This window comes from Corythoichthys intestinalis, chromosome 3 (assembly GCF_030265065.1).
Source record: "Corythoichthys intestinalis isolate RoL2023-P3 chromosome 3, ASM3026506v1, whole genome shotgun sequence".
NCBI lineage: Eukaryota > Metazoa > Chordata > Actinopteri > Syngnathiformes > Syngnathidae > Corythoichthys > Corythoichthys intestinalis.
In genome coordinates, this window is record NC_080397.1 from 61,318,121 (window position 1) to 61,462,299 (window position 144,179).

General features: G+C 39.4%; 5 protein-coding genes across 6 annotated transcripts in view; 1 reads left to right on the forward strand and 4 right to left on the reverse strand.

Annotated features, from left to right (window-relative positions):
• The window catches only part of mat2ab (methionine adenosyltransferase 2Ab), a 21,922-nt gene extending 13,658 nt beyond the window's left edge, over positions 1-8,264 (reverse strand). Inside the window, exons 1-4 of one of the 2 annotated variants that reach the window (XM_057832664.1) lie at positions 7,991-8,264; positions 7,280-7,466; positions 1,697-1,774; positions 1,493-1,615 (exon numbers count right to left, since the gene is read on the reverse strand). In XM_057832664.1, coding sequence (XP_057688647.1) covers positions 1,493-1,595 — 103 coding nt within the window. In that variant the 5' untranslated portion in view covers positions 1,596-1,615; positions 1,697-1,774; positions 7,280-7,466; positions 7,991-8,264. Of the gene's footprint in view, positions 1-1,492; positions 1,616-1,696; positions 1,775-2,488; positions 2,855-7,279; positions 7,467-7,990 lie in introns of those variants that run through there. The other variant, XM_057832663.1, reaches the window with a different exon arrangement.
• Positions 8,265-22,401: 14,137 nt separating this feature from the next.
• inpp5jb (inositol polyphosphate-5-phosphatase Jb) lies at positions 22,402-95,289 on the reverse strand. Its single transcript, XM_057831490.1, has 13 exons — positions 94,856-95,289; positions 68,150-68,655; positions 61,607-61,714; positions 61,337-61,445; positions 42,508-42,624; positions 37,243-37,418; positions 32,118-32,229; positions 28,072-28,181; positions 27,707-27,905; positions 25,934-26,071; positions 25,776-25,859; positions 25,603-25,707; positions 22,402-23,540 (listed from the first exon to the last, which is right to left on the reverse strand). The coding sequence occupies exons 2-13, from the start codon at positions 68,641-68,643 to the stop codon at positions 23,238-23,240; spliced, it is 2,055 nt and encodes a 684-aa protein (XP_057687473.1). The 5' UTR covers positions 68,644-68,655; positions 94,856-95,289; the 3' UTR covers positions 22,402-23,237.
• A 6,115-nt stretch (positions 95,290-101,404) lies between these two features.
• On the reverse strand, positions 101,405-110,966 carry cenatac (centrosomal AT-AC splicing factor). Its single transcript, XM_057831491.1, has 11 exons — positions 110,747-110,966; positions 108,008-108,174; positions 107,687-107,785; positions 107,524-107,590; positions 104,562-104,624; positions 102,757-102,824; positions 102,586-102,685; positions 102,486-102,516; positions 102,306-102,410; positions 101,795-101,927; positions 101,405-101,722 (listed from the first exon to the last, which is right to left on the reverse strand). Exons 1-11 carry the CDS (start codon positions 110,861-110,863, stop codon positions 101,605-101,607), a joined length of 1,068 nt encoding a protein of 355 aa, XP_057687474.1. The 5' UTR covers positions 110,864-110,966; the 3' UTR covers positions 101,405-101,604.
• Positions 110,967-111,364: 398 nt separating this feature from the next.
• On the forward strand, positions 111,365-121,213 carry LOC130913140 (zinc finger protein 233-like). The gene is made up of 2 exons (XM_057831492.1): positions 111,365-111,628; positions 116,593-121,213. Exons 1-2 carry the CDS (start codon positions 111,433-111,435, stop codon positions 117,396-117,398), a joined length of 1,002 nt encoding a protein of 333 aa, XP_057687475.1. The 5' UTR covers positions 111,365-111,432; the 3' UTR covers positions 117,399-121,213.
• A 20,763-nt stretch (positions 121,214-141,976) lies between these two features.
• On the reverse strand, positions 141,977-143,578 carry LOC130913142 (ADP-ribosylation factor-like protein 8). The gene is made up of 2 exons (XM_057831494.1): positions 143,431-143,578; positions 141,977-143,015 (listed from the first exon to the last, which is right to left on the reverse strand). Exons 1-2 carry the CDS (start codon positions 143,551-143,553, stop codon positions 142,803-142,805), a joined length of 336 nt encoding a protein of 111 aa, XP_057687477.1. The 5' UTR covers positions 143,554-143,578; the 3' UTR covers positions 141,977-142,802.
• Between the last annotated feature and the right edge of the window lie 601 nt (positions 143,579-144,179).

Below are 144,179 nucleotides of genomic sequence, written 5' to 3' on the forward strand. Positions count from 1 at the left end.
ATTAAAGTTGAATTCTAATGGTTTTGAAAATGTTTGCATTTTGTTTTATTAATTTGGGTGGATACATTGCCTTCTAGTAGCAACAGAGAATATTGCATAACTTATTTACCATCGCTGGATCCAGCTGCTCCCTGTTAAGACCAACAAACAAAGTTTTTGTTTGAGCCAATCTTTATTGGTGCATTCGTAATTTAGTTTATAGGTATATTTTGCCTTATTTTGAGGGAATATGAGTTTGAACCATTTGTTAAGAGCATTGCAAAAACAAAAAACAAAAAAAACCAACCTAACATTTTCTAGCATTTAAGCTAGCGGACTTTTGCTATGTAAGTTAGCCAGTTCTTTTATTTTACTTAGATCTTCGTTCATTTATTTTTTAATACAGTTTGAGGCTCAGCTCAGGTATTCTAATTTGTTATGTTCCTTATATGATTACTCGATTATTTGAACTAACTAGTTCTTCGATTAATAGATTACCAAAATAATTGATGCAGCTCTAGTATGTACCCAAATCAATAAAACTAAATGCAAACACTCAAAATAAACCATTACAACGCCACTCTAAACGAATCCTCGAAGCAGCAATCTGATCCGAAGCTTTCTTCTAATCGAATTACTCGAGCTAATCGTTGCAGCACTACATCCAACACATGACGTGAAAACTACAGCACATGCTTTATTGACACTTTACATTAGTTATTATCTGGGTCGGTGTAATTTTTTTTTTTAAATGGGATTTCTTCGGTGCGCCGCACAGCCCGATCGGCACCTCTCAAATATAGAAACGACTGGAATTTTCATGCGATGCAGGGAATTTTTCAAACGACCCCAAAAAATTTTCCGTTCGCCAATAAACGGCGATTTTCCGGAAAAAAAAAAAAAAAAAAAGTTTCAAAATGTATCTAGTCCAATATTTTGGACCAAATAACAATTTGGGCGTCAAAAATTCCGGGGTGGTGAGAGGCATAAAAGTTGTATACAGAAATTGGAAAAAAAAAAAAAAAATTACAATTCCCTGGAAATTTGCCAAAAACTTTCCCATTCATTTATAACGGGAACGTTCCCATTCACTTCCAGTGGAATTTAAATTGCATTGATGCCATTGACGGCCACGGACGTCCAAATTTCCTATTCATTTTCAATGGCAAAAAAAATAATGTCCCCAAATCGACAGGAAATGACCAGCCATCAATAGGACGTGTCCCCCAAATGTCCCAGATTCCATTGACACTTATGGAGGGTGCTTCCATTGACTGCCATGGACGTCCAAATTTCCGATTTATTTCTGATGGCATTTACTTTTGTTTAATGCCATTGGCAGGCATGTTTATCCATTTTATTGATAGCCTTGGGCGGGGCCAAGATCTCTATATCCACACAGCAAAGGCCCTAGAGTAATTTCTCTATAAATTGCAGTTTCTAGTTTCATTATGTTGTTTTTTTATGTGCGATGTTCAAGGGCCTGGAAGACATTCGTTCATTTCAAACTCACCTTTTGCAGAATCATCATAGCCAATGTGGCGAACGGTTTCCCGCACGATTTTTTGGTAGTCCACCGTAGCTCGTGAGGTAACCTCACCAGCTAAGAGGATCATCCCCGTCTTGGCAACGGTCTCTGTTAAAACACACCGGAAACACGAGGTCATCAAAACAAACATCCGTGTTTATAGAGAAGGAAAACCTTCGTTTGGCTTACCGCAGGCAACTTTGGCATCGGGATCTTGCTTGAGATGGGCGTCAAGGACCGCATCGCTGATTTGATCGCAGATCTTGTCTGAACATGAGAAAAATGCTCAATGACATGTTACGTTGAAGCACATGCTTAAGGCATACAGCACTCCATGTGCTCGGTGGGAGTGGCCCAATCAAATAGCCGCCATTTCCAACATGAGCATGTGGTGGGGGCCCATAGCTAAGCGGTAACAACAGGAAACAACCTTAACGCGCCAATTCATATTTATTTGTATATAACGCACGAGTTAGCTAAACCCCGGATGAGCTAGCACTAGTTGAATGAGGCAAGAAACCCGTCAAATTCGGGGAGAAACCTTGACAAGAGATATCTGGGGCTGTTCATGTCGGGCATAAAATTGATTTTAAATAATCAAGCGACCTACTCCCAATCCTCTTCACATTGCTAGCTGGTTATCTAACAGAGATGCACAGTCATGGAGATGACTCAACATAGGTTGATGTTCAAATTAAAGACTAAGTAGTTTGGAATGTCACGGTCTTTTAAAAGAACACACGTTTAAAGACCCTTTAACGCGACACAAACCCCAAGTGAGCTAAGCATAGCACGCTAGCGTGTACCGCGTGTGCCAGCTAACGCCAACCGGTCCCCGCGAATCATTTCCTCGCCGAACATTCGCATGAAAATACTAAATTACCCCGCTTAAAGGTTAACTCCTGTTGAAAAAAATAAACCTGGTCTACGCGCCGTTAGCTTTATACAATAAAGTGGGCTAAAAGGTCAGTGGGTACTTACCGGGATGCCCTTCTCCGACAGATTCCGAGGTGAACAAGAAGCAGTCCTCGTCAATGACCGAGTTGTGGAATCCATTCATATGACCGTTCATCATCGTTAACGACTAAAGGGTTTAAAAAGTGCGAATGTAGCAACGAAAGGAGTGTATGTGCTTGTACTGGCGAATCTGATGAAGGTCAGCCCCCCCTTTCCTACTACAAAGATCCCAGCAGCCTCACTAACCTCATGGCGGGCAACTCGGTTATTTATGCTCTCAAATCCAGACAGGAAGTGGATCATACCACTGACGTATGGGAAGGGGGCGCGCGTTGTATTTGGCTCAGTTGAAAAGGACCACGCTGCGCACTGTACTTAGCAAAAAGCTAAAGAGTATGGAGGTAGATTTGTGTGTTTATTATTCAATCAAAAAAAAAAGTTGCTTCAATCAAATAATAAGTCGCTTCAATCAAAATATTTTCAATCGAAGAAAAAGTCACTTCATTAAAAAAAATGTTTGAATGCAAAAATAAATTTTAAACTCAAAAATATATATTTGAAAACTATTTATCTTTGATTTTTTTTTTTTTTTTAAAGTCAAGTATTTTTTTGATTGAAACGACATTTTTGATTGAAGTCATGGACCACACATTTGTGTCTTTATTATTCAATCAAAAAATAAGTTGCTTCAAACAAAAAATATATATTTTCAAAAGAAAAATCACTTCAATCAAAAAAAAAAAAAATAATAATAATAGTAGAAAAAAAGGTTTGAATGTGAAAAAATAGAGACTCAGAAATTTGCATTTGAACACTTTATTTTTCATTCAAACTGTTTTCTTTGATTGAAGCAATCCTTTTTGTGTTGGGTAGGACATTTGTGTCTAAATCATTCAATCGCAATAAAAGTTGCTTTAATCAAAAAAACTATTTTTAATCAAAGGAAAAAAATTGGGGGGGGGAAAGTTTTGAATGCACTTTTTTTTTTGAAGTGCAAAAAGTTTTGAAGGCACTTTTTTTCGATTGAATCATTTTGACACAAAGATTCAACTTCAACGCTAGTTCCGGTGTGTTTGAGTGGCAGGTGACTACGCCAATGGCATAAAAGTATGAGGCAAGAATAATGGCCACCAGGGCTCCAACCAGCCATCAGAGTCTGCTGAAGTCCAAGCTGAATATAGGGCACCGGTAAGGGGGTGTGCCATCGGCATCAAGAGTTTAAAATTTTTTGCTTTTCAAAAAAAGTGACACTTCAATTAAAAAATATATATATTTCAAATAAAAAAATATATTAAAAAAAAATGTTTGCAAATGATTTTTTTCTTTGATTAAAAATAGTTTTTTGATTACACAAATGTCCTACCCCTAATATGGCTCAAACACAAAAAGGATTGCTTCAAAGAAAACAGTTTGAATTTGAAATGCGAATTTCTGAGTCTCAAATATTTTTTCCTACGCTTGAATTTTTTTTTTTGGGGGGGGGGTTTTTTTTGATAGAAGTGATTTTTCTTTTGAAAATATATAGTTTTTTGTTTGAGGCAACTTATTTTTTGATTGAATAATAAAGACAAAAATGTCCTAGCCAAAATATGGTCCAAACGCAAAATTACATGACTTCAATCAAAAATGTTGTTTCAATAAAAAAATTTAAAAAATACTTAAATAAAAGAAAAAAAATTCAATCAAAGAAAAAAGTTTCCAAATATATTTTTTTGAGTTTCAAATTTATTTTTGCATTCACTTTTTCTTTGATTGAAGTGACTTTTTCTTCGATTGAAAATATATATTTTGATTGAAGCAAATTTTTATTTGATTGAAGCAACTTTTTTTTGGATTGAATAATAAAGACACAAATCTACCTCCGTAAAAGAGGGGGACAAACTGCTGCCTATTCTGGGATATAAAAAAGCCAGGCTTGAGTTTGCAAAAACTTACCTGAGAAAGCCAAAAACGTTTTGGAAGAATTTTCTCTGGTCAGATGAGACAAAAGTAGAGCTTTTTGGAAAAAGGCATCAACATAGAGTTTACAGGGAAAAAACCGAGGCCTTCAAAGAAAAGAACACGGTCCCCACAGTCAAACATGGTGGAGGTTCCCTGATGTTTTGGGGTTGCTTTGCTGCCTCTGGCACTGGACTGCTTGAGCGTGTGCATGGCATTATGAAGTCTGAAGACTACCACCAAATTTTGCAGCATAATTTAGGGCCCAGTGTGAGAAAGGTAGGTCCCCCTCAGAGGTCATGGTTCTTCCAGCCGGAAAATGACCCAAACACACTTCAAAAACCACTAGAAGTTGGTTTGAGAGAAAGCACTGGAGACTGGCTAGCAATGGGTCCAGACTTGAATCCCATAGAACACCTGTGGAGAGATCTGAAAATGGCACCCTTCAAATCTCAGAGACCTGGAGCAGTTGGCCAAAGAAGAATGGTCTAAAATTCCAGCAGAGCATTGTAAGAAACTCATTGATAGATACCGGAAGCGGTTATTCGCAGTTATTTTGTCTCAAGGTTGTGCTACCAAGTATTAGGCTGAGGGTGCCAATACTTTTGTCCGGCCCATTTTTGGAGTTTTGTGTAAAATGATAATGCTTTTTTTCCCCCCATTCTCTTTTGTGTTTTTTGATTGCAAGCAAAATAAATGAAGATATTACTACCAAAGCATTTGTAATTGCAATCATTTTCTGGGAGAAATTGAGCATTATCTGATAGAATAGCAGTGGTGCCAATACTTTTGGCCAGCAGTGTAACTATTGTACTTCTTTTTGTACTTATATATGGCGGGAAAACACAGACAAGACTGAAAAACTCAGAGACTCATGCACCCCTCTTTAAAATAAACTGCTGTATTTTAAGCCAAAACAACTGTTGTGTTTGATTGAACAATATGTTTATATGCTGCCATAGCAGATTCATGACGCATTAAGCCTCCGAACTATTTTTAATTTGTCCGTTTTACCCTGAAAACCCCCGTTTACAGACGTCGCGCAACAGCTTTTGTTTCAACCTAGCCATAAAAAGAAGGTAAGTAATCATATTTATTATTCGAAATGTCTGTCATTTTTAGCTTAGAATCATTAATTGATATCTAATATTTAGTTTTAGAAGAAAAAACGACTTTAAAAAATGATTCACTCGCATATTTTAAACTTTTAAACAAATGACGTCACAATGAAAAATTTGGCATCTGTAAAAAAGTCACAGATATCTACCTCATTACTATCGCTTAATTGTATTTTTTTTTTGTCACTGTCGCATTTTCCTCGATATGTTAGATGATAAATAATCGATCCAAACAAAAAAAATTGAAAAATAACGTTTAAAAGGGTAGCTATATAAAAAAGAAAATCTCAACCACTCCTTGTTGTCTGCAATTTCTGCATCGCGACCCTTGTTATTTCATCCTGTTTCACCCATAAAATCCCCCCAAAATCCGACTGTGACCATTCACAGCTGTGTCTTGACACTTGGTGAAGCATGCTACATGGAGTTTTTGGATTGAAACATGGTATGTACGTGATAATATCTCGATAAAATTGTGGGGTCTTTAATCGTGCTCTCGCCTCCACTTAGGGTTTTGCCGTTTAAAATTTTATTTATTATTTTTTTAAATGCCCTGCTGTTCAACATTTTTCTTCCCCCAGAAAATTGAGATTTAAGCTTTCCAATGATGTATCTCACGTGCATATCGGACAATTTTGAAATTTGGCCAAATTGGGGGTCTCAGAGCGGAACCTCAGGTCACCTGAGTTTTTTCCGCCATATAAATATATCACATATTGTATTTAGATTTCTTTATATTGGCGTATGACATTTCCTATCACACCTATGCAGATGACACACAACTGTACATTTCTGTGTCCCCACATGATTATAGTCCCTTAGTCTCTCTGAGTAAATGCATTCATCAAATCAATGAATGGATGTGCCAGAATTTTCTCCAGTTAAATGTGGAGAAGACAGAAGTGATCATTTTCGGGCCAAAAAAGGAAAGTCAAAGATAAGCAGGCACCTTAGAACAATGTCACTTACAGCTACAAATCAAGTCAGAAACCTTGGCGTAATTATTGACTCAGACCTAAAATTTGATAGCCATCTAAAGTCCGTCACTAAATCTGCTTATTACCGCCTAAAAAATATATCCAGAATTAACGGGCTTCTGACTCAACAAGACATGGAAAAACTTATGCATGCATTCATTTTCAGCAGATTGGACTATTGCAACGGTATATTTACGGGTCTTGATAAAAATTCAGTCAGGAAGCTGCAGCTAGTACAGAATGCTGCAGCCAGAGTCCTCACAAATACAAGGAAGCTGGACCACATTACACCGGTTTTGAAATCGCTACACTGGCTTCCAGTGAGTCAAAGGATAGACTACAAAATACTACTGCTCGTCTACAAAACACTTAAAGTGATCCTCTAACTTAAATACATGTAGGCTCTAAGAAACCACAATTGTTCTCTTGTACTAAAATATGTTGTTAGAAACACATAAAATGTTAAATCAATGGCAATATTTTATAATATTTAGTCCATATTTTGACCGTTAGTTGGCGCCATGGTTTGCGGGCTCGCAGTGATGACGTCATTGGTATCTTTCCAAATTTGTAGCGTGTTAAACAATTGCTTATTGTTGCCTAAACTCGCGAAGTAAAATGCCACGATGTGCTGCTTTTGGATGCAATTTCCAGTCAAATGGAAACAAGGGGAGTGAAGTGAGTGGTCAAGGTGGAATTATTATTTTTTGTGAATAAATGTGCATGAATGGGAGCATCTACATAATTATATTGGGATAAGTTTGAAACCGCAATATGCTTACCTTGAATATCTGCTAATAAAACCGGACAGCATACGCTCTCGTTTCCAACCGGAGTTCCCAACTGGACTCTCTCGCATCACCAGTTTTGCCCAACTTTTGTCTTATCAGGTATTTGCTGCACGCATTTTCCCCTGAAGCTCGTCTTGTGAACGACCGACAGTGCTGTCCTGCTCCTCACTTTTCAGATCTGGTTCAAATAGGAAGGGTAGAACTGACGACATGTTGGGAAAGCTAACGAGTGACACGCTGGAATTTCGTCAACGGGACCAGTGACGTCACGCACTGCGACGTAACAAGAATGGCTACCTATCACTTAAAATAATTTTACAAACTTTATTAAAACAAAAACATTAAGAGGGGTTATAATATCAAATTATTATAACTCATACTAACATTTATCTTTTAAGAATTACTTGTCTTAAAAATAGAGGATGATCTTCATGTGATGTAAAGCACTTTGAATTGCCTTGTGTTGAATTGTGCTATATAAATAAATTTGCCTTGCCTTGCGTATTGTATTCGAACAATATATTGCAGATTCAACATTTAAAAAAATCTATTTAAAAAAAGCAGATAGCAATCAGCAGAGCAGAGTTATCTTTCATATGAACTGTTATTTGACATGTAAAAAGGTTCCTATCTTGTATTTTGCTTCAGGCACTCCTGTGTAATATAATCAGACTCTCCAAATTGCGAACATGATGTACCTACCTGGTCAGTAAATGCACAAATTTATCCCAATATCCTGTCAGGTCCTGGTTCTACTCGCGTTTGAAATAGGTCCCAGAATACATCAGAATATATCACAGTATACTTTTATGGTTTATCTGGAGCTCCTTTGTTGTTAATAACCAAGCAATAATCACCATAAGAGTTCAAAGATGACCTTCTACTGTCCAAAAAACAGCCTAGTGAGGTAATAAGGTAGTTAATAGTTCAAATCTGAACAAATGAAAATTGTGCTAAAACATCATAATGCTCTTTCTGTGTTCCATCTATTCAGTTTCGGTTTCCGTGACAACCTAGTGGTACAATCCCTGTCCAGTGTTGCATCAGTGCGAACGAGTCAGCATGAGTTTGCACAAGCATGATGCAATATGCACCTGCTATTGCTACGTGCATCATTCATGTCAGTCATCATTTGAGTTTAGTCACCCACCACTAGTTCATTTTTATGACAGATCAGCAGCATGTCATCATGTTCAATGCTGAAATGATAGATTTAGATTTTTTTTATGTAAGAAACCATTAATCCCAGAATGAAAAAGAAGCAGAAGAGTAGTACACTGTGACACATTACTCATGACAAGTGACTCTTCTTGACCTTACACGCTAAATATTAGGAATGTACCGAAAGCACAAAATCTTGGTCGAAACGGAATATTGGAAACACTCGGTCATAAAAACGGAAACCGAAAGGCCGAAAAATACACATTTATACAATTCATTTTTTTAAAAAATTCATTTAAAAATATATATGGCTGAAAAGTGCTGTATCTTAAGCCAAAAGAAATGTTGTGTTTGATAGAACAATATGTCTATATGCTGCCATAAGAGTTTCATGACGACTTCCGAAGCGCAAGAGTGACGTTGCTCATTAAGAACATGTCTCGCAAATAATCGGATCTGATTGGACGGATGATTTCATTCGCCCCGAGAAGCCATTAACGAGCCGGGTCCCAGATTCACAATGTCTGAAAAATACAGGGAGAACAGTCTGGCCGTGCCAGGCAAGGAGGAAGCCGCTGATGTAAAAAAAAAAAAAAAAAAACATTGTTGCTTGTTTAATGTTTGCAAAAAGGCACTTGGACAATCCAAAGAAGTTTTGGCAAAATATTTTGTGGACTGCTGTGTGGAGGAAAAATGGAACAGCTCACCAACATCAACACCTCATCCCCACCGTGAAGCATGGTGGAGGGAGCATCATGATTTGGGGCTGTTTTGCTACCTCAGGGCCTGGACAACTTGCAATCCATAGTGGAAGAATGAATTCAAAAGTTTATCAGGATGTTTTGCTGGAAAACCTGAGGCCGTCTGTCAGACAGGTTGTAAGATATACTTGATTGTATGACCATTATACTATATACTATACTATATTTGCTCTCCCAAGCTATTATGAAGAATACAGTTTTAGCCCATAATCATGTGCTTATATTTTTATTACCGGCAATTGCTCACATTCTGCTGATAAATAGATACACACACATATGTTGATTCATCACACAACGTCTCAGTACTTTTCCACCAAGCTACTTCGAGTGCAAATGTGTGTTCAAAACAAAGTTATCTTGCTCGCTGAAGAGTGTGACTGTTAATGTAATCAATGAGTGTGACTGTTAATTTAATCAATGACTAGAATAAGGAACTTGCCCGATCGAAACTGCCACATTGGACAACAGTGTTGTAACTATATTCTGCCCAGCAACAAGCCCTCAATAAAAGTCAGCAGTGCGGGGAGCTCTGAGAGAGACTTCGATGAGACACTCTTAGTCACGTTGCCCGATCTCAGACCTCTCCCCAAACTGCAGTTGGTAAAAGTCCACTCTCTGACTCCTGCCTCCTTGTGTCCTGCCTTTGTCACCACGCTCTGAGTCAACAGCTAAATTGAAGAAGGTGTTTTAGACCCAACACAGGTGAAGCTAAAAAGAGGATGGTTGCTGCAACAAGACAATGATCCAAGACACAGAAGTAAATCAACTTCCGAGTGGTTTCAGAAGAACAAAATACACGTTCTGGATTGGCTAAGTCAAAGTCCGGACTTGAACCCCAGTGAGATGCTGTGGTATGACCTAAAGACAGAGATTCATTCCAGACATCCCAGAAATCTGACTTAACTACAGCAGTTTTGGAGAGAATAATGGGCCAAGATTAGTCCTGATCAATGTGCCAGACTGATCTGCAGCTACAGGAAGTGTCTGGTTGAATTTATTGCTGCCAAGGGGCGGCCCACAAAATATTAAATGTGATGGTTCACTTACCCCCCCCCCCCCTTCTGTCATTGTTTGCTTCCTATCCTCATTAAAATATGTATATATATAAACCTATAAATGTTTGGGGGGATTTAGTTAAAGCAGTTTTTTTCATCTGTGTGATTTTGACAAAGATCAGATCACATTTGATGGTGATTTTATGCAGAAATGTGAGAAACTCCAAAAAGTTCAGATACTTTTTCATACCACTGTACTGAATTTAATTGGTTCTGGAAATAGTTTCTTAACCCTTTAAGGTCTGGGCCTATTTTGTCAGATTTTGCATGACTTTGAAGTTGCCTTTATATTTCAAAGAAAGAATTGTTTACGATGGCCTGGTTTGGTCCCTTTTTTTGTGACACCTTGAACTTCATGTCCAAACTGTTGTTTCCCTCACTGACCAATTATAAATCATCATTTTGGGCCCAAAAAGACCAAAAATTCCAAAATCGTTTTGTCAAAATTTTTAATATTGATGTCCAATTGACAACCAAACATGCCTAACGAACCGTTTTGAAACTTTAGAATATTTATTCAACATGTTAGGATGAACATTCAACCAAAAAAATTTAGAATAAATAGTCTTATATTTGACAATTCAACATAAACAACAGGTATAGCCATAGGCGTTTTTTGCCTTTATACATGCTCTAGTCAAAACAGGTTATATACAGCAGACCAAACAGTGAAAAAATATATACCATCTAACACAAAAAGCGTTTAGAGGCCATCTCTTTATGAGTTTAGGTATTGCGGCCCATCATCTGATGAAAACTATGTACACACGATCAAGCTTCTTGAACACACATTTATATACACAAATTGAGAAGACTGATTGTGGGGAAAAAAAAAAAATATATATATATATATAAGATTGGGAAAAAAAGTATTTTCAAAAAAATTTACAATAAACAAGTTAACATTTTTTCAGGGATGCCACTCCGAAAAGCAGTTTCGTCCTGGAATTAGACACAGGGCTACATCACACAGCCCACACTTCCATGGGGTGTCGGTCCTCTTTCCACCCTTCCATTTTCATTTCACTTTACTTTCATTGTCACTATAAATATACATGAAAAAAAGTCAGTATTTATGAAAATAATAAAGTATAAAATAAAAATATATACAGCAATAAATAATAATGGAAATCTATATGTATGACAATAGAAAGAATACCATAGTTGATGAATATGTTCTACATCCCTAATCTTCATATAGAAGAAGAACACCACAAATGATAAATTCCTGCCTGGAATACACACAGTGCACGTACGACTTTGATCTGATATGCACATTTTATTATTATATACACAAACACACACTTATATTGCATCAAAATTAACTTTGTCTTGCAATATCAAAAGAAACTTTCAAAAGAAACTTTTTCAGCATTAAAAAAAAAGTGAGTTGGCTTACCTCTGCTCGTCGATGGCGTCACCCACGTGTTCAAATCCGTCACTATCTTCACTCGAGGACTCTTCCGAAGAAGACGATGATGACGAATTTAGACCATCCTCTTCCTCAAGTTGATCAAAAAGAACAATTGCTTGCGCTAAATTTAGTTTTCCGTTTATTCTCAAAGTCACACAAAGTCGCTCGCTCATCCAAACGGCCGTCGCTCGCCACCTCGTTGCTTCAGAACACTCCTCCCTCTCGTTCAGTGGAACCTCGCACGGCAGTTATATTTATAAAAAAAAAAAAAAACGCATTTTGTGCTTCCACTGTGACTTTGAAAGGGTTCGTTTGATTTGTGTTTTTTTCATGGAGCTTCCGTTTTGAAAATGGACAAGAAATGATCGAAATATAGACATAAACAAATGATCCATGCAGCGTTTTAATGTTTTTTTGAGAGGACAATAAAACTATAAAACTTAAATGACAATATCTCACGTTTTAGTTGGTCGATTGACTTCAAATAATAACGAGAGTAAACCGCAACTTCCGCACTTTAAAACGAGACCAACCAAAGGCATGTGGGTGACGTAATTAAAACGTGAGGGCGCTCAAAGATGACGTGCGCTGAGGACGCGCCGGCGCGTCCTTCGACTCTCAAGGGTTTAACTTGAAAATTCTGTGTGTAGGACGGAAAAAAAGAGAAAAATCCAACATTCAATACAAGTGCATTTATTCAGTGGGGGAAAAAAATCCCACAAAATAATTATTTGACATCAAATAATGTGTCACAATTATTAGCACCCCTGGTGTTAATACTTTGTACAACCCCCTTTTGCCAACAAAACAAGGTCTGGGGACTGAGATGGCCATGGGAGGGGCTTGATTTGGTGTCTGGTGAACAATTTCTGTGTAGATTTGGCCATATGTTTAGGGTCATTGCCTTGCTGAAAGACCCAGTGACGACCCATCTTCAGCTTTCGGGCAGAGGGCAACAGATTTTCATTTAAAATGTCCTGGTATTTCAAAGCATTCATGATGTCATGCACCCTAACGAGGTTCCCAGGGCCTTTGGAAGCGAAACAGCCCCACAGCATCACTGACACACCCCCATACTTCACAGTGGGTATGAGGTGCTTTTCAGCATGCGCATCTTTCGTGGCACGCCAGACCAACTTAGAGTGTTTGGTTCCAAAAAGCTCAATCTTGGTCTCATCTGACCAAAGCACACGGTCCCAGTTGAAGCCCCAAGTGCTAATAATTGTGCCACACATTATTTGATGTCAAATAATTATTTCTTTATGTGGGATTTTTTCCCCCCACTGAATAAATGCACTTGTATTGAAGGTTGGATTTTTCTCTTTTTTTCCATTAAGGTCCCTTATTATTTGAATTAAAAAAAAAATATTAGAAGCTAAAAAGCTCATCTTAACCAGGGGTGCCAATAATTATGGAGGGCACTGTATTTTCCCCCGCTTCTGTCATTGTTTGCATACAATCCTCAATAAAATATGAATACCTACAAATTTTGGGGTGGTTTTGGTTAACGCAGACCGTTTTTTCATCTGTGCGATTTTGACAAAGATCAGGTCACATTTCATGGTAATTTTATGCAGAAATGTGAGAAAGTCCTAAAGGTTCAGATACATTTTCTTACCACTGTAGAACCCAGTTTTATGTGAATCGCTTGTTGACATCTTATTCTATGCTTTGCATTGTAATGCCATCTTTAGGTTGCATTTAAATAGTTTTCATAAAGTCATACAAAGTAACACACGCAGGCCCAATAATACAAACCAAATAATAAAAGCAACATTTTATTGAAATGTATTTTTGAAGCAACTTGAGAAATCAAGCCCATAAAATTAAGAAAAGAAAAACAGTTTTCAATAATTGTTTCTTACTCTCAGCCCAATGAAATAATGCTCCTTCACTGGCCAGCAGAATTCAGGCTCATTTAAACTGTTACACATACGTATAATAAGAAAATAAATAAGTAATTTAAAGAAAATAAACTTTGTGGCATAGATTGTCTGCTATTTTCACAACATACTTCATTTTTATCATTCTGTTACATATTACTCTATTTTAGACACATAGGAAACATTCTGTAGACATTTTTTTCCACAAGTCACTGATCATGACATTATTCATCTCACATTCTTATATATATATTTTAATTTATCTAAACATTTCACAATAGACCAAAGTTGATTGACGCTATACTGTATTTCCATTTTAAATGAAATTATAATATATCATTTGACTTTGAACTCATTGAAAATCTTCATATTTACGCCAGCGAATCTATCCTTGTAGTTTTCTTCACCTAACACTTACATAGAAAATACATTTTTAACCGTCAAAGGATTTCTAATTTTCTAACAACTTTCACAAATGACAAAGAGTCAAAAACAGCACTTGACGGCACAAAAATTATCACAGTACTGGAATGAAGAGTATGTCCACACCATGCAAATGCAGTCAGAGCAAACACCACGTGGTCATTGCCGCACACGCATGCCAAATCTTAAAACACACACACTGAGGTAACAGCGACACAATACTGTCCTAATCTAAGAGTTCAAAAGGGTCAAACTGTGTTCGAGAGGCCATCAATAATCACACTCTAGTCAGTATAGTCACTACTGCACTGCCAGTGAATAACCAGGATAGATGACCTTACTAAAAAGAACATACTGTAAGTCACCGGATATTAAAGTTAAAATAAACGATTTTGAAATTCTACTGGACTAAGCATGTATTTATGAAATACCATCTTGGCTTTCAATCATGAACAAAAATGCATTTTCCGGCAAAATTGCGATGGTAGCTTTGCTTTCACAGGTATTTGGGGGATATTTCAGGGTCACCTATTGTTGATATCAGGTCACTTCCTATTGATTTGGAGACATTACCGTATTTTTCGGACTATAAGTCGCGTTTTTTTTCATATTTTGGCTGGGGGTGCGACTTATGTGTGGAATTATTAACACATTATGATATAATTTCACATGTTATTTTGGTGTTTTACAGTGACACTGATGGTTTTGTAAAGTTGTTAGCATGTTCTTATGCTATAGTTATCTGAATAACTCTTTATAGCTATGGCCACATTCGCGTTCTGCCTTTGGCAGTGTATGTTCAATTGTATTATTGACTTTTTTTATCTTGAAATGGATGCATTTAGTTTGTGGCGCTTTCACGCCCACGTGAGGGCGCACTCGCACTTGTTTACGTGAAGAAGAGTGCTCACACGCCAGAAGAAGACGGACAACTACGTAGCTCTGAGTGAGTAAGTGAGTGAGTGGGCGAGTTAGCGAGAGAGAATAGACGGCTGCGAACCTACTTTCATTGTTTATGCTTTTAAATCATCTCTACAGAGGCAACGCCTGCGTGTATCATCTTTTCTGTTGTTGTTGTGTGTTTTCCACCCACGATCGGACACCTAGAGCCAGTTGTGTGGTTGTTTGAACGATGTGCTAATGATAGCGAACGCATGCTAACCTGTTAATTATTAATAATAGTACCTAATTATCATTTATTTACGTTGATGCGAACATGTTTTCTATTGAGGACCAAATTGATTCAGCAAATTATACGGACGTCCAGCATTGTCTTTTGGGAGTTCGCTGTATAGCCAGGACCGAGCCGTAACGTAGGACAGTATATTCACATTTCGTTGTTCATACACTGTACATTTATTTAGCATGTTGTTCTCTATTGTATTTTTATATTAAATTGCCTCTCAAGATGACATGTCTGTTCTATGTGTTGGATTTTATCAAGTAAATTTCCCCCAAAAATTTGACTTATACTCCGGTGCGACTTGTATATGTTTTTTTTTCTCTTCGTTGGCCATTAAATGGCTGGATCGACTTATACTCAGGAGCGACTTGTAGTCCGAAAAATACGGTATATGGTAATTTCCTGTTGACATTTTGACGTACATCGCCGTCAATGGCATTGACTTACAGTACACATGTGTTAATGGAATCCAAGTACATTGGCATCAATAAAGTTGACATATATGGTCGTCAATGGCATGGAAGTACATGGTTGTCAATGGGATCCAAGTACATCGGCATCAATAGTATGGACATATATGGCCGTCAATGCCATAGACGTACATGGCCGTCAATGGCATTAACGTACATGGCTGTCATTGGTAAAGAGTCGTCATGGGTTTCAATGGCATGGCCTTACATGGCCGTCGATGGAATGGACGTGCATGGCTGTCATTACTAAAAAGTCGTCATGGGTGTCAATGGTATGGACGTACATGGCCGTCAATGGCATGGACGTACATGGCCGTCAATGGCAAAGAGTTGTACAAGGGTGTCAATAGCATGGATGTACATGGCTGTCAATGGAATCCAAGTACAATAGCATCAATAGAATTGACATACATGGCTGCCGATGGCATGGATGTACATGGCTGTCAATGGAAAGGACATCCATGGCCGTCAATGGCATGGATGTACATTGGTGTCAATGGCATTGACATACATGGCCGTCATTGGCAAAGAGTCGTACATGGGTGTCAATGGCATGGACGTACATGGCTGTCAATGGAATCCAGGTACATTGGCATCAATAGAATCGACATATATGGCCGTCAATGACAAGGACGTCCATGGCCGTCAATGGCAAGGACGTACATGGCCGTCAATTGCATTGACATACATGGCTGTCAACGGAATCCAAGTATATTGTCATCAATAGAATCAACATATATGGCTGTCAATGGCATGGACATACAGGGCCGTCAATGGCATGGACATACATGGCCGTCAATGGCATGGACTTACATTGGTGACAATGGCATGGACGTACATGGCTGCCAATGGAATCCAAGTACATTGGTATCAATAGAATTGACATACATGGCCATCAGTGGCAAGGACGTACATGGCCCTCAATGGCAAGGACGTGCATGGCTGTCAGTGGCATTAACTTACTTGGGGACCAGTTAAATGTCAAAAGGCTGTAATGGTACCAGCCATGTTTTTCTGCCATTGAAAATAACGGGGAAATTTTGCCCATTAGAAATGAAAAAAAAAACGACGTACATGGCAATGGATTAGAAACGAATGGGAAAGTTTTGGGCGAATTTTAGGGTAACTGTAGGTTTTTGGCAAATTCTGTATACAACTTTTTATGCCCCTTACCTTCCTGATTTTTTTATGTATAACTTAAGTGAATTGGATAAAAACTCTACGATTAGATACATTTTGAAAAAACTTTTTTTAAAAAGAAAACACGCCTTTTGGTGTTAATGGCCAAACATTGCTTTTGCATTACATGCAAAGCTACCATCAACTAGAAACTGCAATTTATGGAGAAATTACTATGGGGCTTTGCTGTGGTAGATCTTTTGGTCAAAAATCACAACCACACAGGTTTTTCTGCTATTAAAAACTCATGTGAAATTTGGACGTACATGGCCGTCAATGGCATGGACGTGCATAGCTGTCAATGGCATCACATTTCTTGATTGCCAGTTGAATGTCAATGGGCTGTCGTGGTAAATGGTCAAAAATCATGAGAACCTATGTTTTCCTGCCATTGAGAATGAATGGGAAATTTGGACGTGCATGGCTGTCTATGGCATCCCATTTGAAATGAACGGGTTTTTGGCGAATTTTGGGAGAACAGTATGTTTTTGCCAAATTCTGCATTCAACTTTGATGCCCCTTACCGTCTTAGAATTTTTTGATGTGTAAATTATGTGTTTTGGTCAAAAATTGTAGGACTAGATACATTTTGAAACTTCTCTGAATGGTTGTTATTTTCACGACATCATGTATTTGTCAAAGGGAAGGGAATGCTCGTGACTAATTTTTGTCTCATTTGCTCAAAAGACGAGGGGGTCAGATCTTGGCTGTTGTTCACGCCATCATAATTGGCTTGACAATATCAGCTGTCCCGCAGCCAATAAAAATGAGGTCTGGCAGGACAGCTGTGCTGTGTCAGCTGAGAGTGATCCTCCCGTGGGACGTCACATCTCACTGCACCCATTCGGGGGTCTATTTAAAGGCCTTTAAATGCTCGCGTTCACTCGCCGCGGTGACATTTGCAAAGGTGCTGACATAGCTAGTGGCACAGCTAAAGCTAATCATACAAGTTTTGTTTCATATTTGAGATTGGCCATAAAGAATTTCATTTAAAAAATGATTGTTTATGCTTCATGATTACACATTTTCATTTTTAAATGGAACAGTGTTAGTTTTTTGTATTCAGTGCATCACCACAATCTCTATATAAGATCATTAATCACAGAGTTTTTTTTACTGGATCAGCCACTAGACGTCTTACAGGATGATAAAAACAGGTAGTCCCCGAATTATGACGTACACGATTTACGCGATTTTGACTTTACGACACCAGAGTCTCGTCCACTCATTTTTTTTTGTCGCATAAACAGCACCTTATTATACCTCAATTGATCTTATTTTTTACTTTACTTGATAAATATGACATGATCTGTCCTCACTAAAGCTGAAGTTGTTCAGCTTGACAGACAGCAAACAAGGCAATTTTTGCTTTTTGAAGCTTTTTGCCTCCTTCACGTTTGACAATTTGTAAAGCCGTAACACACATACTGGACTGTCTCAGAAAATTAGAATACACAATATTCTAATTTTCTGAGACAGTCCTGTACATTAATCCACCATTTAAAGCAGGGGTGTCCAAACTTTTTGCAAAGGGGACCAGATTTGGCGTGGTAAAAATGTGGGGGGCCGACCTTGGCTGACGTCCTTTACATAGAACAATATACAGGACTGTCTCAGAAAATTAGAATATTGTGTATTCTAATTTTCTGAGACAGTCCAGTATGTACACCAATGTTCAAAACGATGCACATTTTAAAAATAAAACACTTGGTTTTCAAATGACCATCTAGTCTGATCAATATGTACATTTAGTAGATTAAATTTGCCTAATTTGCCCAGCAAAAGTCTGCTATCTTAAATGCTGCAAATGCTAACATATTCACCATTCTCCTGGCAAATCGCTCACACATAACTCCAAACTTAATTACAAATGCATTAAGCCTGAACGATATATCGTTTAAACATCGCCATCGCGATGTGCGCGATAGTCCCATCGCGAGCACGTGCGATAGTTTTTTTTTTTTTTTTTTTAATCCACATACGCCTTGCTTTCTGCTCTGCGCACAGCCTCACACCCTCCCTCTCCCAGCCCTTTGTTCCTCACAGTCACTGCAGCACTTGCTTATTAAAGTTAACGATGCTCGTTGTCTTTGATCTTGCCAAAGAAGCGGACTTCAAAGCGGAGCCATGTGTCAATCATCGTTTAACTTGTTAAAGAGTTTCTGCAAGGAAGCCGCGTTGGAATGAATGTGTGTGTGTGTGTGTGTGTGTGTGTCGAGACGTGGGAAAGATAAAATAAATGCCAGAAGTGATCCTGAGGAGCTTGAAATTTCTACATATCACTCCAAGAGTCACAGCTAAAGTAGATAAACATAAACACATTTTTAAAATCACTTTGGGGGAAAAAGAGGAAAAAAAACATGGCTTTTATGTATCTCTTTCCAAAGCTAAATCTGAATGAATACATTGAGCACAAAAAAAAAAAAAAAAAAAACACACAAAAAAAATTTGGGGGGGGGGGGGTGGAGGGATTGTGCTACTTCGCGGTTTTTCACTTATCGCGGCGGGTTCTGGTCCCCATTAACCGCAAAAAACGAGGGATCACTGTACACTGTGGTGATGGTGAGTCATCCAAAGTCTTTCCAAACAGCTATTCAAGTCATCTAGTGAACATTTCTTAAAAAAATATCTAGATATATTTTTAAATATCGCAGTATAAATTTGCAACAATAGTTTTTTCCAATATCGTTCAGGCCTAAAATGCATACAAACATATATTAGCGGAAAGTACTTACAGCCTTTTGTGGGCTAAACCAGAGCGCAGCTGTCCTTTATCCATGTCAGACGAGTGCGTAAGCTCCTCTGTCAGTCCATCCAGACCAAACGCTGCCACCAGAGGGCAGGGTATCCTCCGTCATTAAGCAAAATACAATACTTTTGGACTTTTTGGATAGTTGTTTTGAGATGTAACAGGTTCATTCCAATTTACGGGTTACATCGCCTGCGTAGGAATGGAACTCGTTCGTAACCCGGAGACTACCTGTATATTTCTTTTTAAATTTGCTCTTAAAGCGGAAGTTCAGAATTTTCGACAAAAAGCTTAATCCGTGTTGTTTTCGCCAACAATGACCGAACGAAAATATTTCGTCGACCAACAATTTTTTCATGATGATGACGATACGATATCGAGCTAAAAACGTGTCTGAAAACACAACGAGACGAAGTTTTGCGCCATTGTTTCCATCACATGTTCACAACGTGTGACATTTTTATGTGCAGTTAGCCTGCATCGTAGAAATCTGGTTGTGTCACTCATGTGACGTACTGCACCCCCCCACCACCCCAACTCATTGGTGTCCTCTCCATTGTTGCTTGTTTTGCTAATCACACAGTAAGATTTGTTTTCTTATCTTGGCAAGAAAGATTACGCAAAGTCGCTGTAGGCTTTAAAGTAGTGATCATCATACACTAAATGTAACTCGTACCATTAGCACAGCATTAACGTTCGTGTTAGCTTTAGGCTAATGCTAAAGGACAGCGTGTTCTCTCGGATGACTTTTTTACGTACAGTTCATTGCGTCTAGGTGGGTATAATTCATTGAAAATGTACTGTTTACCCGCTGAGTGTGTATTATCACCACGCTGGCGTTGTCCTTAGAAAGGCTACTGTATGTGCTCGCTTGTCAATGTTCATTCAAAATAGTTGGAAACCTTTACAGTGTACCTTCACAGGTACCTTTACTTACGAAATTAATTGGTTCTGGAAGTAGTTTCTTAACTTGAAAATTCTGAAAGTAGGACGCATTTTCCATGTAAATGCCCTAATTCCTTCCAAGCCCCCCAAAATTCAGACCATAAAAATGCATCGAAACATGTAACAAATACATGTTACAATTAGATTATTGCAGAATAAACATGAAATCTGAGTTGTGCATAATGTAAATAAAAACAAGAATAGACTAAAGAATAAAAGATAAATCACTCATGTAAAGCTATCGGAACACGAGGGGCGAGTGAAGAGGACGCTGGGATCCACATATACACATACATGCAGTAGAGGTCCCTCTTAGCCAATTGGATGCCAGGAACACTAAGCAATAGCCAGTGGCAGAGCCGCTATAAGTATGTTACTTTCAGTAAACTCTGGGAGCTACGAGTACCAGCCATACTGTATTTTTGCCTTTGTTTCCCTGAAATGTCTGTCTTAACAAGAGGCAATATTTTCCTGATGAGGCGAGTCTTAACCAGAAAATTTTGTATGTAGAGACATTCTTAACCCTTAAATACCTGCAACATGAAACAATTATCAGAGAATCCCAAAATTTGAAAAATAAGGTCCTAATGAAACCTTTTTTTTCAAATTTGTAAAAAGAAAAGTCAAAATGAATGTGTATAATAAGCGCACTATCTATACCCATTGCTAAATCCTGTACCCCCCCCCCCCCTCATGGAACCTGCAGATGCATGTGTTGACTTGCATCCATCATTTTTTTTTCCAAAAAGAAATGTCAAAATTCTGAATTACTCTCAAAATCATGAAATTTTAGGTGTATCAAATGTGATACATTTGGCAATAAAGGGTTTAAGTAGACGTACCACTGTATTTACAGTGCCCTCCATAATTATTGGCACCCCTGAAAAAGATGTGTTTTTTAGCTTCTAATAATTTTTTAAAAATTCAAATAATACGGGACCTTAATGGAAAAAATGAGAAAAATTCAACCTTCAATACAAGTATTTGACATCAAATAATGTGTGTCACAATTATTAGCACCCCTGGTGTTAATACTTTGTACAACCCCCTCTTGCCAACAAAACAAGGTCTGGGGACTGAGATGCCCATGGGAGGAGCTTGATTTTGTGCCTGGTGAACCATTTCTGTGTAGATTTGGCCATATGTTTAGGGTCATTGTCTTGCTGAAAGACCCAGTGACGACCCATCTTCAGCTTTCGGGCAGAGGGCAACAGATCTTGATTTATAATGTCCTGGTATTTCAAAGCATTCATGATGCCATGCACCCTAACAAGGTTCCCAGGGCCTTTGAAAGGTGGAAAAGCGCTATATAAGCATAACACCATTTACCATTTGGAAGCGAAACAGCCCCACAGCATCTCTGACCCACCCCCATACTTCACAGTTGGTATGAGGTGCTTTTCAGCATGCGCATCTTTCGTGTCACGCCAGACCCACTTAAGAGTGTTTCTTGCCAAAAAGCTCAATCTCTGTCTCATCTGACCAAAGCACACGGCCCCAGTGCCACGAAAGATGCGCATGCTGAAAAGCACCTCATACCCACTGTGAAGTATGGGGGTGTGTCAGTGATGCCGTGGGGCTGTTTCGCTTCCAAAGGCCCTGGGAACCTCGTTAGGGTGCATGACATCATGAATGCTTTGAAATACCAGGACATTTTAAATGAAAATCTGTTGCCCTCTGCCCGAAAGCTGAAGATGGGTCGTCACTGGGTCTTTCAGCAAGACAATGACCCTAAGCTTATGGCCAAATCTACACAGAAATGGTTCACCAGGCACAAAATCAAGCTCCTCCCATGGGCATCTCAGTCCTCAGACCTTGTTTTGTTGGCAAAAGGGGGTCGTACAAAGTATTAACACCAGGGGTGCTAATAATTGTGACACACATTATTTGATGTCAAATATTTTTTTCTTTATGTGGGATTTTTTCCCCACTGAATGAATGCACTTGTATTGAAGGTTGGATTTTTCTCTTTTTTTCCATTAAGGTCCCATATTATTTGAATTAAAAAAAAATATTAGAAGCTAAAAAACACATCTTTTTCAGGGGTGCCAATAATTATGGAGGGCACTGTATTTACGTATTTTTGGAGGTTTTTTTTTCAAATTTAATTTAACAAACAAAAACATTTTGAGTAAACGTCCACTAAAACTAGATGAGTTTTCGTCAACAAAAAACGAATGAAGACAAATAATAACTAATCAAAGACTAAGACCAAGAGGCCTGAAACTAACAACTGACAAACGGTACAGAATTTGTTGAAATCAACTCCAACGACTACATAAACCCACGCTAACTCGAAGATTAAGCTTAATGTCAAAAATTCTGAACTTCACCTTTAATACTTGTACTTTTCTCCTAATACCATGCTACAGTGTGCATGCTGTGTTCCATCCAAAGCTTTAAAGATCACATCTTCAGCATGTTCACTGCCCAAAAAACAGGGCGAGTAAGTGACTGATTTCTGCTAGGTGAGAAAATGCCCTCAAAATATTAACAAAAAATACATGTATGCCTTTCGTATTGTCCATATCAAAGGATGCAAAAAAGATGAACAAACATTTAGGAATGACCTAAAAAAACACAACTCAAGGCAAAGCAAACCTTGAGACTTAATATTTCTTCTTGAAAGGGATGACATCCCAAACTGCACAATTTCATGAATACACTTCCAGTGTGTTAATGTTCAAAATAAAGACGCACCCTTTTTGCTTTTGAGCCACCAGACATCACACCCCGGTCTCCTCTCTCTGTTTTTCGCTCTCCTCAGAAACAGGCCGTTGGCTGCCCTCTGCTGGACATTTTATGGACTCGCTTTCACATGCTGTCACGGATGAAGCACCGTCGGTGGCAGTGAGCTCCTTCGTTTCGGCGTCTGGGGGACTTCCGGAGCGATGGCGGTGGTGCTTGGACCTGTGAGGACTGGAACTGCGGGACCTCGACTTTGTGAGGACGACAGTGTTGTCTTCCTCCGAGCTTAAGTCGGAGCTGTCTGAAGAACTGCTGTCATTGCCTGATGTGGGAAGCTGGATCTGCGGATGCAAAAATAGAGAGAAGTAGGCAATTTTAGAAAAAAGAAAGGGAAATGAACAGAGCACAACCAATATTAAAACACTTTATATCATACGAAAAAGTAGTAATTCCTCTATAATAATTGAACTCTGTCAGGAACAAGGGACACCTTCAAATCACCTACAGTGTATCACAAAAGTGAGTACGCCCCTCACATTTCTGCAGATATTTAAGTATATCTTTTCATGGGACAACACTGACAAAATGACATTTTGACACAATGAAAAGTAGTCTGTGTGCAGCTTACATAATAGAGTTCATTTATTTTCCCCCGTGGCATTTTTTTGCCATGAGGCAAAATGGATTTTGCCATGTTGCATTTTTTTTTGCTATGTGGCAAAAATAATTTTGCAATGTGGATTTTTTTTTGCCATGTGGCAAAAAGGATTTTGCCATGTGGCATTTTTTTGCCACGTGGCAAAATGGATTTTGCCATGTAGCATTTTTTTTGCCTTGTGGCAAAATTGATTTTGCCATGTGGCAAAATTTTGCCATGTGGCATTTTTTGCCATGTGGCAAAATGGATTTTGCCGTGTAGCATTTTTTTGCCATGTGGCAAAATGAATTTTGCCAGGTGGCATTTTTTTTTGCAAAATAGATTTTGCCATGTAACATTTTTTTACCATGAGGCAAAATTGATTTTGCCATGCGGCATTTTTTTTTGCCATGTGGCAAAATTGATTTTGCCGTTTTTTTTTTTGTTGGTTTTTTTTTTGCCATGTGGCGAAAAGAATTTTGCCATGTGGCATTTTTTTTGCAAAATGGATTTTGCCATTTAGCATTTTTTTGCCATGTAGCATGTTTTTGCTATTGGTATTTTTTTGCTATGTGGCAAAATTAATTTTGCCATGTGAAATTTTTTTTGCCATGTGGCAAAATGGATTTTGCCGTGTGGCAAAATGGATTTGGCCATGTAGCATTTTTTTTGCCATGTGTCAAAATTATTTCTGCCATATGGATTTTTTTTTTTGCCATTTGGCAAAAAGGATTTTGCCATGTGGCATTTTTTTTTTGCCGTGTGGCAAAATTCATTTTGCCACATGGCAAAAAAAAAATGCCAAAAATAAATGCCACATGGCAAAATCCATTTTGCCACATGGCAAAAAAAAAAAAAAAAAAAAACGCCACATGGCAAAATCCATTTTTCCAGATTGCAAATACCAATTTTCGTTCTTGGCCCAGCTGAATTTTTTTTACTTTTACTGTAAATGAATATCGGCGTGACTAACTCCATTTATGTCCAGCTTGGATCTTTTACATCCAATCAAAAGTGAGATAATTTACCGGATGACACAAAATGACACCTGTCATAAGCATTCATTAATGCTAATGGCAGTTTCATGTCATAATTATGATCGTCTTATTACAGTCTTATGGCACCACTGTCAAATACAATGTTACCAAATACCATAACTAGCAATTAATGAAACAACTAGAACAGTAACTGAAGAAATAATTAGCAAAAAAACATGAATTTTGATGCAATTCACAAAGCTGCAATGCATGTTAGGAGGCATGTTGGACGACAACAGTGTTGACAACAGGTGGTAGCAGAGGTTGACTGCCACCCCCAAGGGAGCAGTGATGGCCAAATGAAGCTTCTTGAAGCTTTGCAGCCAATTGGTTCAAAGCTTCATGGTGATTCATTTGGTCTTATGACAGTCTTATGATGCTGCTGTCAAATAAAGTGTTACCAATTAATATCTCTTGGTGTAAATATCCCATGATACAGTGAGGACATCTAAGGCTTATATTCCAGGGCGGTTTATCTATGAACAAATGCTGTTTTCATGTCAAATTTGGTGGGTGGTGGCTTCCAGTCAGGGGCGCCTTATAGTCCGAAAATTACAGTAAAACTATGAATACTCATGTTTCAGTGCCATTGACGGTACTTGACGAAATGATTAGGACATCTAGCACTGTCAATGGCAGCCAGTGAGTTAAAAGAGTGTCCTGCAAGGGTTAAAAAAAATCATAATCCGTGCACGAAAGAGTTAATGTACATAAATTGTTAATGATTACCTGAAATGGCTCTGTGACACCCACAATGGTGCTCATGTTGTTGCTATAGTAACCCAAGAGAAAATCTCCCGAGCCTTTGGGCAGTTCCTCTTCTGTAAAGGTTACCTGGAAAACAATTTGTCAGATATTCATTGAGCGTAAGAGGAAAGGAGCACAGCACAGATCCACTTTACCTGATGTTCTTGTCTGTGATAATCTGCTTCCTCCTGTTTGGCCCACACGTATCCCACATAGTCTTTGTGGTGCTTGAAACCCACCTAAAGCAGCACACGTAAAGTCAACAATGGCTAACAAAGCATTTGTCTCTGTCTGCGACCGCTAGATTTTCTACCTTATACAGTCCGATCCAGTCCCAGGAGCTGCGAGAATAGTTGGGTGCCAGTTTGAACTTGACTACGGCATCAGCAATACTATTCCACTCATCCTCCACCAAGACTGTGACCAGGGGAACATCCACTTTGTAGGGGAACTGGTGAGAAAATGTTCAATCACAACTGTTAAGTTATTAAACTACAAAAAGGCAATTTCTGGAGAAACTGCCCAATCTGCAACAGACAACAACGTGCAAACACACCCTTCTTCCGTCTCACAGCCCGCCTCACAAAAAACCTTCAAAAGACTGAATTCTTTAGCTAGCGCTGGTTTTCTTGGGAATCTTTTGTTGACCTGTGATATGGTGACCCTGGATTCAGCCTTCCTCTTTGTCTGGGTCTGTGTGCTTTTTTTGCCTTGCTGTCTGATTGCTGTCGAATTGGAATAAATTGTCAAATTGTGTTCGAAAGCCTTCTTCCAGCTTTTAAAATGGAGTCAGAAAAAGGGGTTAAAACTAGGCTCGTTCCGATCATGTTTTTTTGCTCCCGATCCGATCGTTTTAGTTTGAGTATCTGCCGATCCCGATATTTCCCGATCCGATTGTGTTTTTTTTGCTCCCGATTCAAGTCCAATCATTCCCGATAATTTTTCCCGATCATATACATTTTGGCAATGCCTTAAGAAAAAAATGAATAAAACTCGGACGAATATATACATTCAACATACAGTACATAAGTACTGTATTTGTTTATTATGACAATAAATCCTCAAGATGGCATTTACATTATTAACATTCTTTCTGTGAGAGGGATCCACGGATAGAAAGACTTGTAATTCTTCAAGGATAATGTGACTTTGTATATTGTGACTAAATATTGCCATCTAGTGGATTTTTATGAGCTTTCAGTAAATGATACTGCAGCCATTTAACTTCTGCCCAAATGCATGATGGGAAGTGCAACCATGACTGTGCGTAATGGTACCAATTGATATATCTTCTCAGTGTTGGGAAATAAATGGGTGTTATGAAAAAGATCAATTACTACCTTTTCCCCCACATTGCAACCCATGATATTTTGAATCGTTGAGAGAGGGATTGTAAGGCTTTAGCCAATTAATAAAGGCTTCAAAGGCTGTCAAAATTCTCTCTACTCATTTTACGTTACCTTTTAGCTCTATGTATACGTAACACGGTGCCATTATAGAGTGAACGCGACAATGCGTGAGTGGGTAGTGCAGCGCATGTGTTAATTGCATTAAATATTTTAATGTTATTACGGCCGTTGACGCGATAAATTTGACAGCCCTACTTAAAGCCAAAACTAAAGACTCTGGATGAGTGTAAGACATTTTGTCTGTAAAGTTAAATACAATTAGAAAACGATTTAATAAAAAAAAAATAAAAAAAATTATATATATATATATATATATATATTAAAAAAGGCATGTCCGATATTTTTTTGCCGATTCCGATACTTTGAAAATGACGTGATCGGGACATCTTTAGTTAAAACTAAGGTGAACCCGCAGTTTGGCCTTTTGGCCGGGTTGTTGGTATTGCGCTATCATGGTGCCGGCAGTTCGGCTGGCGCGATTCCGGCAATCTGGCAAAAAAAAGTCCAATTCAACACTATCCACCTCTGGTCATCATATGTCGAGACAAATAATGAGTCAAATTATGTATACGTCGGATGTCGAAAGGATCATACATCCACGCGATCATACGTCGAGGTACCACTGTACATGTAAAAGTATTGATTTAGCGTATTAGCGTCAACCCCGGTGCTCTCACCTGCAGGGTAAAGATGGAAGAGACTGGTTTGTGGTCACTGACGACGTATTCCATGTGACTTCTGTAGCAGTGCTGCGTTACTTTGGTGCCGCTGGTCAACCCTGAAACGGAACCACGCTTGCTGGTGTTGGCAGCGGGGCCCGTGGCTCTCAGGCGCCAGAGGATCCGGTCGGTCCAGGCCGGTTTACGTTTTTTTCCACTGTAAGGTGGACAGAAAGGAAAGAAAAGGAACAGCTCCAATGATAAATGGCTGTATTTCAGAGCAACGTGATCATTTACTCCATCAAATTGTTAATAGAGTGGCAGAAAATGCCCTTCAGTGAAATATGCCTTGACACTACATCTGCTTCATTGGCATCACCAACCTCGTGTCATATACATTTGTCCCAACGTCAAACTTGTAAGTGGGTGGGAACTTGAGGGGTCCTTCTTGGAATCCCATCAACACCGTTTCACTGTCCTTGGCCATGTTTAACTGAAATCGCAATAATAAATACCAAAATGAGGGATTTTCTTGGTGTTTCTCTTACTCCCCCTTGTGGCTCAGAACAAACTAACACCAACAAAGACAACACTAGGTATAGACCCTACCCACCGACGTCACAAAATCACGTGCTCGCTGTATGGTTCCGCCCACTTGTCCGTCATTTTGTGTCTGTATTATCAATGGTCTCAATTGATCGAGCAATTTATAATGCATTTCATGGAAGACCCGGTGCTTTCGGATGCCGTAAACTCACTTGATGCGTTGCATAAAAGGCGTTATGTGGAGAAGCTTCAGTTTATCCATTCGCCAGATCCATATTTGATGCCTAAATCGATGTTTTTCCACCCGCTGTCTCCGCCGTATTTGCCTGACATCTGCTAGCTACCCTGAACTGTACAACTGTCTTGTCCACACAAAATCAGCCTATTCTCACGAAAGTTTGAAAAACTTTAAGAGCTTGGAGGCTTATAAATACTTCGTTGCCGGTTGGGTGAAACAGGTCCTCGTCCACGAAAATTCGGCAGGAATCTATCTTGTGCTTGGAAAGGTGAGTTACGAAATTTTCAATTCAAAATCTTTTGTTATTGCTAACATCCACTGTCAAGTCTAATGTATTTCATGTCGTTTGTCAATGGAGTTAGGGCTTTTAATGTTTATATGGTTTAGCGATAGCACTCTCACTACATACATATGTGTATGTTGTCGGCGATTAGCCTAGCAATGATCTTAATTGTGGTTGTCAGCCCAAAACCCTCTAAATATATATTAAATGCATCTTACCAGATATAAAATGACTACTACATAATCTGTGGTAATCGTTTGGAGCCCAGTTTTCTCGTCGAATTGCAGCAGCCCATCTCGCTCTCTTCTCTCCGGGTCTCTCGGAATCCGGTAGAACTTCAAGTCTCTCCGTCTTCTCCGTCTATCTTCTCTGTTATTGCAACCGACCGCCACACACGCCTTCACCATTTTCATTATTAATGTTAACGAGCAGAAAAACACGTCGTAAATAGGAGGAATGTACGTAGCCGTAACAGGGAAACATGATGTGTTGACGGACAATTGGGCGGCACCAGTCAGGAGGAAGGAGATGTGACGTCACGTGGGTAGGGTCTATACAGTGCCTTCCATAATTATTGGCACCCCAGAAAAAGATGTGTTTTTTAGCTTCTAATATTTATTTTTTTTACTTCAAATAATATGGGACCTTAATGGAAAAAAAGAGAAAAATCCAACCCTCAATACAAGTGCATTCATTCTTTGAGGAAAAAAATCCCACATAAAGAAAAAAGTATTTGACATCAAATAATGTGTGTCACAATTATTAGTACCCCTGGTGTTAATACTTTGTACAACCCCCTTTTGCCAACAAAACAAGGTCTGGGGACTGAGATGGCCATGGGAGGAGCTTGATTTTGTGTCTGGTGAACCATTTCTGTGTAGATTGGCCATATGTTAAGGGTCATTGTCTTGCTAAAAGACCCAGTGACGACCCATCTTCAGCTTTCGGGCAGAGGGCAACAGATTTTGATTTCAAATGTCCTGGTATTTCAAAGCATTCATGATGCCATGCACCCTAACAAGGTTCCCAGGGCCTTTGCAAGCGAAACAGCCCCACAGCATCACTGACCCACCCCCATACTTCACAGTGGGTATGAGGTGCTTTTCAGCATGCGCATCTTTCGTGGCACGCCAGACCCACTTAGAGTGTTTGTTGCCAAAGAGCTCAATCTTGGTCTCATTTGACCAAAGCACACGGTCCCAGTTGAAGCCTGGGACCGTGTGTATTTTTGACTCTAAGTGGGTCTGGCGTGCCACAAAAGATGCACATGCTGAAAGGCACCTCATACCCACTGTGAAGGTTGGGGGTGGGTCAGTGATGCTGTGGGGCTGTTTCGCTTCCAAAGGCCCTGGGAACCTTGTTAGGGTGCATGGCATCATGAATGCTTTGAAATACCAGGACATTTTAAATCAACATCCGTTGCCCGAAAGCTGAAGATGGATCGTCACTGGGTCTTTCAGCAAGACCATGACCCTAAACATATGGCCAAATCTACACAGAAATGGTTCACCAGATAGTCAATCAAGCTCCTCCCATGGCCATCTCAGTCCCCAGACCTCAACCCCATTGAAAACCTGTGGGGTGAGCTAAAGAGGAGAGTACAGAGGAGAGGACCCAGGTCTCTGGATGATTTAGAGAGATTCTGCAAAGAGGAATGGCTGACGATCCCTCTTTCTGTCTTTTCCCATCTTGTGAAACACGATAGGAGAAGATTATGTGCTGTTTTGTTGGATAAATGGGGCTGTACAAAGTATTAACACCAGGAGTGATAATAATTGTGACACACATGATTTGAAGTCAAATAATTATTTATGTGGGATTTTTTCCCCACTGAATAAATGCACTTGTATTAAAGGTTGGATTTTTTCGTTTTTTCCCCATTAAAGTGCATGTGACACGAAAAAGCATGTTAATTTCATAATACACGCGGTATTTTATGCTCCTGAATGATATGGACCGCTTGGATGTGTGTGGAAGCGATCGCTATATTTATTTAGTTTTTTGAATCCCGCGCCATGAAAATGAGTGACTTCCGGCTGCGGTCTTGCATTGAGGAGGAGGGCGCTGTGACGTGTTCGGGTGAAGGCGTCCTCTTCACTAAACAGCCGTACTGTTGTGTATGAGGACTGAGGATTCAGCTGATTTTGCGGATTAATACATTTTTTTTTCGCATCACGCCAGCCAAACGGCTGCAGAAAAATCTTGCTTTATGAGAGAGAGGCGTGTGCGCCTTTTTGGAGTTTCAAAAGGTTCCCATTCACCGTGGATATTGGCCAAGCTCTACTACTGTGGGACTAATGCAGCGATGACAAGGTAAGCACTACAAACTTTCTTTAAATAAAGGACTACTTGCGTTTGATCATTGATAGGCATGTAAAAAGCTCTCCTCGTGCACATTAGCTGCACGTTAGCTGCACAACAACTGCAGCCGCCCTCCTCCGGGGAACGAACTGTAAATTGCTCTCCGCCGGGCGGTTTGCCGATCCGCGAAGACAATCGACAACCCAGTCGTCATGTCAAATAATCCAGGCTAGTTATGTGTGATTTTCCACTTCGAAGACTTTGAAACATCACTCGGTTCGGGTTCGCATGTCGGCTAGCTGTCACGCCTTTTGGCTTGTTTACATTCTCCGAAGCCGGGGAAGGGAAATGACATATGTCTGATTTAGGTGTCATAAAATATCGTTCGGGAGGTGCGACAGTAAAGGTGAAGTCGACAGTTTTGACCATTATGGAGTAATTTTGCCATGTCGTCCTGAATAAGTGCATTTTTATTATTTCATATTCCATTTAGCCCAAGACTGTTATTTGTCATGACCATGCCATTTATTTAGCAATTGGGGAAAATACTTGGATAAAAAGAATATCCTGTAAAAATATTGGAGTAGAGAGACTGAAACAATGACATTTTGCGGCTCTCTTCGTCGCGTTTTCCTCGTTCTGAATAATTCTCCCTCAATGGGCTGTATAGGAAAACCGATGAGCCCAGTCTCCTGCTGACGTCATCCACCTGTTGGGGACGCTAGAGCCCTATAATGGTAGACGTGGCTAACCGGCAGATTAAAAGACTAATTTCTCGTCATCTGTGCTTTGCTAAATTGTTGTATATAGTCGAATCGTCTCAAAATATGATTCTAATTCACATAATAATGCTATTTAAGACTTTTTTTTTCTCCTGTCGTATGCTCTTTAAGGTCCCATATTATTTAGAAAAAATATATATATATTTGAAGCTTAAAAACACATAATTATTATAAATCCAATAATTATGGAGGGCACTGTAGTTAAAAAAAAAACTCCTCCTACATTGTCATTTTCACTCAATTAGCACATTAAACATGCACATCCAAACTTTTTCTTACCTGATCATTCTCCCACAACATGGAGAACTTGTTATTATCGATGGCCGTTTTTACCACTTGCATTTCCAAGTCATCGATGCGGAAATTGAGGTCGCCCAGCCAGAACACCACACTGTAATTCAATTGAAAAAGACACTTTTGTTCTGCTGATTATGAAAACTATTCCTTTTCATTTTTTATACTCCACTCTCTTTACCTTAAAGGGGAAGTTTGGATTTTTTGACGTTAGGCTTAATTTTCGAGGTAGCGGGGTTAGGGTTAATTAGTCGGTGGAGTTGATTTCAACAAATTCCGTGCAGTGTGTTAGTTTCAGGGCTCCAGAGTAGCTGAGCTAGTGCGAGTCAATGATGCCTGCTTAGCATACCAATATAAAAAACAACATATGAGAATACCTTTGTCCTGAAAACATAGCCAACACTATTGATTGCATGGGTCATCGGAGATTCTCATGCGTGCATATTGGGGGGGTAATGGTACACAAAAATCTCGGTTCGGTACGTACCTCGGTTTTGAGGTCACGGTTCGGTTCATTTTCGGTACAGTAAGAAAACAATGCAAATCTAAATGTACTAATTGTTTATTACACACCTTTCAACAATAGGAACATGAGCCTATACAAAGCTAGAACTCTGCTCAAAAAGTAGTGGCTATTTAAGGATAATCCAATAACAATTTGCCTTTCAGACCCCGCGTATTGGTCAGCTTTCTTTCTGAAAGAAAGAAGAAAAAGGAAGTCCTGTGCTTAAGAGAAAAGCAATCCCAATGACAAAGATTTTAACATGTATTTTACAAATAAAATGCCTCAATGAATCATTTTTTTCCCCTATGAACGGTTTTCAAAAGCTTTATTGGTGGATTTTCTCAAGTAAAGCGCCACACAGAAATTAATAAATTTAATCGTATAAGCAGGATCTGTGTATTATTCTTATTATTTAATTACAGGTGTTTTAGCTCATTTCAATTTATTTTAGTTCCTATGTGAATATTGGTTCCTACTTGTTTTGTTGTGGTAGGAGGGTTTTGTATTGAACACGGGGCCGTGTTGGTTATTATCATGGCAGAGAAGACAGCAGTAAATCAACATAGACATGTCAACTGTGCCCCGATCTACCACTCAAGAGATCTGATGGACTCAAAAAGTGGGTTACGATTGCATATTAGTTTGAAAATCGACCGGATCCTCCGTATTTTTACACGAGTGACTTCCGGTCTGCCCCATCCTAGCTACCGGTAGTAGTATTGACGCAGGAGGGTCGCGTCTCGCGTCAAATAATAAACTCTGCCGTTCTTTTCGCGTGCGTCGTGTTGAGCCGCTTCTGGGACGCGTCTAACACGCGGCCGCACTGCGACTGGTGTGCATTGGCTGATTGACTTTAACGCCCACGTTTCACTGCGTTCTCGCAGCGGTCACGTTGTCGCGCCGTTGACGATTCTGGGTTATACTGTCCAACCGTGTTGGTCCTCATTATAGTAGAGAAGACTGAGTAAATATAATCTACACAAAGAAACTGTAACCCGATCGACTCACAGCCTCGAAAAGTAAGGGTTATATTACGTCAGAAACTCGTTCGGTACGCCTCAGTTCCGAACCGAACACCACGTACCGAAAAGGTTCAGTACAAATACAGTGGGGCAAATAAGTATTTAGTCAACCACTAATTGTGCAAGTTCTCCCACTTGAAAATATTATAGAGGTCTGTAATTGTCAACATGGTTAAACCTCAACCATGAGAGACAAAATATGGAAAAAAAAAAACAAAATCACATTGTTTGATTTTTAAATAATTTATTTGCTAAACATGGTGGAAAATAAGTATTTGGTCAATACCAAAAGTTCATCTCAATACTTTGTTATGTACCCTTTGTTGGCAATAACGGAAGCCAAACGTTTTCTGTAACTCTTCACAAGCTTTTCACAGACTGTTGCTGGTATTTTGGCCCATTCCTCCATGCAGATCTCCTCTAGAGCAGTGATGTTTTGGGGCCGTCATTGGGCAACACGTACTTTCAACTCCCTCCACAGATTTTCTATGGGGTTGAGATCTGGTGACTGGCTAGGCCACTCCAGGACCTTGACATGCTTCTTACGAAGCCACTCCTTTGTTGCCCTGGCTGTGTGTTTGGGATCATTGTCATGCTGAAAGACCCAGCCACGTCTCATCTTTAATGCCCTTGCTGATGGAAGGAGAGTTTCACTCAAAATCTCTCAATACATGGCCCCATTCATTCTTTCCTTTATACAGATCAGTCATCCTGGTCCCTTTGCTGAAAAAACAGCCCCAAAGCATGATGTTTCCACCCCCATGCTTCACAGTGGGTATGGTGCAATTCAGTATTCTTTTTCCTCCAAACCAAAGAACCTGTGTTTCTACCAAAAACTTCTTTTTTGGTTTCATCTGACCATAACACATTCTCCCAGTCCTCTTCTGGATCATCCAAATGGTCTCTAACGAACCGCAGACGGGCCTGGACATGTACTTTCTTCAGCAGGGGGACACATCTGGCAGTGCAGGATTTGAGTCCCTGGCGGCGCATTGTGTTACTGATAGTAACCTTTGTTACTGTGGTCCCAGCTCTCTGTAGGTCATTCACTAGGTTCCCCTGTGTGATTCTGGGATTTTTGCTCCCCGTTCTTGTTATCATTTTGACGCCATGGGGTGAGGAGGGAGTTGAAAGTCCGTGTTACCCAACGACAGCCCCAAAACAGCACTGCTCTAGAGGAGATCTGCATGGCGGAATGGGCCAAAATACCAGCAACAGTGTGTGAAAAGCTTGTGAAGAGTTACAGAAAACGTTTGGCCTCCATTATTGCCAACAAAGGGTACATAACAAAGTATTGAGATGAACTTTTGGTATAGACCAAATACTTATTTTCCACCATGATTTGCAAATAAATTCTTTAAAAATCAATGTGAGTTTGTTTTTTTCCCCACATTCTGTCTTTCATGGTTGAGGTTTACCCATGTTGACAATTACAGGCCTTTTTAATATATTCAAGTGGGAGAACTTGCACAATTAGTGGTTGACTAAATACTTATTTGCCCCACTGTACATGTACCGTTACACCCTTATTGCATATGTTGTTTTTCATTGGCATGTTAAGACCGCATCCTTGACTCGCACTAGCTTAGCCCCTCCGGAGCTCTGTAACTAATAAATAACTAACAAACTGCACGGAATTTGTTGAAATCAACTCAACCGACTAATTAAACTCCCGCTAACTCGAAGATTCAGCGTAATGTCAAAAAATTCTGAAGTTCCGCTTTAAAAAACATTGATATGCTAAGTCCATATGGTCAAACAGATGTGTTTTCCAATTGTCAATAGTAATACAGTGCCCTCAATAATTATTGGCACCCCTGGTTAAGATGTGTTTTTTAGCTTCTAATATTTTTTTTTAATTCAAATAATATGGGACCTTAATGGAAAAAAAAAAGAGAAAAATCCAACCTTCAATACAAGTGCATTTATTCAGTGGGGAAAAAAATCCCACATAAAGAAATAGTTATTTGACATCAAATCATGTGTGTCACAATTCTTAGCAACCCTGGTGTAATACTTTGTACAACCCCCTTTTGTCAGGGACGATGCAGGCAGGCAGGTTGTGTGGACCCAATTGCAGGGAACAAAAAGCGGCAGGGCAGATGGCGATGAACTCCAAAAACGTTTTAATGATATCTAACAAAAACACAAAGTACAACCAAAACCACTGGGGATCAAAAAGGGCAAGATTCAAACAAAACTTACTTAAATCGGAGGGACGGATACATGAGGGCTTGGACAGGATCTTGGCTTTGACACGGACATAGACGCTGACATTGACATAGACAATGACGCAACAAGGAGTGAAAAGAAACTGGGAGCTTATATACACACACACAGACAAGGGGTAATGACACAACGAGGAACAGGTGAGCAAGGATGAGGATGCAAGTTCAGAGATAAACTGGGAGAAGGCACAACAGGTGAAATTAATAGGCAATCACAGGGAGACACACTAGGAGGAAACCAACACAAAACCTAACACCTTTTGCCAACAAAACAAGGTCTGGGGACTGAGATGGCCATGGGAGGAGCTTGATTTTGTGTCTGGTGAACCATTTCTGTGTAGATTTGGCCATATGTTTAGGGTCATTGTTTTGCTGAAAGACCCAGTGACGACCCATCTTCAGCTTTCGGGCAGAGGGCAACAAATTGTAATTTAAAATGTCCTGGTATTTCAAAGCATTCATGATGCCATGCACCCTAACAAGGTTCCCAGGGCCTTTGGAAGCGAATCAGCCCCACAGCATCACTGACCCACCCCCATAATTCACAGTGGGTATGAGGTGCTGTCTACACGCCAACAAGCTGTTTGGGAGGCATGCACGGAGAAAACCTTTCCTTACTCACAATCATAAACGCAAACGTCTGGAGTTCGCCAAGCGGTATTGGGGCTTCAACTGGGACCGTGTGCTTTGGTCAGATGAGACCAAGATTGAGCTTTTTGGCAACAAACACTCTAAGTGGGTCTGGCGTGCCACGAAAGATGCGCATGCTGAAAAGCACCTCATACCCACTGTGAAGTATGGGGGTGGGACAGTGATGCTGTGGGGCTATTTCGCTTCCAAAGGCCCTGGGAACCTTGTTAGGGTGCATGGCATCATGAATGCTTTGAAATACCAGGACATTTTAAATCAAAATCTGTTGCCCTCTGCCCGAAAGCTGAAGATGGGTCGTCACTGGGTCTTTCAGCAAGACATAGACCCTAAACATATGGTCAAATCTACACAGAAATGGTTCACCAGACACAAAATCAAGCTCCTCCCATGGCCGTCTCAGTCCCCAGACCTTGTTTTGTTGGCAAAAGTTGGTTGTACAAAGTATTAACACCAGGGGTGCTAATAATTGTGACACACATTATTGGATGGCAAATAATTATTTCTTTATGTGGGATTTTTTCCCCACTGAATAAATGCACTTCTATTGAAGGTTGGATTTTCCTCTTTTTTTCCATTAAGTTCCCATATTATTTGAATTAAAAAAAAAAAAAAAAAATTAAAAGCTAAAAAACACATCTTAACCAGGGGTGCCAATAATTATGGAGGCCACTGAATGTAGGTGTTTCCATGTACTTATGACGTACTCATGGTCAAGGACACCAGAGGCTGCCGGCCCTTCGAACTGCTGTTGTTGGAGGATGCTCTCAAAGTCCTCCATACGCTGATCCGAGTTTTCCATGTGAGCCGGTAGATGGCAGTTAAGGAAGCAGATTGTGTGACCGAACACGGACATGCGGGCACTGACTCCACCTTTGTTTCCCTTAGAGAGGCAGAGGAATGGATTACTAAAGATAAAAACGAACGCATTAAGAGAATGAAAAAGGAACCACTACTCATTATTTCATGTGTCCATGTGTCATTGCTGTTGTGTAAAAGGAAATGTTTCCATTTTGAGTCAACGAACATTTAACTGTACAAGTATGGGTTCAAAAGACAGGATATCTTCCCACTGTTGTCCCAAATTACTTCTGCCTCATTCAATCACAAAAGACACTTGAGTGTGGAAAATGTGTAGAATGTGCTGACGCCTAGCATGCACTCTGCACAACGGCGGGATTTAACTTAGAAGTCAACGTTGCATAACTGCAGGCAGTTGTTTAGTCAAGACCTCTGCAATGAGCACAATGCGGTCAAATTATCTGCATGTGACAGTCGGATTGCGATGTGCTGTGGCAACGTTTTTTCAATAAAATACGACTTTAAAAGGAAACAAAATGGGTACAATTACCCTAATTTTCGGACTATTAGCCGCTACTTTTTTCCCTTATTTTGAATCCTGCGGCTTATAGTCCAGTGCGGCTTATTTGTTGATTTATTTGGGTTAATAGGTAACATTTTATTTGACAGCGGCATCATAAGACTGTCATAAGAACATCATAATTATGACATGACACTATCATGGGCATTACTGAATGCTTATGACAGATGTCAATATGTGTCATATTGTGTCACTAACTCCATTTATGTCCAGCTCAGATCTTTTACAACCATTCAAAAGTGAGATAATTTGCTGGATAACACTAACCGACATCTAATATAAGCATTCATTAATGCTTATGACAGTGTCATGTAATAATTATGATTGTCTTATGACAGTATTATGGCACCACTATCCAAGAAAACGTTACCAAATACCATAACTAGCAATCAATGAAACAACTGGAACAGTAACTGAAGAAATAATTAGCACAGAACATGATTGTTATTTACATCTGTAGCGCCGCAATGCATGCTAAGAGGAATGTTGGATGACAACAGTGTTGACGGCAGGTGGCAGCAGAAGTTGACTGTCTCCCCCAAGAGAGCAGTGATGGCCAAATGAAGCTTTTAGAAACAATAAGGCTTTGCAGCCAATTGGTTCAAAGCTTAATGGTGGTTCATTTGGTCTCATGACAGTCTTATGATACCATTATCAAATGAAATGTTACCAGTTAATATCTTTTGGTGTAAATATCCCATAATACAATGAGGACAACTGCAGCTTATAGTCCAGTGCGGCTTACCTATGAACAAATGCCGTTTTCATGTCAAATTTGGTGGCTGGCGGCTTATAGTCAGGTGCGCCTTATGGTCCAGAAATTACGGTAGTTTGGAATATTGTAAAGCAAGGGCGTACAGGGATATGAAAAAGTATCCGTACCTTTTGGAATTCCTCACATTTCTGCATAAAATCACCATCAAATGTGATCTGATCTTTGTCAAAATCACACAGATGAAAAAAAAGTGTCAGCTTTAATTAAAACCACCCAAACATTTATAGGTTTTCATATTTTAATGAGGATAGTATGCAAACAATGACAGAAGGGGAAAAATAAGTAAGTGAACCATCACATTTAACATTTTGCAGCCCCCCCCTTTGGCACCAATAACTTCAACCAGACGCTTCCCGTAGCTGCAGATCAGTCTGGCACATCGATCAGGACTAATCTTGGCCCATTCTTCTCCATTAAACTGCTGGAGTTCAGTCAGATTCCTAGGATATCTGGCATGACTCACTCTCTTTAGGTCATGCTACAGCATCTCAATGGGGTTCAAGTCTGGGACTTTGACTTGGCCACTCCGGAACGTGTATTTTGTTCTTCTGAAACCATTCTGAAGTTGATTTACTTCTGTGTTTTGGATCACTGTCTCATTGCAGCATCCATCCTCTTTTTAGCTTCAACTGTCTGACAGATGGCTTCAGGTTTGTTGTCCAGGCCCTGAGGCAGCAAACAGCCCCAAATCATGATGCTCCCTCAAACATGCTTCACCGTGGGGATGAAGTGTTGATGTTGGTGAGCTGTTCCATTTTTCCTCCACACATGACATTGTGTGTTACTCCCAAACAATTCAACTTTGGTTTCATCAGTCCACAAAATATTTTGCCAAAACTTCTGTGGAGTGTCCCAGTGCCTTTTTGCGAACATTAAACGAGCAACAATGTTTGTCTAGACAGCAGTCGCTTCCTCTGTGGGGTCCCCCCATGAACACCATTCTTGGCCATAGTTTTACATACTGTATAGTTGATGTGTACAGAGAGATACTGTGCCAGTGATTTCTGTAAGTCTTTGGCAGACACTCTAGGTTTTTTTTTTTTTTTACTTCTCTGAGTATTCTGCGCTGAACCTTTGGCTGGGAGAGAAGCAACAGTGCCAAACTCTCAATTTATAGACTACTTCTCTGATAATGAACATCCACACTTTTACAGATGGTTTTGTATCCTTTCCCAGCTTTAAACAAATCAACAATCCTTGATCGTAGGTCTTCAGACAGCTCTTTTGAGCGATTCATGATGCACATCAGACAAGACAATTCTTACCAGGTGTGTGTTTTATAGTGGGCAGGAAAGCTTTCAACCACTCATCAGTGATTGGGCACACACCTGACTTAAAATGTTTGGTAAGAAATGGTTTCAATTGCTCTTTAAGTCTCCTTAGGCAGAGGGTTCACTATTTTTTTTCACCCTTCTGTCATTGTTTGCACGCTATCCACACTGAAATATGAAAACCTATAATGGCGTACCGCAAGCAATACGTCACTTCCGCTCATTAATATTCATGACATCAGCTACTGTTGCTCAGTAGGGACAAGACACCGTTTGTCCCTAATAGGAAATGAATGGAAATCGTGTACGAAGGAGATGTTTACAGAGCTAAACCTACCAATTCTCTCCGGAAATGATGTGCCTGGTGCCAAATTGACTGGCAAAGATGTGGAAGAACAGAAAAATGTTCAGTTAAAGAGATGGCTTTAGTGTCGAAGGCTGAAAAAGACGAAAAAAACGAGCCGACCTAAGCATAGCTTTAGCTTTTTTATCGACGCGACTGACAATTACATTCTCCTGTTTCAACAAGCTATCCTTTACCATCAGCCCTGTCTTTCTTATATATCCTCTGGTTGTCCTACGTCTCTTACTGTTCTTGGGGGTAATTTCGTTAACTCTGTGTAGCAATCGCAAATGCTACTCAGTGACAGCCAACGAACACTTAATTTTTTCATTGATAACACATCTTAATCCTATAATTTATTTACACTTCCCCCTTACTAAAGTTGTTTTTTTATACATATATAACAGAAACGGTAACAGTGGCAGTCAGATACCATTGTAATTCTTTTCATTGTCAGACAGAAGCAGTATGGCACAACGGTACGCTACAAAAATAAGTTAAAAATATAAAAATGGCTTACCTCTTTGTCCTCTGAAAGACCATGCTAACCCAACATAATGTTTACTACATATGAAATGTGAATGGATTGACCGAGTTGGTGTTAATGTCCGCGCAAGTTGATTCGGTCTTCACATTTTTTCCTCCCGAGTTTTTGGTTTCCGGAAACGTATGAAGAAAAACATCCTTCATGTTTCGTAATGTCTAGATTCGTTTCTACAAGTTCCAAAAAAAGCAATGCGTGATCGGCATGTTCGTTTTTGAAAGAAGAAGAAAAGTAGCACTAATTACGTTGGGTCTATGCGAGGGCGGGTCTATAATGTCCCACTTCGGCTTTACTTCCGCTTTACGATGCGACGTCACGGTCTAAAAATAGCCTGCATGCAGTACGCCATTGTTTGAGTGGTTTTAGTTAAACCAGACACTGTTTTTACATCTGTGTGATTTTGAAAAAGATCAAATCACATTTGATGGTGATTTTATGCAGAAATATGAGAAATTCTAAAAGGTTCAGATACTTTTTCACACCACTGTAGGTTTGGTCTCAACATTGGCAGGGACGATATAACAGCATAACCTGCGTGTACACTTTTTGCTGAGGACGGGACAAACAGAGTGGGTGAGCTGGGGTCAGGGCTACATTTCTCACGAATATGAACCTAATTAATCAATAGGCTATAGCAGGGGTGCTCATTACGTCTATCGCACGCTAGTGTGGGTAGCTCGCGGCATTAAAAAACATACAGTGAGAAGCAGAAGTATTTGCACTCCTTGTAATTTTGCAAGTTAACCCTCTTAGAAAATAGGTAGAGGTCTGAAATTTCAATCATAGATGCATTTCCACTCATCGAGACATAATAATAATAAAAAATAATCCGGAACTCACATTGTATGAATGTTCAATAATTTATTTGTAATTTACTGGGGGTCATAGGTATCTATACCCCTGAGAATCAGCAATATTTACAATACTACTACTCCTACTAATAATAATACAATAATAAGACTACAGTGCAATGGTTTAAAATCATGCATTGCTCAGAAGGTTCCTCCGTTCAAGCCAGTACATGTGAAGGCCTGTCAGAAGTTTGCCAGGGACCATCTGAATGATGCAGAGGGGTCATGGGAGAAAGTCATGTGGTCAGATATGAGCAAAGTAGATCTTTTTGGTGCAAAAAAGAAGAAAAAGAAGGATGAGTACAATCCCAAGAACACCATCCCCACTGTGAAGTGTACGGGGGTAGAAACCTCATGCTTTGGGGCTGCTGTTTGGCAAAGGGGACAGGACGACTGTACTGTATAAAGCAGAGGATGAATGGGGAGATTTATTGTCAGATTTTGAGCCACAACTTCCTTTCCTTAATCAGAGACTTGAAGATGAGTCATGGCTGGATCTTCCCACATGACAATGATCCGAAGCACACAGCCAAGCTGACCATGGAGTGGCTGCGTAAAAAGCATATCACGGTTCTGGAGTGGCCTAGCCAGTCTCCAATATTTTGTGTATTTTTTTTTTTTTGTGTTATAGGTACAGTATCAGCCAAAACCGCACAGCCGGGTAGCAAAATGACTATCAGGAGCTAAAAAATGTTATCGCTGCAACAGATTAGCTCTCTTTAAGCACCATGGATGTCTGTCTCTTTTACAGTGTGATGGTTTCATATCAGAGTGCGGAAGAAATAATTGTGTCAGTGGTTGTCTCACCCAGTAACCCCCAAGGCCAGTGCGGGTGGTCTCCGTCTGGACTCCCCGCAGGAAGGGCAGATGGTAGTACTTGGCAAAAACCAGCAGCAACACACCCTGCATCCTCTGGGAGGTCACCTAAGGACATCATGGCATAAGATAATTATGATAAACAAGCATTATTCTAAAAAGGGATAAGTTACAGTAGAATTTTCCAAATGATAGTAGGGCTGCAACTATCGATTATTTTAGTAGTCGATTAATCTATCAAAGAGAATAATTAGGAACATTGACTGCATTGCAGAATAGGTTTTAGAAGACGTAAAACAAAGGGTTGCAAAGAAATGCGAATACAATATAAAATTTGTGTTTCTTTAAACTATGCAGAATTGCACTTTCATTTAAAGATAAATAGCTGAGCTTAACTTTAAACTAACCCTTTGCTGTTTTTGTCTTACTGTTTGATTCCCATCAACTTGGAATAAATTCTCAACTTTCTCAAATTTTGAAGCCTTCTTCCAGCTTCTAAAATGAGGTCAGTACAAGGGGTTAAAACAAAGCTGAACAAACGGAGTTTGGCCTTTTGGCCAGGTTGTTGGAGTTGCGCCGCGGCCCAGGTCGTTGGAATTGCGGTAGCGCGGTTCGGCTGGCGTCATTCCGGCTAGGCGTAAAGCAATCGAATATTTTAGTAGTCGATTAATCAATGGACTAGTTAGTTCGAATAATCGAGTAATCGAATAAGGAACATGAAAAATGAAAATACCTCAGCTGAGCCTCAAACGGTATATATATATATATATATATATATATATATATATATTTTTTTTTTTTTTTTCTTTTTAAATGAGGATCTATGTACAACAAAATAACAATTGGCTAACTTACATAAAAAAAGTCCGCTAGCTTAAATGCTATAAAATGCTAAAGTTTTTTCACAATGCTCTTAACAAATGCTTCAGACACATATTCCCACAAAAACGGCTAAATATGCCAATAAACTAAATTATGAATGCATTAAAAAACAATAGCTCTTTTAAAAGCTTAGCTGGCATTGGTCTTAACAGGGAGCAGTTGGATTCAGCCATGTGAAAAGAGGCAGACCAGAGGGCAGTGTATCCACCCCAAATCAATTATACGAAATGCAAAGACTTTAACAATAAACCATTACAACACCACTTTAATTAAACGACTACTCGAAGCAACAAAATTTAATTCAAGTATTTTTTTTCTAATCGAATACTCGAGTTATTCGATTAATCGTTGGAGCACTAATTCCGGCAATCTGGCTAAATGGTGAAATTCCAACACGACAATAAACAGCTAAATATACCTATAAACTAAATTACAAATGCAAAAACAAAAAAAACCAAAAACATTAGCTTATATTGGTCTTCAGCTGGATTCAGCCATGCTAAATGATATATATATTATTCACTGTTCCCTCTAGAGGGTAGTGTATCCACGCAAACCAATAAAACTAAATGCAAACACTTTCAAAACAAACCATGACAACACCACGATAATGAAACGAATACTCGCAGCAAAATTTGATTCAAAGTAGGGCTGTCAAACGATAACATTTTTTAATCGAGTTAATTACAGCTTAAAAATTAATTAATCGTAATTAATCGCAATTCAAACCATCTATACAATATGCCATATTTTTCTGTAAATTATTGTTGGAATGGACAGATAAGACACAAGACAGATATATACAGTGCCTTGCAAAAGTATTCGGCCCCCTTGAACCTTGCAACCTTTCGCCACATTTCAGGCTTCAAACATAAAGATATAAAATTTTAATTTTTTGTCAAGAATCAACAACAAGTGGGACACAATCGTGAAGTGGAACAAAATTTATTCGATAATTTAAACTTTTTTAACAAATAAGAAACTGAAAAGTGGGGCGTGCAATATTATTTGGCCCCCTTGCGTTAATACTTTGTAGCGCCCCCTTTTGCTCCAATTACAGCTGCAAGTCGCTTGGGGTATGTTTCTATCAGTTTTGCACATCGAGAGACTGACATTCTTGCCCATTCTTCCTTGCAAAACAGCTCGAGCTCAGTGAGGTTGGATGGAGAGTGTTTGTGAACAGCAGTCTTCAGCTCTTTCCACAGATTCTCCATTGGATTCAGGTCTGGACTTTGACTTGGCCATTCTAACACCTGGATACGTTTATTTTTTAACCATTCCATTGTAGATTTGGCTTTATGTTTTGGATCATTGTCCTGTTGGAAGATAAATCTCTGTCCCAGGCTCAGGTCTTGTGCAGATACCAACAGGTTTTCTTCCAGAATGTTCCTGTATTTGGCTGCATCCATCTTCCCGTCAATTTTAACCATCTTCCCTGTCCCTGCTGAAGAAAAGCAGGCCCAAACCATGATGCTGCCACCACCATGTTTGACAGTGGGGATGGTGTGTTCAGGGTGATGAGCTGTGTTGCTTTTACGCCAAACATATCGTTTTGCATTGTGGCCAAATAGTTCCATTTTGGTTTCATCTGACCAGAGCACCTTCTTCCACATGTTTGTTGTGTCTCCCAGGTGGCTTGTGGCAAACTTTAAACGAGACTTTTTATGGATATCTTTGAGAAATGGCTTTCTTCTTGCCACTCTTCCATAAAGGCCAGATTTGTGCAGTGTACGACTGATTGTTGTCCTATGGACAGACTCTCCCACCTCAGCTGTAGATCTCTGCAGTTCATCCAGAGTGATCATAGGCCTCTTGGCTGCATCTCTGATCAGTTTTCTCCTTGTTTGAGAAGAAAGTTTGGAAGGACGGCCGGGTCTTGGTAGATTTGCAGTGGTCTGATGCTCCTCCCATTTCAATATGATGGCTTGCACAGTGCTCCTTGAGATGTTTAAAGCTTGGGAAATCTTTTCGTATCCAAATCCGGCTTTAAACTTCTCCACAACAGTATCTCGGACCTGCCTGGTGTGTTCCTTGGTTTTCATAATGCTCTCTGCACTTTAAACAGAACCCTGAGACTATCACAGAGCAGGTGCATTTATACGGAGACTTGATTACACACAGGTGGATTCTATTTATCATCATCGGTCATTTAGGACAACATTGGATCATTCAGAGATCCTCACTGAACTTCTGGAGTGAGTTTGCTCCACTGAAAGTAAAGGGGCCGAATAATATTGCACGCCCCACTTTTCAGTTTTTATTTGTTAAAAAAGTTGAAATTATCCAATAAATGTTGTTCCACTTCACGATTGTATCCCACTTGTTGTTGATTCTTGACAAAAAAAATTAAATTTCATATCTTTATGTTTGAAGCCTGAAATGTGGCGAAAGGTTGCAAGATTCAAGGGGGCCGAATACTTTTGCAAGGCACTGTACATTCAATATATAGTACATAAGTACTGTATTTGTTTATTATAACAATAAATCAACAAGATGGCATTAACATTATTAACATTCTCTTAAAGCGATCCATGGATAGAAAGACATGTAGCTCTTAAAAGATAAATGTTAGTACAAGTTATAGAAACTTTATATTAAAACCCCTCTTAATGTTTTGTTTTATTAAAATTTGTAAAATTTTCAATCAAAAAATAAACTAGTAGCTCGCCATTGTTGATGTCAATAATTACACAATGCTCCCTCATGGTACTAATCCATAAAATCAGTTGGACCCAAGCGCCAGCAGAGGGCGCCAAACACCAAAAAACAAGTAACAAGCAGACATTATACTGTACTGTCATTTTAATCTGTTTGAGCGGGGCACGTGCGTTAATTGCGTCAAATATTTTAACGGGATTAATTAAAAAAATTAATTACCGCCCGTTAACGTGATATTTTTGAAAGCCCTAAAATTTCAAAGCTTTTTTCCTAATCGAATTACACGAGTTATTAATCGTTGCAGCCCTAAATGATAGCAATCAATTTCACTTTACTGGAAAAATTGTGTGAGCTCAGTGCAGACATTCTGATAGTCCTGAACCTTTTAAGCCCACAGAATGGCGTGGCTGAGCTCAACCACTACTTTACAAGAAACGTTGTACATTAATGAGGCTGTTTTCCAGTAAATGTCACTTGTTTTCTTTCTCTCTAATGTGTCTCTACACCACATTATGCATATTTTGACATTTGGATTTGGACGATTCACGAAGTAGCTGCGTGAATAAAACACGTGCAATGGCTAATGTAGAATAATGCATGCGGTGCTACTGCTAAGCTCCCCAATGAATATCTGCTGCGATTCTGCCCGCTCCTATTCTCCTCCACTAGTCCACTCATCCCAACTGCAGGCCAACGAAGCATAATCACACTGAGCCAGAGATGCCCCGTGGCCGGTAATGGATGCGCGCATCTCCACGTGACTGAAGATCCTCTTGCTTGTGTTATTGCTAGCTAGCTGTACACTTTTGTTGCATAATGATTTCTACTGAACTGCGAAGTGAACCAACTTTCAAATGGTGCTTGTTTGGAGTCCAACATTAACAGTTCTATTTGAATAAATGGCCCAGCTACGCTTCAGTGTTTAAAATATCTTTATTTTCGTGCAAGTGGAGTGTTTGTTTGGGAATTTGGTATAATGCTCGGCACAAAGCTCGGATATACTCTACAGTCAGCTGAGTAACAACAACAGAGGGGATAGATTCATTAGATCCACGGTAGAACCGGGCGGTTTATCGAAAATTTACACTTACCGAGATGCTTCATGATGACCAATAAATATTTACCGTGTCGGTAAATTCGTCTTTTCAGCCCACTTTGACTATGTGTTGTTCAGCTATGCTCATTCCCCTTTAAGAAAGTACAGCCAGTGTGCTTACAGTGGGGCAAATAAGTGTTTAGTCAACCACTAATTGGGCAGGTTCTCCCACTTGAAAATATTATGAGAGGCCTGTAATTGTGAACGTGGGTAAACCTCAACCATGAGAGGCAGAATGTGACAAAAACAAAAACAAAAAAACCCAGAAAATCACATTGTTTGATTTTTAAATAATTTTTGTTTTGAAAATCATTGTGGAGAATAAGTATTTGGTCAATACCAAAAGTTCATCTCAATACTTGGTTATCTACCCTTTGTTGGCTATAACGGAGGCCCAACGTTTTCTGTAACTCTTCACAAGCTTTTCGCACACTGTTGCTGGTATTTTGGCCCATTCCTCCATGCAGATCTCCTCTAGAGCAGTGATGTTTTGGGGCTGTCATTAGGCAACACAGACTTTCAACTCCCTCCACAGATTTTCTATGAGGTTGAGATCTGGAGACTGGCTAGGCCACTCCAGGACCTTGAAATGCTGTGTGTTTCAGATCATTGTCCTGCTGAAAGACCCAGCCGCGTCTCATCTTCAATGCCCTTGCTGACAGGAGGAAATTTTCAATCAAAATCTCTCGATACATGGCCCCGTTCATTCTTTCCTTTACACAGATGAGTCGTCCTGGTCCCTTTGCAGAAAAACAGCCCCAAAGCATGATGTTTCTACCCCCATGCTTCACAGTGGGTATGGTGTTCTTCGGATGCAATTCAGTATTCTTTCTCCTCTAAACACGAGAACCTTCTACCAAAAAGTTCTATTTTGGTTTCATCTGACCATAACACATTCTCCCAGTCCTCTTCTGGATCATCCAAATGCTCTCTAGCGAACCGCAAATGGGCCCGGATGTGTAATATTCTGGCAGTGCTGGATTTGAGTCCCTGGCGGCGCATTGTGTTACTGATAGTAGCCTTTGTTACTGTTGTCCCAGCTCTCTGTAGGTCATTCACTGGGTCCCCCCGTGTGGTTCTGGGATGTTTGCTAACCGTTCTTGTTATCATTTTTGACGCCACAGGGTGAGATCTTGCATGGCGCCCCAGATCGAGGGAGATTATCAGTGGTCTTGTATGTCTTCAATTTTCTAATAATTGCTCCTACAGTTGATTTCTTTACACCAAGCGTTTTACCTATTGCAGATTCAGTCTTCTCAGCCTGGTGCAGGTCTACAATTTTGTCTCTGGTGTCCTTCGACAGCTCTTTGGTCTTGGCCATAGTGAAGTTTGGAGTGTGACTGACTGAGGTTGTGGACATGTGTCTTTTACACTGATAATGAGTTAAAGGAGGGTGCCATTAATACAGGTAACGAGTGGAGCCTCGTTAGACCTCGTTATAAGAAGTTAGACCTCTTTGACAGCCAGAAATCTTGCTTGTTTGTAGGTGACTAAATACTTATTTTCCACTCTAATTTGGAAATAAATTCTTTAAAAATCAAATAATGTGATTTTCTGTTTTTCCCCCACATTCTCTCTCTAATGGTTGAGGTTTACCCATGTTGACAATTACAGGCCTCTCTAATCTTTTCAAGTAGGAGAACTTGCACAATTGGTGGTTGACTAAATACGTATTTGCCCCACTGTATGTATGAAGTCACATGGTTATCAGAAAATCAAACAGAAGCATGTTGCTGTCAACTGGTTCACTAACGCTACAAGTTAATGTGATGGAGTCAGAGAATAGTGGAACAGCTACCGGTACCCAAGCTACAGGCATTTCGAGTATAGTATTTTAATATACGCTCATAGTATGGTGTTATCAAATGTATCAACTCAAGGCGGTCCCTGTATGACCTCCCGACAACGCCTCCTAATGAGACGACGGAGGGCGTCCTAAGAAAATCTCCTCCCAGATCTGGACCAGGGCATCACTGAGCTCCTGGACAATCTGAGCCGCAATCAAGCTCTGCCAGATGGACCTAAACATATAGTCCCAGAGGTGCTCTATTGGGTTTAGGTGAGGCGAACGTGGGTGCCAGTCAATGTTATCAATTCATTCTTCCTTCAGGAGCTGCTCTCAAACTCCAGGCAGATGAGGTTGGGCATTGTTGTGGACTGGGAGGAACCCAGGCCCCACTGCACAAGCGTAGTTTATGACAATGGGTCCAAGGATTTCCTCCTGATATCTAATAGCAGTCAGGGTGCAATTATCTAACCTGTAGAGATCTGTATGTCCTTCCGGGGATATACCTTGACGGACCATCAGTGACCCACCACCACACCGGTCATGCTGAAAGATGTTGCAGGCAGCATAACGTTCTCCACGGCATCTCCGGACACTTTCACGGCTGTCGCATGTGCTCAGGTTGAACCTGCTTTTATCGGTGAAGATTATAGAGCCAATGGCGTAGTAGCAAATTCTGGTGGTCTATGGCAAATGCTAATCGAGCTTTACGGTGCTCACTACAGGACATCGGACCCTCAGGCCATCTTCATGGAGCCCGTTTCGATTGTTTGGTCAGAAATATTCACACTAGTGGCCTGCTGGAGGTCTTTTTGTTGGGCTATGGCAGTGCTCATCCGGTTCATCCTTGAACAAAGGAGCGGATACAGATCCTGCTGATGGTTTAAGGAACTTCTATGGCCCTGTCCAGCTCTCCTGGAGTAACTATGTGTCTCCTGGAATCTCCTACAGGCTGCAAGGTTGCTCCTTAGACTGCCTAGGAGCTCAGTGATGCCCTGGTCCAGATCTGGGAGAAGATCCCTCAGGAGAAAATCTGCAGTCTCATCAAGAGCATGCCCAGAGTATAACTCCAAATCCAGACCTCCATGGGTTGATACTAGGGCTGCAGCTATCGAATATTTTAGTAATCGAGTAATCGACTGAAAATTCTATCGATTAATCGAGTAATCGGATAAAACATTTTTTTAGGTAAAGAGCAATTATACATATACATGAGATAAAAAGACATTTAATCCAATATTGAACCATTTTCAGTCATTCAATGTCTTTATTTTCGATGTACATTGTTAACAACAGCCAATTGCATCTTAGATGTGACTAGAAAAAAAATTCACTTCTTTCACTCAAAAAACTTCTGGATCTTATAAAAAAAAACAAAAAAAAACATATTTCTTACCTAAAAATGTAATTACGCTTGCTAACACACATCACTTGAAAGCTACGTGTCTTTCCCACGGGTTTCAATTGAATTTCCATTTGTGTCAAGCTATTTTTAAGTTCTAGTTAAGTTTTAAGTTCGTCTAAACTGTAAGTACTGATAGGATTTTGAGTTTTTGCAGTGTTCAAAATAAATGTATGATACCTGCTGTATTGGAGCACATTAGGGACCAGTGCTACTTGGTGTTTTATTTAGCAATGACTACTGAGCTAAAACTGACAGTTAGCTTTATTATGTTTTAATTTTACACCCTCATCACTCTATAGCGCTGTGTTTTTACAGATTAAATAAAAACTGTATGTAAGACACGTTAGCCACGCATCGACAGTGGTCATAATCAATAGAAACCTAGCCCTACGAAGGGCTAACGTTACGTGAGCGAGTGACAGTAACGTTATATTTATTAGCGCTGAGAAGTCTACTGCTTAAAGATGGCGGCTGTTTACTAACGCTGCCCAGACGCGGCTGAGTCTGTCATTTCGCATCCAGTCCTAAATGCATGCGATATCTATGAGACGCATCGGACACTACCTGCTAACACAATAGCATGATGCGGGCGTAGTTTTTAGCAACGTCGGCGTAGTTTTTAGCGGCTGTCGGCTGCAGTAATTTTTTTTTTTTTTTTTTTGCTTTTTCCTCTACACACGTGACGTCAGCGCGTTGTCCCGCATTAAAAGTAGTCCGGGCAAAACGTGATGCTTAGAGCTGTCAAAAAGAAACGATTCCTCGAGGTGAATAAAATTACTGGGATCAGTTTTTAAACTCGAGTTACTCGAGTTGCTCGAGTATTCGTTTCAGCTCTAGTTGATACATTTGAATTTCATAGCTAATTTTTGTGACTTTGTTGACATCACATTCAACTATGGAAAGAACAAAGTACCGTAATTTTCAGACTATAAGCCGCTATTTTTTTCCTTCATTTTGATACCTGTGGCTTATAGTCCAGTGCGGCTTATTTGTTGATTTTTTTTTTTTTTTTAGGTAACACCTTATTTGACAGCGGTGTCATAAGACTGTCATAAGATCATCAAAATTATGACATGACACTATCATGGACATTACTGAATGCTTATATCATTAAGTGCCATTTGGCAAATTATGTCACTAACTCAATTTTTGTCCGTCTTGGATCTTTTGCAGCCATTCAAAAGTGAGATCATTTGCCGACATGTCATAATTATGATTGTGTAATGACAGTCTTGTGGCACCACTGTCAAATAACGTGTTAGCAAATACCATAACTAGCAATTGATGAAACAATTGGAAAGGTAACTGAAGAAATATTTAGCACAGAACATGATTTTTGATCGTTATTTACATCTGTAGCACTGCAATGCATACTAAGAGGCATGTTGGATGACAACAGTCAACAGCAGGTGGCAGCAGAGGTTGACTGTCTCCCCCAAGGGAGCAGTGATGGCCAAATGAAGCTTCTAGAAGCAATAAAGCTTTGCAGTAATTGGTTCAAAGTTTAATGATGGTTCATTTGGTCTTATGACAGTCTGAAAATATGTATCGTATGAAAATAAAGTTGTACCGATTAATATCTTTTGGTGTAAATATCCCATGATACAGTGAGGACAGCTGTGGCTTATAGTCCATTGCGGCTTATCTATGAACAAATGCCGTTTTCGTGCCAAATTTGGTGGGCTGTGGCTTATAGTCAGGTGCGCCTTATAGTGCGAAAATTAGGGTATTCAATAAAAATATTTTATCCATTCAGATCTGCAACATGTTAGGTTAGTGTTCCCTTTATTTTTTTGAGAGGTGCACTTCAATGGTTAAATGGTGGTTTGTAAATCTAATTGCTTCATACAATATTAAATCCATCTGCCTTTAAATCTTAATGACTCACTTTAACACATTCACTAATAGCATCAGTGTGAATTCCAGAGAGAAGTCTCCTGTGCACTGTTGTTGATAATAGTCACAGTCAGCTATTGTGTACAGTTGGCTGATGTCCAAAGGTGTAAATATGTTCATAAAGCTTGGGGATTAGACTCTCATCTACAGGATGGGCATCAGTGCTTCTAATACATGAGTACATATTGATAAAAACACACTGAAGTTTATTTTTTATTGTCCTTATAATATCTTGAGTCAGGAGCAAACAGGAATACTGTAGTGCTGGGACGATTAATCGAGTGTTTGCATTTATTTTTATTGACTGGGTGGATACACTCCCCTCTAGTGGCAACAGTAATTATGACATAATTTATTTAACATGGCCTAATCCAGCTGCTCGCTGTTAAATCCAACATAAGGTAAGTTTTTGTTTGAGCTAATATGTTTTTTGAATGCATTCATAACTTAATTTAAAGGTATATTTAGCCGTTTTCTTGTGGGAATATGAGTTTGAATGATTTGTTAAGAGCATTGTTAAAAAACTTTAGCATTTTATAGCATTTGAGCTAGCAGACTTTTGCTATGCAAGTTAGCCAAGTGTTCTTTTGTTGTACTAAGATCGTCTTAATTATTTTTTATACCATTTGAGGCTAAGCTCAGGTATTTTTATTTTTTATGTGCCTAATCAGATTACTCAACTATTCGAACTAGGGCTGCAGCTATCGATTATTTTAGTCGTCGATTAATCGATGAACTAGTTTGTTCGAATAATCGAGTAATCAGATAAGGAACATAGAAAAATTAAAACACCTGAGCTGAGCCTCCAACGGTATAAAAAACAAATAAATGAGAATCTAAGGACAACAAAAGAACAATTGGCTAACTTAAAAAGCAAAAGTTCCCTAACTTAAATACTATATATTAGGGCTGTCAAATTGATCGCGTTAACGGGCGGTAATTAATTTTTTAAATTAATCACGTTAAAATATTTGACGCAATTAACGCACATGCCCCGCTCAAACAGATTAAAATGACAGCAGAGTGTAATGTCCGCTTGTTACTTGTTTTTTGGTGTTTGGCGCCCATTGCTGGCGCTTGGGTCCAACAGATTTTATAGCTTTCATTGTTGACATCAACAATGGCGAGCTATTAGTTTATTTTTTGATTGAAAATTTTTACAAATTTTAATAAAACGAAAACATTAAGAAGGGTTTTAATATAAAATTTCTATAACTTGTACTAACATTTATCTTTTGAGAACTACAAGTCTTTCTATCCATGGATCGCATTAAGAGAATGTTAATAATGTTAATGCCAGCTTGCTGATTTATTGTTATAATAAACTAATACAGTACTTATGTACCGTATGTTGAATGTGTATATCCGTCTTGCCTTATCTTTCCATTCCAACAATAATTTACAGAAAAATATGGCATATTTTAGAGATGGTTTGAATTGCGATTAATTATGATTAATTAACTTTTAAGCTGTAATTAACTCGGTTAAAAATTTTAATCGTTTGACAGCCTCATACATATATATATATATATATATATATATATACTTTTTTTTTTTTTACACAGTGCTCTTAACAAATTGTTCAAACACATATTCCCACCAAAAAAAAAACAGCAAATATACCTATAAACTAAATCACAGATACAAAAAAAAAAAAAAAACATTAGCTCAAACAAAACCTTAGCTTATGTTGGTCTAAACAGGGAGCAGCTGGATTCAGCCATGTGAAATGAGTTATATCATATTCACTGTCGCCACTAGAGAGCAGTGTATCCACCCAAATCAATAAAACTAAATGCAAACACTTTCAAAACAAACCATTACAACGACACTTTAATTGAACGAATACTCGAACCTGCAAAAATTGTAATCTTTTTTCTAATCGAATTACTCGAGTTAATCGATTAATCGTTGCAGCACTAATTTGAACAAAGTAGTTATTGATTAATCGAGTACTTAAATAAACGATAGCTGTAGACCTAGCATACAGCAACAGTTAGGAATGATTAAAATTAGGGCTGTCAAACGATTAAAAATTTTTAATCGAGTTAATTACAGCTTAAAAATTAATTAATCATAATTAATCTCAATTCAAACCATTGATAAAACATCCCATATTTTTCTGTAAATTATTGTTGGAATGGAAAGATAAGACACAAGACGGATATATACATTCAACATACGGTACATAAGTACTGTATTTGTTTATTATAACAATAAATCAACAAGATGGCATTAACATTATTAACATTCTCTTAAACCGATCCATGGATAGAAAGACTTGTAGTTCTTAAAAGATAAATGTTATTACAAGTTATAGAAATTCTATATTAAAAACCCTCTTAATGTTTTCGTTTTATTAAAATTTGTAAAATTTTCAATCAAAAAATAAACTAGTAGCCATTGTTGATGTCAATAATTACACTATGCTCACTCATGGTACTAACCCATAAAATCAGTTGGACCCAAACGCCAGCAGAGGGCGCCAAACACCAAAAAACAAGTAACAAGCGGACATTACACTCTGCTGTCATTTTAATCTGTTTGAGCGGGGCATGTGCGTTAATTGCGTCAAACAATTTAACGTGATTAATTTAAAAAATTAATTACCGCCCGTTAACGCGATCATTTTGACAGCCCTAATTAAAATTAGAATGAATGAATTAACCAAAAAATCGTGTATTGAAATGAAAAACAAAAATTCAATTTATTGCAATAATTTGGGGTATTTTTAACATCTTGCTTTTTTTCTTTCATGTTAAGGATTAAATTGTTGCTTCTATTTGCAGAAGGCAAATCCAAAAGGGAGCGCAAATTACCCATAATAACAGTATTGACTTGTCAATCCCATTACCCTAAAGAAAACATTTCCATTTTTAAAACTATTGCATATTACAGTAGGTCAAGTTGCAGCAATGATGCCTTTCGCAGCAGCACATATTTATATGTCAGAAACCCCCACAGGGATTTTATCATTTATTTACGTTCACCCTGCCAGCTTCTCTACACAGAATCCTACCAACAACACCTGGCTGCTGTCCTAACATAAAAACAGTCACACAAAATACATACAAACATTATTTAATAGTGTCTTCAACTCATTTAGATGACCAAGAGAGTTGGAAGACATCAGTATTGTTGCCAGAGGCCCATCAACACTGACAACATTCTGATCCAAAAATAAAACAGCACCCAGGGAGACGTTGTCTCAATCTTTGAGCACGACAGCTGATTCACGCTCACATCGATGATTACATCGCTCAGCATGCCAAAAGCACCGGCAACAATTCTTTCACAACAGGATACAGGAAAACCAGCTACTTACAAAGGTATGTCCTGTTAACACGCAAGGTATAGAAATTATCGCCACGCAGGAAAGCGCTAGACACGATCAGTTTTTGTTGCAACTTTACAATGTTCCATGTTTCAAATGATAACATTTGCTATACAGTCAAAGTCAATATACTATTCAAAAAGATAACTGTGACAAGCAACAATCTATGAAATTCAATACAAAGAACTGTATCAAAAATACCAAGAGAGGTGTTACTTTAAAGATATGTTAATTATGATCATACTTTCTAACATTTTGCTTGGAAGGGAAACAAAAACTCAATTTTTAGGGCGTGGACTTGTTGATAAAGGCTTGGAAAAACAAAACCATCGATAACCACAAAGTACAAGTACCGTAATTTCCCGAATATACCGCGCACTTTTTTTCCCCAAAATCAACTTGTAAACTCATGGTGCGCATTATAAACGGGCACATGGATGGAGACAGAAATATATGTGTATTACATATATATATGTAAACCGATTTTTTTTTCATTGACACGGCCACGTTGTGTTGAAGAAATGCGGCGACCCGTTGCCGACCATTACGGTACGTGACGTCATCATTTTGTTTCGGTAATACTTCACACTAATCGGCCGAATGATTTCGTCTGTGTTAAATTCTGCTTTTTTCACTTTTCATAAAGCACAGAATTTAGTTTCTTGAACTCATTTGAGTCGACGTTTATTGCAGCTCCACAATTCGGAGCATAACAAATGTAAGGACACACACTTCCAGTGTCCGTCAACTATATCGGTCCCTCGGGAAACTCAAACCCAAATAACAATAGTTCAGTAGTTTTACCGTATCAATCCATGGAAGAAACATTTATTCATCATGAGGAAACGAGCAAGTTATACAGCAGCCTTTAAAAGAAAAGTCACATCCGTTTTGTTTTCTCCTAGATTCTGGTAAGTTGGAGAAGTTGTCAAATCATATTTTTACCGTAAATATTGTCAGTTTACGGTAATGTTTTGAACTACCAATGTGCTATGCTTGTGCTGTGTTTCACCAGTCAGTAAAATGACATTTCTGTATCTGTACACGAGCTCTGTTTTCTTGTATTCTTCTATTTATTGGTGCTAAAATTAGGGCGCGCGTTATAAACGGGTACAATAATTTTCCCAAAATTTTACAAGTAAATTTGGGGTGCGCATTATACACGGGTGCGCCTTATATTCGGGAAATTACGGTAGTCCCCGTGTTACAACGTGCTTGTCTTACGCAGGGGTGAAAGTGGGCTGGAACGCTGTTTCGGTCAAAGATTCGGGGTCGGAACGAGGCGCAACGGTGCTTTGATCCAGAAAATATGACGCCAACTGGGGTAATGAGTCCAGTTGTGGCTAAACAATAGCATATGACGGTTAGCAACTGTGTGATTTAGTGTGGCTAACCCCACGACCCCACATCAGCGAGTGAAAGCTGGGCCAATGTACAGTGGGGCAAATAAGTATTTAGTCAACCACCAATTGTGCAAGTTCTCGAACCAGCAAAAATGTTTTTTCTAGGGCTGTCAAACGATTAAAATTTTTAATTGAGTTAATTACAGCTTAAAAATTAATTAATCGTAATTAATCGCAATTAATCGCAATTCAAACCATCTATAAAATATGCCATATTTTTCTGTAAATTATATATATATTCTGTAAAATAAATTGTTGGAATGGAAAGATAAGACACAAGATGGATATATACATTCAACATACGGTACATAAAGACTGTAGTGGGCATTTCACTCTACTGTCATTTAAATCTGTATGCTGTCCTCACTCCGAAGCGTCAACTTTTTCCAAAGCTAGACAGCTAGTGAACGATGCCTTAATAATTAGACTTCTTCCTTTTTCGTCTGATTTATTAATAAAATGGCCTCAAACCATTGTCCTCTTTAGACCGTCGTAAAACTACAAAAAGTACACAAGCATTGCATTAGCAACAACGTTAGCTTAGCACGCTATACAGGTTCACTAAACATAATCAAAAAGCGTCTCATACAAAAAATATACCATTTCGCTTACTAACACAATATGTACATTCTTTACAACAACCATACTTACGGACAAATCTTGTCCAAGGATCATATAAGCACAACATTATCAGCCCGAGACGTCGTGCAGCCATAATGAACTGGCAAGAAAATAAACCATGTCGCAAAGCGACCACAAGAGTTCGCTGTTGGACAGCATAAAAAGCCTTGCTGTAAAACTTACCAAAAGGCAAAATACTTTCTGAGCGGGACATGTGCGTTAATTGCGTCAAATATTTTAACGTGATTAATTAAAAAATTAATTACCGCGTGTTAACGCGATAATTTTGACAGCCCTACTTTTTTCCAATCGAATTAATCGAGTTAATCAATGAATCGTTGCAGGACTAATTCGAACTAGTTTATAGATTACCGTATTGGCCCGAATATAAGACGTCCCTGATTATAAGAGGACCCCCTCTTTCTCAAGACTGAAGTTTGAAAAAAGACTTTTTGAACACCAAATTAATGTTTATACAGAAAATAATTACAGAACATCTGAAACAAATGATAATATATTTGAGAGAAAAGCCTCATTCAAATCTTAATATCTGAACATTTAAATATGTAAACTAAAGTTCAATCATATTCGTAAATGAATGGCTTCTGGTTTTTGAGATGTAAATAAACCAATCTATTGTGATAAAACAAGAAAATTGCAATAACTGCATTAACCATCAAAGTGAAGTCTAACTGTAAATGTGGTCTCGAAACAAATCTGAATAAGGAAAAACATTGCAATAAAATAATGCAAACTGCTTAAACTCGAGAGTAGCAGAGATCTGTCATGACAGAACATCGCTTCAATGATATCTGGCGCCATCTAGCGTCGTGAATGGGTATAACGTCTAGACCGCGAATATAAGACGACCCCCTCTTTTTCAGTCTTATTTCAATGCAAAAAACACTGTCTTATATTCGAGCCAATACGGTAATCAACTACTAAAATAATCGATAGCTGCAGCCCTACAATACAGAAAAAGTTAGGCATTATTTGAATTAGAACTAATGAATTAACCAAAAAAAAAACCATGACCCCACATCAGCGAGTGAAAGCTGGGCCAATGTACAGTGGGGCAAATAAGTATTTAGTCAGCCACCAATTGTGCAAGTTCTCCTACTTGAAAAGATTAGAGAGGCCTGTAATTGTTAACATGGGTAAACCTCAACCATGAGAGACAGAATGTTGGAAAAAAAAAAACAGAAAATCACATTGTTTGATTTTTAAAGAATTTATTTCCAAATTAGAGTGGAAAATAAGTATTTGGTCACCTACAAACAAGCAAGATTTCTGGCTGTCAAAGAGGTCTAACTTCTTCTAACGAGGCTCCACTCGTTACCTGTATTAATGGCACGTGTTTTAACTAATTATCGATATAAAACTGTCAGTCAGTCACACTCCAAACTCCACTATGGCCAAGACCAAAGAGCTGTAGAATGACACCAGAGACCAAATTGTAGACCTGCATCAGGCTGGGATGACTGAATCTGCAATAGGTAAAACGCTTGGTGTAAAGAAATGAACTGTGGTAGCAATTATTAGAATATGGAAGACATACAAGACCATTGATAATCTTTCTCCATCTGGGGCTCCATGCAAGATCTCACCCCGTGGAGTCAAAATGATAACAAGAACGGTGAGAAAAAAAAATCCCATAACCACACGGGGGGACCTAGTGAATGACCTACAGAGAGCTGGGACCACAGTAACAAAGGCTACTATCAGTAACACAACGCGCCGCCAGGGACTCAAATCCTGCACTGCCAGACGTGTCCCCCTGCTTAAGAAAGTACATGTCCAGGCCCGTCTGCGGTTCGCTAGAGAGCATTTGGATGATCCAGAAAAGGACTGGGAGAATGTGTTAAGGTCAGATGAACCCAAAATGGAACTTTTTGGCAGAAACACAGGTTCACATGTTTGGAGGAGAAAGAATACTGAATTGCATCTGTTGAGATAATTATCGAAAGTTTATTAAATAATTGCTTGTGCTCATATAAACAATATAATCATTTGTTCTTAGTTCATTAAATCAATATAATCATAGTTAATTATTAATGCTTGCTAGAATAGGAAATGTTTGAAGTAATTTTAAAGTGTTTGATTACGCCAGAGATGTCTAACGCATGATGAAAACTGGCTTGCCTTTTAGACCGGTTTAGGCCGGTCTGAGTTCCACAGGTTATCTTCCAGGACAAGCCGCAGACATTCGCAAATTAGACTGTCTGGTACATTTAAGAAATCAAGGTTGACGTGCCATTTTTACTTAGACGCCATTGCATCATGAAATGTATTAGCACACATGTACGTTAACCTAAATGCACACACATAGCCAGCACACACATACGAACAAGTCCAAGGGGTGTCTCCAGCTTGCTTCCCCTTCCATTATAGGGAGACACCCATCTGTTGCTAGGGCCAACCCCTAAGTAAAAAGAAAGGGTGCAGGAGGGTTTAGTTTAGAGCAACTTTGGTGACTGTATAGTGTAATCTAGCATTTCACTGTCTAGTCCCTCCTGCTCTCCTTGCACAAGAAAACAAAAACTGACTGCCTTCTGTCCTTATTTCTGGTAATATTATAAATGTCTACCTAAGGATTGTAGTTTGAACTTGACAGCATCCAAAGAACACCATACCACCTGTGAAGCATGGGGGTGGAAACATCATGCTTTGGGGCTTTTTTTCTGCAAAGGGACCAGGACGACTGATCTGCGTAAAGGAAACAATGAATGGGGCCATGTATCAAGAGATTTTGAGTGAAAATCAATCAGCAGGGGCATTGAAGATGAAACGTGGCTGGGTCTTTCGGCATGACAATGATCCCAAACACAAAGCCAGGGCAACAAAGAAGTGGCTTCATAAGAAGCATTTCAAGGTCTTGGAGTGGCCTAGGCAGTCTCCAGATCACAACCCCATAGAAAATCTGTGGAGGGAGTTAAACGTCCGTGTTGCCCAACGACAGCCCCAAAACATCACTGCTCTAGAGGAGATCTGCATGGAGGAATGGGCCAAAAATACCTGCAACAGTGTGTGAAACGCTTGTGAAGAGGTACAGAAAACGTTTGGCCTCCGTTATTGCCAACAAAGAGTACATAACAAAGTATTGAGATGAACTTTTGGTAACTTTTGGTATAGACCAAATACTTAATTTCCACCATGATTTGCAAATAAATTGTTTAAAAATCAAACAATATGATTATCTGTTTTTTTTCCATCCACATTCTGTCTCTCATGTTGACGTTTACCCAAGTTGACAATTACAGGCCTCTCTAATATTTTCAAGTGGAAGAACTTGCACAATTAGTGGTTGACTAAATACTTATTTGCCCCACTGTCTATTCTCATCTGAGATTTGATCATTAAATCTAAAATGTAGATTTAGATACTACCGTAGAATTTCATTGTAAGACACTGAAAAAAATACAATTGGATGTGCAGATGATTAAGTTGTGGCAGCCATGATAGGAAAGTAGGCACACAGGGAGACCAAGCAAGAACGAAAGCTTGACTGCGCCCGGCGAGCCTGTCGGTGCGCGGAAGCTAGCGGAAACGCTAACATTACACGCTTGTTATAAATCATCACTCCATTTGTTGCTCAGGGAACAAAATGGGTGGAGGCAGCAGCGCCACGGAAAAATAAGGCAATGAGCGCAGACCTCATCAGCCGTCACATATCGCATATGTAGTCAAAGAGCATTTTTAATCAACGAGCACATGTTCCTAAGCAGGAACCATTACTGACCAGCACATATCCAAAGGGGCTGAGTCTTTCCATGCAAACTTCGCTCCACTGGTCTGTGAAGAGGACATCTTTCAGCCGTTTGTTAATCATAGAGTTGACTTCCTGCAGCCTTGGAGACACATGACAAAACGCGTGCGGGTCAGCAGGAGTAGAGCTTTTGATCATCTCATGGATTAGCATTTATGACAGGAACAATGACCGCTCATTACTCATATGTGTGTCCATGTCAGGCCACAATAACAAAGCACTGCTGCAAAAGCAAACACTCACCCGATGATGTACATGTCTGTGTTCCCATCGCCGATATTCAAGCCCAACAAGGAGGTGATGTCGTCAGGAGGTGTGGCTGAACCCACATTCCAAGTGATGATGTGCACCCTAGAGGTCAAGACTCTAATCAGTTAATTAGTTATTAGTAATCATCATGAGCGTCGCCAGACATATTTCATAGTGGCACGTGCCCCAGTATTGATCTGCAATGCCCGAATAAATTTTTTTTTCAGAGTTTTAAAGGGAACCTCGGACTTAAAGACCTTGTTGAGGTAATTATCGAGGGTTGATTGAATATTTGCTTGATTGATTGAATATTTGCTTGTGCTCATACAGTGCCTTGCAAAAGTATTCGGCCCCCTTGAATCTTGCAACCTTTCGCCACATTTCAGGCTTCAAACATAAAGATATGAAATTTAATTTTTTTGTCAAGAATCAACAACAAGTGGGACACAATCGTGAAGTGGAACAACATTTATTGGACAATTTAAACTTTTTTAACAAATAAAAAACTGAAAAGTGGGGCGTGCAATATTATTCGGCCCCTTTACTTTCAGTGCAGCAAACTCACTCCAGAAGTTCAGTGAGGATCTCTGAATGATCCAATGTTGTCCTAAATGACCGATGATGATAAACAGAATCCACCTGTGTGTAATCAAGTCTCCGTATAAATGCACCTGCTCTGTGATAGTCTCAGGGTTCTGTTTAAAGTGCAGAGAGCATTACGAAAACCAAGAAACACACCAGGCAGGTCCGAGATACTGTTGTGGAGAAGTTTAAAGCCGGATTTGGATACAAAAAGATTTCCCAAGCTTTAAACATCTCAAGGAGCACTGTGCAAGCCATCATATTGAAATGGAAGGAGCATCAGACCACTGCAAATCTACCAAGACCCGGCCGTCCTTCCAAACTTTCTTCTCAAACAAGGAGAAAACTGATCAGAGATGCAGCCAAGAGGCCCATGATCACTCTGGATGAACTGCAGAGATCTACAGCTGAGGTGGGAGAGTCTGTCCATAGGACAACAATCAGTCGTACACTGCACAAATCTGGCCTTTATGGAAGAGTGGCAAGAAGAAAGCCATTTCTCAAAGATATCCATAAAAAGTCTCGATTAAAGTTTGCCACAAGCCACCTGGGAGACACACCAAACATGTGGAAGAAGGTGCTCTGGTCAGATGAAACCAAAATTGAACTTTTTGGCCACAATGCAAAACGATATGTTTGGCGTAAAAGCAACACAGCTCATCACCCTGAACACACCATCCCCACTGTCAAACATGGTGGTGGCAGCATCATGGTTTGGGCCTGCTTTTCTTCAGCAGGGACAGGGAAGATGGTTAAAATTGACGGGAAGATGGATGCAGCCAAATACAGGAATATTCTGGAAGAAAACCTGTTGGTATCTGCACAAGACCTGAGACTGGGACGGAGATTTATCTTCCAACAGGACAATGATCCAAAACATAAAGCCAAATCTACAATGGAATGGTTCAAAAATAAACGTATCCAGGTGTTAGAATGGCCAAGTCAAAGTCCAGACCTGAATCCAATCGAGAATCTGTGGAAAGAGCTGAAGACTGCTGTTCACAAACACTCTCCATCCAACCTCACTGAGCTCGAGCTGTTTTGCAAGGAAGAATGGGCAAGAAAGTCAGTCTCTCGATGTGCAAAACTGATAGAAACATACCCCAAGCGACTTGCAGCTGTAATTGGAGCAAAAGGTGGCGCTACAAAGTATTAACGCAAGGGGGCCGAATAATATTGCACGCCCCACTTTTCAGTTTTTTATTTGTTAAAAAAGTTTAAATTATCCAATAATTGTTGTTCCACTTCATGATTATGTCCCACTTGTTGTTGATTCTTGACAAAAAATTAAAATTTTATATCTTTATGTTTGAAGCCTGAAATGTGGCAAAAGGTTGCAAGGTTCAAGGGGGCCGAATACTTTTGCAAGGCACTGTATATACCATACATAATACATATTGCCATATTTTTTCTTATTTGACATAACCAGTAAATGAATATTGCTTGCTATACTAGGTTGTAGTATAATGTTTAAGTGTTACAAAGTGTTAAAAAGGGTCGGGATGACAACTGCCTTGCTTCATGGCCGCATCATTGCGTAACTAGACCTTCCAGGACATCTTCAGCACCTGGCGTCTAGGCTTTCGTCTCGACCTTCGAGGACAATTTTCCATTCGAGGACATCTTCCATGGCCGCAGCGTTGTATAACTGAAGTGTCTGGGTCATTCTGACCACTTCACCTGTGCCCTTGCTTACACACATGTATTTAGTTAGTTCCACCTACATGCTCACACATAGCCAACCAAAATCACATGGGTGTCTCCAGCTTGCTTTCCCCCTCCCTTCAGGGCGGCACCCTTCTGTGTTAGGACAAACCCCTAATACAAAGAGCAAGGAGGGTTTTTTCCTTAGATCAATTTTGGTGACTATACAGCGTAATCTAGCATTCCTCTGTCTAGTCCCTCTTTGCTCTCCTTGGCCAAGAAAACTGAGCGTCTTCTCTCCTTATTTTTGGGTAATTTTACAAATGTCTACCTAAGGGTCTATTTTTGAACTTGACAGACCTGTAGGCTCTAGTAAATCACAATTGTTGTCTTTTACTAACATATGTTATTAGAAACACATACATTATTGCCATTGATTTAGAAATCTAATATTTAGTACATGTTTTGACCTACGGAGGGCGCCATGTTTTACCCGCACAATGCACACTGGGGGTGATGACGTGGTTGGACTGGACTGGGAGAGTAGCTGTGCTAGCTAGCAAGCGAAGCTAGTATGATAACTGGCATGATTTTGTCACATTATGCTTCTGGTCAGGTTGTTTTGTTACAAATGTGGGATGAGTTCCCAACGTCGTACCTGCATCCAATTCTAGCTCATCAGAAGTGTTTTTAAACCGATCCTAGGCGGCTTGTCGAGAATTGACTTGCCATCTGACAGTTTGTATATGCCTTCGTTGCTAGTTGCATCATTGCCTTGTTTTTTTTGTTTGTCTGCCTCTCAGTGCGGTTTTCTCTCAGGGTTTTTTTTTTTTTTTTGGATCTTGACCTACTGTGCCATCCGCACTTTCTTTTCAGTTGTGTTTCCCTTTCAGGTTTTCCCGCACAGAGACAGACAACGCATGTGTGTTACGGTTGCTTTATAATGAAAATCATGACTCTAACGTCACGCGGAAGTATAATCCTGTGGGCTACGTGCTCATCTATCGCACGGGGTTGGGTACAGCTGGAGACCTTCATTTAATTGCTTTTACTGCTGATTATGTATTACTGAAAAAGAAGCTACCCGGGAATGAATAGGCAGTGATTCAAATTCAACAGGAAGTGACCTGTAATTGCTCTAAAATGAACAGAAAGTGACTAGTCAATGCGCCGAAAATCGTAAAGACTGGCTGCGAAAACTGTGCCCCTCCCAATTTCAATGAAAACGTTTCTTGGCAGGAGTATATCGATAAGCCGGAAAACACAGACAAGACTGAAAAAGCAGTTTCTGCTCTTGCACTCCTCTTTAAAAGAAACTGCTGTATTTCAAGCCAAAACAACTGTTGTGTTTGATAGAACAATATGTCTATGGCGCATTAAGCCCCCCGAACTATTTTTAATTTGCCCGTTATACCCTGAAAACCCACGTTTACAGACGTCACGCAACTGCTTTTGTTTCAATCCAGCCATAAAACAAAGGTTATTAATGGGGCTGTCAAAACTATCGTGTTAACGGGCGTTCATTTTTTAAATTAATCACGTTAAAATATTTGACGCAATTAACGCACTCCTCCCGCTCAGACAGATTTAAATGACAGTACAGTGAACTGTTTGTTAATTGTGTTTTATGGAGTTTTGCCGCCCTCTCCTGGCGCTTGGGTGCGACTGATTTTATAGACTTCAGCACCCATGAGCATTGTGTAAGTAATTATTGACATCAACAATGGCGGGCTACTAGTTTATTTTTTGATTGAAAAGTTTACAAATTTTATTAAAATGAAAACATTAAGAGGGGTTTTAATATAAAATTTCTCTAAATTGTACAACCATTTTTCTTTTCAGAACTACAAGTCTTTCTATCCATGGATCGCTTTAACAGAATGTTAATAATGTTAATGCCATCTTGTTAATTTATTGTTATAATAAACAAACAGTCGTTATGTACTGTATTTGGAATGTATATATCCATCTTGTGTCTTATCTTTCCATTCCGACAATAATTTACAGAAAAATATGGCATATTTTATAGATGGTTTGAATTGCGATTAATTATGATTATTTTTAAGCTGTAATTAACTCGATTAAAAATTTTAATTGTTTGACAGCCCTAGTTATTAATTATATTTATTATTCAAAATGTCTGTGATTTTAAGCTTAGAATCATTAATTGATGTCTAATATTTCGCTTGACAAAAAAAAAAAAAAAATATTATAAAATCATTCACTCGCATATTTTAAACTTTTAAACAAATGACGTCACAATGCAAAAAATGGTGTCTGTAAAAAAAGTCACGGATATTTACCTCATAACAATCACTTAATTGTATTATTTTTTGCTTCTGTCACATTTTTTCCAATATGTTAGATGATAAATAATCGATCCAAACATAGAAAAATTGGGGGGAAAAAAAGTTTAAAAAAGTAAATATATGAAAAAGAAAATCTCGACCACTCCTTGATGTCTGCGATTTCTGCATCGCGACCCTTGTTATATAACCATGTTTCACCCATAAAATCCAGCTGCGGCCATTCACAGCTATGTCTTGACACTCAGTGATACATGCTACATGGATTTTAGTGCGCGATAATAGCTCGTTAAAGTCATGGCGTCTGTAACTCTGCTCTCGCTTGCTCTCACCTCCAGATAGGGTTTCGCTGTTTAAATTTTTTTTCTTTTAAAAAATGCCCTCCTGTTCAAAAATTTTCTTCCCCCAGAAAATTGAGATTTTAAGCTTTCCAATGATATATCACACGTGTGTATCGGACAATTTTGAAAGTTGTCTAAATTGGGGGTCTCAGAGCGGAACTTGAGTCACCTGAGTGTTTTCCGCCATAACCTTTTGAGATACAAAGTTTTATGATATATCACCGTTTCGATATTTTGTCACACCTCTGCTCGCTGGCCAGTGCCCAGCTGTGCCCCAGTATTGTATTAGATCTAGTGACGGCCCTGGTCATCATGCTTTCGTAAGACCCAGACAGATTAATGTAATAGAAATGATTTCAACACTAGATCTAGAACACAGAGCAGAGAAAAGCGTAACTTGGTCAGGCATGAGTAGTGCATGTGTGCTTAAAAAAATCTTTGAAAGGTTAATTATTTGGGAATTCTGTAACTAATTCATAAAAATGAATGAGGAAATAGTGCTCGTTAACACATCATATCTGTCCAGAGAGTCACTGCTTTGTGGTTGACTTATTTTGCCAATGAATACCTTAAAACCTGTTTGACGCAGTTTTATGCCTTTTCCTTGCAGCGACTTGTAAAAGTCAAATATTCGTGCCCTGTACAGTCAAAAAAACTAGAAACTGCAATTTCAGGAGAAATTACTTCTGGTCTTTGCCGTGTGGGGATACAGATCTTAGCCCCGCCCAGGTTGGTTTGGGGACAATATCGGGTCACTTTCTGTTGATATGGGGACATTTATGGGGCATGGGCTGATCATTACAGGTCATTTGGAAACATTTGGGGGGTGTTGCCTGGTCATTTCAGGGCATTTAGGGACATTTTGGGGCGTGGACTATTCATATCAGGTCATCTGGGAACATGTAGGGGGCGTGGCCTGATCATACCACGTCATTTTGGAACATTTAAGGGGCGTGGCCTGATCATATAAGGTCATTTGGGAAAATGTGGGGGCGTGGCCTCATCATATCAGGTCATTTGGGGGCCTGTCCTATTGATATCTGTTCATTTCATGTTGATTTAGGGACATTGTTTTTTTTTTGCCATTGAAAATGAATGGGAAAAAATTTGGACGTCCATGGACGCCAATGGTATCGACTTACATAGGTGTCAATGGAATCCAAGTACATTGACATCAACAGAATGAAAAAACATGATTATATGCCATCAGAAATGAATGGGAAGTTTGGACGTCCATGGACGTCAATGGCATCATCCTCCATAAGCGTCAATGCAATCGGGGACATTTAGGGTACACAAAAATTCCGGACGTGTCGATACCTGAACAATGCCGATCGGTGCAGCGGTACGGGCTGTGCGGCGCGCCAAAAAAACGCGAAGATGATTAATAATAATAATAATAAATAATAAAGTTGCAGAATAACATAATCTGGCTTTTTAACCTCCAGGTGTTCAAAAACTCGGGTGCATATACATTCAAAAAATTATATTTTTATTCTCGGTTATCGATATCGGTATCGGCTTTGAGGAGCAGGAAGTTATCGGTATCGGTTTCAAAAAATGGATATCGTGCACCCCTAATTTTTTGTGTGTGTTCAATAAACCCTTATACGTAATCCCTGTAGTGCCTTTCCATCTTGTGTTGAGATGCTGTGTGGACTTGCCTGAAATCTTCTACAGTCTGGGACTGAGTGTCGGCTGTGCCTGCCACAGACAGAGCTCTTTGGGCGTGGAGGTTCAGATGAGCAGGTAAAGCCTTGTTGGTGGGCTGATGGGGCACTGACGCAGCTCTAACGGCATGGTGCCCTGGACCTTTTGGGCCAGCTTTGATGTTGGGAGTGGGCCTATCTCCAGAGGTCCTGACCGGTGGGCCGGTAGTAGCTTTGCCGCGACTTGCCGCCGCGCCATCGGGATGGCATTCGCCTGGGTTATCTCCTCGTGTGGGCTCAGCTCGGGGTTCACATACATCTACAGAACCTTCTACTCTGGCACTTCTCTGGGGCCGGCGAGGCCTGGCAACAGCAACGGGCGGACCGGCGGTGGACTCCGATATCGGATCTGAAGGATGCGGTGCGGTAGTTTCAGATGTTTTTGCGTTTTCTGCTTCACCCGGGTGGTCTGTTGGCGTCTGACTTTGGCTCGGGTTGTCCTGGTCCATTGCCTGGGATGTCTGTCACACAGAGGAGAAACAAAACATTTCAATTGTGTAGAACATCTCTGACATTAGCAAGCAATCACTGTGGATGATGTTGTGCAAAATCAGCAAATGTCAACTTTATTTAATGCTAAAACATTTTGGTTACTTCTTATGCCGTAATAAATTCTGAAGGCTGAGCTCAAGCTGTGCGGTCGCACACAAGTCAGCTCCTGAAGGGCACGCTCCTATCTTGACTGATAAGCGCAGGCCGGGAGAACAGCCTGGAAATACGGCTCAACTATGGCTCGGAAGGCTCTGAGACCAGAGGATCTGGATGAAGTTAAATCCTCCATCCTGAAAATAGAGGCCTCCCTAGCCGCCCTGACCAACCTAGTTGAAAGGGATGTCATGAAAGAATTCCAGCTGCTGCGCGCTGAAAGCCGCGCTGAAATCCAGAAGCTCAAGCAAGAGATTGAGGATAAGGATGCGCGCATCAAAAGGCTGGAAATATTGGCTGATGATCTCGACCAAGGAAGGCGCGCAAATGATCTCATCATCTCTGGATTACAACTGGCGCCCCGATCATATGCCGAGGCTGCGGGCCCACCTGTGGCTCAACAAGCAATTGACAAGCTAAAAGAAGCTGGAATAAAGGTGGACGCGGAAGACATCACCCATTGCTTTCTGCTCCCGGCTGGGGGCAGGGGTCCGGCGACGGTAGGGTGGTCCTTATATGGGGTCAAAAATTTTTTGGGGGAAATGTTCAACTCTCACCCCCTCAATGTGTTAGGACATTAAAAAAAGTAAACTGTGCAAATTTTCAAAGTAATTATGCAATATTTTGAGGTTGCTCACAGCCTTTGAAATTTCCAAAATGTTCGTATTTTTAGAAATTTTACCGTTATCGGTTATTTTGGAAAAAATGCTTTCAATTTCTTTATTATCAACTGAATGTAGTGAAACTTCACAATGCATACACCAGATACAAATCTAAAAATTAAAGCATAATACAAACAACACATGGCTACATGTATATTTGTGGAATCATAAACCTAATTTGCAACCGCCTTATGATTACAGTCATTGTTACAGAATACCGCTGGTGTCCTCAGGTTCACAGCTAATGCAAAACTGTGAGGATTGCTTCAAAACAAACAAATTGATTTGAACCAAACTATTGTCAAGATATTTTGACTGATTAATAAACTAAAAAGTATGGCAACATACGAAAGGTTCACTATCAGTGACTGATGATTATTTATTGATTTCACTCTGGAGCAGTGTGGCCTTTTTTGCATCGGGGAATCTCTTCCTGTGGTCCTGTACGACTTGCAGCAAGTATTGTTTCTGTTCCTCATCATTAGTTAACAGAGGATTGTCCTCTTCAATGAGTGCCACTCCCCTTTCAGCTAAATCGTTAACAACCTTCAGACTGTGCACGATGGAAGATGCTGCCTTGAAGTCGTCTCGGGAGTCCCATGTTTCTGGTTCTGCCTGGAGAAATTCTGCAGCTATATCCAAATTTGTGAGGAAAATCTTGGTGTTTCGGTTCACATACCCCACAAGGGACATTTCCTGGATGGACTTCTTGGCAGCTTATATGCGCTTTGGACCTTTTGGCAAACTATCAGAAGCCGATCCTTCCTCCAACATAGCTTCCACCATGGCTCTCTTTGTATCATTGGTTACTGCTGGGTCAAAGAGGGCCAACGCTACCAACTCTTCACTTAAATACCAAAGGTGCCCTGAAAACTTACTGACTGCAGCTTTGGAAATTGCTGGGTTGATGTCCTCATACATCTTCAAACTTTGCAAAAACCACAGATCATGACGAGGAGCAGAGACGGCATCAGGAGCAGTGAACCAGACTCGGACGTACAATCGGACGATGAACACACAAACATCACGAATGCCTTTGTTTTCATGAGCAGTGAGCTTGAACTGTTCTCGAAATAGATAAATCTTGAGAGCATGCAATGCCTTCGCCATCCAGCGTGCGTGATGTATAGCTCCAGGAATCCTGAAATGAACACCACGAGGAGGACTACCGCCGAGAAAAATTATGACGAGTTCCAGGAGCTCTCTGTAATCATCTCTTGGTTGAAAACAGTCGAGGTGTTTCATGACAAATTCAGTGGTATCATCTTTGATGTCTGCAATCAAATCATTATCATCAGTTGTCACAGCCGGCCTGAAATCTGTGCGGTCAATGTACTCCCAGTGCTTCTGAAACCTTTTGAAAATCTTAACATCAGGACCAGAGCTTGGACCCATGCACGTGGTGAACACACAAGCAAGCACAAGTTCAAATATGTGATGCCGACATGCAAAGTATAAAAGATTGCGATCCAATTTTGCTTCCAGTCATGGACATGCACCATTGATAATACCAGTGTTGGTAGCTGTTGTATCGAAGCATAAAGCTCTGACAAGATATGTCCTGTCGGAGACTCAGTCGGGCTCTGCGGATATTAGACGACCTGTTGATTGTGTAATCTCTAATGTCAGTTCCAAGACTTCTGGCTGTCGCAGCAAGCATAAATGTTGCCTTCCGATCCGAAAGTTTGGTTCGATCCAATGTTGCTGCCAGCTCAGGGCTAAAGAGAGTCAGAAGTTCTAACAATGTGGCAATCAGCATTCAGCAGACTCAGCATCATTTTGGAGAAAACTGGGACTGGGTGCTAAGGTCAGCAAAACCACCACCATGGGAACAGATTAAGCAACTGGATAAAACCACTGAATGTGACAAACATGAATCAATATTAATTCACGGCTGTGTTTTTAAGAATAGCCAAGTCAATTTCAACATAAATGTAGGATACAAAATACCATAATCTGGCACACAATACATCTTACGAAACTCAAAAATACGGAAAAACGACAATATCTGTCATTTTTTAAACTTCTTGAGCAACCTCTAAATATTCTCTAATCTCAAAAAAAAAAAATTCCTAATTATTTTTACATTGATTGTAACATGTTGGTGGGGTGAGAGCATGAGTATTTGAAAGTTGAAAAATAAGGACCACCCTACGGCGACGGTGGTCGTGAAGTTGACAGACCACAAGAGCAAGGTTGCCCTGCTTGCGCAGCGTCACTGCCTGAAGGGAACGAAGATCTTTCTGAATGATAACCTGACTCGCCGGAATGCTCAAATAGCAAAAAAAGCACGTCAGCTCAAAAAACAGGGAAAAATGGCTCTGGATGTCCAGACTGATGAATCCCATGATGACCCAATTGGCAGTCTTGATCCTGACCTCAACTTCTACAATAACATGCCAAACAATTGTAAGTACTACACCACAGAACAATACAACAACTCTATGGATGAGGACGGCAAGCTAAAACTAATCCACTTCAACGCCAGGAGTCTATACAAAAATTTTGAAAGCATTATCTACACAGCTTCAAAAACACGTTTGATGTTATTGCCGTCTCGGAAACATGGCTCAACGACAACAAAGGATTTGACCTCAAATTGCACGGATACAACGTAGCCCAAGTAAATCGGACATCTAAGGGAGGTGGGGGTGTCGCAATATTTGTAAAAAATGTGTTTAACTTTGATGTCCAGCATGACAGGTCAACTGCTATCGAAGAGTTGATGGAATGTGTAACAATTGAGCGAAGTATCCCAAACTGCAAAAGCATTACCATTTGCTGTGTCTATCGTGCACCTGACTCTAACGTTGAACTTTTTACTCAACACATGGAAAAGGTACTGTTTAAAACGAATAACAAGCATGTGATTTGCTGTGGGGATATGAATCTGGATATTTTGAATCCTAAAAAAAAATCCTCATATAGATAACTTTGTTGCTAGAATTATTCATGGAGCATCGTATAGAGCACATACCCACGAGCTCTTTATCAAGTCCAAGCTACTAAAATTGCACGACCTGGTTAATTACAAAAAAGCTCAAATGATGTATAAGGCCAACACAAACAGTCTTCCAACTAACTTGCAAGTTTTATTCCATATCAAAGAGTCCTCCTATGATCTGAGAGTATGCAGAATGTTTTCCTACCAGACCATTAGGACTACAATGAAATCTTTCTCGATTGTAAACACTGGTGCTCGCCTGTGGAACACATGTGACGCAGCGCTAACGAATATTAATTCATTAAGTTACTTCAAAAAAATGTATAAACGAGATATAATAAACCAGTACGTTGCCCAAACTCAACTGTAAAATGCACACACAACACAGATAAGATGTCCTCACACCAAAGCATGCCTAAATGTCAGGGTCAAGCAGATAAGACATAACATTGGACATGAACTAATATAATACACTCAAATTACTATATGCGAAATCTCCATGGCAATCAATGACTTTCGAACGAAATGTGTTAGACTATCACTGGACTGATACATAACTGCTGCTTGTGCGACCTAGGTGGCAGGGGGACGGGTTCCCGATAAGCTTCTGCTTTTTCCGTCTCCCTTGTAATGTCTGTCTTCATCTTGTTTTCCTTATTATTTTGATTTTGATGATGACAATAAATTCAATTCAAAATATGCCATAACTTGTCTAACATGGCTGGATACAGCTGCTCCCTGTTAAGACCAACACAAGGTGTATTTTTGTTTGAGCTAATATGTTTGTTTATGCATTCGCACAGACTTCATTACCTACTGACGTGACACTTCGTCATTCTTTGCGTCACGGCCTCTCAAAGGGGGCCAATCTTCATTTAGTATAGTCAGGCGAAGACGGCACATGCTTATGTCTAAGCTGGATTCAAGCTTGAATTTTTGAAGAACTATGAACGCTGTACCGCATACAAGCAGGAAAGATTGTCTCAGGAGTGATTTGTTCGAGGATTCAAGGTACAGTTCCCTCCATAATTATTGGATTTATAATAATTATGTGTTTGTTAGCTTTATTATATTTTATATATATATATTTTTTCTAAATAATATGGGACCTTAATGGAAAAAAAAGAGAAAAATCCAACCTTCAATACAAGTGCATTTATTCAGTGGGGAAAAAATCCCACATAAAGAAATAATTATTGTCTCAAACTGTCTCATTGCAAATGAGGCAAACACAGTTGTTGCGTGTTTTATTGAAGAAATAGTCCAATATCCACCTATCCTTGAAGCGTCGGCCATCGTAGTCAACTTTTTTTTTTTATTGATTGCCGCCATTTTAGAAAACTGGAAGTAAAGGGTCACACGGGGTAATGTTGCTTAGAGTGCTGCTCTTAAAGTTTTTCAAACTTTCGTGAGAATAGGCTGATTTTGTGTGGACAAGATAGTTGTAGATATCAGGGTAGCAGATGTCAGGCAGAGAGGGCGAAGACAGCGGGTCGAAAAATATCGATTTAGGCATCAAATATGGATCTGGCGCATGGATAGACTGAAGCTTTTCTACATAACGCCTTTTATGCAACGCATCCAATGAGTTTACAGCGTCTGAAAGCACCGGGGCTTCCATGAATTGCACTATAAATTGCACGACAAATTGAAACCATTGAGAATACGGATAAACACTGACGGACAATATGGCGGCCGGATACAGCGAAACGTTATTCTGTGACGTTGGTGAGTAGGAATTATATAAGTATGTTTTTGGGTGGAATAAAATCAGACCAGTACACGCTGCAAACTGTCCCCTTTTTCTCAATATGGCTGCTTTTTCTGCAGTAACCATGGAGTTGCTCAGTCACTTCATATCAGCTCTAAGCACCTGACAAACACTAACACATTACACACAAGGAGAAGCTGCCTCAGCGACAGCGTGGCACAAGTAAACAATACAAGACACAGTAGCAACAGCAAGCAAGCTTGGGAAAAAAATAGGAATTGAAAGCTAATTTAGTCGATTTAATCCCTGAATAATAATTGTATCCCATTCTGCGCAATGAGAACTCCAGAACAATGGTGATTTAAATCACAACCAAGTATAATCTTGAATAAATCTTAGAAAATATGATGAGCCTGATAAGATACCATGATATACCACAATGAACAATTGAAAACCATTAAGACCCACCATTAAGCTGCAATCCAATTTTTCACCCATTATAGTCTCTTTACAAATAACAATTAAAATACATGATTCTAGGCTTGTGGATGAGACTTAAAACAAGAAAACATCAGTCTATGGACTGTAATATCTTGTTTTATTTAAAATTACAATCAGTGATTTATAATTGTTAGTTTATTGTGTGTCTAAACAAACTGCAACAACCACAGTGGTGTTTCACGATCAGACATGACCTTGAAAGGAAGGCGGCTGTGACTTGACGCAGAGCACCGCAGGCCCACATGCCGCCCTTATCCTTGTCTGGGAGCAATGTGTTCCCATGTTCCGTGTGTGCTCACGTGGCAGTGGGTGGGTCCGAACTGATAAGAAAAAAACAATAGATGGACAGTTGAGCAAAACGTCCTATTTAATGGCTTCTTCACCGTATAAATCACGTCCTTGGGGCACAATTTCTCCAAGATTTAATCCCCTATTTTTTATTGTCTGTAATCCTCACACTCTTGCTGCTTTGGCGCTCTATTTTACCTTAATTCCATGCGTTCAATTTTATGACTAATTTTCTTCACCTAGTTGCTCGCTGTTTTATGCGGAGCCACTAAAGGGACATCGACAGAAATAGAAGAAATTTAAACAACCCACCAGATTTCGCCCCAGAAACCAACCTGGCACGCGCCAGATTTCGCACCAAAAACCACCTGCCGTGCACCAGAAAACCTCGCGTGCACCTAAAACAGAGGTGGGCAAACCGGTCCTCGAGGGCCGCAATGGGTCCTGGTCTTTGTTCCAACTGACCCAGCACAGATAGTTTAACCAATGCGGTTTCAGCAGAAATGCGAAGCACCTGACAGCAATCAACTGATTGGTGAAAAGGTGTCCTCTTAATGGGTTGCAACCAAAGCCCGCATCCACTGCAGCCCTTTGTGGAATAGTTTGTCCACCCCTGACCTAAAACAACCCCAGTGCGCACCAGAATCTAGCGCGTGCCAGATTTCACACCAGAAACCAACCCGGCGCGTGCCAGACACCAACCGGGTGCGCACCAGATTTCACACCAGAAATCAACCTGGCATGCACCAGTTTTCACATCAGAAACCAACCTGGTGCCCACCAGAAGCCAACCTGGCACGCACCGGGGTTTTTTATGGTGATTTTACACCAGAAACCACTTTGCACGCGCTAGATTTTGCACCAGAAACCACTTTGCATTCACTAGATAGCAACCTGACACGCAGCAGAAACCAACCTGACGCGCACCAGAAACGCAACCCGACACGCACCAGAAACCATCTGGCGCGAGCCAGATTTTTGCACCAGAAACCAACCCAGCACGTGGCAGAAACCAACCTGCCGCGCACCAGAAACCATCTGGCACGTGTCAGATTTCGCAACAGTAACCAACCTGGCACGCACCAGAAGCCAACCTGGCGTGCACCAGAAACTATCTGCTGCTCACCAAATTTCACACCAGAAATCAATCTGCCGTGCACCGGTTTTCGCACAAGGAACCAGCTGACGGGCGCCAGATTTTGCACCAGAAACCAACCTGGCGGATGCCAAATTTTGCACCAGAAACTAACCTGCCGCGCACAAGAAACCAACCTGGCACGCACAAGAAACCAACCTGGCATGCACCAGATTTCGCACCAGAAACCATTTGGTGGGTGCCACATTTTGCAACAGAAACCATCTGGCGCGCACCAGATTTCACACCAGAAATCAACCTTGCACCCACCAGAAACCAACCTGGCGCGTGCCAGATTTCACACCAAAAACCACTTTGCACGCGCCAGATTTTACACCACAAACCACTTTGCGCGCGCAAGATTTCGCATCCGTAACCACTTTGCGCGCACCAGAAATCAACCTGGCACACAGCAAAAAACAAGCTGATGCATGCCAGAAACCAACCTGGCGCGCACCAGATTTTGCACCAGAAACCAACCTGGCGCATGCCAAATTTTGCACCAGAAACCAACCTGGCGCGCACCAGAAATATACCTGGCACGCAGCAGAAAACAACCTGGTGCCCACCAGAAACCATCTAGCATGCACCAGATTTCCCACCAGAAACCACTTTGCGCATGCCAGATTTCGCACCAGAAACCATGTGGTGGGTGCCAGATTCCACACCAGAAATCAACCTGGCGCGCACCAGAAACCAACCTGGCACACAGCAAAAAACAAGCTGATGCATGCCAGAAACCAACCTGGCGCGCACCAGATTTTGCACCAGAAACCAACCTGGCGCATGCCAAATTTTGCGCCAGAAACCAACCTGGCGCGCACCAGAAATATACCTGGCACGCAGCAGAAAACAACCTGGTGCCCACCAGAAACCATCTAGCATGCACCAGATTTCCCACCAGAAACCACTTTGCGTACGCCAGATTTCGCACCAGAAACCAAGTGGTGGGTGCCAGATTCCACACCAGCAATCAACCTGGCACGCACCAGAAACCAACTTGGCATGCACCAGAAACCATCTGGCGCGCACCAGATTTCACACCAGAAACCATCTGGCGCATGCCAGATTTTGTACCAGACACCAACCTGGCGCGCACCAGATTTCGAAACAGAAACCACCTGGCACACACCAGTAAAGGTCGACTAATCCTACATTTTTATGAGTTTTCATCAACAAAAACTAGAAGAAGCCGAACACATTTTGACTAAAATATGAATAAGACTAATAAGTATTATCGTCCAAAAGACTAAGACGAAAATTAAAAGGACTGCCAGAAAGTCTGTGGCGCGCACCAGAAATGATGTGGTTTGCACGAGAAAACTATGACAGTAGTATCTTAATAGTTGAGTCCAAGATTGAAGTCAAGCTCAACTAAATCCTATATTATCATTTTCAGTACGCCGAAACCGCTGGTGTCCGATGCCCGCCTGCAGTTCGTGGCCTATAAAAGGGAACTTTCTGGTGCGCACCAAATAGTTTCTAGTGCGCACTGGATGATTTAAATGAATTTTATTTCTGTCCATGTCCCTTTAGGGGCTCCGTAGTTTTACTTTCATGTTCCATCTCCACTCTTATCTTTATACCCATGTCATCTCGAAAGAGGAAGCAAAGTCAGTACACCATAGATTTGACAAATGATTAACTCCAACCTCTTTCAAACAACAATTGTTCCAGAAAGTGTCATGTATGACACCAATGCCAGGTAGGGATTAAACAGAGGTTGCAAGCTAATTAGCATTCAAAACAATAAGAGTCCAACGCCGACATACACACTGTCACTGTCAATTACTATTGATTGATAAGTAAGAATTTACATTATCTGTAAAGTGACTAAAGTTTAAATATGTTGTGACAGATTAGTGGGTTCACCATATGCAGAATGAAAGGGGGGAAATGACAAAAAGAACCAGCAAAGCATCAGAAGGACATTTCGAGGTCAGGTAGAAGCTGAACCGCACACGGTAAAATTAACATTCAATGCGCTTGATGCCCGTTCCCCTCCTTTTTGTATGTATGTCACAGCAAGAGCAAAAATATTTTCCGCACTGGGAACAGTCGGGACAGATTAGCATTTCCTATTCCATGCACGTCTGCAGAGAGAGCATAACAATTTGATAATAACAAATGTGTCATGGTGTTTACATGCACCCTCCTGAGGGCTAGGAAGACGCAAGTGGAGATGATGTAAAGGAACTCAAGGAACGAGCTCCATCTAGTCCTGTTCGGACCCTCAGGTTGATTTCTGACAACACCGATGGCTCTAAATGACTACTGACGGCTATATTGTTGAGTTTGTTAGCAGTTAATGAAACCTCACATGCAGACTCAGACCATTTGCATGTTGTCTGTATTCGTATCTTATGAGAGTACAGGTAGTTGTTCTCATTAGGGATGTCCCGATCCAGGTTTTTGCACTTCCGATCCGATACCGATATTGTTTTGCACTTCTGATCCGATACAGATACCTGCCTATCTTAGCATGTGTTAAAGTTATTTAGCCTCCTTACTTAGTTGTCAGACTCATGTTGAAAAGGGTTTTAGTACTCTTGATAACAACTAGCCAGCTGAATTAGGCGAGTTTGAATAACACGCAACGGTCGGTAACAAGAAACTGACCTGTTTATTCAGTGACAAAAACAAATCATTATAAAAAACAAACAGAAATGGCATAGTCAGTCAGTAAAATCTGCAAATAATATTGTAAACTGTCTTAGAAAAGCAAAACACACAAACAACCTCAGTGGACAATCCCACAAACCCCCCCAAGCTATTAGATGCTTTTAATATTTCGTGCATTAGTTACAATAATTGTATAAAAAGCCTCTCAGGTTTAAATAAACGACTATTTCAGTATCAAGTTAACATTTTAAAACAGTAAATAAAATACTCAAGTCCCCATTCTGTATCAGCAGCTTTAAACTACATTCAATTCATTTAACTTTGCGAATCAACTGTTAAAGTTGTTAAAATTGCTCCCGTTATTCCATAATTTCCCTTCTGTCTACTTTCAACATGTGAAAGTTTTAAAACTGTTTTGAACATAGATTCAAGTCAAGATTTTGCTGATTTAGGAGTATTTTAGATAAAAAGTTAATTAGGTTCGCTTGGAAGGTTCACCACATCCTACTCGGAAAGTCTCCTGTTTTAAGATGGCGGCTGTTTACTAACACACCGAGTTGTCCATACTTCAATGTTGCGAACGCCGTCGAGTCTGTCATTTGGCATCTAGTTCTATATACATATGATATCTATTATCTACAGTAAAACGATGTTGACGTAGTTTGTAGCGGCTGTCAGCAGCAGTCAGGTATTCTTGTGTTTTTTATCCAGCGGCATGAGTTGAGCTAAAGCTGTGAGTCGAGAATTGGCATTACCTGGGTCTATAACAAGGATGCTCTCATCATACTCTCGGGACGCAATGCGGTCCGTTTCTCATTGCGTCCCAAAGACCGCGCTGTGTATTAGTTCCGCTTTACTTGACATATTTCAATAATCGGAATTTGGATGTTTGTGAATCGTTCTCGAATCTTCCACGGCCAAATCGCTCAAGGATGTAATGACAGCTGGGCATGTTGTACCGTGGTTCTAAGTGTTGGATGGTGCGTCTTTACTCACGAGAGATAATGGCTCGTCATCCAGAATGAATTCTTCGGCACTGAATGACTCTTATTATTCCTTGGGCTTTGAGACTGTCGTGTGCCAGTTTGTTACGCATAGCAAAAGTTTCTGCCAGTGTTAGAGGCGTAGGACCTTTCTTTTTGTCTTCGGATTTCTTAACATACCGTAATTTCCCGAATACAACGCGCACTTTTTTCCCCCAAAATCAACTTGTAAACTCATGGTGCGCATTATAAACGGGTACATGGATGGAGACAGAAATATATATGTATTACATATATATATAAACTAGTGGTGCACGATAATGCATTTTTCAGCCGATACCGATAACCGATAATTTCCTCCTCATTCCAACCGATAACCGATAATGTCAAGCCGATAATTTTATTAAAGATTTATGTAAAATTTTAAAGTATACACAAGAGAAAATATTGCTGTGCAAAAATAATATTGCTCTTTTTTTTTCCAACATCAAATGTGAACAGGTAGTAGTAGTAGTAGTAGTAGTAGTAGTAAATTCCAACATCTAAATAAAGACAGATTGTCTGACATTGTGTAATGGTAAACTTTTGGCAACAATTACTTACAGAGTAAATACATAAGTTGCACAAAAATGGCTTTAAAAGTATGCCATTCCTAAAGTATAACATTACTACACAGCAAAAACACAGCTCCTTAAGACTAGTCAAAGTCCCTTGTTTTCAGTGTAAATCTATTGGAAATAAGTTAAATTAACTGCCAGCACTTCAAGTATATTTCACTAAGATTACTTGAAGAAAAATGGCCAGCTGAAAATAAGCTTAACAGCCTTATTTTAAGCAATAAATTATTATACATAATCCTAAAAAAAAAAAAAAAAACTTGTCAGAAATGTTCTTTATTCAAGAATATATATGGTTAAAAACATTATTTGAAAGCAAATTTTTCTTGATTTAGGTGAAAAATGACCTAATTTTTTTTAGATGTTTGGGCTTAATAAGAACAAATTGCAATATTTAGTTAAGTAAGTGGAATAATCTGGCGCATTCAACTAGTCTTCAACACTCAAACAAGATGGGGAAAATTATTTGACTAGATTTAAGAAGAATGATCTGATTAAGACGTCATAAATTTAAAGCGTACTGAATGCATTACTGACTGGATGACTTCTTTGTGTGGTTTGGTGCTTGTTACAATTATCAACTAACCACTGTGCCGTCATGATAAACATGGTTTGTTGACATCACCTGTGTAAATGTCCGTGGTCCGCGGTAACTGATGTGATCGGCATGTCTTTCATGAAGAATCGTGGTCGTATAAACTGCATTATTTTTTTCATCCAGGGGTTTGGCTATCGGGTCATTTCGGGAATTTCCTCCCGCCTGTGCCCTTCGGTCCGCCCGGCTGCCAAATTAGCACCCGCGCCAGGCCTCTGTCTTGAACCGGAGTGGCGGCGGCAGCTAAGTTTGTACCGGATATCCGCCCGCCCCCGCCGGCTCGCTGCGGCGCATTCGGTGCATGGCTCTGCTCTCATGCGCTACCCGCCTAGGGCGAGGCGGCGGCCTGCCGGACCGGCGGGCTCCGTCGGAAGACAGCTACTTGTCAACTATCGATCTCGTGAGGTTTTAGCCATAGATGGGAGTTTACCACTCGCTTTGGGCTGCATTCCCAAACACCCCGACTCCCGGAGGACCGCAGCGTCTCTGTATCGTCACAAGCCCCGTAGCTTCCTTTAAAGTTTATTTGTTAACAATAGCTTTAGCATTTGTGCTAGCAGCAGCCTCGTATTCGTCCCAAAAATCATTGTGATGCAGTTTTAAATGGCTGCTGGGTTAGTGCTAGTGGTGTTCAATGAGGACGCTTTCTTTACGCCTTGAGGAACTGTTTTGTCAATGGCGAGAGCGTCGATTATTTCATTTCACACACGGGAAAAGCAACGCACGCCAGTGAGAGCGCCTCAACACTGATGTGTAACACCGCCTCCTCTATGACGCCGTACTCCTAAACCCCTCCTCCCACAGGGGCTTCAGAGAGGGGAGGGGTTGAGCAGGCGGCAGTGAAGAAGTGGAGAAAACTGCTTGGTTGCGCACATTTGGAGGTTAAATCAAGTATATAATTATCGGATTGCATTATCGGTTGATTTTTTTATTATCTGTATTATCTGTGTGACGTCATAATTGCCATTATCAGCCGATAATTATCGGTAGCCGATATTATCGTGTATCTTTAATATAAACCGATTTTTTTTCATTGACACGGCCACGTTGTGTTGAAGAAGCGTATGCGGCGACCCGTTGCCGACCATTACGGTACGTGACGTCACCATTTTGTTTCGGTAATACTTCACTCTAATCGGCCGAATGATTTCGTCTGTGTTAAATTCTGCTTTTTTCACTCTTTATAAAGCACATAATTTAGTTTCTTGAACTCATTTGAGTCGACGTTTATTGCAGCTCCGCAATTCGGACCATAACAAATGTAAGGACACACACTTCCTGTGTCCGTCAACTATATCGGTCCCTCGGGAAACTCAAACCCAAATAACAATAGTTCCTTTTGTTACTGTCGTGTTGACAGCGATGAGCTCTCACGGATTTCCGACTTACGTTCTCACTTTCATTTTACCGTATCAATCCATGGAAGAAACATTTATTCATCATGAGGAAACGAGCAAGTTATACAGCAGCCTTTAAAAGAAAATTCACATCTGTTTTGTTTTCTCCTAGATTCTGGAAAGTTGGAGAAGTTGTCAAATCATATTATTACCGTAAATATTGTCGGTTTATGGTAATGTTTTGAACTACCAATGTGCTATGCTTTTGCTGTGTTTCACCAGTCAGTAAAATGACATCTCTGTATCTGTACACGAGCTCTGTTTTCTTGTATTCTTCTATTTATTGGTGCTAAAATTAGGGTGCGCGTTATAAACGGGTACAATAATTTTCCCTAGATTTTACAAGTAAATTTGGGGTGCGCATTATACACGGGTGCGCCTTATATTCGGGAAATTACGGTACTCCTCATATTGTTTGTGGTGGCATTTCGCTAAATGCTTGATTAGGTTGGTTGTATTAAAACTTCTTACAGCTTTACCACCACGCTTGACTTTATTGTGGCATATGTTGCACTCTGCCTCTTCGTCTTTGTCGTCCTTTAAGGTGAAATGATCCCACACAGCTGACATTTTTACCGATAAAGTCTCTCGGCAAATTGGGAGACGGTAATGTAGTGTGTTGGAAGGTGTGCCGTAAAATGCGGACTGGATTTTAGGGAAACCGAAGCAAAAACTGGAACGGATTATGGAAATTGGTGCGCTGGAAAACCCGGACCGGATTTTCAAAAAAACTGGATCGGAAGTCTGGATCGGAATTTTTCCGTGTCGGCCGATCCGATACCGATGCGCATTTTTTTGCCCATATCGGCGTCCGATCCGATATACTTCTCTAGTTCTCATATTGAAGTATGAGAGCCCAAGACTTAAACTATTTACAAATTCTATCCAGCACAGCCACACTGTCATGAGCATGTGTAACCTCCAGGCTCAGTGCCTATCATGTTTGCCCCACATTGCATGATGTTTAATTTTGACATCACAGCCAAAAGAAAGCGTTGTCATTTCAGGCCTCCAAGGGCTACGTGTCCCTGTGAGGAGGACATTAATTTTGACCTTCACACACGGCACGCTGTGACAGCTAGAAATGTCCTCCAGGTCTTAGTGCCGAACCCTTCGCACGATTGTGTTCCGTTTGGACCGCCGTGTTCCTGATCAGCTGCAGCTTTGTCCACAGGATGTCAAATCTAATTACTAAATTGTCATATGTATGTCTTTAGTGTCCCTCCGTTTTGTAAAGCGCTGTTCCACATTGAGGTTGCAAATGAGCTGGAGCTGGGAATAATATGGCCTTAAAGTGTGTACGACAGGATAAAAAAAGTTTTAAATAGCATTATTATGTGAATTTGAATCATATTTTGAGACGATTCGGCTATATACAAGAATTTGGCAAAATTAGTCTTTTTATCCGCCGTTTGGCCACGCTAGAGCAGGGCGGTAAACCGAAAATTTACCGTTACCGAAATTCTTCACGATAACCGACGTGATTTTGACCATGTCGGTAAATTCGGTAATTTAATTAAAAAATATAGTCTTTTCATCCCGCTTTCACTCTGTGTTGTTCGGCTATGTTCCTTCCCCTTTAAGAAAGCAGACAGTGTGCTTACGTATGGAGTCACGTGGTTTTCAGGAAGCCAAACAAACAGAAGCCCGGTAGGCTAACGCTAGCGGCTAACGCTACAAGTAAACGGGATGGAGTCGGGCTTAAGTTAGCTTCGCCAAACTTTCACCCGACATTAAGTACACTCTTGGCGGGTTCCAGACGGGCTTTCACCCGCTGTCGTCCCTGGTTCTCACGATTTCTGGAGAGGATGCTTTCAGTGCTTTCTTCTGGTAGCCAAGCCACAGGCTAACACTAGCGGCTAACAGCGGCTACAAATGAACATGATGGAGTCGGATAGCGGCTCTAACCTTGTCAAAATGGCTGAAATTAATGAGTGGACTGGGCACGGACTTCATGTAGCAATCATCATGTCGCGTTATTTGGCATCTGTGTGATTTCTCTGAAAGCTTTCATGATGGTAAAGCACTCAGCATAAAGTATAATCCAACAGTGAAGACTATATATAATATGACAGTTTAATGGCCACAGCTATTTTTCTGTATGTGTTTGCTTTATTCTTCCATCATAAAACCTTAAATGTTTCATTGGCATCAGAGCAATACAGCTTTAACCTGGTTGTGTCTGTGTGGGGGGTGCATGTATTAAAAAATGTTTTGGAAAAAAAAACTAAAACCTTGACGTAAACACTTGTGTTGAATAATTATGTCACAGCAGCCATTACCAATAAGTTGTCTGAAGTGTACTGTTAAAGCTGCAAGTCATTTGTGTTAGAATGGCATGTTTGCACAGTCGTCATATTGATTTTTATAATGTTGTACATTTTTCAAGTCATACGAGCTGTTATAAATGTTCACTCTAGAATTCTTATTGTTTATAAGATTTTTTTTAATAATGTTTAGACTGCATGTGCAATTGTTAAATTGAAAGCTGGTAAATAAATTTAACGAGAAACGGTTAATTTGTATTCCATGCATTGATTCAAATTTTCAAATTATATAACAGTCTGCTTGGGCGAATTTATCGTCATTTATCGTTATCGAGGTAAATCTGCTCAATTTATCGTGATACGTACTTAAGGCCATATTGCCCAGCCCTAGGCCACGCCTACCATTATAGGGCTCTAGCGTCCCCAACAGGAGGATGATGTCGGCAGGGTCATGGTTTCATTTGATTTACACTTCAGCCCAGGGGTCCCCAAACCTTTTCCTGTGAGGGCCACATAACTTTTCCCTTCTCTGATGGGGGGCCGGGGTCGATTGCAGGAGTGCCTAAATGTAAAAATGTATTGTTTTTCAGAATGCCACAATCAAATAACTCTTTCTGGATTCTTCACGGAAAAAAGGTAAATAAAATAAAAATAATAATATAATTAGGGCTGTCAAAATAATTGCGTTAACGGGTGTTAATTAATTTTTTAAATTAATCACGTTAAAATATTTGACGCACATGCCCTGCTCAAACAGATTAAAATGACAGCAGTGTAATGTCCGCTTGTTACTTGTTTTTTGGTGTTTGGCGCCCTCTGCTGGCGATTGGGTCCAAATAATTTTATGGGTTTAAGCACGATGAGTGAGCATGGTGTAATTATTGACATCAACAATGGTGAACTACTAGTTTATTTTTTCAATGAAAATTTTACAAATTTTAATAAAACGAAAACATTAAGAGGGGTTTTAATATAAAATTTCTATAACTTGTACTAACATTTATCTTTTAAGAACTACAAGTCTTTCTATCCATGGATCGCTTTAAGAGAATGATAGTAATGTTAATGCCATCTTGTTGATTTATTGTTATAATAAACAAATACAGTACTTATGTACCGTATGTTGAATGTATATATCCGTCTTGTGTCTTATCTTTCCATTCCAACAATAATTTACAGAAAAATATGGCATATTTTATAAAAGGTTTGAATTGCGATTAATTACGATTAATTAATTTTTAAGCTGTAATTACCTCGATTAAAAATTTTAATCGTTTGACAGCCCTAAATAGAATAGAATAGAATAGAATAGAATAGAATAGAATAACACAATTAATTAAATAGATAATAACCAAATAACCCTCTCTGGGTTATTCACAGAAAAAAAGCCAGGAAATAACACTATTGAAAAAAAAAAAATCAAAGTGATCTCTGGTATTGTTCAGGGGGCCGGACCAAATGTGGAGGGGGCCGTAATTTGGGGACCCCTGCCCATTGAGGGGGAATTATTAAGAACGTGGAAAATGTGACGAAGAGAACCGCAAAATGTCACTGTTTCAGTCTTTCTACTCCAATATTTTTGCAGGGAATTCTTTTTATCAAAGTATTTTTCCCCTATTGCTAAATAAATGGTATGGTCATGACAAATAACAGTCTTGTGCTAAAAGGAATATGAAATAATAAAAATGCATTTATTCAGTACGACATGGCAAAATTACTCCATAATGGTCAAAACTGTCAACTTCTCTTTACTGTCGCACCTCTCAAACAATATTTTATGCCACTGTGGTTAGTCGGCCTTTTGTCATTTCCCTGCCCTGGCTTCGGAAAATGTAAACATACCAAGAGGCGTGACAGCTAGCCGACATGCTAACCCGAACAGAGTGAAGTCTCAAAGTCTTATTTTCGCTTTTCAAAGTGAAAAATCACACCAAACTAGCTCATGTCACACGGCGGCGGGGTTGTCGATTGTCTTCACCGATCGGCAACCCGCTTGGCAGCGAGCAAGTTACAGCTCGTTCCCCTGCTACGGACAGGAGAGCTCGCCGGGAAGGCAGCTGGAGAGTACCGTCGGCCGACGTCGGAGGAGCGCGTAGCTGTCACATGGTCAACACGAATATGGCGTAAAATAATTCAAAAATTGAATGTATAGAACAATCGCTTCCACACACATCCAAGCGGGCCATTTCATTCAGGAGCATAAAATACCGCGTTAAATATGAAATAAACATGCTTTTTGGTGTCATATGCACTTTAAGTACTTATCACAGAAAATCAAGCAGATATACCTCGATAACGATAAATGACGCATAGACTTCATAATGTATTGACGGGACACGGGGCCGATTCATAGGGGGCCTATCTCCGTCAAAGCTGACCAAGTAGAAACACAGATAAAGAGCTTTTTCTGTTAAAAATTCTTGTGAATAAATGCTTAATTCCCTGAATTCTATATAGATAATAAACAGCCGCCATTTTAGAGCAGTAAACTTCTCAGAAAGGCTCTGTTGTAGTGAATCTTCCAAGCGAACCTAAGTAACTTTTTATCTTAAATAAAATCTTGACTTGAGTCTATCTCTTTAAAGGATTAAACAGTTTTAAAATTTTGTTGACAGTAGACAGAAGGGAACTAATGCAAAAAACGGGAGCAATTTTATCTATTTTAACGGTTGATTCACAACATTAAATGACCTCCAAACATAGCAAAGGTTACTATGTTTTTGTTTTGTTTTGTTTTTTTAAAAAAAAATGGGAAAAAAAGCATGAAAGGTAACACCAGTAACTTTGCCAAGTAACTTTTTTACTACAGTGTGTGTATTTCAGTAGTTAGTCACTACACTAGCCAAAGAGCTAAGAGGCATTTTAACAGTTGAAAATGTTTACAGTTTAGGTGTTTATTTAACTTTCTTAAAAGCAAAATAAAGGCAGTTTTTTTTTATTTTAAAAAAACAATATATATAAAAAAAAAGCAAAACGCAAACTGAAACCGAACCGAAACCGTGATCCCAAAACCGAGGTTCAAACCGAACCGTGGGCTAACTGAACCGTTGCACCCCTAATAGTTATGGACGTAAAACAGTCTTGATTCTTAGTCAAGCAAAAAAAAAAACGTGCGTTTGTTTTACGTAAATATTGGGAACTCTGATGCTAGTCAGTAAACAAATTAGCGGCCGCCGTATGTAAACAAAGAGGTTTTTCTGTTGAAAATTCCTGTAAATAAATGCTTAAATCCCTGAATTCTTTATAGATATGGACGCTGCTTCGAATGCTAACGTGTTAACAATTCTCATAGCAAATTGCTCACATGTAACGCCACAAACTATAGCTGTAAACATAATTACAAATGCATAGACAAACATATATTAGCTGAAACAAGTTCAAGCTGTCCTAAAGTCCGAAGGTGTGTCCACCCGTACGATATGTTGGCGTCTGAATGAAAAGGGACTTTATGGTAGGATACCCACTTCTGACCCATAGGCGGAGTTTGACTTTTGGTGCAGGGGGGGGCACAACATTTTGATGACCCTGAAACGCAGTGTCAGCAATAAAATGAACTTATAACAATATTTATAATAAGTTGACAATGAGCGTTTTTTTGTTTTCCATCATTCTTCAGGGCAATTCTAAATCAGGCTTCTTAGGTAATACTTTTCGCCAAGATCGTCAACCATTGAATATGGTACGCCCACCGGTGCCGTGCCATTGTAGTTACCACCGTCAAAAATTATATCCCCTGAGTGGAGCAATATGGAGGTAGATTTGTGTCTTTATTATTCAATCCAAAAAAAAGTGTCTTCAATCAAAATGTATATTTTCAACCAAAAAACACGACAAAAATCGCTTCAATAAATTTAAAAAAAAAGTGTTTGAATGCAAAAATAAATTTGAAACTCAAAAATCTCCCCCAAAGCTTTTTTTTGTTGTTTGTTTTTTTTTCCATTGAAGCAACTTTTTTGATTGAAGTAATGTTGATTTGTGTTTGGGCCACATTTTGGCCAGGACATTTTTGTTTTTATTATTCAATCAAAAAATAAGCTGCTTAAAAAAATATATGTTTAAAAAGAAAAATCACTTCAATCAAAAAAAAAGAAACATTTCAAATCATAGAAAAAGTTTTTGAATGCGAAAAAATATTTGAGATTGAAAATTTTGCATTTGAACGCTTAATTTTTCATTGAAAAAGTTTTCTTTGATTAAAGCAATCCTTTTTGTGTTTGGGCCAAATTAAGGGTAGGACATTTGTTATATTTATATATTGTTATAGTTATATTTATTATTTTAAATATTTTCAATCAAAGAAAAAAATCATTTGTAAAATAAAACTGCACTCCCCTTATATTTATTTATTTTTTAATGAAAATGATATGCAAAACAAATAACCGTCTAAAGGGCTAGTCACATGATCTGTTCGAAAAAGAATTTTGACCCATTATAAAAATTTATTTTTTTGTTCATTTCGTTCATTTTTGTTGCCATTTTATTGCTTTACAATTTTTATATACAGTGGGGAGAACAAGCATTTGATACACTGCCGATTTTGCTGGTTTTCTCACTTGCAAAGCATGTCGAGGTCTGTAATTTGTATCATGAGTTCTCTTCAACTGTGAGGGACGGAATCTGATACAAAAAAAAAAAAACAGAAAATCACGTCTGATTTTTAAATAATACATTTGCATTTAATTGCATGAAATAAGTATTTGATACATCACAAAACTCAAACTTAATATTTGGTACAGAAACCTTTGTTTGCTATTACAGATACCAAACGTTTCCTGTAGTCCTTGACAAGGTTTGCACACACTGCAGCAGGGCTTTTGGCCCACTCCTCCATGCAGATCTTCTCCAGAGCCTTCAGGTTTCGGGGCTGCTGCCGGGCAACACGGACTTTCAGCTCCCTCATAGATTTTCTATCGGGTTCAGATCTGGTGACTGGCTAGGCCACTCCAGGACCTTAAGATGCTTCTTACGGAGCCATTCTTTAGTTGCCTTGGCTGTGTGCTTTGGGTCGTTGTCATGCTGGAAGACGCGACCCATCTTCAGGGCTCTCACTGAAGGAAGGAGGTTGTCAGCCAAGATCTGGCAATACATAGCCCCATCCATCCTCCCCTCAATACGGTGCAGTCGTCCTGTAGCCTTGGCAGAGAAGCAGCCCCAAAAAATGATGTTTCACATTTGGGATGGTGTTCTTGGGGTTGTACTCATCCGTCTTTTTCCTCCAAACACGACGAGCCGAGTTTAGACCAAAAAGTTCCATTTTGGTCTCATCCGACCACATGACCTTCTCCCATTGCTCCTCTGGATCATCCAGATGGTCAGTGGCAAACTTCAGACATGTCTGGACATGCACTGGCTTCAGCAGCGGGACCTTGCGTGCGCTGTAGGATTTTAATCCATGACGGCGTAATGTGTTTCCGATGGTTTTCTTCGAGACTGTGGTTCCAGCTCTCTTCAGGTTATTGACCAGGTCCTGCCGTGTAGTTCTGGGCTGATCCCTCACCTTCCTCTTCCTCTTTTTTCTAATAATCGCTCCAACAGTTGTTACCTTCTCACCAAGCTGCTTGCTTATTTTCCTGTAGCCCATCCCAGCCTTGTGCAGGTCTATTATTTTATCCCCGATGTCCTTACACAGCTCTTTGGTCTTGGCCATTGTGGAGAGGTTGGAGTTTGTTTGTTTGAGCATGTGAACAGGTGTCTTTTATACAGGTAACAAGTTCAAACAGGTGCAGTTAATTCCGGTAATGAGTGGAGAACAGGAGGGGTTCTTAAAAAAAAGAACTGAGAGCCGAAATATTTACTAGTTGGGAAGGTATCAAATACTTATTTCATGCAGTTAAATACAAATTTATTATTTAAAAATTATACAATGTGATTTTCTGGATTTTTGTATTAGATTCCGTCCCTCACAGTTGAAGAGAACTTATGATACAAATTACAGACCTCTACATGGCTTGCAAGTGGGAAAACCAGCAAAATCGGCAGTGTATCAAATACTTGTTCTCCCCACTGTATATACGAAAGTCAATTACATGCAATGACACTTTTCGGCCACTGGGGGGGGGGGGGGGGTCGGCCCCCCTTAAAATCCGCTTATGTTCTGACCCCACTTCTGACCCAGAGACATAAAAATGCCAGGCTGGAGTTTGCCAAAACTCACCTGAGAAAGCCAAAAACGTTTTGGAAGAATTTCTCTGGTCAGATGACACAAAAGTAGAGCTTTTTGGGAAAAGGCATCAACATAGTTTACAGCGAAAAAAATCGAGGCCTTCAAAGAAAAGAACACGGTCCACACATTCAAACATGGCGGAGGTTCCCTGATGTTTTGGGGTTGCTTTGTTGCCTCTGGCACTGGACTACTTGACTGTGTGCTTCGCATCATGAAGTCTGTAGACTACTAACACATTTTGCAGCATAATTTAGGGCCCATTGTGAGAAAGCTGGGCCTCCCTCAGAGGTCATGGGTCTTCCAGCAGGTCAATGACCCAAAACACACTTCAAAAAGCACTAGAAAATGCTTTGAGAAAAAGCACTGGACACTTCTCTAAAGTGGCCAGCAATGAGTCCAGACCTGACTCCTGTGGAGAGATCTGAAAATGGCACCCTTCAAATCTCAGAGACCTGGAGCAGTTGGCCAAAGAAGAATGGTCTAAAATTCCAGCAAAGCATTGTAAGAAACTCATTTATGGATACCAGAAGCGGTTGTTCGCAGTGATTTTGTGCTACCAAGTATTAGGCTGAGGGTGCCAATACTTTTGTCCGGCCCATTTTTGGAGTTGTGTCTTTTTGTTTTTTGTTTTCATTCCATGCAAAATAAATGAAGATATTACTACCAACGCATTTGTAATTGCAATCATTTTCTGGGAGAAATTGAGCATTATCTGACAGAATTGCAGTGGTGCCAATACTTTTGGTCAGAACTGTATATTGCATAACATCTAGAGATATCCCGATTGATCGGGATGCCAATCGATCGGGTCCGATCACGTCATTTTCAAAGTATCGGAATCGGCAAACAAATATCGGCCATGCCTTTTTTTAATATATATATATATTTTTAATCAAATTGTTTTCTAAATGTATTTAACGTTACAGACATAATATGTTACACTCATCCAGAGTCTTTAGTTTAGGCTTAAGGTACCGATAAGGGCGGTAATTAATTATTTAAAAATGTATCACGTTATTTAACGCAACTAATGCATGCGTTGCACGACCCACTCACGCATTGTCGCGCTCAATCTGTAATGGCGCCGTTTTACCTATTTAGAGAAATAAAAGGCAGCATACAAGTGAATGAGTGAATTTTGGCAGCCTTTGGAGCCTCTTTTTAATTGGCTAAAGCCTTACAATTCCTCTCCTTACGATTAGAAATATCATGGGAAGCAATGTGGGGAAGCAAGGTAGCAATTGATCATTTTCTTAACACTTTATGTTATTTCCCAACGCAGAGAAGATATATCAATTGGTAACACTACGCACAGTCATGGGTCCACTTCCCATCATGCATTTGGGTTGAATGGCTGCAGTATCATTTACTGAAAGCTCAACAAATACACTAGATGGCAATATTTAGTCACAATATACAAAGTCACAAGTCTTTCTATCCGTGGATCCCTCTCACAGAAAGAATGTTAATAATGTAAATTCCATCTTGAGGATTTCTTGTCATAATAAACAAATACAGTACTTATGTACTGTATGTTAAATGTATATATTCGTCCGAGTTTTATTCATTTTTTTCTTAATGCATTGCCAAAATGTATATGATCGGGAAAAATTATCGGGAATGATTGGAATTGAATCGGGAGCAAAATAAAGCAATCGGATCGGGAGATATCGGGATCGGCAGATACTCAAACTAAAACGATCGGGATCGGATCGGGAGCAAAAAAACATGATCGGAACAACCCTAATAACATCTATAGACCAAAATAATTGGCCTTCAGGCTTAGTTTGTGTGCCTCTTGGGAAACCTGATAATGAGGTCTAATAGACACTCGTCTGAGTGGAGAAACTAGAATACACAGTAAACAGTAGGTGGACTGAAACCTGAGTCGAATGCATGTAAACTTAAGCTTGCAAGATGCTGAGAAACCACAAAGTAGGCCCTTGACTACCTTCCGTGTTATTTCCTGTCAAGATCAAAGCAAGAGCATTTCACAAGTAGTGCAACTTCACATCATTTACGTCTCCCAAGGAAGTGAATGACTGTTAATCAGGACCAATTCAACTCAAATGAAACGAACCAGTCACGCAAATCATCTGCTGACATTAAAAACTAAACATTTGACATGACATCATATTAAACATGACAGAGCAGAACTTCAATGTTGCTATAAAACCTGAGCAGTGATACGGTACCGTCAGATCCACATTGTGCCGGACTCTCAGTATGACCCCAGGTCAAAGCTTATTTGCATATCGCGAAAGAAATGACTAAACGTCCCCGACGGCTACAATTTTATGCAGACTAATTACAGAGCGGCCTCAAGGACATTTGAGTGATTGGAGAACGAGTATGAGGGTCATTTGATGACTTGTCCTGCTATTGTGTCATTTGAGTCTGTGCATACAGTGGTGTGAAAAAGTATCTGAACCTTTTGGAATTTTTCAGATTTCTGCATGAAATCACCTTCAAATGTGATCTGATCTGTCAAAATCACACAGATGAAAAATCACTGTCTGCTTTAACTAAAACCACCCAAACATTTATAGGTTTTCATATTTTAATGAGGATAGCATGCAATCAGTGACAGAAGGGGGAAAATAAGTAAGTGAACCCTCTGCCTAAGGAGACTTAAAGAGCAATTGAAACCAATTTTTACCAAACAATTTAAGTCAGGTGTATACCCAATCACTGATGAGTGGTTTAAAGCTGCCCTGCTCACTATAAAAAGTGTCAAGTGTCTGCTAAAGACTTACAGAAATCACTGGCACAGTCTAATATCCATGTTCACATATCAACTATATGTAAAACTATGGCCAAGAATGGTGTTCATGGGAGGACTCCACAAAGGAAGCCACTGCTGTCTAAAAAAAAAAAAAAAACATTATTGCTCATTTAATGTACGCTAAAAGGCACTTGAACACTCCACTGACGTTTTGGCAAAATATTTTGTGGACCGATGAAACCAAAGTTGAATTGTTGGGGAGTAACACACAACGCTCACTCACACTCAGTGATACATGCTACATGGAATTTTTGGATCAAAACAAGGTAAATATGCAACAATATCTCGTTAAAATCATGGCGTCTTCAATTGTGCTCTTTCATTCTCCGACCCCCAGTTAGGGTTTTGCTGTTTAAATTTTTTTTTTTAATGCCCTCCTATTCAAAATTGTTCTTCCCCCAGAAAATTGAGATTTTAAGCTTTCCAATGATGTATCACACATGCATATCGGACAGTTTTGAAAATTGGCCAAATTGGGGGTCTCAGAGCAGAACTCCAAGTCACTTGAGTGTTTTCCGCCATATATATATTATATAAATGTTTGGGTGGTTTTAGTTAAAGCAGACAGTTTTTTTTCCATCTGTGTGATTTTGACAAAGATCAAATAACATTTGATGGTGATTTTATGCAGAACTGTGAGAAATTCCAAAAGGTTCAGATACCTTTTCATACCACTGTAAAATGGTTTTTGACTGCACAGGTATGCCTTTTCATGGTTAATTAGTGGAATTTATTGCTTTATCAATGGGTTTGGGACCTACATTTGTGTTGCATTGAATGAGATGTGTCCAAACTTTTGGCCTGTATAATAATATATATGTATTGTACATTTTGGCATCAGGAGAAAATACTTTCATTGGTCAATTTTGGTACTATTCTATAAGTACTATACTTTTACTTGAGTATTTTTTTTTTTAATTCTTAGATACTTGTACTTTTACTTAAGTATTTTTTTGCACCTGTATCTGTACTTTAATTAAAAAAAAAAAAAAAGTGAGTACTTCATCCACCACTGGAAATGCTTAATATTTACCCGCAGCTCATACTTTCAATGGGGTACTGTCAAATTACAAAAACTGTTTTAATATGACGCTAAGAATGTTTTTTTGTGTGTATGGAATTTTTTAAGCTTGATATCATTATCAAGGATATCAAATGGCATTTCCATCAATTGTGTACTGTACTGTACTGTACTGTACTGAGGATGCTTGTACTGAATTTCCATATCAACGCCAACAAAAGCAACAGATCAGTGCAATTGTCATGCACAAATAAACGACACTAGTAACAGTATAAATACAAAGATGACGTAAGCACGCATGTGGGTGTTTATATTCGTCATTTACCTGTTTCGTGCTGATTGTTAAAAGCTGCTAGTTCTTCAAACGTGGCCCCCTCAGGTTGACTATTAAAGAAAAGATTGCTGATGGCAGCATCGGCATCCCAGCGTTTGTCCGTCGTCCTCGGCCAAAGGGAGTACAGGAGGTGGGGTGGATGCCGGAGAGTGGAAGGTAGCTGGAAGGCAGGCAGGCGGGCTACATCTCTCGGACACTCAACCACCACCACCTCCCTCCTCCTCCTCCGCGCTTAAAGAGACACAAACACCACTGTGTTGCCACCAAGTGTCCTTCAAACCAGTCTTTACTCTAAAGTACTTCCGGAAATCACCGGTGAAGGGCACTCGTCTGACAAAGCAGCACCGTGACACCGACTAGTAGTCTGGCACGACCCCCACTGCACAGCCACACCAACGGCTTCCGTTTATGGCTAAGCGAACGTTGGATGCCGTGACATGATTGGACCGAGATAAGAGAAACTAAAGGTGCCTGCGGTGGCACTTGCTTGCTCGGCGAAGTAAAACCACACTGCCCTCTAGTGGTCATTTTTAAGACGCAACCTGATTCAATGAACACGGGAAAAGGCAAAGATAGACACGGTGTAAAGAGTTGAAACCCCGAGTAGTTTAGATCAAAACAGTTTGTTTACCTGCTCCTCCGTCCAGCTGGGGTGACGCCGCTTCATTTTCCTCACAATCGCGCCAACGAGTTTGTTTTTCTACTCTCTTCCTGAAACAAGTTTGCACATGTGCAGTAAGAACAAAAGCGTACCGCAGGCAAATGTCACTTTTGCTCTTTAATATTCATGACGTTAGCAACTGTTGCTAGGCGGGTCAAGCTCGCGTTTGTCCCTCATGCTAAATGCATGGAAATACCCAGATAGCAGACCGACATTGAATAAACGTTGATTTATACATCAAAATCATCAGTATGGTTGACATCGAAATTTTCAAGTGACGTTGAAACAACGTTGTTCTATGGCATGTCAGTCGATGTTTGGGTTAACATTGTTTTATAGTTGATGAACTAACAGTGGCGGACTTGGCAATTTTGGGGCCTAAGGCGATCATATCCAGGGGCCCTCTTCATGGGTCAGGTGTTAAAAAGGTGAGAAGGGTGTGGAGGAAATATGTTCCGGTACATTAAGGCTGTCCTAAACGACAAATTTTCTCCTGATTATTCAGCCAACTAGTTTTACGATTAGTCAACTAATGTAATAATTTTCTTTTTTTTTTTTACTAATTTAGCAATGAAATGTTTGTTGACAATTCACAAAACCATTTTGGAACACTTAAATTCTTTATTTAAGTACAAATAATCATGTAAATAACAATAATTAATCACAAATAAACAATGAAGTTAAATGCTGATAGCATTTACTAGTGCAAAAGAATGGAAAGTAAACAGATTCAGAACACTGACTTTGCCCTTTCCAACATTATTCAAAACAATTCTTAAAAAAAAAAAATCTAGCAATATTATTATAGTATAATACTCCATATAATAGTAGTATAATAATCATAATAATTATTCATTGGCAATCATATTTGTCATAAAGAGTGTCATTTGAAAGCTATTCTTAGTGTAGAATCTGTATTCTGTAGTATTTACTCAACATATCATAATATTAATTCTGAAGTTTGTGGGATTAACTCCAGAAATCGTTATTCATATGACGAACATTTTATTTTGAAATGTTCACCAGAGGTAAGCTTTACACTCCATAAAAAAAAAAAAAATCTTTGTCATTGCTTGTGGTGTCACTAATAGATTTAAAAAAACAAAATTTCGTTAGCAAATGCTGTTAACCAGCTGTTGAGTGTTATTGTATGACTGATTGGAACTGTACTGCATTGTTTCGCCACAAGCTGTGCTGTTGTGTATTTTATGTTCGGTGTGAAGAAGAAGAAGAAGAAAGTTTAAAGAGGCATTAGCGGCCTGTTCTCAACGTCTCCCTCACTGCACTTTGGCTATCATGGAGAGCACGTTTGCTCATGTGTTTGAAATAAACGATAGCCGACGTGCAAAGCAGCAAGTGAGCTGTAAAAATAGTGAGCTTAGTGGCGTGAAAAATGCGGGAGAGCTAAGTAAAGCTAACAAACAGCTAAGCGAAGCTAAACGGCGCTAAATGAAGCTAAGCGACTGATACTCAGTCCGTCGTTGTGGAACAGTCCATTGTAGTGTGTGTGTGTGTGGGGGGGAGATAATTATGAATGCAGCATTCAAATGGCTTTCTTTTTTGTTTTGTTATTTGTTTGGTATGCTGACATAATTATACATGACGAATAGCTGGGGGTGCTGCTGGCTCCGGTGGCCCAAGCCCTTGCTCGTTGGGGCAAGGGCAGCTGGTGGGGGGGCCCCCTACTGGTTGGGGGCCTAAGGCGATCGCCCACTTCGGCTGAATAGTAGATCCGCCTATGTGAACTCATGTTGAAAAATAGTTGATTTATGATTGACCGGGAAATATGATTGAATAGTCATTGAATTATGGATGAGCGGGTGTTTTGGTCGAATACATAACATTGATTCAGCGTTGTTCCCAAAGACGTAAGTTTGCATAGGGACAGTAGGGACATAACACTAGCAACTTTTCAGCATGCTCAAATTGTCCCCAGCAACTTTTAAGCAACCTTATTTGCATTCTATAATGACTCCAGTTTTATAGGTAATTTAGATTGTCTTTCCATATTTTGTAAGGAATTGACCCTACTGTTATTAAGTGAATTACTTTAATTACGTTCAGACTGACATTTACCCATTTTCATTTGCTGAATGTGCCAGTTCATTTTTTCCCCTCAAACACACGTTTGATTGGTTGATGACATGCCCACCCCCCACAAACACACGCACTCACAGCCCAGACAGAGATACAATATTTCAACAACACGCCACCACCTCCGCCACCTTCGAAGACGAGGGATATTAGATTTTTTTTTTTTTCGGCCAGCAGCAGCAACCACTGTAAGTAATGTAAAAAGATGTAAATTTTGTGGAGGTGGGGAAAACTCCAATAATTTTGCTACTGAAAGTCCAACCTGCATCAGAGTTGGCGTAACATTAAACTGTAAATTTGCTAACCTGCAAAACTCTAGTAGGAAGCTGCTTAGAGAGAAGTGTCCTTCTCTTTGTGTTTTCTACTGTTAACATTAAACAGAAATTTAGTGAACCGAGGTTTACCCCCTTCTTCCCAGTTTTCATTTTTATTTTATTCATGTCGCCTTAAAGCAGCCCAAAGGAGCTTTCATTTTTTTGTTGAGTTTGGTTTGTGCACAAAAGCAGTAGAGGTGCACGATAATTATCGGTCCGATAATAGGAATTATGACATCATCCCAATAAATCTGATAACATTATATATTATCGGGCCAATTAATAATATTTTGTTGTGTGTTTGTTTCCACTCCTGTTTTGCCAGTATGCAAGGTATTGTTACTGTTCTAGAGTCCGTATTTGTATTTTTCCTTCACTGAATTATAAACCTTATTATGGTAATTAGCGAATGTATGCATTTTATAGTACTATGTTAAATTCTTGAGAGGCTTTTTGGTTATTGATAGGCTTGCTGTTCTATAATTACCAGGTTAAGAAAGTCAAAAGTGTCCTCTCCTGTTGCACCAAATGTTTTATCTGCTGACAAAGCACAATACCTGTTGGGTTTATGTTTTTTTTCAGATCAGTGCGCATTGTTCAGGGGAACATATCGTCAATGATATTGACTGATTGATTGGGATTGACTCAAATTATATTTATTTGAAAAAAATAATATGGACACTTTATTTGAAGTCAAAACTGTTCTTGTCTTAGTTTTGTTCATTATAATAATGATCATGTCATCATGAAAATTCTGGTTTGGTCAAAGGATTCTATGCTGAATCCACCGCTAGTATTTTTTACCTACAGGCGTTCAAAAACTCAGGCGACTATACATTGAAAAATTATACATATAATATCGGTTCTCGTATCGGTATTGGCCTTGAGAAGTTATCGATATCGATTTTTTAAAAAATGGATATCGTGCACCCCTAAAAAGCAGTAGTGTTTTACCTGAAGGAAGGTTCCATTTTTATTTATTTTTGGTATTCCCTCACTGTTTTTTCAGTTTTTCTTTATTTAGACAGACAATGTGCATTATTATTTATGTTAATATATTTTAAATTTGCTAAACAAAAAAAAAAAAACAAAAAAAAATCAAGATTTATTCTGGAAGCTTTCAAAATGTTTCTTTTGTAGTTTTTGAAAACAAAGGTTTGAATCTAATGTATCACTTGAACTAACATATGAAAGTCAGTAACAGTCAATACAGATTTATTTTGCATGATCATTTAGCCTATCAATTAATTAGGTAGATATCCGTGACTTATCTACAGACACCATTTTTTTCGTTGTGACGTAATTTGTTTAAATAGTGAATGATGTTAAGAAGTCGTTTTTAAAAATAAATATTAGACATCAGTTAATGATTTTAAGCAAAAAATGACATTTCGGATAATAAATATAATTACAGTGGTACCTCTACATACGAAGTTAATCCGTTCCAGGACCTTGTTTGTAAGTCGAAATGGTCGTATGTCGAGCAGGATTTTCCCATAGGAATACATTATAATTCCATTAATTCGTTCCACAGCCCAAAAACCTTCACTAAATCCTTAAAAAATACTGCTGGTACTATTACAAATGGCAATTACACATAGCAAAACAAATAAATTATAAATCAAAATCGGAATAATAATAATAATTACGATAATAATAATAATTCCTGTATTAATGTAACGAATCGGGTTCTAATGTGGCGGACGTTTTTTGCTGACCCTGAACGCACCGCGGTGCTGACGTGCCAGAGGCAGACCGGTGAGCTTGAGTTTCACTTTCACTTTGAATGTTTTCTTAACACCGTCAATTGCGGCAGACAGAAGGTGTTTTTGTTTTGAATAAGTTGTGAAATAAATTATAAAAACGTGGCGAAGTTGGCGATTTCTCTGGAGATGTTACCACAATAAGAATTGTCAGCTTAACTTATAAAGACTGGCGAACGATGGTCGGAGGAGGACCGTGGAGATGTATTGTTGAGCCATTTCACGGATGCCCACCCTACGCTCATATTTTTCTGTCATTTGCATCTTCATTTAGAAGGTAAGCGTCAACTTTTTCCTTGTTTCACCACCTGTACCAACTTTTTCTGAAACCAGTGTTGATTTGTCACACAAGAAAATCCGCCGTGCATTCGTCTGCGGTGCTGCCATTGTCGTCGTATTTCGAGCATGTCGTCGGATGTAGAAACAAATGGCGAGTCACATTTTACGGCGGATGTCGAAAAATTCGTGTGTCGAAGCGATCGTATGTAGAGGTACCACTGTAGCCTACCTTTTTTTTTATGGCTGGCTTGAAACAAAAACTGTTGTGCGATGTCTGTAAATGAGGGTTTCCAGGGTAAAACGGACAAACTAAAAATAGTTTGGGGGCATAATGCACCATGAATCTGCTATGGCAGCATAAAGACATATTGTTTTATCAAACACAGCAGTTCTTTTGGCTTAAAATAGTTTATTTTAAAGAGGAGTGCAAGAGAAGAAACTGCTTCTTCAGTCTTGTATTTTCCGCTATATATATATATTTATATATATAATTTAATAAATGATTTTTAAGCACTTCAAATGTAATAATTATGATCAGTTATAAACATAACTGTCCAACCGAATCATTTTTAAACAAGAATAAAGTACTGTAGTAGAAAAATGCTTGGCTTTATTAATTGCTTTTGTATACCTACCTTGGCTGTGACTCTTGGAGTGACATGTAGAAATTACAAACTCCTCATGATCCCTTCTGGCGTTTATTTTATATGTCTCAAACGTCTCCACACACACATTCATTCCAGTGCGGCTTCCTTGCAAAAACTGTTTAACGAGTTAAACGATTGACACATTGCAGCCCATGTGAAGTAAGCTTCTTTGGCAAGCTCAAAGACATTGTTAACTATAATAAGCAAGTGCCGCAGTGACTGTGAGGAACAAAGAGATGGGAGAGAGAGGAAGTGAAGGAAAAGAGTCGATATAACAAACAGGAGATGATGACAAAGAATTCGGGAATAAAAAACAACAAAGAATTTACACTTAAAGACAAAGAGACAAGACATGACATTATGGTACCAAGACAAAGAAAAGTGCTCCTGCCTCCCCGTGAATAGGCTCTTTTTACTCCCCTCTCACTTGGGGAGGGTCTCTCCCTCCTCCATCTTGCTAGCACCTGCAAATATTTTCCAGATGTGCAACTATTCAATGGCATTCGCCGAACAAAGGAGAAAGAACTTGCCTTATGATGAAAAAATGCAATGTCCACATATGATTATGTAAATCCAACAATTCCCTCTTTTGAATTCAAATAAAAAAATGAATTCAGAAGGGAGGCTGTGCGCAGAGCAGAAAGCAAGGCAAAAGTATGTGGATTAATTTTTTTTTTTTTTAACTATCGCACGTCCTTGCGATGGGACTATTGCACACGTGCACATCGCGATGGCGATGTTTAAACGATATATCGTTCAAGCTTAGGACAAGTCATACCATATCTTGAGATAGCCACCCCTAGTCATCATCCAGTGGTTGAAAATGGCAAGTCTATTTATACAAAGGAGTAGAAAGTACAGTCATCAAAACAATTTATTGCAAGTATTCTTGTACACATAGCAAAAAAAAAAAATCAAAAAAATCAGAGTAGTTGGACAGCATCACTCCCCAGAAATGGGTTACAACCTATAGAGCTATTATTTAATAGTCCAGTACATGGTCATCTGCTGTAGTGCTTCTCTTTTTAGACCCTTCAGCATCATGCTTCATCTTCCTCTTCATGTTGTTTTTCTGGCCTTCCTCCTGTCTAAACTGATGCCTGTTTCCAAGAAAACAAAACCCCAAAAAATCACCCGACATAAGCTAAGAACTGAATCTAGATAAAGCACACCTTGACTGCCAGCGTCTGCCGCTGTTCCACACGCGGCCGAAGGAAGGCAACCAGTTAGCGTCTGTGTGTGAGCTGTGGTCAAAGTTGGCCCCCACTCTGTTCGGTGGGAGCTTCCTCATCTTCTCTTGCTCCTCTGGGAGGGGGAAAGAATACACAACAATGCGTCAAGTAAGCCTGTCGCGATAACAAAGTTTAGTAGGTGATATAGTCTCATAAATTATTGACCATATGCGATATTATTGTCAATTTTTTAAAACCAATTCAACCACTAATATAGTTAAAATACATCATAATAAATCACCAACTCAAATGCTATAAATTGTTATTCTTAGAGCACAAACTTCATTAAAATTAATATTAAAAAAAAAAAAAAAAAAACGATGCATAACGAGTCATTTGAAAGCAAAAAAATTTTGTTCTCTGCCAATTCTAGCCCATCAAAATTTCTTAGACAAAAAAAAAAAAAAAAAAAAAAAAAAAAAAAAAAAAAAAAAAAAAAAAAGTATTCTACTCTGTCTGAGGAACTCCTGTGCTGACGGGCCAATTTCTGGTGGTGCTGCACTTGCGGACGTCCCCTCTAGAGGATCGTCTTCTTGCAGCCAAGGAGGGACAGCACCTGTAAAATGACAGTTGAAGATCAAACCTTACAGCTAACTGAATAGCAGCTTTTTACCGCTCTTTGTTACCGTACCTGTGTGTACATTTCCGCTGTTTGATGAATCCTACAACAGAAAAATTGACATGAAGTGAAGGCTCTAGTTGCGTTTGAGGAATTTCTAAGCATTTCTAACCTGATATCCAATGAAAGTCAGGCCCTGTTGCTGCGCGTCAACCATCGAGTCAACGCCGCTGTCCGTCCGCTGGTTAGCTCCCCGTGACGTCCATTGAAATCTGTCACTCCCGCAGGTGAGGAGAAGTGCAAAAACTCGATAATAATACGCTTGCGATGCTTGTGATGTTACCTGACGCTGGCTTGAGCTGCCAATTCTGTTCCGTGACGTCCGTTAACCGACGCTGGTTCTGCTTCATGCTGATTTTGATTCAGGAAAAGCCAACAGTGGTTTCACAGAGGAAGTCTCACCGCTAACCAAAACTCTTGCTATCGAATATCTCATTCTTGGCAAATATTTTTGCTTTATGATGACTGATATTGACCTGAAAACCCCTCATTGCTTAGTTGAACATACTACCTGATAGGGATGGGAATTGATAGGATTTTTACGATTCCGATTCCATTATCGATATTGCTTAACGATTCGATTCTTTATCGATTCTCTTATCAATTCTAATTTGGGGAAAAAGAAGAATAAACGTTTTGATTGGCATCGAGTTTGTTTAATCAGAACTCACAACCTTACAAACTCACAACGAGATCAAAAGAGGCCCAAAGCCTCAATGTTAACTGTGGCAATAAGTGGCAAATACACAAGAATGTGTAACATTTTACTGAAACATTTATCTAATAGAAATAAAAAATATTGGTATATATTGGCAGATAGGTTGCTGTTCTGCCTTTGGCAATATGTGTTAAAGCAGGGGTCCCCAAACTTTTTCCTGTGAGGGCCACATAACTTTTCACTTCTCTGATGAGGGGCCGGGGTAAGTTTGTAACAGAAAAAGTGTGACGATTGCAGAAGTGCATAAATGTAAAAAATTATTGTTTTTCAGAAAGCCACAATCAAATAACCCTTTCTGGATTCATAATAATAATAATAATAATAAAAACACTATTAATTAAATAGATAATAACCAAATAACCCTCTTTGAATTCTTCAAGGAAAAGGCCAGGAAATAAACAACACGATTGAGATTTAAAAAAATTCAAAACGGCCGGACCAAATGTGGAGGCGGGCCGTATTTGGGCTGCGGGCCGCAGTTTGGATTGGTTAACGTGTATTATTTACCAGTGGCAACGCCTGTATGTATCATCTTTTGTGTTGTTGTTGTTGTTGTGTTTCCACTCGCGATCGGACACTTTACTCCAGTTGTGTAGTGGTTTGAACGATGTGCTAATGCTAGCGAACGAATGCTAACCATATTGTTATTAGCAGCTAATCATCGCTGATTTACTTTTATGCAAACCTGTTTGTTATTGGGGACGAAATTGATTTGTTTCATTTCTATTCTTAGTTTCACTCTTCAAGTGATGGTTGAATAAAGTCAGCAAATTATACCGTCTTCTGCATCGTCCTTTGGGAGTTTAGCTAGGTGTATAGCCAGGACTGAGCCTTAGCCTCTCTGTGAGGACAGCGCAGTCGTATTCCCTCCCGATGCAGTTATCTCCACCTTGCAATGACTGCAAGTCGCTTTGTTGTAATTTTTCCTCGTGAAGTGAAGACACACTTTCGAGCGTTTGAACCTACGTGCTGTCATTGTTATGTTTATGGCTGCAATGCTCGTGCTTACCCGTCGTAACCTTTCATTTTCACACTCTTTCCTGGTGAAGTGTAGTCAAACTTTGGAGCGAGTGGTTCTTGGCGCCATGCTAGTTTAATGCGTCTGGACAACAACACACGTCACGACGCAATACGCATCTTTAGGAACCGTTAAAGGGATCGTTAAGGCTTTTTCATTGTGATGTCGAGGCCTCGAAACACTTGGAACCAGTTCCGAATTGGAATCAGATTTCGATTCCCATCCCTACTACCTGATAGGTTACTTTTGTGTCTAGCTAGAATCTTCTGCACTTTTCTCTACTGTCATTCTTAAAATTCTGACAGTTAAAACCACAGTTATGGATACCGCCACTGCATCCTCGGAAACAAACCTCTGGAAGAGACTTAAGAAATTCTTCACGCTGTTTCTCCTGGACCCGGATCAAATCAGCTTGCTGGAGACATAAGGAGAAAAGAAAAAGACATTGGTCAATCAACTTAAAAGGAACCTCGGACTTAAAGTAATAAAACCTCTCCTAAAAAAACCTAATCTGGATGCCTCAATCATTAGTAATTACAGGCCAATATCAAATCTGACACTCCTGGGGAAAATTATCGAAAGGGTTGTGTTCGAACAGATCCAGACTTTCATGATGCAAAACAATCTTTTGGACTCATTTCAGTCTGGATTTCGGCCACAACACAACACCGAGACCGTGCTTATCAAAGTCCTAAATGATATTCGTCGGAATACCGATGCAGGCAAATCATCTGTTGTGTTACTATTGGATCTCAGCGCCGCTTTCGACACGGTTGATCACAACATACTACTTAGCAGATTGGAACAGTGGGTAGGGCTTACTGACACTATACTTCAGTGGTTCACATCCTATTTACATGATAAGGATTTCTTTGTGTCAATCGGAAACTATCAGTCAGAACGAACCAAATTCACGTGTGGAGTCCCTCAAGGGTCAATTCTTGGACCACTCTTATTTAACATCTATATGCTTCCCTTAGCTCAGATAATGGAACAGTATGACATCTCCTATCACGCCTATGCAGATGACACACAACTGTAAATTTCTGTGTCCCCACATGATTATAGTCCCTTAGTCTCCCTGAGTAAATGCATTCATCAAATCAATGAATGGATGTGCTAGAATTTTCTCCAGTTAAATGTGGAGAAGACAGAGGTGATCATTTTTGGGCCAAAAAAGGAAAGGTCAGAAATAAGCAGGCAACTTAGCACAATGTCACTTACAGCTACAAATCAAGTCAGAAACCTTGGCGTAATTATTGACTCAGACCTAAAATTTGACAGCCATCTAAAGTTCGTCACTAAATCTGCTTATTACCACCTAAAAAAACATAACCAGAATTAAGGGGCTTCTGACTCAACAAGACATGGAAAAACTTATGCATGCATTCATTTTCAGCAGATTGGACTATTGCAACGGTATATTTACGGGTCTTGATTAAAAAATCAGTCAGGAAACTGCAGCTAGTACAGAATGCCGCAGCCAGAGTCCTCACAAATAAAGGAAGCTGGACCACGTTAAACCGGTTTTGAAATCGCTACACTGGCTTCCAGTGAGTCAAAGGATAGTCTATAAAATACTACTGCTCATCTACAAAACACTTAATGGCCTTGGACCAAAATACATGCTTAATTTGTTAGATTCATATGAGACATCTCGACCCCTAGGGTCGTCTGGAACCGGTCTTCTGCATGTTCCAAGAACGAGAACCAAGCAGGGTGAGGCAGCATTTAGTTATTATGCCCCTCAACTCTGGAATAAGTTACCTGAACGTCTGAATTATGCTCAAACTGTTAGCTCTTTTAAATCAGGGCTAAAAACACTTTTGTTTAGCACTGCATATCCATAACTGTCTATATATTTCAATCTACTTGCTTTCTATTCCGCTTGTGCTTCTCTCCATTGCTGATTTCAATTATTATTAGTAGTAGTAGTTTTTGTTTTATTTATTTATTTTTATTCTATTTGTTGTTAAATGCGATTTTTATGTATAATTTTATTTCCGATTTTGATTGTCTTGGTTTTTACGTTGTATTGATTTAAATGTGATTTTTATGATCTTCATGTGATGTAAAGCACTTTAAATTGCCTTGTGTTGAATTGTGCTATATAAATAAATTTGCCTTGCCTTGCCTAAAAACTTGTAGGCACTAATAAGCCACAATTGTTCTCTTTTACTAAAATATGTTGTTAGAAACACATATTTTATTGCCATTGATTTAAAAATCTATAATACTGTATTTAGTACATGTTTTGACCAACAGAGGGTGCCATGTTTTACGTTCGCAATGCATGCTGGGGGTGATGACGCTAGCAACGGAAGCTACAACCCTTAATAAAAAGTATGGAATCACCAGTCTCTGGCGAGCACTTACTCAGACATTTTATTGTGTAGAATAAACTCAGATGAAAAGCTTGAAAAAATAATGAACAAGTTCAAAAGTGCAACTCTTTAGCATTCAGAAACACTAAAAGAAATGACTAAAAACATTGAGTGGGTCAGTAAATGTTACTTTTATAGAGCAAGTGCAGGGAAATATATATGGAATCACTCCATTCTGAGGGAAAAAAATCTGGAATTATGAGAAACAAACAATCACAACACACCTCTTTTTTTCATTTTGATGTTTTTTTTCAGGCAGTCATCTTTGTTAATCTCACTGGAACGGCACCAAACAAAAGTTCCAGCATCATCTCCTTGTCCAATGCAGATTCTTGACTCTTGTTTTGATTGTTATTTGTTTGTTGCTCATAATTCCAGATTTTTCCCCCTCAGAATGGAGTGATTCCATATATATTTCCCTGCACTTGCTCTATAAAAGTAACATTTACTGACCACCACAATGGTTTTTTATTCAAGGCAGTCATCTTTGTAAATCTCACTGGAACGGCACTAAACAAACGTTCCAGCATCATCACCTTGTCCAAACCAGATTCTTGACTCTTGACAAGGTGCAAATGCAATACAGATTCTTGACAAGGTGATGATGCTGGAAAAAAAAAGTCTCCCGACCCCCACCCCCTAAAAATCCTCAGATCTACACAATTCACGCAGGTCACCCTTTTTGACTTCAAAACTGCGAATTTGGCCGAAAGGTGAGCGATTTTTTTGCCTGCTGATCAAAGATGGCAGCGACACTTGGCCCCTGACGATTACACCGGCCCCTTCTTGGCCCCAGTTTCAGAAAAATCCTAGAACTGCCACCGCATGTGTATTTTTCGGCCTTTCGCTGTTTCCAATATTAGATTTTCAGTTTCGGCCAAGAATTTTGCTTTCGGTAGATCCCTAACCACAATATAACATTATCCTTACCTGTTGAATGAATTCATCCTCCTTCTCCACATATGATGCCAATACTTTTTCCACCTCAGCTTTGAACCTGAAGAAAAAATACCCATTTAAATAATCATTTCCGCAGTCAAGTCCATTCAGATTTTCTCTGTACTTGCAAGCATTTGAACATTATTGTTCTCACAGTTCAGTCTCTTCCTGTGTGATGATGACTTTGTCTTTCAACTTGGGATCAGCTTTGTTGTCCCACCAGAACTTGTGGGTACTCTTTCTGTGTTCTGATCTGAAATCATTAATATATTCTTAAGTATCGTAAAGATTTTTTTAGAGTAGTCCAATAACATCAGCCGATGAAAGTTTTTAAAATAATATCGAAAAATACAGGTTTGGACCAGTATGCATGCTAAGGTTTAGAAAGGGAACATTAGGAACATCAGGATAACGGTTAAAATAGTCATTATCGGTCAGCTCTTGTATTTTCAATGCTTCACATCACGTCACTCACGTGGCCATGTGCTCCAATAAGCCTCCATGTAACACGGTCATTTTTCCATCGGTAACATTCCGTTCAACTTCCAGGCCACAGCAGTAACACCAGAAGGTTTTCTTGTGTTGGGTGTAATCAAACCTTTCGACTTCCGGTTTTTTAAGTGTTCGCCGTGCATCCTTCACCTGGAAAACACAAGGCAGTACCTTTGAAAAGCATTAAAATGACACTTTTTTGCATTAGATTTGCTAGTTAGTTTTTAAATGAGTATTTAGGGGTCGACAACCCAAAATTTTGAAAGAGCCATACTGGACCCAAAAAAATAAATCTGGAGCCGAAAAAATTAAAAGCCTTATCTAAGGCCTATAATGAAGGCAACACATGCTGTATGTATCTATATTAGCTCTATTAGCCTACTATCAAAATGAATCGGTAAAGATACATAATAAGCCTTCATGAATAAATGTTTATTTTTGCTGCAGTGCATCCTATAGAGAATGACGCATAAAGTGACTACTCTGTTATACATTGCCACCTCAAGTTTAACTGCATTACAATATTATTGAATTAGAAGAATGTTTGCGTCATTTTTATACGGCGCCCCAAAAGGGTAATCGACAGAAATAAACAACAATCTGGTGCGCACCAGAAACTATCTGGTAAACATTAGCATTATGTAGTATCTAAGCTAGTGTACTTTAGCGACGCAAGTTAGCCAATTTAGGCATTGTTGTGATTGGCTAACCTGCATCGCGAAAGCTTGAATGCTATATAATGCTAATGTTTACAACAATTGGCTAACTTGCATAGCGAAGGTCCACTAACTTAAATGCTGTATGAGAATGTTTACAAAAATTGGCTAACTTGCTAAGCAAAATTCCGCTAGCTTAAATGCTATATAATGCTAATGTTTACAACAAACGTCAGCTAGCTTGAATGCTATATAATGCTAATGTTTACAATTGGCTAACTTGTATAGCGAAGATCCGCTAGCTAGAATGCTATATAATGCTAATGTTTACAACAATTGGCTAACTTGCATAGCGAAGGTCCACTAACTTAAATGCTGTATGAGAATGTTTACAAAAATTGGCTAACTTGCTAAGCAAAATTCCGCTAGCTCAATTGTTATATAATGCTAATGTTTACAACAAAAGTCAGCTAGCTTGAATGCTATATAATGCTAATGTTTACGATTGGCTAACTTGTATAGCTAAGATCCGCTAGCTAGAATGCTATATAATGCTAATGTTTACAACAATTGGCTAACTTGCATAGCGAAGGTCCGCTAGTTTAAATGCTATATAATGCTAATGTTTACAACAATTGGCTAACTTGCATAGCGAAGGTCCGCTAGCTTAAATGCTATATAATGCTAATGTTTACAACAATTGGCTAACTTGCATAGTAAAGTCCGCTAGCTAAAATGCTATATTATGCTAATGTTTACAACAATTGGCTAACCCGCATCGCAAAAGTCCGCTACCTTGAATGTTATAGAACTCTAATGTTTACAACAATTGGCTAACTTGCACAGAGAAAGTTTACAAGCTTAAATGCTATATAATGCTAATGTTTACAACAATTGGCTAGCTTAAATGCTATATAATGCTAATGTTTACAACAATTGGCTAACTTGCATTGTGAAGGTCCACTAGCTTAAATGCTATATTATGCTTATGTTTCCAACAATTGGCTAACTTGCATAGCGAAAGTCCGCTAGCTTTAATGCTATATTACGCTAATGTTTACAACAATTGGCTATCTTGCACTGCAAAACTCCGCTCGCTTAAATGCTATATAATGCTAATGTTTACGACAACTGGCTAACTTGCATAGCGAAAGTCCACTAGTTTGAATGCTATATAATGCTTATGTTTATAACAATTGGCTACCTTGCATTGCGAAAGTCCGCTAGCTTGAATGCTATATAATGCTAATGTTTACTGGATAGTTTCCGGTGCGCACTAGAAACAATCCGGTGTGCACGAGAAACAATCTGGTGCGCTGTGCATCAGACAGCTCAAATTTATTTTATTTCTGTCAATGTCCCTTTCGGGGCTCCCAAGAATTTGCAAGGTGTGGCAGCGCACCACAATCTTTTATTTGTAGGGGAAACCCTGTACTATTGTGATTAAAGTATTTAATTATAAATTAGAATTTAAATATACGTATTTAAAGTATTTTTTTGTTTCAGTTGCACAAGCAAATGCAGTACAGACCACAGTTATAAAGCGGCCGCAAAACGCAATGGCAATCGCCTGTCATCTCACATCTTGTGGATTTCGGGCTGTGAAATAATGCTATCTAGAGCTTGTGAGATACTTAAAAAAAAAAAACGTTTAAAGTAGTGTTGCAAAGATTAATCGATCAGGTGTGCACTCCAAACAATCTGGTGCACACCAGATTGCTTCAAATTTATTTTATTTCTGTCGATGTCCCTATATGGGCGCCGTATGTTTGCCCAAACCATATTAAAACAACAAATATATTTTCCTCCCCAATCTTTTTTCCATTTTCAAACATTTTTGAAAAAGCTCCAGGGAGCCATAAGAGCAGTGCTAAAGAGCCGCGTGTGGCTCTAGAGCCGCGGGTTGCTGACACCCGATTTATGCTATGAAAGTGCACATTAATTGGCTGCCATTTACGGCGTTAGCTGTCCAATTAATTCACACGCTGATATTTGATTATTTTAATTTCTTGACATAATAAATTAATAGAAAACACAGGACAGTACTTCGGTGTATTTTTACTGACCTTCTCTATGAATTTCATCAGAACCAGCCTTAACCTGCTCTGATGATGTTTCCCGAAAATGTGTCCTTTCCCGTTGAACGCAGTTTGCCTACATATGGCGCAGTAATATGCGCCCATCTAGTCCAATAAAAAGCCAGTAACATATAATAACCACACTTCAGTTAGGACATTAATTTCTATTCTTCGAGTCAACAGAGAACGGAAGAGACGGAAACGTCAAAAGCGGAAATACCGGTGTTATACGAGTCCACCTGGAAACAAGCATGTGCGGAACTCAAATTTTTGGTTACAATGAGACCAAATTATATATATTTAACCCTGTACAAGGCTCTCATTAAATTCATGGGCAGCCATTGGCGGTGCTAGACGTCTAATTCATTTTGCCTGAGATAGTTTGCAGCAATATGTCACACGGAAACAAGCATTGAATGAGAAAATACTATGAAATAATTGTAACATCTATCTCCGAATTTTATTATTGCTTTATAATGTCCTATTATATGTTGTAGAGGAGGGAAAACGCATAAAATTTCAAGTAAAATACAAAGGTGGAAAAAAATGTTAACGATTTTCTCGCGTGCACCATCGGAAACAAATATTGTGACACCTACCGGAAGCTAGCCCAAGATCGAAGGTTAGCCATCTAATTTCTCGATTCTCGGGGCAAACAACACCTCTTGCATGCCATGTCGGTCACGCAAACGACCATGTCTAAACTCCAAGACTTGAGAACGTTTGTCAACGAGCGATTGACTGCCGCCGCTGAAGAAATTTTCGGTGTTTTTGAGAAAACTATCGTCGCCTACGAACAAGAGATGGACCGTCAGCGCAGGCTTCTGGACGTCGTCGTCTGTAAACCTGCTGCTCATTCTCAAAGGACAGGTTGGTCATTACATTTACTGCTATCGGACAATAAATGTCTCCCTTTTTAATTTTTTTTTTTTTTTTAAACTTGCATATCAATATACATACATTATTACTGCATTTTGATTAATCATAACCAAGTTGCGTTTATCATTTTAAAATTGTGTTTGAATTTTTTTTTTTTATAACATACACTATTTATTTACATGAAAGTCAACCTCCAATAATAAAACGATTAGTAACAAAATATATATGTTTAAACTAGGGCTGTCAAACGATTAAAATTTTTAATCGAGTTAACTACAGCTTCAAAATTAATTAATCATAATTAATCGCAATTCAAACCATCTATAAAATATGCCATATTTTCTGTAAATGCTTGTTGGAATGAAAAGATAAGACAAGACGGATATATAAATTCAACATACGGTACATAAGTACTGTATTTGTTTATTATAACAATAAATCAACAAGATGTCATTAACATTATTAACATCCTCTTAAAGCGATCCATGGATAGAAAACCTTGTAGTTCTTAAAAGATAAATTTTAGTATAAGTTATAGAAATATTTTAATAAAACCCCTCTTAGTGTTTTCGTTTTATTAAAATTTGTAAAATTTTCAATCAAAAAATAAACTAGTAGCTCGCTATTGTTGATGTCATTACACCATGCTCACTCCCCAAACCCATAAAATCATTTGGACCCAAGCGCTAGCAGAGGGCGCCATACAACAAAAAACGGGTAACAAGCGGTCATTACACTGCTGTCATTTTAATCTGAGCGGGGCATGTGCGTTAATTGTGTCAAATATTTTAACGTGATTAATTTAAAAAATTAATTACCGCCCGTTAACGCGATAATTTTGACAGCCCTAAACTAATATACGAGGGGTGTAAATGTACACACAACACAAAGTTCGGTACGACAGGGAAAACTTTGGAGGTAGATTTGTGTCTTTATTATTCAATCAAAAAAAAAAAAAGTTGTTTCAATCAAAATATATATTTTCAAAAAAAAAAAAAGTCCCTACAATCAAAAAAAAAATGTGTTTGAATGGAAAAATAAATTTGATACTCCCCAAAAGGCATTTTTACGGAGCCCCCCAGGGTGCCAGGGTAGAAAAAGAAATCATAGCTAATCTGTACCCACAGTTTAGTAATCTTTACCCACAGATTACTAATCTGTGGGTAAAATTTAGTAATCTGTACCCACAGATTACTAAACTGTACCCACAGATTACAAAAAAAAATACTAATTTTCAGTTTCAGATGTCCTCAATCACAATTTCAGTTTATCTATCTGAAATTTTAGACGGCTACCAAAGAAAATGTTCAATAGTTACCTTTTAAAACCCCTTTGTTCGCCGAGGGCAAAACGTGCAGGTGCTTGCTCGGTCAGTCCCTCGGCGTTTGGAGTCCTCGCCAAACATTGGTGACTACTGTTTCCGGGTAATTGCTAAACTGTGGGTACAGATTAGTAAACTGTGGGTACAGTTCAGTAATCTGTGGGTACAGATTAGTAAACTGTGGATACAGATTACTAAAATGTACCCACAGATTACTAAATTGTGGGTACAGTTTAGTAATCTGTGGGTACAGATTAGTAATCTGTGGGTACAGATTGCTAAACTGTGGGTACAGATTAGTAATCTGTGGGTACAGATTGCTAAACTGTGGGTACAGTTTAGTGATCTGTGGGTACAGATTGCTAAACTGTGGGTACAGTTTAGTGATCTGTGGGTACAAATTAGTAATCGGTGGGTACAGTTTAGTAGATTGTGGGTACAAATTAGTAATCGGTGGGTACAGATTACTAAAGTGTACCCACAGATTACTAAACTGTGGGTACAGATTAGCTATGATTTTTTTCTACCCAGGCACCCGGGGGGCTTCGTACATTTGAAACCTATTTTTCTTTGATTTTTTTATTTTATTTTATTTTATTTTTTTAATTGAAACAACTTTTTTGATTGAAGTAATGTCATTTTGCGTTTGGGCCACCTTCAATAAAAAAATAAGTTGCTTCAAACAAACCCAATAATATTTTTAAAAGAAAAATCACTTCAATCAAAAATAAAACAATTTCAATCATAGAAAAAGTTTTTGAATGCGAAAAAATATTTGAGACTGAGAAATTTGCATTTGAACACTTATTTTTTCATTGAAACTGTTTTCTTTGATTGAAACAATCCTTTATGTGTTTGTGCCATTTATGGGTAGAACATTTGTGTCTAAATCATTCAATCCCAGAAAAAGTTGCTTCAAGCAAAAAAACTATTTTCAATCAAAGAAAAAAAGAAATTTGCCTTTCCCTAAAAATCAAAGTTTTGTCACAGACGTTCATACATAATACAGTGGGGCAAATAAGTGTTTAGTCAACCACCAATTTGCAAGTTCTCCTGTTTGAAAAGATTAGAGAGGCCTGTAATTGTCAACATGGGTAAACCTGACCCATGAGAGACTGAATGTGGGGAAAAAAAACAGAAAATTACGTTGTTTGATTTTTAAAGAATTTATTTGCAAATCATGGCGGAAAATAAGTATTTGGACACCTACAAACAAGCAAGCTGTCAAAGAGGTCTAACTTCTTCTAACGAGGTCTAATGAGGCTCCACTCGTTACCTGTATTAATGGCACCTGTTTTAACTCATTATCGGTATAAAAGAGACCTGTCCATAACTTCAGTCAGTCACACTCCAAACTCCACTATGGTCAAGACCAAAGAGCTGTCAAAGGACACCAGAGACAAAATTGTAGACCTGCACCAGGCTGTGAAGACTGAATCTACAATAGACCCCACTCACCAACGTCACACAATGACGTGTCGCTGTATCCGGCCACCATATTGTCCGTCATTGTTTATCCGTATTCTCAATGGTTTCAATTTGTCGTGCAATTTATAGTGCAATTCATGGAAGCCCCGGTGCTTTCAGACGCTGTAAACTCATTGGATGCGTTGCATAAAAGGCGTTATGTGGAAAAGCTTTAGTCTATCCATTCGCCAGATCCATATTTGATGCCTAAATCGATATTTTTCGACCCGCTGTCTTCGCCGTCTCTGCCTTACATCTGCTACCCTGATATCTACAATTAACTTGTCCACAGAAACTCAGCCTATTCTCACGAAACTTTGAAAAACTTTAAGAGCAGCACTCTAAGCAACATTACCCCGTGTGACCCTTTACTTTCAATTTTCTAAAATGGCGACAATCAATAATAAAAAAAAGTTGACTGCGATGGCCGACGCTTCAAGGATAGGTGGATATTGGACTATTTCTTCAATACAATACGCAACAACTTTGTCTGCCTCATTTGCAAAGAGACAGTCGCTGTTTTCAAAGACTTCGATGTGACGCGATATTAGCAAACAAGACACGCTGACATGTACGACAACATTACAAGGAAGATACGCAGCGAGAAATTATAGCAACTTGAAGCTAGTTTAATTTCACAGCAGCAGTATTTCGCAAGAGCCCGAGTGTCGAAAGAGAACGCCACAAAGGCGAGATTGTTGAAATTATGAATTAAAAAAAATAACAATAAAGCAAATGTGACACACAGAAGGGCTTGCTAAAAATTGTTTAAATATATTGTTCTACGTAAATCAGCCAAGGTAGCCCCCCACATTTTTACCACACCAAATCTGGCCCCCTTTGCATAAAGTTTGGACACCCCTGTTTAACTGATGATCCGTAGACGAGGCCAGCTTCTTTCACTTGGTACCAGCTAAATATTATTCAAAAAATAATGATGGCGGAAGAAATAAACATCTTGATTTTGAAACTGTATGTTGTCGGCGATTAGCCTCGCAATGATCTTAATTGTGGTTGTCAGCCCAAAACCCTTTAAATAGATATTAAATGCATCTTACCAGGTATAAAATGACTACTACATAGTCTGTGGTGATCGATGGTGCCCTGTTTTCTCGTCGAATTGCAGCAGTCCATCTCGCTCTCCTCTCCGGGTCTCTCGGGATACGGTAGAACTTCAAGTCTCTCCATCTATCTTCTCTGTTACTGCAACCAACCGCCACACACGTCTTCACCATTTTGATAATTAATGTTAAGGAGCAGAAAAACATGCCATAATAGGAGGAATTTACGTAGCGGTAATGCGTAAACATGACGAGCTGATGGACAATATGGCGCGGTTAGAACTTTTTGGTAGAAACACAGGTTCTCGTGTTTGGAGGAGAAAGAATACTGACTTGCATCCGAAAAACACCATACCCACTGTGAAGCATGGGGGTGGAAACATCATGCTATGGGGCTGTTTTTCTGCAAAGGGACCAGGACGACTGATTTGTGTAAAGGAAAGAATGAATGGGGCCATGTATCGAGAGATTTTGAGTGAAAATGTCCTTCCATCAGCAAGGGCATTGAAGATGAGACGTGGCTGGGTCTTTCAGCATGACAATGATCCCAAACACACAGCCAGGGCAACAAAGGAGTGGCTTCTTAAGAAGCATTTCAATGTCCTGGGGTGGCCCAGCCAGTCTCCAGATCTCAACCCCATAGAAAATGTGTGGAGGCAGTTGAAAGTCCGTGTTGCCCAATGACAGCCCCAAAACATACTGCTGTAGAGGAGATCCGCATGGAGGAATGGGCCAAAATACCAGCAACAGTGTGTGAAAAGCTTGTGAAGCGTTCCAGAAAACGTTTGGCCTCCGTTATTGCCAACAAGGGGTTCATAAAAAAGTATTGAGATGAACTTTCGGTATTGACCAAATACTTATTTTCCACCATGATTTGCAAATAAATTCTTTAAAAATCAAACAATGTGATTTTCTGTTTTTTTGTTTTTCCACATTCTGTCTCTCATGGTTGAGGTTTACCCGTGTTGACAATTAACAGACCTCTCTAATATTTTCAAGTGGGAGAACTTGCACAATTAGTGGTTGACTAAATACTTAGTTATTTGCCCCACTGTAGATGTCTGTTGGTCTTTGTATTTCATCACCTTCTCATGCAATAATTTCAGAGTCTCCAGAGGGAGCGTCATTTACCCACGTGGAGCAGAAGCATCTAGAGCCGCCTCACGTAAAAGTGGAACAGGAGGAGCGTTTCTCAAACTGTGCACTCTGGCAGCCGGCCTCGAACTCTGACCAGAATGGAAGCGGAGCAGACAAAGACACCACGGAAAACCTGGACTTTGACACCTCAGAACCAAGCAGCGATAATCAAATCGTCTTTCGTGACTACTATCCTGTAAATGACCCAGATTACGTCAGCGACAACGCGGCATCTACGATGACGAGCAGCGTTAAGACGGAACTTCTCGACGAGAACAGGACGTACAACCTGGAGAACGCGATGTTGGCCACGCACCCTCCGCTGCAACTTTTAGAGCAGCATTTCCACGGCGGCGGCGGCTTCCTCGCCGATTCAGAAGCGTACACGCAAGCCAAGCCTTTTGTCTGCGACGTCTGCGGAAAGGGCTTCGGCTTTAAGCGTTACCTAGCGCAGCACATGATCACGCACTCGGCGGAAAAGCCGTACGCTTGCAGCAGGTGTCGCAAAACTTTCCGCCGCATGCAGGCGCTGCAGATTCACATGCGTTGTCACACGGGCGAGAAGCCGTATTTCTGCAAAACATGCGGGAAAAGATTCTGCCAGAGCTCGGCGCTCAGAGTTCATCTCAGAGTCCACACGGGGGAGAAACCGTACTCCTGCGACAGCTGCGGGACCGGATTCAGTAGCATGCCGGTGCTGAGAAACCACATCATGAGGGTTCATGAAGGCAACATGCTGTACGTTGAGAGAAACGCCGTCGTGTGGCCAAGTTAAAGCGTAACCATTTAGGATTTCAGATCCAGTCATCCTTAAATTAACTGTACTACTGCTGACGAAGTGCATACTAAGATGCAAAACAATGCACCTCGATGTGCCACGGTCACGATATGATACAATATTAAGAAATATATATATGCTACAGGGTTTCCCCTAGGATTTTTTTTGAAGCTGTTGTGGTGGTGGGCTGCATCGGAGTCGGACATCACCGCCATGTCGTGCCGCGGCGAAATTGCTTCATATTATGACACATGAGATTTTTTTTAAACAATTTATCCAAGAAGAACCGTAACAAAGATCTATTTGAAATATTTTGTCAAACAGCCTAATGAAATATTTCGGAACCTGACTGTCTATATTTACGATGGGGTATTAGGGCCAAATAAAATAAAATAAAAGGACTACAAGGTTAAAGTCTTACTATTGCTACGAGAAAAAAAGGACGTATAATTAATAATTGGCTAACTTGCATAGCAAATGTCTGCTAGCTTAAATGCTATATATTGCTAATGTTTACAACAATTGGCTAACTTGCGTAGCATTAGTTTGCTAGCTTAAATGATGTATAATGCTAATATTTACAACAATTGGCTAACTTGCATAGCAACGGTCCACTTGTTTAAATGCTATGCTAATGTTTACAACAAGTGGCTAAATTGCATAGCAAAAGTCCGCTAGCTTAAATGCTATAAGATGCTAATGTTCACAACCATCGCCTAACTTGCATAGCATAAGTCCGCTAGCTTAATTTCTATATAATGCAAATATTTACAACAATTGGCTAACTTGCATTGCAAAAGTCCGCTAGCCTAAATGCTATATAGCCTAATGGTAATTTTCGCAACAATTTGCCAACTTGCACAGCAAAAGTCCAACAGCTTAAATGCTTTATAGTGCTAATATTTACAAAAATTGGCTAACTTACATAGCAAAAGTCCGCTAGCTTAAATGCTATATGATGCAAATGTTGACAACAATTGGCTAACTTGCATGGCAAAAGTCCTCTAGCTTAAATGCTATATAATGCTAATGTTTACGACACTTGGCTAACCTGCATAGCAAAAGTCCACTCGCTTCAATGCTATGTTATGCTAATGTTTGCGACAATTGGCTAACTTGCATAGCAATAGTCCACTCGCTCAAATGCTATACTAATGTTTACAACAAGTGGCTAAATTGCAAAGCAAAAGTCGCTAGCTGAAATGCTATATAATGCTAATGTTTACAACAATTGGCTAATTTGCACAGCAAAAGCCCGCATGGCTTAAATGCTATATAATGCTAATGTTTACAAAAATTGGCTAACTTGCATAGCAAAGTCCACTAGCTTAAATGCTATACAATGCTAATGTTTACTGGATAGTTTCTGGTGTGCACTAGAAACAATCTGGTGCGCACCAGACAGCTCAAATTTATTTTATTTCTGTTGATGTCCCTTTAGGGGCTCCCTAGAATTTGCAAGGTGTGGCAGCTTTTATTTTGGTGTGGCGGTGCACCACAATCTTGCATTTTTAGGGGAAACCCTGTGCTATTGTAATTTAAACGTAGTCCTATATATTTTTGTTTCAGTTGCACATACAAATAGGAACCGTTCAAAGTAGTGCCGTAGCGATTAATCGATTAACTCGATGAGAAAAAAGCTTCGGATCAAATTTTGCTGCTTTGGAGGTTCGTTTCAAAAGTGCTTGCATTTAGTTGTATTCCTATGGGCGCATACACTGCTCTTTAGTGGCAACAGTGAATATGATATAACTCCTCTGACATGGTCGGATCCAGCTGCTCCCTGTTAAGACCAACATAAGTTTTTTTGAGCTAAAATGATTTTTTATGCATTCGTAATTTAGTTTAGAGGTATATTTATTTATTTATTTTTTGTTGGAATATGTGTTTGAAAGGTTTAAGAGCATTGTACAAAAGCGTTAGCATTGTATAGCATTTAAGCTAGCGGATTTTTGCTATTCAAATTAGCCAATTGTTCTTTAGTTGTACTTCGATTCTCATTATTTTTTTAAAGACCATTTAAGGCTAAGCTCAGGTATTTTTAATTTATTTTTTAAATGCATTTATTGCGGTTGTGAAATGAAAGTTTGAAAAACAATTTTTTAAATTTTATTTTGTATTTGCATTTAATGCTCTTTTGAAAGTGCGATCATAGCAAGCCATTGTTTGACATCTCCCTAAATGTATTCTGCAACGCGTTTAATGTTCGAATCCGATTGCAAAACTAATTGGTTACTTAAAAAATCGAAAGCTGCGGCTTGAGTTTTAAGCCAAACACTGTGGAAAATCTATTATTTCTAAATAAAAATAAATTCTTTAGCACTCGTTGCACTCGTTGCACTAGTACAAGTACATTCATAGTTTCTTAAACAAATAGCCATAAAAATGAAAACACTATTAGCCTCTTGGACCACTCAAGAGAAAATGAACCACCATGAAGCTTTGAAGCAATTGGCTGCAAAGCTTCATTGCTTCACATTCATATTTTCTTAAATAGCCATGGAATTGTCAACACTGTTGTCCTCTTGGACCACTCCAGAGCCAATGAACCACAATGAAGCTTTGAAGCAATTGGTTGCAAAGCTTAATTGTTTCATATTTTCTGAAACAAATAACCATAGAATTGTCAACACTGTTGGCCTCTTGGACCACTGGAGAGCAAATGAACCAACATGATGCTTTGAAGCAAATGGCTGCAAAGCTTCATTGCTTCACATGCATATTTTGTTAAACAACTAGCCATAGAAATCTCAACACTGTTAGCCTCTTGGACCTCTCGAGAGAAAATGAACCACCATGAAGCTTTGAAGCAATTGGCTGCAAAGCTTCATTGCTTCACATTCATATTTTATTAAACAACTAGCCATAGAAATCTCAACACTGTTAGCCTCTTGGACTACTCGAGAGCAAATGAACCACCATGCTTCACATTCATATTTTCTTAAATAACCATAGAATTGTCAACACCGTTGGCCTGTTGGACCACTCGAGAGCAAATGAACCACCATGAAGCTTAGAAGCAATTGGCTGCAAAGCTTCATTGCTTCACATTCATAGTTTCTTAACAAACAGCCGTATAATTGTCAACACTGTCGGCCTTTTTGGACCACTCGAGAGCAAATGAATCGCCATGAAGCTTTGAAGCAATTGGCTGCAAAGCTTCATTGCTTCAACGAGCTTCATTTGCCCTGCATTGCTCAATGTCAGAGACGACCTACGCTGCCACCTGCTGTCAACACTTATCCCAAAATATTGCAACTCTTGCCTCATGCCTCCTAGCATGTAATGCGGCGCTGAGGATATACGTAGGGTTGCCAACTCCCTGAAAAAAAAAAAGGGACACCTCATTGTTGGAACCAACTTTCCCGATTACCGTCACCCTTTAATTATTTTTCTGGATGTGAATTTTTTTTTTTTTTCAAAAATTTATAATGATGTGGCCCTCGGGCAGTGGGTTTCGTACCTGTGGTATTGCATGGAGTTTGCATGTTTTTTTTGTTTTTTTTTAAAAATTTGTTTCATGTTGTACTACTTAACAAAATCCAGAAACATGTATTAGTTTTGCTATGTTATTGCCATCGGCGATAGATTTTCAATCCAATAGTGACCAATTGACCCACACTCCCCCAAAAGATAATTACTTTGAAAAAAAAAATAAATAAAGGTTGGATGGTTTTATGTACGTGTATTTATTTTCACCAGCTGAGATAAACTACCTCTTGTAAATAGTTCAAAACGGTCAAAACATCATGTTGTAAAGGAACTAAAGTTTACTGTTTCATGCTTTGTTTGTAAGTTATTTTTCCCTCTTAATAAACTACCTCAGTGATTAATGTATTGTTCATTTTTATGTGAAGGTACAAAAATATTTTCAAAAGTTGCAGCCAAATGTTTTCCAATCTTTTTCAACTTTGGAAATTCTATTTGATTGTAGCTGATGAAATGCCGCCATCTCGTGCACAATTGAAGCCAATACATTCGTTTGTGTTGCAGGGATTTCTGTCATTATACAGTGCCCTCCCTAATTATTGGCACCTCTGGTTAAGATGTGTTTTTTAACTTCTAATATATATATTTTAAAATTCAAATAATATGGGACCTTAATGGAAAAAAAGAGAAAAATCCAACCTTCAATACATGTGCATTTATTCAGTGGGGGGAAAAAATCCCACATAAAAAAATAATTATTTGACATCAAATAATGGGTGTCACAATTATTAGCACCCCTGGTTGTACAACCCCCTTTTGCCAACAAAACAGCACCTTATCTTTTATAATTTTTCACAAGATGGGAAAAGACCGAAAGAGGGATCTTCAGCCATTCCTCTTTGCACAATCTCTCTAAATCATCCAGAGACCTGGGTCCTCTCCTCTGTACTCTCCTGTTCAGCTCACCCCACAGGTTTTCAGTGGGGTTGAAGTCTGGGGACTGAGATGGCCATGGGAGGAGCTTGATTTTGTGTCTGGTGAACCATTTCTGTGTAGATTTGGCCATATGTTTAAGGTCATTGTCTTTCTGAAAGACCCAGTGACGACCCATCTTCAGCTTTCGGGCAGAGGGCCACAGATTTTGATTTAAAATGTCCTGGTATTTCAAAACATTCATGATGCCACGCACCCTAACAAGGTTCCCAGGGCCTTTGGAAGCGAAACAGCCCCACAGCATCACTGACCCACCCCCATACTTCACAGTGGGTATGAGGTGCTGTCTACACCCCAACAAGCTGTTTGGGTGGCATGCACGGAGAAGACCTTTCCTCACTCACAATCATAGACGCAAACGTCAGGAGTTCGCCTAACGGTATTGGGGCTTCAACTGGGACCGTGTGCTTGGGTCAGATGAGACCAAGATTGAGCTTTTTGGCAACAAACACTCTAAGTGGGTCTGGCGTGCCACGAAAGATGCACATGCTGAAAAGCACCTCATACCCACTGTGAAGTATGGGGGTGGGTCAGTGATGCTGTGGGGCTGTCAGAGGTTGCGCTAGACATTTTCGTTGTCTGTCATTTTGACTGACAGGGTCATAAAAATCCAGTCATAATCTATTTTTACCTGTCACTTAAATTTTTAAAATGATAATGATGACATATTCAATAGTATTTAGTTTTCATTCATTTTTAATTAATATTGTAACGCTTGCTTGGCGGCGAAAAATTAGACACGGAAGTCGTGGTATTTTTCTCCCTCTTTTTACTCTGCTTACCGCCAACAACACCAACAAAACAACTCCGCCCCCAAAGAAAAAGAGGCAACTATATAGACCCCAATCACCAACGTCACACAATGATCTTAATTGTGGTTGTCAGCCCAAAATCTTCTAAATATATATTAAATGCATCTTACCAGATATAAAATGACTACTACTACATAGTCTGTGGTGATCGTTTGGTGCCCAGATTTCTTGTCGAATTACAGCAGTCCATTTCGCTCTCCTCTTCGGGTCTCTCAGAATACGGTAGAACTTCAAGTCTCTCCGTCTATCTTCTCTGTTACTGCAACAAACCGCCACACACGCCTTCACCATTTTGATTATTAATGTTAACGAGCAGTAAAACACGCCGTAATAGGAGGCATGTACGTAGCGGTAATGCGTAAACACGACGAGCTGACACACAATATGGCGGCTCCAGTCAGGGGGGCGGAGTTGTGACGTCATGTGATTGGAGTTTATACACAGGCGGCAATCTAGTCCACCAATTGGATGACGCGCTGGCACACCGGGTGCACCAATAAGAACCTCGCGTTGATGTGTCAATCACGGTGCCGCCGCCAGACCCCGGTGACGCTACAATATTCTGACAGAATAGCCAACGACGTCATGCATTAAGAGAGACAGTTGCTAATTAATATGCTCAATCGCCACCCTGTGGTCTGGGGTGTGAATTGCAACCTGTCAAAATGACGGACGGACTTCAGTTTTTTTCCGTCACCATTTTAAAAAACCGATCAACGACGGAAAATATTCGGTTAACGCGACCCCTGGGGGCTGTTTCGCTTCCAAAGGCGCTGGGAACCTTTTCAGGGTGCATGGCATCATGAATGCTTTGAAATACCAGGACATTTTAAATGAAAATCTGTTGCCCTCTGCCCGAAAGCTGAAGATGGGTCGTCACTGGGTCTTTCAGCAAGAAAATGACCTTAAACATATGGCCAAATCTACACAGAAATGGTTCACCAGACACAAAATCAAGCTTCTCCCATGGCCATCTCAGTCCCCAGACCTTGTTTTGTTGGCAAAAGGTGGTTGTACAAAGTATTAACACCAGGGGTGCTAATAATTGTGACAGCCATTATTTGATGTCAAATAATTATTTCTTTATGTGGGATTTTTTCCCCCACTGAATAAATGCACTTGTATTGAAGGTTGGATTTTTCTCTTTTTTTCCATTAAGTTCCCATATTATTTGAATTTAAAAAAAAAAAAATTAGAAGCTAAAAAACAAATCTTAACTAGGGGTGCCAATAATTATGGAGGGCACTGTATACTAGTAGTATATTCATATGCCGAAAAACACTCAGGTGACTTGAAGTTACGCTCTGAGACCCCCAATTTGGCCAAATTTCAAAATTGTCCGATATGCGTGTGTGATACATCATTGGAATGCTTAAAATCTCAATTTTCTGGTGGAAGAAAAAATTTGAACAGGATGGCATTTAAAAAAAAAAGATTTTTTAACAGCAAAATCCTAACTTGGCGGCACGGTGGCTGATTGGTTAGCACATCTGCCTCACAGTTCTGAGTTCAAGGGTTCAATCCCTGGCTATGGGCTTCCTGTCTGGAGGTTGCATGTTCTCCCCATGCCTGCGTGGGTTTTCTCTGGGAACTCCGGTTTCGTCCCACTCGCAAAAACATGCATGGAAAAATTTAAAAATTTTAATAAAACGAAAACATTAAGAGGGGTTTTATTTTAACATTTCTATAACTTGTACTAATATTTATCCTTTAAGAACTACAAGTCTTTCTATCCATGAAACACTTTAAGAGAATGTTAATAATGTTAATGCCATCTTGTTGATTTATTGTTATAATAAACAAATACAGTACTTAGGTATCGTATGTTGAGTGTATATATCCGTTTTGTGTCTTATCTTTCCATCCCAACAATAATTTACAGAAAAATATGGCATATTTTATAGATGGTTTGAATTGCGATTAATTACGATTCATTTTTAAGCTGTAATTAACTCGATTAAAATTTTTAATCGTTTGACAGCCCTAGAATAAATATTTTGAGTTGCTGAATAATGTTGTGAATGTGCAAAAAAACGGAGTGACTCTAAAATTTTCACAAATTTTAAACACTAGGTGGCGCTAAATGTGAGAAAACGTAGTAATTATCAGCTGTGCTGCCTTATAAACGGCGCTGGATTTATTTATTTTTTTGTTTAATAAAAGTGCATAAGTGGAAGTCTGCTCCCTTTTTTCTCCCTTAAAAAAAATGTAATGAATTAATTTATTTTTATTTTTTATTTTTTTTACTTTTTATCCACGTATCCTTCTCTGTGTAGGAATAAAAATAAAAACGTAGAAATTAATCGAGAACCGGAGTACATTTCAAACTTTTAGCCTGACCCCTCACGATACAGTGCCTTGCAAAAGTATTCGGTCCCCTTGAATCTTGCAACCTTTCGCCACATTTTAGGCTTCAAACATAAAGATATGAAATTTAATTTTTTTGTCAAGAATCAACAACAAGTGGGACACAATCGTAAAGTGGAACAACATTTATTGGATAATTTAAACTTTTTTTAACAAATAAAAAACTGAAAAGTGGGGCGTGGAATATTATTCGGCCCCTTTACTTTCAGTGCAGCAAACTCACTCCAGAAGTTCAGTGAGGATCTCTGAATGATCCAATGTTGTCCTAAATGACCGATGATGATAAATAGAATCCACCTGTGTGTAATAAGTCTCCGTAGAAATGCACCTGCTCTGTGATAGTCTCAGGGTTCTGTTTAAAGTGCAGAGAGCATTATGAAAACCAAGGAACACACCAGGCAGGTCCGAGATACTGTTGTGGAGAAGTTTAAAGCCGGATTTGGATACAAAAAGATTTCCCAAGCTTTAAACATCTCAAGGAGCACTGTGCAAGCCATCATATTGAAATGGAAGGAGCATCAGACCACTGCAAATCTACCAAGACCCGGCCGTCTTTCCAAACTTTCTTCTCAAACAAGGAGAAAACTGATCAGAGATGCAGCCATGAGGCCCATGATCACTCTGGATGAACTGCAGAGATCTACAGCTGAGGTGGGAGAGTCTGTCCATAGGACAACAATCAGTCGTACACTGCACAAATCTGGCCTTTATGGAAGAGTGGCAAGAAGAAAGCCATTTCTCAAAGATATGCATAAAAAGTCTCGTTTAAAGTTTGCCACAAGCCACCTGGGAGACACACCAAACATGTGGAAGAAACCAAAATTGAACTTTTTGGCCACAATGCAAAACGATATGTTTGGCATAAAAGAAACACAGCTCATCACCCTGAACACACCATCCCCACTGTCAAACATGGTGGTGGCAGCATCATGGTTTTTCTTTAGCTTTTCTTTAGCAGGGACAGGGAAGATGGTTAAAATTGACAGGAAGATGGATGCAGCCAAATACAGGAACATTCTGGAAGAAAACCTGTTGGTATCTGCACAAGACCTGAGACTGGGACGGAGATTTATCTTCCAACAGGACAATGATCCAAAACATAAAGCCAAATCTACAATGGAATGGTTCAAAAATAAACGTATCCAGGTGTTAGAATGGCCAAGTCAAAGTCCAGACCTGATCCAATCGAGAATCTGTGGAAAGAGCTGAAGACTGCTGTTCACAAACACTCTCCATCCAACCTCACTGAGCTCGAGCTGTTGTGCAAGGAAGAATGGGCAAGAATGTCAGTCTCTCGATGTGCAAAACTGATAGAAACATACTCCAAGCGACTTGCAGCTGTAATTGGAGCAAAAGGTGGCGCTACAAAGTATTAACACAAGGGGGCCGAATAATATTGCACGCCCCACTTTTCAGTTTTTTATTTGTTAAAAAAGTTGAAATTATCCAATAAATTTTGTTCCACTTCACGATTGTGTCCTTGTTGTTGATTCTTGACAATAAATTAAAATTTTATATCTTTATGTTTGAAGCCTGAAATGTGGCGAAAGGTTGCAAGGTTCAAGGGGGCCGAATACTTTTGCAAGGCACTGTATTTTCTGCTTCTTATTTAGCCCACGGTGAAAAATAATTGCCAAACATGGTTTAGAGTTTGAAAATACAGTATTAAAAAATCCTCAACTACAATGGTATTCACAGTGATTATTCTTAATGGAATGCAAGCAGACTAGTGAATAATCCTTTGCTTGAAGGTCATCTCTTGAATTTACAGTTGAAAAGATGAGTTTTGTTGGCGATTCTGATCAAGGTTGGACAGGCTATATAACTTAATGACTCCTCTGGCTCCCCCCGCACGAACGAAGATGAATGTCGGCCTCTCGGCGGTGCCGTTTGAGCGCGAGCTGCGAAAATGTGGCAATAATTTAGTCGGCCTGCGGTGAGAATATGTCTCGCGGAGGTAATGGTGCCCTCAAAGCTGCTTTGGCTGCAGCGGGGAGGAAACATTCATCAGCCTGCCGTTAATGTGAAATATTGACCACCTTCCAGTGAAGAAGAAAAAAGTCAGTTTATGGTTTGAAAAAATTCTTACTTTGCAAGAAAGTTGAATGAAACCTGTTACTCTTCAGCAAAGGTGGGTAGTAACACGTTACATTCAGTCCTTTAAAAAAAAAAAAAACCTCTGGTAACAAGATGTATTATTTGTTTAATTTCTATACGACTCAAACAGCATTACTCTTGCAAATGGATATTAGAAAGTTATTTGCTCATAGCAATGATAAATCGCCAAGGAGGAATGAGAGAGGTAAGCTAGGTAATGCCCCTAGGCAAAATAAACCACTTTTAGGTTACAAACTACCAGTTGGCATGGAGAGCAATTCTCAAACATGCTCTGAGATCGGAATTACATTGGGGAGAACAAGTATTTGATACACTGCCGATTTTGCTGGTTTTCCCACTTGCAAAGCATGTAGAGGTCTGTAATTTGTATCATAAGTTCTCTTCAACTGTGAGGGACGGAATCTAATACACAAAAAAAAAAAAACAGAAAAACACGGTGTATGATTTTTAGATTTATTTAAATTTAAAATTTGCATTTAATTGCATGAAATAAGTATTTGATACATCACAAAAATCGAACTTAATATTTGGTACAGAAACCTTTGTTTGCTATTACAGATACCAAACGTTTCCTGTAGTCCTTGACAAGGTTTGCACACACTGCAGCAGGGATTTTGGCCCACTCCTCCATGCAGATGTTCTCCAGAGCCTTCAGGTTTCGGGGCTGCTGCCGGGCAACACGGACTTTCAGCTCCCTCCATAGATTTTCTATCGGGTTCAGATCTAGTGACTGGCTAGGCCACTCCAGGACCTTAAGATGCTTCTTACGGAGCCATTCTTTAGTTGCCTTGGCTGTGTGCTTTGGGTCGTTGTCATGCTGGAAGACCCAGCCACGACCCATCGTCAGGGCTCTCACTGAAGGAAGGAGGTTGTCAGCCAAGATCTGGCGATACATAGCCCCATCCATCCTCCCCTCAATACGCCTTGGCAGAGAAGCAGCCCCAAAAAAATGATGTTTCCTCCTCCACGTTTCACGGTTGGGATGGTGTTCTTGGGGTTGTACTCATCCTTCTTTTTCCTCCAAACACGACGAGCCGAGTTTAGACCAAAAAGTTCAATTTTGGTCTCATCCGACCACATGACCTTCTTCCATTGCTCTTCTGGATCATCCAGATGGTCAGTGGCAAACTTCAGACGTGCATGCGCTCTAGGATTTTAATCCATGACGGCGTAATGTGTTTCCGTTGGTTTTCTTCGAGACTGTGGTTCCAGCTCTCTTCAGGTCATTGACCAGGTCCTGCCATGTAGTTCTGGGCTGATCCCTCACCTTCCTCATGATCAGTGATGCCCCAAGAGGTGAGATCTTCCATGGAGCCCCAGAACGAGGCAGATTGACCGTCAACTAAAACTTCTTCCATTTTCTAATGAAGGGGAAAAGATATCGTCATCGCACACACCATATAATTGTTTGCATTAGTTTAACACACGTAATATAATTAATCAGGAAATAGTATCATTTTCATATTTACGGTAGGACTACACTACTAATATAAAATAAATAGCACACCATAGTTTAATGAGAAGAAATAGATAGAAGAGATACACAATGCCGTCTTATCACAAGATTGACGCACCAACTCTTGCAATCAGCTCTCCCAGCAAACTCCAAGGACAAAGCGCTTTGTCCTAAAACAAGGACAGCCACCCCGGACAACAAGTTGATAGCGGGCGTCCCAATCCACGCACGAATCTGGCCCGCCCTAGGCCGGCCACAGAGGGGAAGACCCAAAAGCAACGCCCAGAAACGCCTTCGACACGGCCCACTTCGGAAAATACTTTAAAAAGACTGGACACTGAGACAACACAGATTTTTGCTGCTTGGAAACATGTAGCCTTGTTTTGGATCCAGAATTGTCCCTCCGTCGTCTGTTTTTGCCTTGTTTTTTACCATTGTCGACGGATAAATTGTCAACCTGTTTTCGGTGAGTGTTCTTCAAACTTTTGAAACATGGAGTCAGTACAAAGGGTTAAAATAAGAAGAGGACGCGCGAGATTCGGCCTTCCTGGCAGGCACACTTGGGGCAGCATCAGCCGAGCAGCACTTGTTTTGGCTCTTGCTGTTCCCGAGTGCGTCTGGGCCGGGGGGGGGGGGGGGGGTGGATTTCAACACTAATAATCGCTCCAACAGTTGTTACCTTTTCACCAAGCTGCTTGCTTATTTTCCTGTAGCCCATCCCAGCCTTGTGCAGGTCTATTATTTTATCCCTGATGTCCTTACACAGCTCTTTGGTCTTGGCCATTGTGGAGAGGTTGGAGTTTGTTTGTTTGAGCATGTGAACAGGTGTTTTTTATACAGGTAACAAGTTTAAACAGGTGCAGTTACTTCCGGTAATGAGTGGAGAACAGGAGGGGTTCTTAAAAAAGAACTAAGAGCTGAAATATTTACTAGTTGTTAATGTATCAAATACTTATTTCATGCAGTTAAATACAAATTTATTATTTAAAAATTATACAATGTGATTTTCTGGATTTTTGTAATAGATTCCATCCCTCACAGTTGAAGAGAACTTATGATACAAATTACAGACCTCTACATGCTTTGCAAGTGGGAAAACCAGCAAAATCGGCAGTGTATCAAATACTTATTCTCCCCACTGTATTTGTTTTCTTTCTTGTTTCACTTTCACTTCGCTCGTAAGCGAGAGAGGGCGTTACTCGGCTTCTATTACACAGGTGCTTGACAGCGATCCGACTTTACTTGCGGGGCGGGAATTTCTTCACAGCAGTGCTTCACGTCACACACAGGAACACAGAGCTCGATCAATTAATTCCGCAAGCGTTCGGAATACATTAATTGCAAAACCGAAAAGGCACGGTTCATAAAGGCGTATTGAACCGTACAGGGCAAACCGTATGGTTCAGCTTTGAACCGCAAACCATTGCACCGCTAGTTTCAACCCAGCCATAAAACGAAGGTAATTATATATATTATTCAAAATGTCTGTCATTTTTAGCTTTGAATCATTAATTGATGTCTAATATTTCGTTTACAAAAAAAAAAAAAAAAAACGACTTAAAAAAATTATTCCCTCGCGTTTTTTAACTTTTAAACAAAGTACGTCACAACGAAAAAATTGGCATCTGTAAAACCACGGTTTCGGTTATCTACCTCATAACTATCGCTTAAATGTATTTTTTTTGTTTTTGTTACTGTCAGGTTTGCGAGCAGGCAGGTCGTGTGGGGACTCAAGTGCAGGGAAAGGGGTAACGAGACAACGAGGAACAGCTGGGTAACACAGTAGGATGCAGATTGTAGGATACACTAGGAGAAGGCACAACAGGTGAAATCAATGGGCAATCACAGAGACAAGTCACACTAGGAGAAAACCAACACAAAACCTAACAGTTACTGTCGCATTTTCTTTGATATGTTAGATAAATAATCGACCCAAACAAAGAAAAAAAAAAAACATGTAAAAGAGTAAATATATGGGGAAAAAAATCTCAACGACTCCTTGATGTCTGCGATTTCTGCATCGCGGCCCTTGTTATAGTACCATGTTTCACCCATAAAATCCGCCAAAAATCCAGCTGTGGCCATTCACAGCTGTGCCGTGACACTCGGTGATACATGCTACATAGAGTTTTTGGATCGAAAAGAGGTAAGTACGCAATAATCTCGTTAAAATCATGGCGACTTTAATTCTGCTCTCGCGTGCTCACCTCCAGTTAGGGTTTTGCTGTTTAAAAAACTTTTTTTTTTTTTTTTTTTTTTGATGCCCTCTTGTTCAAAAAATTTCCTCCCCTAGAAAATTGAGATTTTAACCTTTCCAATGATGCATAACACATGCATATCAGACAATTCTGAAATTTGGCCAAATTGGGGAACTTCAAGTCACCTGATTGTTTTCTGCCATATACTGTATCTTTTTATTTATTTATTTTAATTAAAAAACAAAAGTAAAAAGGAACTATTTGATTTGATTTCTGTAATTCTAAATGTGAGTAAATGTATGATTGATTATCTTTGCATTGACTCAAAACGAGATACTGGCAAACATCTGCTTTAGCTATGTAAAACAATTAGGGCTGCAGCTATCGATTATTTTAGTAGTCGATTAATCGATAAACCATTCGTTCGAATAATCGAGTAATCGGATAAGGAACATGATAAATTAACTGAGCTGAGCCTCAAACGGTATGAAAATAATAAATGAGGATCTAATGTATGTACAACAAAAGAACAATTGGCTAACTTACATCGCAAAAGTCCGCTAGTTCAAATGCTATAAAATGCTAAAACTTTTTTACAATGCTCTTAACAAATGGTTCAGAGACATATTCCCACAAAAATAGGCTAAACATACCTGTAAAATAAACTACGAATGCATAAAAAAAAAAAAAAAAAAAAATTTAAATCCTCAAACAAAATTTTGCTTATGTTGGTCTTAACAGGGAGCACCTGGATTCAGCCATGTGAATTGAGGCCGAATAGAAGGCAGTGTATCCACCCTAATCTATAAAACTAAATGCAAGCACTTTCAAAATAAACCATTACAACGTCACTTTAATTAAACGAATACTCGAATCAGCATAATTTAATTCGAATATTTTTTTCTAATCGAATACTCGAGTTAATCGATTAATCGTTGCAGCTCTAAAAACAATGATGCATCTAATTAGGTACATAATAATCATAGTCTAACTTATCTTAGCAACAAGTGGCACACAAAATTGAAAGCACATTTTTGCCCATTATATGTATATTTTTAATACACATTGTCAATAATGGCCTGTTCAATCTGTCCATTTAAAAAAGTTTAAAAATGTCCTTTTCTCTCTCCTGCCATGAGTACCACTCATTTGACAGCTTTCTCGTCTGGTGAACGTGGACTGGTACCAGTCACCAGCAGAGGGCGCTAAATCACTTCACCTGGGGCAATCTCCGCCTTCAATTTTACCAGGTTCACTGCTGTGTGAGTTGGAAAAAGTTTTATAATCATGTATTAAAGCCACATTCAGGAGAAACAAACAAATCAGGCTTCAAACAACTAACTAGTTCATAAAAACAAAAAGGCGTTTCAGGTTAAAAGGACATTTTCTTTCGAATGAGCAGTACTTAAAGCTAATAAAATTCATGCTTCTTTTTGGTATTTAAGTGGGCCTTTCTCATCTCTCTGGTCGGCCACTCCCCAGCAGAGTAAAAGCAGCTGCGAGGAAGATGAGGTCGTCAATCTTCCTCAGCCAGCGATGGCGTTGACTCACTGACCCAGTGACACCACTTCAAAAGAGACCCCCACCTTCCGAGCCCCCCTGTCTTCAAATGAACTTTACCGTCTCAGCTGGGCCAAATGCACGTGTGAATTTTTTTTGGGGGGGGGTTGTTTTGGCATGTTGTAACACATTTGCCACTAGAAGTGTGATATTCTATCGAAAAGGTGATATATTGTGACTTGAAGCCCAAAAGGTTATTGATAAGCTCCCTCCATGAATTGATATATTGTTTTCAAAAGTTGTTACTGTTTAAAAAAGAAAAATTAAAGAACGAGCAGTTTGCTACCTGGGTCCGCTATATAATGCTAATGTTTACCAGATTGTTTCTGGAACGCACTAGAAACAATCTGGTAAACATTAGCATTATGTAGCATTTAAGCTTTTGGACTTTTGATACGCAAGTTAGCTAATTGTTCTTTTGTATGTTTCTCATTTATTTTTCTATTTTATATCGTTTAAGGCTAAGTTCAGCGGCACATGAGAAACTAGTAGTTTCGTCGTGCTAAAACTGATAATATAGGATTTAGTTGAGCTTTACTTCAATCTTGGACTCAGCTAGCACCTGAGCTAATCCCCAAATGATATAAAAATATATAAATGAGGATCTTACAAAAGAACAACTGGGTCACTTGCATAGCAAAAGTCAGTTAGCTGAAATGCTATATAATGCTAATGTTTACCAAATTGTTTCTGGTACATACTAGAAGTTTCTAGTTCGCACCACTTACAATCTAGCGTGCACCAGATTGTTTGAATTTATTCTTTTTTTGTCAATGTCCCTTTAGGGCAGGGGTCCCCAAACTTTTTCCTGTGAGGGCCACATAACCTTTCACTTCGATGATGAAGTGCCGGGGTCAGTTTGTAACAGAAAAGGTGTGACGATTGCAGGAGTGCCTAAATGTAAAAATGTATTGTTTTTCAGAAAGCCACAATCAAATAACCCTTTCTGGATTTTCTCACGGAACAAAAGTAGATAAAATAAAAATAATAATATAATATAATATAATTAGGGCTGTCAAAATGATCACGTTAACGGGCGGTAATTAATTTTTTTAATTAATCACAAAATATTTGACGCAATTAACGCACATGCCCCGCTCAAACAGGTTAAAATGACAGCAGAGAGTATGTCCGCTTGTTACTTGTTTTTTTTTGTGTTTGGCGCCCTCTGCTGGCGCTTGGTTCCAACTGATTTTATGGCTTTCAGCATAATGAGTGAGCATGGTGTAATTATTGACATCAACAATGGCGAGCTATTAGTTCATTTTTTGATTGAAATTTTTTACAAATTTTAATAAAACGAACACATTAAGAGGGGTTTTAATTAGGGCTGTCAAACGATTAAAAATTTTAATCGAGTTAATTGCAGCTTAAAAATTAATTAATCGTAATTAATCGCAATTAATCGCAATTCGAACCATCTATATAATATGCCATATTTTTCTGTAAATTATTATTGGAATGGAAAGATAAGACACAAGATGGATATATATATTCAACATGCGGTACATAAGGACTGTATTTGTTTATTATAACAATAAATCAACAAGATGGCATTTAACATTATTAACATTCTGTTAAAGCGATCCATGGATAAAAAGACTTGTAGTTCTTAAAAAAGTTTTTTAGTACAAGTTATATAAATTTTATATTAAAACCCCTCTTAATGTTTTCGTTTTAATAAAATTTGTAAAATTTTCAATCAAAAAATAAACTAGTAGCCCGCCATTGTTGATGTCAATAATTACACAATGCTCATGGTGCTGAAACCCATAAAATCAGTCGCACCCAAACGCCAGCAGAGGGCAGCAAAACTCCGCAAAACACAATTAACAAGTGGGCCTTTCACTCTACTGTCATTTAAATCTGTCTGAGCTGGGCAAGTGCGTTAATTTCGTCAAACATTTTAACGTGATTAATTTAAAAAATTAATTAATGCCCGTTAACGCGATAATTTTGACAGCCCTAGTTTTAATATTAAAATTCTATAACTTGTACTAACATTTATCTTTTAAGAACTACAAGTCTTTCTAATAATGTTAATGCCATCTTGTTGATTTATTGTTATAATAAACTAATACAGTACCTATTTACCGTATGTTAAAATGTATATATCCGTCTTGTGTCTTATCTTTCCATTACAACAATAATTTACAGAAAAATATGGCATATTTTATAGATGGTTTGAATTGCGATTAATTACGATTAATTTTTAAGCTGTAATTAACTCGATTAAAAATTTTAATCGTTTGACAACCGTAAATATAATATAATATAATATAATATAATATAATATAATATAATATAATATAATATAATATAATATAATATAATATAATAACCAAATAACCTTCTGGGTTCTTCACAGAAAAAAGCCAGGAAATAAATAACACTATTAAAAAAAAAAAAAAAAAATTTTTTTTTTTTTTTTTTTGTTCAGGGGGCCGGACCAAATGTGATATCCGGCCCGCGAGCCGTAGTTTGGGGACCCCTGCTTTAGGGGCTCCAAAATTTTCAATATCTAAAGCCGTTTATGTAGCCGATACTTTAGGCTGATATACTTAAAAAAATGTTTTTTTAAAGCACGTTGACAATGAAAGGCAAGTGAAAGACTCATTACATATACTCATTAAAGCCACTAAGTGGTACAAAATCACAATCAAATCAAATCAAATTTGTTTATATAGCCCGTTACAAAACCCGAAATGTACCCAAAGTGCTTTACAACAAAGACAAACATGGCTCATAGTAAATAAAAGGCAGGAAAGTATTATACAATGACATTAAGAAGAAAAGAAACAAATCAACGCATCATGATAAAAGAGAGCAAATAAAACAGATAAAATCCGAAAACATTAAAAACCCCTAAGAAATAAAACCAGGCTACACTAATCTGGGGAAAAGGTGTGTCTTTAACCGAGATTTAAAAAGGCCTAAATTCGTAGTGGTGCGGATTTCAGGGGGAAGACTATTATTCCGCAACCTGGAGGGCAGCAACCGCAAAAGATCGGTCTCCCCACTGTTTGAGTTTGGACCTCGGAACGTGCAAATGAAGTAGGCCGGTAGAACGAAGAGTCCTGCCAGAATTACGGATGGTTAAAATTTCCGATAAGTAAGAAGGAGCCTGGCCATTAATAGAATTAAAAACAAACAGTAAAAGTTTGAAATGAATTCTAAAATGGACTGGAAGCCAGTGGAGCGATGATAGAACGGGGGTAATATGTTCATGTTTCTGTTAAAAATCGATGTACCAAAAGTAATATATTCAGTTTTTCTTTTGTTAAGATGTAAAAAGGTTTGTGCTAGCCACTGCTTCACATCGGCTAGCACACAATTAACAAAGATCATCACCTGAACAGTAACTATAAGTTATCCTATTAAAACGACGGATCGTCCTTTTAAATCGGCTGATCTTAAAAAAAACACATCGACCCCCCATATATTGCGCCACCTTAATAGGAACGATCATCACCCATGCATAAGATACCCAGAAATATTGACTATATACGTATCAGCTGATGGTCGATATTGAAACAAGTCCATATATCGGTTGATTGTTTATCGAAATTGTAGAAGGGGAATATAATTAGATCTGTGATCAGCCGTGACTGATTTAATAGACGGAACACGGTGGTGATGCAGATAGACTGTAGTTTGGCAGTTAGCTAACAGTTCCTCAAAAAGAGTCCAAAGTTGGTTTTCAAGCTGTTTATTGCTATCCAGTTGAGGTAAACTGTAACACTAAACACACATAACAAAAAAAAAAATTACCCGTACTGTGCTTTTAATATACAATATATATCTAGTTTTAGCTAGCTAACTCGCTAGCTAAGTAGATTATGCTAATACACATTGGAATATGCCATTCACGCATCAAAAATGAGCTTGATTTGTCTTTTTAACTCCCAAAACAATTGCATTAAATCAATGCCTAATTAAAGTAGTTCGCTGAAAAGATTTTTTAAATGTTTAATTTAAACAAAAATGTAAAAATGACATAACATGCTTATCTACTCTCTCATTTCTGATTTTTTCAATGCAGATGAATTAAAACTACCAGTTGAAAAATATTGTGGAAAGAATTGAGATGGTACGATTTGAAAAATAAAACAATGAACCTTTTTTTGTTTTGGCCAGATCACCCACTCCACGCGCTAAAATAAATATCTAGGTAATGTATTTTATCGTGTAGTGACTATCAAATCTAACTTCTTTTCCAACAATGTTAAAATAAATCTCTCAGACAACACAAATCATGTGTTTCATTATAAAACTTGAGTACTGGAATAAAACTGACGACCGAGCAGATGCAACGACATAAATCAACAAAATTGCCTGGATTTTTTTCCTGGCTGGTTTGCCCTGTCACTTGTTGCTAGGGAGGATCCTTGCAGCTCAATTCCAGCTACCCTCAAGCACAAACAATGCCAAACACCATAAACGATCTGTCTAAACTAGCATAAATGATTCTGTGTTTTAACACTTTACAGGGCACTTGTTTAACTCATTGGCTGCCACTAACAGCACTAAACTTTTCTCTGTGTATATAAACATTTTTAACGTATCCCAAGTCGGGTTGGGCACCGAGCATCTAGCATCAATGGGATTCAGGAGTAACACCCTGATGCTACAGGAACCGTTCTGATGTTTAAATTTCAATTCCATGTTTTAATGCCCTGACCGCCGATCGGAAAAAACAATACACTCCTTGCCAAAAGTATTGGCACTGCTGCAATTCTGTCAGGTAATGCCCAATTTCTCCCAGAAAATGATTGCAATTACAAATACTTTGGTAGTAATATCTTCATTGATTTTGCTTGCAATGAAAAAACATAAAAGAGAATGGGGAAAAAAAATCATTATCATTTTACACAAAACTCCAAGAATGGGTCGGACAAAAGTATTGGCACCCTTTGAAAAATCATGTGATGCTTCTCTAATTTGTGTTTTTAACAGCACCTGTTACTTACCTGTGGCACATATCAGGTGTTGGCAATAACTAAGGGGCAGTTTATATGGCGACTCTGCGACACAAAGACAATGACTGAGTAGCGGAATGGTATATGGTGTCAACGACGACGGACGGCGAAGACAAAAAATTCAAAATCCTGCCTCCAAAGTGGAAGAATTCAATTACGGGGGTCGCAGCGCATTCATATGAATAGAAACCGCCTTTGCTTTGATGACGTAAGCACTCGCACATGTCACATGGGCGCGCGCAGCGGCGCTGTTAAACATTTAAAACAGCAAATGGTGGAACGTCGGCTTTAATTTACTGTTTTAATAATATTTTAAAATTGAAATATGCTGAATGTTTCCATTTTGTGCCCATTGGAGCAAAAGAAAAATGCCATTGCTTGGAGTGGTCGGGCATGTTTTTTTCCAGACTGGGGCGCTTGGTGGGGTCAAAGTGCATCATTCGCTGTTGCCTTGTAAATATGCACTGCCCCCTAGGGCCTGGCATAAATACTACATCGTTTTCATGCGGAATTGCGACATTGTTCTGTTACCTGCCAAAGACGGCTCGCGAAGGGCGTAACATAAAACAAGCCACACAAAAGTACGAGTGGACACAAGTTTATTTACAGAACAATCAAACTCGCAACGAATATGTACGGAATGCCGACGAAGCGTGATTTCAGGGTAAGCCCAGGCCAAAACAACAAACAAAAGGAGCTACACTTAAACCCCACCCGCTAACTAAACCCTGATCATGTAAAAGGAACAAAGAAAAGACAGCATCTAACCTAACTTCCTACTCTATACAAAACAGGAGAAAACGGGTTGAACAGAAATGGCGACTTACCCTTACTTGCTTCAGTGCTCTTATTTACAGTGGTGAACAAAAAAGATCCAATAACGAATAAACACAAAAGACCTCACCGAAAAAGCGGGAGTGTATCAAAGTAGCGATCAAATGCAAACGAGAGTGAATGGCGAGCAAATAGCTGGCGAGGAGGAACGCGACAGAATACTGTCAAATGCGACGTTGACAGCGGCAGGTTTAAGAAGCTTGGCGCCTTTTCCGGTGGCCAATCAGGAGCGGTGACGTCGTCGGTCCGTCCTGCGTCGATCAGCTGTCGTCACAGTGGGAGGGGAAGCAGCCAGCTGGTGGAGGCGACGATCAGCTGACTGGAAGAACCTCAGAAAATGAACTATTAAACGGCCATGGGCCGTCACAGTTCGAATGGAGATGGAACCATATAAATACAAATTTGAAATTTTTCATATTCTCGGAGAGTCACCATGGAAACGGCCCCTAAATAACACTTGTAGCCAGTTAAAATGGATTAAAGTTGACACAACCTATGTCCTGTGTCCTTGTGTGTACCACATTGAGCATTGTGAAAAGAAAGAAGGCCAAAGAACTGTCTGAGGACTTGAGAAGCAAAATTGTGAGGAAGCATGGGCAATAACAAGGCTTCAAGTCCATCTCCAAAGACCTGAATGTTCCCGTGTCTACCGTGCGCAGTGTCATCAATTAGTGTAAAGCCCACGGCACTGTGGCTTACCTCCCTAGATGTGGACGGAAAAGAAAAATTGACGAGAGATATCAACGAAAGATTGTGCGTATGGTGGATAAAGAACCTCGACTAACATCCAAACAAGTTCAGGCTGTCCTGCTGTCCGAGGTACAACAGTGTCAACCCGTACTATCTGTCGCCGTCTGAATGAAAAGGGACTCTCAGGAAGACCCCACTTCCGACCCAGAGACTTAAAAAAGTCAGGCTGGAGTTTGCCAAAACTTACCTGAGAAAGCCAAAAACGTTTTGGAAGAATGTTCTCTGGTCAGATGAGATAAACGTAGAGCTTTTTGGGAAAAGGCATCAACGTAGAGTTTACAGGGAAAAAAACGAGACCTTCAAAGAACAGAACACGGTCCCCATAGTCAAACATGGCGGAGGTTCCCCGATTTTTTGGGGTTGCTTTGCTACCTCTGGCACTGGACTGCTTGACTGTGTGCATGGGATTATGAAGTCTGAAGACTACCAACAAATTTTGCAGCATAAAGTATGGCCCAGTGTGAGAAAGCTGGGTCTCCTTCAGAAGTCATGGGTCTTCCAGCAGGACAATGACCCAAAACACAGTTCAAAAATCACTAGAAAATGGTTTGAGAGAAATCACTGGAGACTGGCTAGCAATGAGTCCAGACCTGAATCCCATAGAACACCTGTGGAGAGATCTGAAAATGGCACCCTTCAAATCTCAGAGACCTGGAGCAGTTGGCTAAAGAGTAATGGTATAACATTCCAGCAGAGCATTGTAAAAAACTCATTGAGGGATACTGGAAGCGGTTGTTCGCAGTTATTTTGTCTATAGGTTGTGCAACCAAGTATTAGGCTGAGGATGCCAATACTTTTGTCTGGCCCTTTTGTGTAAAATGTAGGGCTGTCAAGCAATTAAAATTTTGAATCGAGTTAATCACCGCTTAAAAATGAATAAATCGTAATTAATCGCAATTCAAACCATCTCTAAAATATGCCCTGTTTTTCTGTAAATTATTGTTGGAATGGAAAGATAAGACAAGACGGATATATGCATTCAACATACTGTATATAAGTACTGTATTTGTTTATTACAACAATAAATCTACAAAATGGCATTAACATTATTAACATTCTTTCTGTGAACACGGATAGAAAGACCTGTAATTCTTAAAAGATAAATGTGAGTTTCTTTATTGTGACTAAATATTGCCATCTAGTGTATTTGTGGAGCTAAACGAAATCTTTGAATAGAGTTTGACCAAAGTCTGAGTATTATCTTGCATAGCTATTTTGATTGGGAATGCCAGTTCTCTTTGCATTGAGTGCTTTTCTTTTTGTGAACATTATTTTTTTCGAGAGATAGGAATATTTTATTTTTGTTGAGCTTTCAGTAAATGATACTGTAGTGACTTAACTGTTGTGCCCCAATGCATGATGGGAAGTATGGCAACCATGACTGTCAGTGGTGGCTGCAAATGATATATCTTCTCTGTGTTGTGTTCAATACAGGGTGTTAAGAAAAAGATCATCTCCTGTCATTCTACCCCACGCTGCTCGCCACAATAGATATAATTGTTGTGGAAGAGATGCCGAAGCTGTTGTCAATAAATAGTCGGCCCCAATGAATGCCTGTGTCCACTCCACTCGCTTGTCTCTGTCTCTTAACTCAATATACATAAAAGGGCGCCATTGTAGTCTGTTTGCGGCAATGCGTGAGTGGGTCATTCCGCGCATACGTTAAATGTAGGGCTGCAGCTATCGAATATTTTAGTAGTCGATTAATCGATGGACTAGTTAGTTCGAATAATCGAGTAATCGGATAGGAAACATTAAAAATTAAAATACCTGAGCTGAGCCTCAAATGGCATAAACATTTTTTTAAAAAATGATCATTGTACAACAAAAGAACAATTGGCTAACTTACATAGAAATAGTCCGCTAGCTTAAATGCTATAAAATGCTAATGTTTTTTACAATGCTCTTAGCAAATGGTTCAGACACATATTCCCACAAAAAAAACGCTAAATATACCTATAAACTAAATCATGAATGCATTAAAAAACATTAGTTTATGTTGGTCTTAACAGGGAGCAGTTGGATTCAGCCATGTGAAAAGAGGCAGACCAGAGGGCAGTGTATCCACCCTCATCAATAAAACTAAATGCAAACAATTTCAAAATTAACCATTGCAACACCACTTTAATTAAACGAATACTCAAAGCAACAACATTTTGTTCGAATATTTTTTTCTAATCGAATACTCGAGTTAATCGATTAATCATTGCAGTACTAGCTAAGTACATTAGATATTTTAACGTAATTAATTAAAAAAGTTAATTACCACCGGTTAACGCAATAAATATGACAGCCCTAGTAAAATGATAATGATTTATTATTTTTCATTCTCTTTTGTGTTTTTTCATTGCAAGCAAAATCAAGGAAGTTATTACTACCAAAGCATTTGTAATTGCAATCATTTTCTGTGAGAAATTGAGCATTATCTGACAGAATTGCAGGGGTGCCAATACTTTTGGCCAGCAGTGTAGATGATTAAAAAAAATCAGGGTAACAGACAGATGAAAAAAATCACGTCCAGGATGCAAAGAACAACGAAGAATACAAACTGTCAAATGGCAGCAAGTCAATATCTCGGCAAGCCGCCTAGGATCGGTTTAAAGACACTGCTGATGAGCTGGAATCGGATGCAGGTACGACGTCGGGAACTCATCCCACAACTCTGTAACAATACCATCTGACCAGTGACAAACTCATGCCAGTCATCATACTAGCTTTGCTCGCTAGCTAGCACAGCTATTCTCCCAGTCCAGCCCAACAGTGCCATCACCCCCAGCGTGCATTGCACGCGTAAAACATGGTGTCCTCCGTAGGTCAAAACATGTACTAAATATTATAGATTCTTAAATCATTGACAATAATACATACACAGTATGTGTTTATAATAACATACTTTAATAAAAGAGAACAATTGTGGCTTATTAGAGCCTACAAGTCTTTAAGTCCGAGGTTCCTTTTAAGCTTCAATGAATAAAACTCTTATCTCAAGGTCCTGCAATGAAAGCAGATCAGCCTGTGGGGGTAGTGCACGACAATAAAGCAAATGTTTTGTGTTTGCGCCAAAATAACAAGTCAGGAGAAAGTCAAGCGACATGTCAGGACCGATCCCGTGGTAGACACCCGCAGGAAGCCGCCATATGACGTTTTGCAGCGTATCGTCGTCTTTCCCCAGCGTCCCCTTGACCCCTGCGCTCGCTCACCTTGCAGCCATGAACCGTCAGAAACCCGCATATCTCTATCCGCATTCCTCCCCCACTCCCGTCTCCATTACTTTTCCAGTTGTCTCCTTGTGGTTAGAAATCAGGATGTCTCCAATGTGTGTGTGTGTGTGTGTGCGTACATCTGGCCCACATGAGCCATGCAACGGTAACAGACAAGTAATGGGAGAAGCGTGTAGGAGTGAGCACGTGCACAGACGACAAAGGCAGCTGCGGATGTCTTCGTCAGCTAAATCCCATCTGAGTGTATTTTCGTATGAACTTTTGCTTTTTACCCACAAAAACCGCACGAGCCTCCAAGCCATATGAATAACACTGCTGAACTTTTATAATGTACCAATAATGACTTGGCAAACAGAATTGTGATGGCAATTTGAAGAAAACAGCTTTTGAAAAAGGTTGGAAGGGACAAAAATGATCTTTTTTAACCTGTCCTGTTCAGCTGCTAGACACGGAAAATGGTAATTTGAGTGTCCTATGGGTCTGAACAATTTTAATGTGTCATATGACATACCTGTTAAGTTGTAGAAATTGCAAATAGGGAGATTTCTGTTTGCCAACTCCGATGACGCGCGCGCGCGCGACAATCGCTAAGACAAAATACAACCATTTTTTTTCAAGTTCATTTTGGTCACAACACTCGTGTAAAAATTAACTACACTGTCAAAGAACATCTTTTTGGTGGCATCAGACATAGTCTTCAACTTGCTCCATGTATTGTCTGGCATCATGTGATACTGCTATGTTGCCTGTGTCATGCCAGTTCTCCTTGTTCCTGTAATCAACATCTAGGATATCCTCAGCTTTCCTGATCACATCCATTTGCACAAATTTGGACATCAGCTTCCTCAGCAGCCTCTTCATCTCATCAACCATCACTCCAATTAGGGTTTCGTCAGACTAAATCAGCAAGATTAAAAACATTAATTACATCATTTAGAAAATTAATCATATTTGTTTTTAAAAGTATCTTTGTCATGGCAGTTTTTTAATTGAATTGTAACTTAGAATTGAAACTTTATATTTTTTGTTTCAGCACAGTAATAATGATATAATGTAATAAAGTGTATAGTATACACCTTAGCTTTAGCATAACAGCGAATCTAAATGATTAAACTTCAAGTAAGCAACGATACGCTTTCTCACTTAAATTCATATATTGTGGGGGTAGGACCGCAGTGGTTTAATATTCCATGATGTTTGATCCACGAAAACACAGAGTAAAGCAGCGACTTCTTCCTCATCGTTCTCCCATCATTAGCTCTAATGCTATTAGCATTAGGCTAGTTAGCTATCGCTGGCAGGTAAGACTTACGGCAATTATGTTGACGAACGTCGTTTTTCCCGAATACAGGAGGCCGACCAGGGTCAGCTCCATCTCTTCCTTCCAAAATAAAGACTTGAACCAGTCTAAAAGCCGGTTTATTAGTGCCAGCATCTTGGGAAGTCGGTGGTGCTTCGCCTCTTCCCTCCCTGCCAGATGTTTGGTTGGGCTTTTCCAGCTCTGAAGGGGAGTGAGGGCAGGGAAGTCGGAGACGGCCAGGCTATTCGTTGTTGGTCACTTTCCGAATCTGGCCGAATGGTATCGTTACAAAACGGTGACAAACAAAAACGTAAAAAAAAAAAAAAGACATTTTTGGAAAATCGGGAGATTTGGCTTTCTAATCGTGAGGCGTGAGCATTGGGGTCAAAATCGGGAGTCTCCCGACCAAATCGTGAATTTTAACAGGTCTGATATGAGAATATGATATCCTTCCATTGTGATTATTCATTGTGTCTTACGGTTCTAGGTGAGCGGGGGGACCTAAGCGCAGAGAAGGCAGGCAAGGTGGCAGCGGTAACAATAGTTTATTGCGTAATACAAAAGCCTGTGTCCAAATGATCTGGTGGGCATTTGGCGAGTGAGCAGGTGAGCTGTCAAGTAGTGATGTGCTCCTCGGGTCGAATCCCTGAAGTGTGTGCCGAGTAATGTAGATGAGCGGTTCATGAACCGCGAGCCGATGCGCGTGTTGACGACTTACGTGGTGACGTTTGTTGCCCCGCGAAGCAGGTGTACCACGTGAC

Excerpts from the sequence above, each read along its gene's own strand:
- LOC130913142 (XM_057831494.1), bottom strand. The coding sequence starts at position 143,553 with ATGCTGGCACTAATAAACCGGCTTTTAGACTGGTTCAAGTCTTTATTT. Across the intron at positions 143,016-143,430 it reads CGTTCGTCAACATAATTGCC|TCTGACGAAACCCTAATTGG; the intron begins GTAAGTCTTACC and ends TTGCTGATTTAG.
- LOC130913140 (XM_057831492.1), top strand. The coding sequence starts at position 111,433 with ATGTCGGTCACGCAAACGACCATGTCTAAACTCCAAGACTTGAGAACG. Across the intron at positions 111,629-116,592 it reads TGCTCATTCTCAAAGGACAG|AGTCTCCAGAGGGAGCGTCA; the intron begins GTTGGTCATTAC and ends CAATAATTTCAG.
- inpp5jb (XM_057831490.1), bottom strand. The coding sequence starts at position 68,643 with ATGGACCAGGACAACCCGAGCCAAAGTCAGACGCCAACAGACCACCCG. Across the intron at positions 25,708-25,775 it reads ATCACAGACAAGAACATCAG|GTAACCTTTACAGAAGAGGA; the intron begins GTAAAGTGGATC and ends ATTGTTTTCCAG. Across the intron at positions 23,541-25,602 it reads GTGTCACAGAGCCATTTCAG|ATCCAGCTTCCCACATCAGG; the intron begins GTAATCATTAAC and ends TTGCATCCGCAG.
- cenatac (XM_057831491.1), bottom strand. The coding sequence starts at position 110,863 with ATGGGCGCATATTACTGCGCCATATGTAGGCAAACTGCGTTCAACGGG. Across the intron at positions 102,411-102,485 it reads CAGCGGAAATGTACACACAG|GTGCTGTCCCTCCTTGGCTG; the intron begins GTACGGTAACAA and ends GTCATTTTACAG. Across the intron at positions 101,723-101,794 it reads GGCAGACGCTGGCAGTCAAG|GCATCAGTTTAGACAGGAGG; the intron begins GTGTGCTTTATC and ends TCTTGGAAACAG.